Source organism: Acomys minous (assembly GCF_964271855.1).
Source record: "Acomys minous genome assembly, chromosome: 13".
Classification (NCBI taxonomy): Eukaryota; Metazoa; Chordata; class Mammalia; order Rodentia; family Muridae; genus Acomys; species Acomys minous.
In genome coordinates this window covers 102,599,032-102,725,311 of record NC_140495.1, presented here as the reverse complement: position 1 = coordinate 102,725,311, position 126,280 = coordinate 102,599,032, and the positions used below count along the sequence as shown (strand labels likewise).

General features: G+C 44.0%; 2 protein-coding genes across 2 annotated transcripts; one reads left to right on the top strand and one right to left on the bottom strand.

The window, feature by feature from the left end:
* Nucleotides 1–11,610: 11,610 nt before the first annotated feature.
* LOC311581112 (solute carrier family 5 member 4) lies at nt 11,611–48,713 on the bottom strand (the record flags this gene model as incomplete). Its single annotated transcript, XM_084753135.1, has 15 exons — nt 11,611–11,897; nt 14,192–14,294; nt 18,016–18,231; nt 19,015–19,183; nt 22,646–22,796; nt 23,931–24,038; nt 28,151–28,286; nt 29,767–29,987; nt 33,164–33,244; nt 34,543–34,648; nt 41,425–41,529; nt 44,284–44,343; nt 46,169–46,273; nt 47,838–47,909; nt 48,579–48,713. The coding sequence occupies 15 exons, from the start codon at nt 48,711–48,713 to the stop codon at nt 11,683–11,685; spliced, it is 1,983 nt and encodes a 660-aa protein (XP_084609261.1). The 3' UTR covers nt 11,611–11,682.
* Nucleotides 48,714–92,185: 43,472 nt separating this feature from the next.
* LOC311581113 (solute carrier family 5 member 4-like) lies at nt 92,186–124,177 on the top strand (the record flags this gene model as incomplete). The annotated part of the gene is made up of 15 exons (XM_084753136.1): nt 92,186–92,320; nt 92,982–93,053; nt 94,609–94,713; nt 96,543–96,602; nt 99,667–99,771; nt 101,682–101,787; nt 104,259–104,339; nt 106,243–106,463; nt 107,944–108,079; nt 111,984–112,091; nt 113,227–113,377; nt 116,638–116,806; nt 117,600–117,815; nt 121,322–121,424; nt 123,715–124,177. 15 exons carry the CDS (start codon nt 92,186–92,188, stop codon nt 123,927–123,929), a joined length of 1,983 nt encoding a protein of 660 aa, XP_084609262.1. The 3' UTR covers nt 123,930–124,177.
* Between the last annotated feature and the right edge of the window lie 2,103 nt (nt 124,178–126,280).

The window sequence follows — 126,280 nt, the reverse complement described above, 5'->3', positions numbered from 1 at the left end:
CTGTGTGTGGCTCTGTGGGTGTGCTCATGTGTACTCATGTGTGTGGCTCTGTGTGTGTGCTCATGTGTATCCCTGTGTGTGGCTCTGTGTGTGTGCTCATGTGTACTCATGTGTGTGGCTCTGTGGGTGTGCTCATGTGTATTCATGTGTGTGGCTCTGTGGGTGTGCTCACGTGTATCCATGTGTGTGGCTCTGTGGGTGTGCTCATGTGTATCCCTGTGTGTGGCTCTGTGTGTGTGCTCATGTGTGTCCCTGTGTGTGGCTCTGTGGGTGTGCTCATGTGTACTCATGTGTGTGGCTCTGTGGGTGTGCTCATGTGTATTCATGTGTGTGGCTCTGTGGGTGTGCTCATGTGTATCCCTGTGTGTGGCTCTGTGGGTGTGCTCATGTGTATTCATGTGTGTGGCTCTGTGGGTGTGCTCATGTGTATCCCTGTGTGTGGCTCTGTGTGTGTGCTCATGTGTACTCATGTGTGTGGCTCTGTGGGTGGGCTCATGTGTATTCATGTGTGTGGCTCTGTGTGTGTGCTCATGTGTATCCCTGTGTGTGGCTCTGTGGGTGTGCTCATGTGTGTCCCTGTGTGTGGCTCTGTGGGTGTGCTCATGTGTATTCATGTGTGTGGCTCTGTGGGTGTGCTCATGTGTACTCATGTGTGTGGCTCTGTGGGTGTGCTCATGTGTATCCCTGTGTGTGGCTCTGTGTGTGTGCTCATGTGTATCCCTGTGTGTGGCTCTGTGTGTGTGCTCATGTGTATCCCTGTGTGTGGCTCTGTGGGTGTGCTCATGTGTATCCCTGTGTGTGGCTCTGTGTGTGTGCTCATGTGTGTCCCTGTGTGTGGCTCTGTGTGTGTGCTCATGTGTACCCCGTGTGTGTGGCTCTGTGTGTGTGCTCATGTGTATCCCTGTGTGTGGCTCTGTGTGTTTGCTCATGTGTGTCCCTGTGTGTGGCTCTGTGGGTGTGCTCATGTGTACTCATGTGTGTGGCTCTGTGTGTGTGCTCATGTGTATCCCTGTGTGTGGCTCTGTGTGTGTGCTCATGTGTACTCATGTGTGTGGCTCTGTGGGTGTGCTCATGTGTATTCATGTGTGTGGCTCTGTGGGTGTGCTCACGTGTATCCATGTATGTGGCTCTGTGGGTGTGCTCATGTGTATCCCTGTGTGTGGCTCTGTGTGTGTGCTCATGTGTGTCCCTGTGTGTGGCTCTGTGGGTGTGCTCATGTGTACTCATGTGTGTGGCTCTGTGGGTGTGCTCATGTGTACTCATGTGTGTGGCTCTGTGGGTGTGCTCATGTGTATCCCTGTGTGTGGCTCTGTGTGTGTGCTCATGTGTACCCCGTGTGTGTGGCTCTGTGTGTGTGCTCATGTGTGTCCCTGTGTGTGGCTCTGTGGGTGTGCTCATGTGTACTCATGTGTGTGGCTCTGTGTGTGTGCTCATGTGTATCCCTGTGTGTGGCTCTGTGTGTGTGCTCATGTGTACTCATGTGTGTGGCTCTGTGGGTGTGCTCATGTGTATTCATGTGTGTGGCTCTGTGGGTGTGCTCACGTGTATCCATGTGTGTGGCTCTGTGGGTGTGCTCATGTGTATCCCTGTGTGTGGCTCTGTGTGTGTGCTCATGTGTGTCCCTGTGTGTGGCTCTGTGGGTGTGCTCATGTGTACTCATGTGTGTGGCTCTGTGGGTGGGCTCATGTGTATTCATGTGTGTGGCTCTGTGGGTGTGCTCATGTGTATCCCTGTGTGTGGCTCTGTGTGTGTGCTCATGTGTACTCATGTGTGTGGCTCTGTGGGTGTGCTCATGTGTATTCATGTGTGTGGCTCTGTGTGTGTGCTCATGTGTATCCCTGTGTGTGGCTCTGTGGGTGTGCTCATGTGTGTCCCTGTGTGTGGCTCTGTGGGTGTGCTCATGTGTATTCATGTGTGTGGCTCTGTGGGTGTGCTCATGTGTATCCCTGTGTGTGGCTCTGTGTGTGTGCTCATGTGTGTCCCTGTGTGTGGCTCTGTGGGTGTGCTCATGTGTATTCATGTGTGTGGCTCTGTGGGTGTGCTCATGTGTACTCATGTGTGTGGCTCTGTGGGTGTGCTCATGTGTATCCCTGTGTGTGGCTCTGTGCATGTGCTCATGTGTATCCCTGTGTGTGGCTCTGTGGGTGTGCTCACGTGTATCCATGTGGGTGGCTCTGTGGGTGTGCTCATGTGTGTCCCTGTGTGTGGCTCTGTGGGTGTGCTCATGTGTATCCCGGTGGGTGGCTCTGTGGGTGTGCTCATGTGTACTCATGTGTGTGGCTCTGTGTGTGTGCTCATGTGTATCCCTGTGTGTGGCTCTGTGGGTGTGCTCATGTGTACTCATGTGTGTGGCTCTGTGGGTGTGCTCATGTGTATTCATGTGTGTGGCTCTGTGTGTGTGCTCATGTATATCCCTGTGTGTGGCTCTGTGGGTGTGCTCATGTGTGTCCCTGTGTGTGGCTCTGTGGGTGTGCTCATGTGTGTCCCTGTGTGTGGCTCTGTGTGTGTGCTCATGTGTGTCCCTGTGTGTGGCTCTGTGGGTGTGCTCATGTGTATTCATGTGTGTGGCTCTGTGGGTGTGCTCATGTGTACTCATGTGTGTGGCTCTGTGGGTGTGCTCATGTGTATCCCTGTGTGTGGCTCTGTGCATGTGCTCATGTGTATCCCTGTGTGTGGCTCTGTGGGTGTGCTCACGTGTATCCATGTGGGTGGCTCTGTGGGTGTGCTCATGTGTGTCCCTGTGTGTGGCTCTGTGGGTGTGCTCATGTGTATCCCGGTGTGTGGCTCTGTGGGTGTGCTCATGTGTACTCATGTGTGTGGCTCTGTGTGTGTGCTCATGTGTATCCCTGTTTGTGGCTCTGTGGGTGTGCTCATGTGTACTCATGTGTGTGGCTCTGTGGGTGTGCTCATGTGTATTCATGTGTGTGGCTCTGTGTGTGTGCTCATGTATATCCCTGTGTGTGGCTCTGTGGGTGTGCTCATGTGTGTCCCTGTGTGTGGCTCTGTGGGTGTGCTCATGTGTGTCCCTGTGTGTGGCTCTGTGTGTGTGCTCATGTGTGTCCCTGTGTGTGGCTCTGTGGGTGTGCTCATGTGTGTCCCTGTGTGTATCCCTGTGTGTGGCTCTGTGTGTGTGCTCATGTGTGTCCCTGTGTGTGGCTCTGTGGGTGTGCTCGTGTGTATCCCTGTGTGTGGCTCTGTGGGTGTGCTCATGTGTATCCCTGTGTGTGGCTCTGTGGGTGTGCTCACGTGTATCCATGTGTGTGGCTCTGTGGGTGTGCTCATGTGTACTCATGTGTGTGGCTCTGTGGGTGTGCTCATGTGTGTCCCTGTGTGTATCCCTGTGTGTGGCTCTGTGTGTGTGCTCATGTGTGTCCCTGTGTGTGGCTCTGTGGGTGTGCTCATGTGTATCCCTGTGTGTGGCTCTGTGTGTGTGCTCATGTGTGTCCCTGTGTGTGGCTCTGTGGGTGTGCTCATGTGTGTCCCTGTGTGTATCCCTGTGTGTGGCTCTGTGTGTGTGCTCATGTGTGTCCCTGTGTGTGGCTCTGTGGGTGTGCTCGTGTGTATCCCTGTGTGTGGCTCTGTGGGTGTGCTCATGTGTGTCCCTGTGTGTGGCTCTGTGGGTGTGCTCATGTGTGTCCCTGTGTGTGGCTCTGTGGGTGTGCTCATGTGTGTCCCTGTGTGTATCCCTGTGTGTGGCTCTGTGGGTGTGCTCATGTGTGTCCCTGTGTGTGGCTCTGTGGGTGTGCTCATGTGTGTCCCTGTGTGTATCCCTGTGTGTGGCTCTGTGTGTGTGCTCATGTGTGTCCCTGTGTGTGGCTCTGTGGGTGTGCTCGTGTGTATCCCTGTGTGTGGCTCTGTGGGTGTGCTCATGTGTATCCCTGTGTGTGGCTCTGTGGGTGTGCTCACGTGTATCCATGTGTGTGGCTCTGTGGGTGTGCTCATGTGTACTCATGTGTGTGGCTCTGTGGGTGTGCTCATGTGTATTCATGTGTGTGGCTCTGTGTGTGTGCTCATGTATATCCCTGTGTGTGGCTCTGTGGGTGTGCTCATGTGTGTCCCTGTGTGTGGCTCTGTGGGTGTGCTCATGTGTGTCCCTGTGTGTATCCCTGTGTGTGGCTCTGTGGGTGTGCTCATGTGTGTCCCTGTGTGTGGCTCTGTGGGTGTGCTCATGTGTGTCCCTGTGTGTATCCCTGTGTGTGGCTCTGTGTGTGTGCTCATGTGTGTCCCTGTGTGTGGCTCTGTGGGTGTGCTCGTGTGTATCCCTGTGTGTGGCTCTGTGGGTGTGCTCATGTGTATCCCTGTGTGTGGCTCTGTGGGTGTGCTCATGTGTATCCCTGTGTGTGGCTCTGTGGGTGTGCTCACGTGTATTCATGTGTGTGGCTCTGTGGGTGTGCTCGTGTGTATCCCTGTGTGTGGCTCTGTGGGTGTGCTCGTGTGTATCCCTGTGTGTGGCTCTGTGGGTGTGCTCCTGTGTATCCCTGTGTGTGGCTCTGTGGGTGTGCTCACGTGTATTCATGTGTGTGGCTCTGTGGGTGTGCTCGTGTGTATCCCTGTGTGTGGCTCTGTGGGTGTGCTCATGTGTGTCCCTGTGTGTATCCCTGTGTGTGGCTCTGTGTGTGTGCTCATGTGTGTCCCTGTGTGTGGCTCTGTGGGTGTGCTCGTGTGTATCCCTGTGTGTGGCTCTGTGTGTGTGCTCATGTGTGTCCCTGTGTGTGGCTCTGTGGGTGTGCTCGTGTGTATCCCTGTGTGTGGCTCTGTGTGTGTGCTCATGTGTGTCCCTGTGTGTGGCTCTGTGGGTGTGCTCATGTGTATCCCTGTGTGTGGCTCTGTGCATGTGCTCATGTGTATCCCTGTGTGTGGCTCTGTGGGTGTGCTCACGTGTATCCATGTGGGTGGCTCTGTGGGTGTGCTCATGTGTGTCCCTGTGTGTGGCTCTGTGGGTGTGCTCATGTGTATCCCGGTGTGTGGCTCTGTGGGTGTGCTCACGTGTATTCATGTGTGTGGCTCTGTGTGTGTGCTCATGTGTATCCATGTGTGTGGCTCTGTGTGTGTGCTCATGTGTATCCCTGTGTGTGGCTCTGTGGGTGTGCTCATGTGTATCCCTGTGTGTGGCTCTGTGCGTGTGCTCATGTGTGTGCCTGTGTGTGGCTCTGTGTGTGTGCTCATGTGTATCCCTGTGTGTGGCTCTGTGTGTGTGCTCATGTGTATCCCTGTGTGTGGCTCTGTGTGTGTGCTCATGTGTATCCCTGTGTGTGGCTCTGTGGGTGTGCTCACGTGTATTCATGTGTGTGGCTCTGTGGGTGTGCTCATGTGTATTCATGTGTGTGGCTCTGTGGGTGTGCTCATGTGTATTCATGTGTGTGGCTCTGTGGGTGTGCTCATGTGTATTCATGTGTGTGGCTCTGTGGGTGTGCTCGTGTGTATCCCTGTGTGTGGCTCTGTGGGTGTGCTCATGTGTATCCCTGTGTGTGTGGCTCTGTGGGTGTGCTCATGTGTATTCGTGTGTGCAGGATTCTCCTGGTGGCTGCTTGTTGCTCAGATCGAGGGTGAGCCACAGTGTGTGGTTTTCACAAGGCGTTCAACCTCTGCAAGCACACTTCCATTTGATCCTGGTGTTAATTTCAAGCTTCAGCTGCACACTGAGTTGATGGTTTTCTTTTTAAACATGAATACTCTGCTCTGTCCTCTTTGTCACTTACAGATCATGTGATGGACAATACATTACTTCAAGAGGCCCCAGCTTCTAGTAGGTAAAGGCATCTCGCCTTGCTTCTTGAGTTTATTGTGTGTGGCTTCCTACACCAAATGCTGTTTTAGTGAACACATTTGTCTAGTGACGTCTTCCCTGACAGAACCCAACTACAGAATGTGACAGAAGCCCGAGGCTTTCTCCATTTCTCTTTAATGGTGCACTTTTATCCAGGAGATCAAAAGAGAAAAAATGCGCTATTTTAAAACATCCTATTTTAGATGGGCGGAGACTGAAATCTGGAACAAAATATATTCTGCTTTTCTCAGTAACTTCTGCAGAATAAATTGCCTCCCTAACTAGCTATCACCACCAGGGGGCACTGTGGTCTGGTGTCCATAGCTTCTGACCAGTGATGCCATTCATCAGTCCTGGCAGCCCCCCAAGCTTATGTTTTACTGAACAAAACAAGGTTTTGACTAAACAGTTGTTTTCTTCTTTTGACTTACTCTCCAAGAGGGGGAGCCACTAACACAAAATGTACCACACAGATGTCTTCCCATTAAATGTGCTAAGTGGCTTGACTGGGAAGCAGCACCCATCCATGGCCTCTGCATCAGCTCCTGCCTCCAGGTTCCTGTGCTGTTTGAGTTCCGGTCCTGACTTCCTCCAGTGAAAAGCAGCCCTGTGGAGTGTAAGAGAAACAAACCGTTGTCTCCTCAACTTGGCTTTTACTCACGGTGTTCTGTTGCAGCGATAGGAACTTTAAGACAAGTTGTTACCAACATGGTGGGGTATTGGTGCTGCGGCAGACCTGACCGGGTTCTGGGGAGGATTGTGGAAGGACTTGGAACTTCAGCTAGGAGAGCTCGGTGGCGTGCTCTGTAGGAGCTTGGAAGATAAGAACGTTGAGAGCAGTGCAGAAAATGCAGCCCTGGCTTCTGAGGTTTTAGAGGGAAAGCTTAAAGACATGACGTCATAGGTTGCTAGGCAGACTGGCAGCAGTGTGCAAACAAGGATTGTTTGCTATTTTGAATTAAGAAGCTTTCATTCAGGTCAGCTGGGGCTGGAGAGCGAGCCTTGATTAACACGAGGCAGCACCAGGGAAGCGACTGGGACAATGGATGCTGATCAGCTGGAGCGAAGAAATCAGCGGTGACTGAGACCAGCATCACTGAGGTGAAACCTCTGGGGCGTGTTTCCTGAGAGCACTGAGAAACTGTGTTCCAGAGGCAGCCACCATTGTACCTTGTGCTGGCAGCCGGGCTTGGTGATATGTAAGGATCACCCAGGTGGGTCTGGTTTTGAAGGCATGGAGGGGTCACGGAGAGCAGCTGAGGCCTGGCAGTGTGAGAGGCCAGGAGAGGCCACCGGTGGAGGTGCAGCCTCTGTGGCAGCCGAAGGCCCAGGACTGAAGGGGCCATGCAGAGAAGCTGAGGCTTGGCACCGTGAAGAGAGCCTATGAGAGGCTGTTGGTGAAAGTACAGCCCAGTTGCAGCAGGAAACCCCAGCGTTTTGGAGGTGCCAGTGCCACGAGAAGACCACCAAGGACAGCAGCAGCAGCTGAGTGGAGCCACCAGCCTAGAAGACAGGCTGTGTGCACTGCAGAGGGTGAAGCCGGAGACGCCACCCAAGCCCCTTGGAGGAGCCCACAAAACCGTGAGTGAATCCCAGATATTGGACTTTGAGTTATTTACACTTTTAGAGTTTGTTTTTGCTTTGCTCAGATTGTGAATGTACCTTGGCTCTTTCCTCTTGAAAGAAGGCATTTAATTGAATTGTGATTTTTTTACAGTAGCTCCCAGTTGAAAGACTGTGAACTTTTTTAAAAGAAAATTTGAGTTTTTAGAGAGATTGGATATTTTAGAGAGAGACTCAAATTTTAATGTGCTTGAATGTGTAAAGACTGTAGGACTTACTGTTACTTATGTTTTTAATGTGAGAACTTGGGGATGAGTAAGAGACAAAGCTTATGGCTTACTAGTGATGTGTTTGTGTGTCGAGTTGACAAAGGGGTCATTCGTGGTGGCTCGTCTTGTGTCAACACAGAGATTAGAGGTATCTGGAAGGGAGGGACCCGAGTTGAGAAACTGCCTTCATGAAATCCAGCTGTTGGGCATTTTCTTAATCAGTTACTGATGGAGGAGGGCCCAGCCCATTGTGGGTGGAGCCATGCTTCGGCTGGTCAAGGTGTTTCAGTGTAGGAATAGAAACTCTAACTAGGACAGCTGTGTTTGGTTGATACCCCTGGGAGGCCTGCTTGTTTCTCAAGAGAAAGGGAGGAGGAATGGATCTGGGAGAGGGAGGAAGAGGTGGGATGGGAGGAGAGAAGGGAGGGGAAAGTCTGCTGGGGATGTGTTGTGTGAGAGAAGAATTGAAAAAGAAGTGTATAGTCAATGATCATAATGGCCTTTATAAAAGACAACACTGGGAAAACTGAAAATATGATATTGATTAAATAAATAAATTATAATGCATATTTTATGTGATAGTTATTGAAATAGTTAAAGATCTTATTAAAGTAGAATGTCCCCAAAATATTACTGTTATAAAACATGAAATATGCTCTCACTCGTATAAAGTCCTGTATGTTTATATAAAAGTTTTCTCTGCGATAAGTGGTAGTAATTGAAAAAGAGTTGAGAAGCAATGATATATCAAAATCAAAGTCCCAATAGAAGGCATAGAAGACAGTCACATCCAGGTGTGTGGTTGGTCTTTCTCTGCTCTAGCTGCTCAAAGGACTCCACTGCCCTCTGCCGGCCTGGCTCCCGGGGGTTTGGAGGCCACCCTCCTGCTCTTCTCTCCAGCTCTGCTCTCCAGCATCCTTTCTGGCTGCTCCTGTGCAGCATCCTTCCTGCCAGGCGTGTGGAATCAGGCCCAGCTCCTCATGGGTCATCTTCTCTGCACATTTTCCTCTGCTCAGGGAACTAGTGAACCCACTCAAAAGGCTTCTGTGCCTTTATCTTCAACTGCAGCTATTTGATCAAAATAATCGGCATCGTCCATACATGTTCACATGTACACACACAAGTATCACCATATGCACATGCACATTATTTAGAGATATGTTTCTATATGTTTGTGACTCTGTGTGTGTGAGCGTATGCACGTGTGTGTCTCATCCGCTGCACTTGGCGTTCCTGGCAGTTGTGAGCAACCTTAGTGGATGCTGGGAACCAAACTCAGATTGTCTGCAAAAGCAGCCAGAGTGTGTAACTGCTCAGCTATCTCCCGCGCTCATAGTGCAATCTTAAACATCAGCAGACAATGTTGTCATCCTTATTTTATTAATTTATATATTTATCTACAGTTTCCTATTTTCTTCACTATGTATTTCTTGCACATAGCTTACTGATGGACAACATTTTTACCTTCTCAAAGAGCAATCTTTATTATTCCTTTTATACCAGGACACTGATAGAAAAAAAATTCTGTTTTTGTTACTGTTGGTGGTTTGGTTGAAGGTATAACATAGATTTTATGTTACTTCTTCTATTTTTATTTTTTGAAACAGTATAAACAGTGGAATTCACAACCTTCACTGAACAGCTCAATGAGTTTTTACACAGACTTGTTCTCCCATGGCCTGCAGCCCAATCAACATGTACAGCACTGCTCGACTCTTTTTACTGCTTTTTATCAATGTCCCCAAGGGCAGGCCTTGTGATAACTGTTGCTCCGGGTTAGTTTTGGCCCATCTATGGCATCATTGAAACAGGTGCATGTTTTTTTCTCTTACATAATGCTCGGTACCAATCCATACTGGCTTGTTTTATTACCCTCTAGGTACATGCCGTACTCTCTGTTCACTCAGCCACGTCCTGTGAACTATTTAGTTCTCTTTTCTTCTTAGGCTACTTAGAGTGTCTCTGCTGTGGTTCACAGTCTCTAAGGGAGATCCCAGTAGTGTGATCCACATTTTGTTTATGCCCAAGTGTAATCCTTTCTCTTAGTGTGGGTTGGACTAAGGGATTTGTTTCCAAAGGGAAGACATCTTAGGACACCACAGACAATGCATCAGTGATCATCTTTCCACATAGATCCCCATGGATGGTTGTATTTCTAGAGGATGCAGACTTAGTTACCTGAGGCCCTGGGGGCCCAGCCTCTACCCCAGTGTGCCTGAGAAGCAGGCCATAAGGGCAAAGGCCATCGCCTCGTGGGCTTAAGACCAACTAGTGACCAGTGACTGCTTTGTATGCCGTGTGTCTGTGCCGTGCTGACTCCACCTCTGAGCTTTGGAAGCAGCGTGTTTGGTTTCCCAGGATGGCAGCAGGGACTTGTTTTAGAATGGGTTATTCCTTGAGTTTCATTCCTATCTGCGTCACATGAATATTTTCTTTACTTCTGAGTTGCTCTGCAAACAAATTAGGGCCTTTGGTGTCACCAGAATGAAACTGGTATAATTTGAATGTGATGGATGGCGTGTAATTCTATATTTGAATAGATCCAATTTAGAGTCAGTGCAAAGAGGAGAAACCTGAATGCAGTGAGCAGCTAATGGGGGTTCTTCCCTCAGGAGTGAATTAGTGTTATTGCAGGATTAGGCTCCTGATTAAAAAAAAAAAAGACAAATTTGGTCCCTTTTCCCCTGTCACAGATGATCTCCACCCATTGTCTGCCATGGAATGATGTAGCAACATCTCCTCTCCAGATTCTGGCTCTTAAATACAGTCTTTTCTCATCTGAAGAGCTATCTATAAAAACCAAATTCTTACTCTGCATAATTCTGAATATTTTGTGTTTGTTGCATAGAGCAGTGCTGCTTTCCAGGAGCTCAGGGATGGGACAGAAAGGAGAGGTGTCTGATAAAGGGTGCAGGTGTTAGCTGTCAGATGAGTGCAGTATGGAGATCCAATAACACATTAGATCTCTGCACCTAGGGATAATAATGATGTACTGTGTATTTCAAATTTGCTGACAGCAGATTAAGTGTTTTCTCCTTGTTTAATACAAAAGAGCAACCATGCTAGGTTATGGATGTACAGGCGTAGTTTTAAATCTATTTTTATTTTGGCTTCTTATATCTCTTTCTCCCTTCTCCACTCCAGTCCTTTCCACCACCCCAACACCAGGCAGGAAGGAAAAAGGTCAGTGAGGAGATGGGGTGTAGTTTTCCTTGGCTGCTTCCTGCTGCTTAGGGTCGTCATCAGCATCCCCAGCCAGCAGATGCAGCAGGAGACCCTCTTCCTCCTCTGACCATCTCCTCCAAGCCTTCTTCTTGCAGCCCCTTTTTCTTCTTTCTTTTTCTCTTTGGGCTCTTGTATTTATACCCTCTCAAAGTCCATATCAGGATGTTTTCCAACTGGCAAAGACCATGCCTTCCCCATGAGGCGGTTTCCTGTTGATAAAGATCATGTGTCCTCTCAGGAGACTGTTATCAGCTGTGGACAAATTGGAGCAGGCCCCATATCCCGCCCCTGGGATTAAAACAAAAACATGTTTATATAATGTAACTGAAAAATTTTTTGAGACAGGGTAGCCTTGTTGTCCTAGGCTTACTTTGTAGACCATGTTGGCTTTGAACTCACAGTGATCCGCCTGCCTCTGCCTCCCCGAGTGCTGGGATTAAAGGCGTGCGCCATCATGCCTGGCCATAACTGAATTTTTAAATAAACCAAAAATTCCACAACATCGATGTGCCAGTTGACTTTTTTGTAGTGACACTTTCACAACATATATATGTGAAACCATCACATTATGTATCTTAAATCTATAAAATTTCAGTTGATACTGGTACTTTATGAAAGTATAAAAAGATACTTAGGTTCTTTGTCTACCTCACTTTCTTATATGAAGTCACTTTCGTGGTTTTATAAATTGTAAACTATTTTGTTTACATGGAGTAACAACAAAAAATCAAGTCTGACGTCACCTTATTAGATAAAATTACCAGCTGCAAATGCCCCTTTGCAAGATAATAAACTGTAAAATGAAAATGCGCACAGTGATCCTTTGCTTAACCAATATTGTTGTGGATGAGATAGAGTTCAGGCAAAATAGCCGTAGAAAAAAACTGCCACAGCCAGGAGGACAATGACATTGGTGTTCACTACTGTCTTCCAGAAGGGATCCTCTGAAGTGTCTTCCAGCTGCTTCTTCAGAGCTTCTTCCTCCTCTTTCGTCAGCTTGGGCTCTGCATTTTGCAAGCCACAGAATAAGCCACAAGTCCTCTTGAGACATCCATGAGGCTTTTCAGTTTGGTCTGGAACAAGAAAGAAAAATAAATTATCACCAAAGAGGCGTAGAATGCCTCGTCAATGCTCTACAGATGTCTTAAACACTGATTGCTTATTTTTATAAAAACCAGAAGAATCCCAAGGAAGTATGTATACATTTGACTATACAGAATCTGAAAACTGGGCTGGAGAAGATGGCTCAGCACTTAAGAGCATTGACTGTTCTTCCAGAGGACCTGGGTTCAATTCCCGGCCCTACATGGTAGCTCACAACTTTCAGCAACTCTAAGATCTGATACCCTCACAAGACATACATGTAGGCAAAACATTCATATACAGACATATATATGTATATATATATATATATATATATATATATATATATATAAAATTCTGAAAAATAGAAGTAAATAAACACAGTGGTAAAATGGGGGTGACATGGGGAGTGCTTTGCATACAATACCACAGAGGCTTTACTAGCCTTCATATACAATAGATTTCTGTAATTATAGAAAAAAAAAGAGCTTAGAGATCCAGATAAATGTACTAAAGAGTTGGTAGATAAGTTAACAGAAGAAAAGATGATCTTAAGCTCATTCAAGTGATGGGATAACAATTGAGTTGTAATCTGAATAAATTAATACAATTTAAAAAAAGTTAAGACTAAGTCAGGAGTGGTGCTGCACGCCTTTAATCCCAGCAACTGGGAGGCAGAGCAGGCGGATCACTGTGAGTTCGAGGCCAGCCTAGTTTACAAAAAGATTCCAGGACAGGCAAGGCTACACAGAGAAAGCCTGTCTCAACTCCCCTGCAAATTGAAACTATATTGTGGTACCAGGTGTCACAACTGGTGACACAATTTCAATATTGTGCTTTGTGAAACTATTCTAGTGAGTCTTTGTGACAATACGCAAGGATCTTGGTGTATGTAGAGAAACTGATGCATCCCTCCTGCTTCTGGTGTATTGGAAAGAACAGTAAGAAATGAGGCTGGGGAGGATTTGGGGCTAGAGACTTAATCACGGGGTACGAAGATGGGGAAGTTAACAGGTAACTGAAAGTCATCTGAGCACCCAGCGTGTAGTAAGGAACATGGATGGACAGGAGATGCTAATGTCGCTGAGTGGACTTCCTATCTATCAAGCTGTCTTCATTATTGGGCTGGCGAGATTTCAATGTTCTAGTTTGTTATAGAAACAAAACTCCTAGAGAACTGGATAACTGCAGGGGTCATCCCTCGTCAAAGAAGCTTATCTCCGCAGTCCATGAAGTCATTACAGGAAACTACAACCTGACATGATGCAGAGATCAAGCCAAGCTCTAACGGCTGCATCTGCATCACGGCTCCTGTGTCTGTGGCTCAGGGAACATCTGGGAAGAGGGGCCACAAACACCATGTGAGCCAGAACACCAGGAAGTCGGCTGTGGGACGTTCTTTCACAGAAGATGCCGTGTCTTCGTTAGGGTTTCTATTGCTGCAATGAAACCCCAGGAACAAGAGTCAAGTTGGGGGCGCTGTGGGAGGATTTATTTGCCTTACACTTGCAGGTAGCTGTCCATCACTGAAGGAAGGCAGGACAGGAACTGAAGCAGTGCAGGAACCCGGAGGCAGGAGCTGATGCAGAGGCCATGGAGGGTGCTGCTTACTGGGCTGCTCCCCATGGCTTGCTCAGCCTGCTTTCTTATAGAACCCAGGACCTCCAGCCCAGGGATGGCCCCACCCACAGTGGGCTGGGCCCTCTTCATCCATCACTAATTAAGAAAATGTGCTCTGGGCTTGCCTACAACCCTATTTAATGGAGGCATTTTCTCAAGCGAGGCTCCCTCCTCCCTGATGATTCTAGCTTGTGTCAAGTTAACATAAAACCAGCCAGCACAGGTTATGTAAACAAGACAAGGACAATGGTAATAGTAATAGATTTGTTAATGTGAAAGGGGCAGTAAAAATCTCACCACGTCCCACTCCTAGACCAAAATCTAAGGCAACTAATGCCAGCCAAGAATGGGAGAAATAACCTCTCCCAGGGATGAGCCCCTAATAGGTTATGTAATACAGAGCTGTCAGCCCTGAAACCAGATACACACAACAGAAACAGACTCAGCAGGCTGTACTGATGTATTTGTGAATACACATACATATATGTAACGATATTAATTAAAGAAAAGAGGCTATAATTCACGGGAGGAATTGGAGGGAGAGGGATTGGGGGCCTCCAGGGAGGAAAGGGAAGGAGGAAGTGATGTAATTACATTTTAATTAAGAGTGTATATAAAAATCCTCACTAAGTCACACTGTGAAAACCAACATGTGAGGCGTTACCTTCTTCGCGCCCATCATCAGCTCCTTTCTCCTCCTTTTCTTCCGCATCTAAATCAATTCTTTCCTCCTTGCTGTTCCGAAGAGTCCAGCACAGGCGATACAGCTGAGCAGAGACCACAGCAAGCATTAGCAAAAGGTACACGTTAGCAAACACCAAAAAATAGTCTCATGTTTGTATAATTAAAACACTGAGCTATACAGAAGAGTATTATAGGTTGTAATGAAAGGTCCTTCTGCCATATCACACTTTCCAAAACACAGGAACCATTTAAAATCATTTCTGTTTTTCATTCCTTAGGCAGCATTTAAAAGCTCAAGATTCCTAAACCTCTTACTTTCAGAAAAGTAGGGGACCAGCCTAGGCTGCCTTACACCGTGGCTTCACTCATTGTCCTACAGCTTAGCAGCGATAGTGACTTTATTGTTATTTCATTGTCCTTACTGTCCAACTGTTAATAGTAAATTCATTGTTATTTTCAGTCTGGCTCGAGACTGCTTTTTGCATCTACCTACCTGTCTGTCTGTCTATCTATCTATGCATGTATGTATGTATGTGTGTATGTATGTATGTATGTATGTATCTATTTATCTATGTGTCTACCTATGTATCTATCTATGTATCTATGTATGTATGTATGTATGTATCTATCTATGTGTCTATGTATGTATGTATGTATGTATCTATTTATCTATCTATCTATCTATCTATCTATTTATCTATCTATCTATCTATCTATCTATCTATCTATCTATCTATCTTATGCAGGGTCTCATGTAACCCAGGTTGACTTTGTCCTTGCTATGTAGCTGAAGATGGCCTTGAACTTCTGATCTTTCTGCCCCCACCTCCCAGGTGCTGGTGCAGCATCATTCCTAGCTTAAAAGTTTAACTCAACACACAATAATTATACATATTTACGTGTCACAGAGCACTAATTTGATACATATATGCAGCATGTAATTACAAAATCAAGGAAATTAGCATTTTCATTTCCTTAAACGTTTACTTTTGTGAGTGAGGAGGAAATGGAGGTTAAAGAACTTTTAACTCCTTTGCTCTGTTTCCTTATAAACACACACCAAATTGTTGTGCGGAATCTCCACTCCACTGCTCTATAGACCGCAAGAAGCTGTTTCTCTGACCCGACCTGTGTGTGTGACCTTCCTCCCTTCTCGTTCCTCTTCCGTGATGACTAGGGCTTTGATTGTCCCTCGACACATCGTAAGTTGTAATTCTGCGTCTACTGGGGTTAGATAGCTATTTGGTTCAATTCTTGAGTTCCAAGTGTAATGACACATCCCAGGCCTATCCCACCTAGGGACTTTGCCCACTGTTGTTATTTTAAAATTTTAAGTTTCATAGAATTTTGACTAGCAATTGTGTGATCAAGATGCTCCTGCTTTGTGTAGTGATTGACACTTGAGAAAACATACGGGATACGTGCTGGCATGTAGTATTTTTACCATTCATGCAGGAAGTGTGATTGCATCTAATGGATGAATAAGACACACCCAAGGCTATTCTGAGGAAAGTGGTCCAAGCGTCCACACAACCATCATATTCTCAAAGTCACGCCTCACCTCAGTGTTTCCAACCCTACTGAAATGTGTTCTTGGTCTATTGCTTTCACATCACGCTGGGATGCCCTGCCAGAGCTCCAGAGGCTTCACCACATTCGTGTGTTAAATCCACTCTTTTCTTTATTCTTTTGTGAGACAGGCTCTCACTATGTACCTCTGGCTTGTCTGGAACTCACTGTATAGACCAGGTGGCCTTGAACTATTAGAGTCCCATCTGCCTCTGCCTCCCGAGGGGTGGGGTTAAGGCAACAGCATGCCCTCTACTTTTTCATTAAAGCTATCTTCTTGAGAGACTTCCTGACTCTTGGCCTAATTTGGGCTCCCACGGACTTGGATCAAAGCTTCTGTCCCAGGATATCTCAGTATTGCTTTCCTAGGTGAGGCCCACAGCACTACACGACCACCTACAACATCTCTGCTGATACTAACATACCTGCTTTCAAAGTTCAACACTTTTGGCATAAGCATAAAACAAAACATGAACTCTAGACAAAAGTTTATAAAGAAAAGTCAATAACAAATTTTGGTTATTTGTATTAGCAGAAAGGAACCTGGTATTATGTGCATTGGTTAAGAAACTATGACGTATTTCCTGGTGCTCATTCAGCCTATATCCAAAACTGAGTGCAAACATTTAGTTATGCATTTTGGTGACATGTCACTGGTAAAGTCATTTCACAACTTTAGGCATTGAGTTTCAAACTTCACACATTATCTACTGGCCCCTCCTTAAAAATGCAAATGTGTATTGCTTCAAGATTGAGCAATGGGTAGAAAATACATGAAAGATATATACTGCATAAATATGTTACTAATAAACAATATTAGTATGTAAATGTGCCATATGTACATATTATATACTATATGTAATAAACAACATTAGTATGTAAATGTGCCATATGTACATATTATATACTATATGTAATAAACATTAGTATGTAAATGTGTTATATGTACATGTTATATACTAAATGTAATAAACAATATTACTATGCAAATACAATATGTAATATATAAAATATAACTATAATAGATATTTACATAGTAATATTGTTTATTACATGTAGTCTGAAAAATGATAAACATTTGCCTGGCTTTCACACTGTCAGCTACTGTGCCAGAGGTTATGGTGCTGAAATTTTCAGTTGTCTATATACATGTTTGTGTTTGTATGTAGACACACACATGAACACACACACATGTACATGCACCTATTTCAATTATATTCCTAAGTGACACTACAAGATCTCATTTTATGTACATTTTTCCACTGAACAGATTTTATGGATGGTCTCTAAGCAAGTAAAAAGCTGCCTTCAACCACCTGTGAAATACTTAGCACACTGTTTTACAGAGTCATTTTCTAGTGATGGCAACTGGGGTTGCACTTCAGTTTTTCCAGTTTTTAAGTCAATGACATTTGCACAGATAATACTGATTCACATATCTTTCCTACTTGTACAATTATCTCTGCATAAGCTCCTGAAACTGTGATTAAGGACTAACAAACTGTGAGAGTTAATGCTTGTTAAGTAGCTCATGAGGACATTCTTACCAAGCATAAATTCCCACATTTATCAGTAATTTTGGATGCTGAAATTTTACTAAATCTCTTCCAACATTTTATATTAGTAATATTAAGCATTTTTTTTGCCATCTTGAAAGACAAAGATGGATCTCATTGTTCTATTTTTCCTTTCTTTGGTCACTGATAGTCTGAATTTTAAAAAGATGTATCTACATGAACTTTTATAATGAATCTGAATTTCAACTCACAACAGATCCGTCCATCTGAGCCTCTCCAGGTGTAAGATTTTTCTCTGTCTGTTGACAAGAGTGACAGTTCCTTCCCAGTGTCTGTGACAAGGGCACAGCTATGCTCTGTATCTGCATCATGAGGCTTGTGAAATAGTTGGTTTTCACTATTTCTGTGCAATGTGTGTTGGTGGGTGCTTTCATAGGCATGCGTGGCAGTTGGAGGATGGTTTTGTGGAGTGGTACCCTCCTAGCATCCTTTATGTAGATCTCAGGGACTTGGCAAGCCCCTTTACCCGTAGGAACATCTCAGTGGCCTTAAAAACATAGGCCTAATTTTTAGCCTCTTGTTAATACACTGTTGCTTCACACACACTCGTTCAAATTGTTTAGCTGAGTAATGGAACAATTGCACTAGCTAGCATTGGCTGAAGCTGTCATCATGCAGCTGTTGAAAGCAAACGACTCCCATCTTGTGCATCACTCACATGTACATCGGGAATGGGGTTTGTTAGGAAAGAAACTCCCAGGATAACCAATGCGGACACAGAGAAGAGGATGATGGCGTAATACAGATAGTGCACTCCACAGATGATCTTGGGACAGCTACTGGCAGCCAGGCAGCTCCCCGTCCCATAGGAAAACTCTGCGATCATGCGGATAAGGCCCATGACGAGTCCAACCATGAGACCCCAGAACGCTCCCTGTTAAAAACAAACCAAGAGCACAGAGTGCTTAGGGAATGTGAGTCGCTCACTCAAGTATGTCATAATTAATCACCACTGTTTTCTTAGGTGCACACCAGCAAACAGGGAGAATTGTGAACACTAGCTGTCAGTGGGATGTCGCCCTCTGTGGTCCTGGAAAACCTTACACTGTTGAGTGTCCAACTCCATTGTCAACACTGAAAACTTTCCTGACTTTTTTCTTATGTGTAGAATAAAAATGTGTGCTTTAATTTGTAGACCAAATAGAATTATGATTCACATTACACAATTTGAAGAGATGAAAAAATCACTAGACACTAAGAACTACTAGCTTGTCACTTGCCTGAAAAATCACATAATATGGTAAACAGCTAGAAACATATAAGGGATTAGATCAGCTATTCATGCCACAATAACAATGACTATATTTAATTTTTTTTTACTAGGGAGTCAGAAAGTATTTTCTATGCTATTTCATTTAATGCACTTGGAAACTCCTATAAAATGGATACTATTACCATCCTCATTGCACAGAGAGCTGATGGGATGCTGGCAGTCCAGCTCCTGTGCCAATGCTCCCCAGCACTGCACCGTGCACATGGCATTTTATGAATGCTGCTAACGGGGACTTAGTAAGTACCAGACACTGTGGTGACCATAGCAGAAACTGAGGCAGGGCTTGGGCGCACACACAGAGTAGCCAGAATGCATCCTGTGCTGCCAATGAGAGGAACAGACTTCTCAGACCAGCAGGGAAAACCCTCCCCGTTCTTCACTTACCTGTTCATTGACCCTTTTACAGAAGATGGCGAGCAGGAAGACAGCTGCAATGGGAGGCCCAAGGTAGCTAGAAATAGACTCTGTGTAGTGGACCAGCTGTCCACCTTGAGATACTTCCACTATTGGGACCCACAAGATGCTGGTGACAATTAGCACAGAGACAAACAACCTATAAAAAAATAATTCAGATAGTAAACCACAGCACCGAGACATATTTGCTGAGTGCTTGAATTTATCTTCCTGCCATTCATTCTATTTCAAAACAAAACTACGTTCCTGATCTGATACGAACCCATCCTATGCTACTTATCTGTAAATTCAATAGCAACAATACTTATCTACACAAGGGATAAAGGCCTCATCTAAGGTTAATGGTTCCCCAGAAAACAGTCAAATGTCAGTGTTGGTTAATAATTATTTAATATACATCTCAGAAATAAATGCTGTATTAGTTTTCTTAGTCAGTAGTTATTTGTATAATAAAGTAGAACCTACTTTTTATCTTTTTTAAAGCTAGAGATAACTAAGTCAGTTTCCATAAGTAAGGATTAAAACATCCTCCCTCTTTGCCATAATGCTAGATGTATTGATAAAAAACAATACATGTATTGACAAATACTAGTTCCTGTGTTTTCTTGACAGAAATGGTTGGTTAAAATGTTGACTAGAAGATCCTAGGATTCATAAAGATGAGCTGTACAGCTTCCTAAACACAGGGTTTGTTTTGTGTATAAATAAATGAGCAAATATGATTAACAAGATTATGCATGAGATTTCATCATCTCCATGTTCATCTGAAATATGGACAAGGTGGTGGAGAACAGAGGAATGCCTCTTTGGGTAGAAGACTGAGACACTAATGTCTACTTACACTCTACAAAATCTCTGCCACCTTGTGACATAGCTTAAATGTGACAATCATGCAGCCCAGAACACAGTAAAGGTTGAATAAATTACACTGTTATTATTGCCATTGCCCCTCTGGAAAGAAAACCAGATGCTTCCCAGCCCACTTTACTGTTTCTGTCACATGCTGACGTGGCCTGGCATGACCTGAAGACCTTGGTCAGCTGAGCCCTTTCTATTTTCTCACTTGCTCCCTGGGCTTTATCCTTTGGTGTTAGCAAAACTGCCACACACATGACTCACAGGGCCTTGGTCTCCCCTTCCCCCACTTCAGGACTTTGCTCAAGTGTCACATCCACAAGAGATTTCCTGACATCTTGCCAGGTCACTGCCATCTTTTCACTCTGACTGACTTTTATCCCTTTTGCCATCCTATTTTCCTTTTACTGAAACTATATTTCTTTCATACAATATAGTCTTATTGTGATCTCACATGCTGTAGCTATGTCTAACTCCCTAATCTACAGAGGCACAGCGTGCTTATATGAAGCAATATTTTTGTAATGTGCCTTTTCCCGTATTTGAATCGTGGGAGATAGATAAACATTTGATAAGAAAGAAGAAGCATATTATCTTTTCAGTGAGATTTGTGTCCAACTATGTATTGAATGGTGGGATCACTGTATCTCAATACCATCCCAGTAGAGCAAACCAAACCAAGCAACCAGCCAAACAGAGAAACAGGAAGCTATGTGTGCCTTTCCATTTTTTCTCCTACATCCCTTATCTGTCAGGATCTGGACCACATTAGGCCCGTCAGGTTTCCATCTCCAAGTGTTTAATGTAGTAAAGGTATTTTAAACCAAGAGAAATGTGCAAATGGGTGGTGAGTTCCTCTTGATAAGAACGTCACAAGAAAGCAGGCAGTGCCCTCCAAGACTGGTCTGGACAAACACTGCTTCTCAGGACTCTGTGAGAGCGCATCTATCCAGTGCCACAGGGAGAAAGCCACAGGGGAGGGCAAATTCCACACAAGGGAGGAGGCGAGGGCTCCGGTTTCTCTTCTGACTAGCTGAGCAGTCCTGGAAGGAACTTGGAGTGGTCCTCCAAGGGAAATGATAACTTGTTTTCATGAATGGAAACATACTCTAACTATATTACTAAAAATTCATAACTATAAAAGGGAAATGATTGATATCATCTTACCACAATACCCACATTTAGAATTAATACCACCAATCTATTTTTTTCCTGTCATAATCAGTTTTTTTCCTTGAGACTCTCATCCACATTTCAATGAAGCATAAGTTTGAAAAGGCCCAGAATGAAAGCTGCTTCATAGTAATGTGATTGACGGCAACAGAAGATCAGGTGTGAGAGTCAAAAACAAAGCAGTATGGCCGTGAACAACACAGCAGATACATGGCGAGACACAGAGATGGTGGAATACCGTACAGCACGGAAGTGAAACAAATTGTACATGAAAACATGGCTGACTGTTACAAAACTAACGTGAGCCAAAGAAGCCATACACTAAGCAATATACGCTGTTATACTGGATTTATGACAATATAAAGTGGGGCAACTTAGCAGCATTCGCAGTTATGGCGTTAACTTTGGAAAGATAGAAACTGATGCAGTTCTGGGTGGTCATCGTTTCCACTATTAGCGTGCGCAGTCACTACACGCATGCGCCTTTTGAGATACATCACTGAACTGCATAGCTAGTTTCCATGTCCTCTGTGTGTATGCCACACTTGACCTCTAACTCGTGTTACAAAATGCTGTGACAATGTTGGGTGTAACTGAAAATAGTGAAGAGGGAAATGGGGTCTGTCTTTCTTCCTGGTGATTTGTTTTTACATCGTTTGTCTTCAGGGTCTCCAGACAGTTTAGGGAGTCTGTGGTTGATGTAACCTTCTAAGCGACTTCTTGACCTAGTCCCTTAGCTGAGTCTAACCCTTTCTTTCTTTCTTTCTTTCTTTCTTTCTTTCTTTCTTTCTTTCTTTCTTTCTTTTAATAATTTATTTAACTTTATGTGCTTTGGTGTTAGGGTGTCAGATCACTGGGAACTGGAGTTACAGTTGTGAGCTGACATGTAGGTATTGGGAATTGAACCTGGGTCCTTTGGAAGAGCAGACAGCACTCTTAACCACTGAGCCAAATTTCCAGTCCCGAGTCTGTCCTTTTCTAATAGCCAATCCTTAATGGATGTGAAGATTACAATCTCATCAGTGGTACAACTTAATTAATCATCCCTTGCCAGTGATATAATTGGAGACATTGAAAGATGAAGCATCAAGGGTAGGTGGTAATTTGTGAAGATGTGATTGGATGGGGCTTGTGGAAGGAAAATTCAAAACAAAAAACCATGTGAACCCCCATGAAACATTTAAAATATGAAAAAACAGCCAGGCCTGGTGGCACATGCCTTTGATCCCAGTACTCATCTCTGTTACACAGGGAAACCCTGTTTCAAAAAACAAAACAAACACACACACAAACAAAAAACAAAAAGGAAAGAAAAGAAAAGACAACCATTACATTTAAATGGCCTCAGGTTTTGGCTATATGAAAGGATGAGTTGAATTGTTCCTAGCGGGTCTGGAGAGATGGCTCAGTCGTTAAATCCCAGGCTCACAACCAAAACTATGAATTGTTCCTAGTGTTCCTCCTCTCCTAAGGTAGACTGATGATTATTTTCACTGAGGTCAAAGATATGCAAACTTTAGTTCTACATCTCCTCTTCTTGAGAGGAGTCTAGGCAGAGCCCAGGTTCCCTCACCGTCCAGCTATCAGGAGCTCTCTCTCTGACGCCTTCTTCCTCATCTTGGTGTAGAGGTCGATGGTGAAGAGGGTGCTGGCACTGTTGAAGATGGAGGTCAGGGAGCTCATGAGAGAGGCCACCATGGCCGACAGCATCAGGCCTCGCAGTCCTGGGGTCAGGAGAGGGTCAAGCTCTGGTTAGACAGGATGCCCTAGTCTATGAGGGCCAGATAAAAATAGGGGATTTCTCCAACACAATGGATTTGTTTGAAATATTGAAAAATTGAGCAGATATCAGTAACACTCATATAACAGAAATGCATGTGGAGCTTCCCACGTAATTCTTGGTGACCTCAAAATGATGTGACGGGGGAATTTAGTCTCAAATATAAACTCAGGTGACATCTTCTGGAACCTAGTTTTAGAATAGAAGACACCGTGTCATGCCATCGTGCCTTGTGATGATCTCTTGACCACATAAAGACTTAGTGGAAACATCTAGTTAGTGTATCTGCCGTCTTTGGAGAGGAAAAACCAGCATTTTGAATCCTTACAGGAACCGATGCTCTAGTTCTCTCTGGCCTGACATCTGCTAGGACAGAGGATGGGGGATGTGGTGTCAGGTCTGCGGGCTATATTCCTGTCATCTTGAGAATGTTCATGTGTGCCAGGATGCAGAAAGGGCCTTGGAAGTGTTGATCAAAGTTGTCCACTGGTCCCAGCTGAGCTCTCTACCTTGACCTGCTTCCGTTCACCACAGTCACTTTCCAGCATCTTAATAAGTTACTTACTTCACATGTGCAACCTATTTCATATGCCAGGAAACTGAAATGTGAATTCTAAATGGTAGTGGGATTTATGTTTGCAGCTTCATCCATGAGTGTTTCTGGGCACCCGAGCTAGAGTCCAGGACATGTGCATTCAATGGTGAGTTGCAAATTGAATAGACTGAAAGCAAATATATGTGTGTCTCTCGCCCACACTTAACCTCTACTCATATGGATATATAGGTTTAACAACTTTTTTATTAGCAAAGAGACACATAAATATTCTTAATTTTCTTCTAAGAGTGTTGAGCCTAAAGGGTCAAGATTCTCCAAACACTAAATACCTCGTCTGTCTCTGGGTTATTTAGGCTCAGCACATGGTTGGCAATGTGCAAAAGGTGCCTGAGATAGGTCTACAAACAGAGCTGAATTAGGGACATAAAGTAATAATTGCCAAGGGTTATATCACAGCTCTTCTATGCTCATCTACAGACCAAGCATCTGAGGCTGTGTGAGCCCAGGCTGGTACTTACTTACCCATGGGCATCAGCTTCAGCACCAGTGTGGGGTAGGCATAGTTGGTGCAGCCGACATCAACACCACACTGCTTTACACACTCAGAAGGCACAACACAGGCCACCATATCTGGGGAGATATTCAGACATGAGTTTAGTGAACGGGACTCCAGCAGGCACAGTTTGCAACCACTGGACAAAGAGGAAAGCTCATGGGTGGGAGGGAAGGCACTTGCTAGAAAATAGAGATACATTTTTGGATTTTATGTCAATGACCCAGCACCTCTTTACCCAGAATAGGGCATTGTCATTGTCTCATTTTTGTAGATCCCGATAGACTGACCTGACAGGCAGGACTGTCCCTAAGATCTGTAGCTGTTTTAGAGCATATGGAAGGAGCTCATCACTCTCCAGTATTCCGTGAGGACCCAGTGCTGGGGAAGCAGCTGAGGATCCTCACTCTCTCTCCTTCCCTCCAAATCCAGTCCCTCCTCTCCCCTCTCCCAGCCCTGTAGTCTCCCACCTGCCACAGTCTCCCCATCCTCTTTGTGCAACCTCTGGTGGATCTCGCAGCCTTCCTCACTACCGCATCCTGTTTTCTCAGCCATGAAACATGGAGGCTAGAAATGTGCCAGCCATGAAGGCTGGTGAGTCAGATGGGCAATCTTCACTCTTCTTCCTCTGCTCCAAATCTACTCCCCACCTCCTCAGTTGGGTAGCCGACCAACTTTCTAAGTTCTCCTCTCCCTGCCTCCTCATTCTCACGGGACTCTACAGAGATCCTGGTGGCGCATTCTGCTTTCCTCCCTCAGCCTGCCCTTCTGGCTCGTTTCCATTCTCAGTCATTTCACAAAACACTGTATACGTAATAAATCAATATATCTTTTACAAAATAGTCAAAACACTAAATGTATAGAATAAACCCAGACTTAAAAGTTCCCAGGGAAAAAGACCAAACAACATATAAAGGCAGACCTATTAGACTAACCCCTGACTTTTCAGCTGAGACTCTAAAAGCCAAAATGGCCTGGACTAATCTTCTACAAACTATCTCTTTTTAAAAAAAAAAGTTTGTTTATTTGATGTATATGATGCTCCATCTGCATGTACACCTACATGCCAGAAGAGGGCAGCATATTTCATTATAGATGGATGTGAGCCACCATGTTGTTGCTGGGAATTGAACCTCTGAAAAGCAGCCAGTGCTCTTAACCTCTGAGTCATCTCTTCCCTCTACAAACTCTTATAGACCACAGATGCCAGTCCAATCTGCTACGCTCAGTAAAACTTTCACTCACAATAGATGGAGAAAGAAAGACATTTCACAATAAGGCCAAATTTAAATAGTATCTTCCTACAACTCAAGCCCGACATAAGGTACCAGAGAAAACTTCAGCCTGAAGAGGTTAATCACACACAAGGAATAAACATTATCAGACCAGCAAATCAGAAGAGGGGAGACACAGCCAGCACAGCAAAGTAACAGAGCAGCAGGCACTGCTCACTGACAACTCTCACCCCCAGTGCTCACGCTCCCCAGTGTGAGGACACCGATGAACAGAATGGATTCCAGAACAGCATCCATTCTTCAGCGGCATCCAAGAAATACACCATAACATCAAGGATGGACACAACCCTGGGGTAAAACGATGGAAGAAGATATTCCAAGCCAGTGGACCTAAGAAGCTGGCAGGTATAGCTGTTTTAACATCTGACAAAATAGATGTCAAAGCGAAACTAATCAGAAGCGAGGTGGAAGGAGACTACATACCAAAGAAAAACTCTGAGAGGACAGTGCAATTCTTGCCACGTATGCATGGAACACAAGGGCACTCAAGTTCACAAAAGAAAGACTTCGGCAGCTTAAGTCACATACTGACCGTCATGAAGTGATAATGAGTGACTTCAGTGCCCCACTCCCACCAACAGACAGGTCATCAAGACAAAAAGCTAAATAGAGAAATGCCAGAGCTAACTGATGTCATAAACCATGTAGATATAACAGATATTTACAGTACATTTTACCAAACACAATAGAATACTCCTTTTTCTCAGGAGCTCATGGAACTTTCTGCAAAATTGACCACATATTCAGACATGAAGCAAGTCTCAACAGATACAAGAGAACTGAAATAACACGCTGCATCCTACCTGAGTGCCACAGATGAGACCTGGGTACCAATAACAACAGGAACAACAGAAAGCTTGCAAACTCATGGATACTGAACAACTGAATTCAAACCTTTTTAGAACTGAATAAATTGAAAATACAGTGACACTTATGGAATGTAGTGAAGGGGATTCTAGGAAGCAAGTTCACAGCATCAAATGTCTACATTAAAAATTTAGAGAGACCACATACTAGTAACTAAACAACACACTGAAAAACTCTAGAACACCAAAAAGGAGATAGGGAGAATCAGGGATGAGATCAATAAATTAGAAACAAAAACTACAAAGAATCAGTGAGATGGTTCTTTGAGAAAGTCAGTAAGATTGACAACCCCTTAGCCAAATTAAGTAAAAGGCAGAGAGAAGATGCAAATTAACAAATTCAGAGATGAAAAGGTGGATGTAACAAACACCGAGGAACTCCAGAGAATTATAAGAACATACTTAACAAACCTGTATTTCACCAAATGGGAAAATAGAAATGAGTAATTCTTTTCAATATATGGTGACTACCAAAGTTAATCAAGACCAGATAAGCAATTTAAATAACATATATCTCCTAGTGCAATAGAAGGAATAATTAAGTTTGTCAAATTAAAAAAAGGTCTAGAGCCAGATAGTTTTAGCACAGAATTCTACCAGAGCTTCAAAGAAGAACTAACACAGATACTTCTCAAACTATTCCACACAATAGAAACAGAAGGACCATTTCCCAATTCTTTTTATGAGGCCATAGTTACCATGATACCCAGTCCACATAAAGACCCAACAAAGAAAGGTGATTACAGACCTGTTTCTCCTATGAACGCACATGCAAACATTCTCAATAAGATATTTGTAAACCAAATACAGGAAGACACAAAAGTGTCATCCACCATAATAAGGCAGACTTCATGCCTGAGTCATAGGTATATATGGTTCAACACACATAAATGAAAAATTAAACCACCATTGAAATATTCTGAAAGATGGAACCACATGATCATCTCATAGATGCAGAAAAGGCTTTTAACAAAACCCAATAGACTTTCACAATAAAAACCCCTAAAGAGGTTAGGCATACAAATGGCACACCTCAACATAATAAAGGCAATTTACAGCAAGCCCATAGCCTCCATCAACTTAAATGAGAGAAACTCAAAGCATTTCCACTAAAACCAGGAACAAGACAAGGTTGGGCACTCTCTCCACACCTAGTCAATATCATGGCTTTAGTTTTAGATGAAGAAATAAGGCAAACTAAGGGGTTGTAAATCAGAAGGGGAGAGGTTAAAGCATCTTTACTTGCAGATGGTGTGAGAGTGTAGACATGAACAACCCTAAAAATTCCACCAGGAACCTCACATACCAGCTAGACACTTTCAGCAAAGTAGCTGGATACAAAGTTAACTCACTAAAGTCAGTAGCCTTCCTACATACAAGTCACAAATGGACGGAGAAGAAACCAAGGAAACAAAACCTTCTACAATAGACTCAAAATATATAAACTATCTTGGGGTAACGCTAACAAAGTGAGTGAAAGACTTGCATGATAAAAACTTCAAGATGCTGAAGAAGGAAACTGAAGAAGCTATCGGGATACAGAAAGATCTCCCATGTTCATGGGTGAGTAGGATTAACGTGGTAAAACCAGCCATCCTGCCAAGAGCAACCTACAGGTTCAGTGCAATCCCCACCAAAATACCAACACAGATTTTCAATGATCTTGAAAGGATAGTTTTTATCTTACAGGTCCTTTGGCTGTATAGTATGGTGTGTGTGTGTGTGTGTGTGTGTTGGAGTAACGGCTCAGCAGTCCAGAAAGAGCACTTCCATTCTTGCCGAGGGCTTGGGTTTGGTTCCCAGCATCCACATGGCAGCTCACAACCATTCATAACCCAAGTTCCAGAGGACCTAATGCCGTTCTTCTGACCTCCGTGAGCACCAACCAGGCATGCATGTGACACACAGACATACATGTAGCCAAAGCACCCTTACACAGAAAATAAATCTTTTTTAAAAAATAAGATTTTAAAACACCCTCATAAGTATTCAAGCCTAAAATGGAGATGAGGTGCGTCCGTGGCTTGCCTGTGTACAGGATGCGGCTGATCATCCCTGGCATCACCATGAAGAACAAGGGCAGCAGCTTCAGGTACCCACACGCTATGCAGGCGGCCTTCACGTGGGACATGTTCTTGCCACACAGGCAGCGCTGCACGATGACCTGCCGGAAGAACACAGTATAGTCGTGAGACAACACGAAAATCACGTCCATGCCGCCTTCCAGCTTGTCGCCTAGGATCAGGCAGGTCCCACCCCACTCCTGATTCCGTCCTTGGTGACCGTCTCATGATCTTGACGTCTCCACTGCAGCTGAGCTGCGCTTTCACCAGTATCATGGTCTGGCCCCTCTTGGGGATTCTGACTTTGTCCCATCATAGCAAGCCTCTGCTTCTTCCATGGCCCTGCTGTCACCAAGGCTGCACTTTTACCAATAGCGTCTCCTAGACTCTCACACAGCCAAGCCTCAGAGGCTCCCCATGACACCTTTATGCCTTCAGAACCGGAACTACCTGGAGAACCATTACACATTGCTCAGTTTGGCTGCTAGTGCTCGCCACAGCCTGCATTGCCTCTGGACCACTGCTTCTGTGTTGACCCTAAGAAAAGACTTCCCGCAAGATTTCACCTCATTGATGCTGGTTGCTTCTTAGTCACAGGTGATTTCTCAGCCCCAGCCAACCAGCATCTACTTCCTAATGGAGCAAAAGTTTCATTTCAATGGTTTCTAAATTCAAAACATCTAACGGCTCTGATGGGGTCTTTGAAGGACGCTCAAACTTCCCTCTGAAGCTTCCTAGGGCGGGCCTCCACCGTCTGCCCCTCTCTCCACGGTCCTATCTTCTAATCTCCTCAGAGTTTGTGCTTATGGACCATTCTGTCTGTGCAAGAATCTCACTGAGCTCTGAGCACTCAGTGTGTTTTCCAGTGTAGCATTCAAATATTACCACCCTCCTCCCCAAAACGCATGGCCAGGTCTGTCATGGCAACACCCCGTGACCCGGACTTCCATCTTAGTTAGTGTTTCTATTGCTGTGATAAAACACCATGACCGAAAGTAACTGGGGGAGAAAGGGCTAGTTTTATCTTACAGCTTATACGTCCATCACTGAAAAAGCCAGGGCAGGAACTCAGGGCAGGACCATGGCAGCAGGAGCGTAAGCAGAGGCCATGGAGGAATTCTGCTTCCTGCTCTGCTCAGCCTGCTTTCTTTCTAAACTGGGCTGAGCAAAGGGTGGAACCCGAACCTGTTTATTTTTCGTGCAATCTGAGGTCACGTCTGTGCTTATGGTTCACAGACCATTCTTTCTGTGCAAGAGTGGTGGTGAACAGCAAACACTTGGTGGGAGGAGCCTGCTGTGATTTCCTTCTGAGGAACATGATACAGGGCAGGGTGTGGCACCAGGCAGCTGTTCTTCATAAGTCTTGTAAAAATGGTTGAATTTGAAAATGATATTTGTGTGTAGAAAATAGAATTTAGTGCTTTTTTTTTGTGAGATGAAAAGAGGAACATAAAGTCTCTTTTTCTCTCCCTCTCCATCATCCTCTCCCCTTCTCTCTTGCACACAAGCACACACACATGAATGTGCATGCACGCACGCACGCACGCACACACACACACACACACACACTTACTCTCTTACCTGGTCTGTGCACCAGTACCACATAGCTGTAATAATCATCCCAAACGCAGTCCCTGGCCACGGGATGTCTCCGGTGACAGCATCTCGGAAGATGTGGAAGGAGTCCGGCTGAGGCGTGTAGCACTTGGGGCTGATGGTCAGGTTGTCCCCCTCCACCACAGATGGGATGGCGTTCATGTACTTCTCTGTGAAGCTCTCATAGCCTCCAACTTCAATAAATGCTGCAAAAGCATCACAGAAGTAAAACGTCTCCTGCACATCGCAGACAGCAGCTGTTTATGATTACCCGCTGAAGTGGGGTCCCCTCAAACCTTCAGGGGCATTCCCTCCTGATCCATGGCTTTCTCCACTGGTAACAGGTCAAATATCACAAAGCTCACAACACAATTATTGTACTTTTTGCTTATGATTTCTTCACTATGTTTGTTTATTATCTAACATCATGGTATAATTAAAAATATTAAGCAACAGGCTGTCATTGGTGTCTCACAGCCATGCAAAGCAGAAACAAGCCTGATGGTTAAGTTTTCAGAGCAATCGCAGTGGAATTAGGCACCAGGAATCTCACCTCCTCTGAGAGGAACAGAAAGCAATGGCTCTCCTTATGCACATCAGGTTTTGTTTATATGACATAGTTATTATATAACTATGATATCTATTTAATTGTGATTATTATATTTGTATATATACATATATATGCAGAATGGGAAGAGAAAAAGGGGCTTAGAGGCAGCGAGTTAGTTGAGGAGGAATGGCGAGAGAGACATCGCGGGTCTGCAGTGGCTAGTCAGGAGTCAACAGCAGTTGACATGAGAAAGATGAGCCTGTCCATCAGGGCTACTGAGCTCAGATGATGCAAACATTTCTCAGCCTAGTGAGGCCTGGAGAAACTATTCTGACATCATATCACTAAGTTCAAAACACAAAGACCAAGGAACGAGAAGAGGGCAGACATTTTGGATAACTGCGCATAATGTACACAGAGAACTGTTTCTGACACTTGTCTCCCATACAGCACTGTGCGGTGGAAAACCTTTGCTGTGCATGATGGGATTGTTTGAACTCCTGTTGTCCACAATGGGGAGGGACTAGTATTCTGTGAGCCATCTGACGTACAGCTGGGTAAAGGAACTGGATTTCATTTCATAGCCGTATGGCTAATGTATCCAGACTGTCAAGGTCGCCATATCGGTGTGGACTTGCTGTTTTCTCAGGTTTTGCTTCATATACTTCTAGCTCCGTGTGTGGATACCTGCACGCTCAGGGTTGTTTTCGTGTGGCTTATTGCACAGAACCTGGTGACTTCAGACCAGGGAGAGACATTTGTTCTCACCTTGTCCTCTTCTGCAACGTTCATGAATTATCTAGGCAAAGTATCATTTTAAAATAATCTGTGCAAGAAGGGTTCTTAAACCAACTAAGAACGTAGTAGGTCCTTTACTTAGCTCGCCAACAAAGAATGGAACAGAACCTCAGAAAAGCTCTTGGCAGCTAAAACAGGGCAGGGTAGGACTTTAAAGTCAAAAGGCAACAATAACACCGCACTGGTGCATGCTGAGTCTTTTTGTTTTTGTGTTTGTTTGTTTGTTTGTTTTTACAATGTACCTTTCCATGGCAGGGAAAGGAAAGACCCCCTTTAATCTGTAAAACATCACACAAGATCCTTTTTCAGGGAGAAGCCATTAGTCTAATCAACATTTCTCTTCCAGCAGGAAAGAAGGAATGCGTGCCCCCTTGAAGCCAGGAGATAGCACTGATTTACAAGGCCTATGAGGCTCCAGTGGGGAGGAGGTGGAGTCAGGGTAACCTGACCTTGGCTAAGCCACCTCAGTGTAGACGAAAATTAAGACCTGCACATTGATGGTTCATTACTGCTGCCTGCCAACAAGATAGGAGAATGAGCTGGTGATAGATACAGTGAGAATCAGAAAGAAATAGCCAAGCCATGTTTGTGCATTCTAACAATATACTGAATAAAGTGGGTTTTCTCTTAGAGTGTACATCCCAGTGCAGCCCCGCTCCTGCCAATCCTCCAAGTCCCCTCCCCCCACCTCCCCTCCCCTCCAGCTCCACTGCTCCCTCTGTTCCCTTTAGGAAAGAGCAGACCTCCCAGGGTTATCAACTGAACACAGTGTAAACAAGATGCAATAAGACTTAGGTACAAACTCTCATATCCACTCAGGAGGAGGAAAAGGCTCCCAAGAGCAAGCAAAAGAGTCAGAGACACTCCCTTTTAATAGACTGTTATATAAAATAAATACCACTAGTTGATAGTTACCTGAAAAATTTTTAATGTTTAATTCTCTAGTTAGTGAAAGTTCCAGATAAATCAAATTATTTTTTTTAGTAATTTTTTAAAAATTTGAAATAAGGCAGGAGTGGTGGCCCATGCCTTTAATCCCAGCACTCGGGAGGCAGAGGCAGGCAGATTGCTGTGAGTTTGAGGCCAGCCTGGTCTACAAAGTGAGTCTAGGACAGCCAAGGCTACACAGAGAAACCCTGTCTCAAAAGACAAAACAACAAAAAACATTTTTTTAAACATCATTTTCCCTCTTCTCTTTTTTCCCTCTATAATCCTTGCCCTGTACCCCTCACTGCTCTCTCTCTCTCACGTGCATAGCTTTTAGGTCATAAAGTAGCCCCAAAATGGCAGTACTGACCATGTCCTAAATGAGGGCCTGGGCCCAACCCAGTCTGGTTCTTACTAGAAGAATGTGAGGATTCGTACCAAATAAACAGAAGCAGCATTCCCCAGAAAACCTTATTCTTCAGGGTTCTGTTTGTCAGGAAAGCCACTTCTTCCCTGTGGTGCTGCTAACAGTCCACAGATGGGGGTACAGTGCATATGGTTCCCTATCAACCAGAACAGCCTGCAGCAGCTCAAGGACCCCATCCTGCTGAGGGCCAAATACAACGCACTTGCTTTCCTGCTGAATTGCTGCTCTCAGTTCCTGTGTGATGGCCTGGCAGCCTGCTCTCCACTAAACTGCTTTTCTACTCACAGAGTGGTCTAGTTCAGGGTTTTTCTGCACTCAGCTACAATGGCCTCTTTAATAGTTGTTACCCTATTGATAGAAGTACAACAGAAATCAATGGTTTTTATGCTTTCAATCTGATATGTCAATAGTCCTCTCTAGTTACCAACCAAGGGCTTTCATCCATTGTGAGCACAAAGGAAGAATTGTCCCAAGCAATGTGTTTAAAGGAAATAAAACTCTTTCTTAGTTCCTCTTTTTTATGTAATAAAGCAAGAAAGAAGCTAGGCGAATATTTCTGTGATAGGAATGACATAAGTGACAGGCAGACGTGGCCCAGGGGACTTTGAAGGAAGCACTGATGAGCAGACAGACAGACAGACACAAGAGTCCAGGCATCTGTGCACAGGGTCCTGGCTTACCAAATACCATGAGAATGAAAGATCCAACAATCATGATGACGGCCTGGAGGGTGTCTGTGTAAATCACGGATGCCAAGCCCCCTGTGGAGGAACGAAGAGGAGTCAGTGTTTCATTCCCATGCACTTACGCATTTGCCCTCATAGCTGGCTTTTCCTCTATCCCAAATGCATAAAGAAGCTTTTTTTTAAAGCATAGGGAGGAATGGCCAAGCTCCTGGCTGCCAGGAGTGAGCCTGTTATCCCAGCTACCTGGGAGGTTGTGGTAAAAGTATTGCAAGGCTTAGGCCATCTTTTCTTTTTTTTTTATTCAGATTTATTTATTTTTTTTGTATATGAGTGCTCTATGTGCATGTGCACCTGCATGCCAGAAGAAGGCATCAGATCACATTTTAGATGGTTGTGAGCCATCATGTGGTTGCTGGGAATTGAACTCAGGACCTCTGGCTGCACTTCCAGAGGTCCTAAGTTCAATTCCCTCAAGGTCATCTTAATCCCAGAATCAGTTCAAGGGCAGACAGAGTAACTTAGATTTTGTAACCAAAAACAAAGCAAGAGAATCAAAAAATCTCCTGGCTAAGTCACAAGCTTGACGTTCAGTTTTGTTTTGTTTTGTTTGAGATAGGGTCTTACTCTTTAGCCAAGGCCAGCCTGGAGTCTCTGTGTTGGCCTTGCCTGTCTTGAGCTCCTGGCAATCATTCTGCCTCAGCTTCCGTTTTCTGGGAGTACAAGTGTGAGCCACCATAGCTGCCTAAATAACTGTTTCTACACCGCCATCTTTTCTATTCTTCTGTCTGTCTTTAGTTCTGCTGTTTCTCTTGCTTTGTTCTTTTTTATTCTGTTTTCTCTTCCCTTTCCCTCCCCGTTCCTCCCCTCTCTCTCCTCCTGTCTCTTCGTCTTCCCTTTCCTTCTCCTCCTACCCTTTGTCTCTTTATATCCAGGGCTTTGCTCTGTAGCCCAGGTTAGCCTTGAACTCTCAGTCCTCCTGTCTCAGCTGCCTTAGCTCTGGCATTAGAGGACATGACACCGCATATGGCCTTATGTTGTTTCTGTCTAATTCGAAGTGTCTCTTACAGGGTAGTTTGCCTCTTAGGCTTATTTATAAATGATAAGTGGGAGAAAGGGCAAAAGTTTACTATCACCAAAGTTTTCCTTAATAATCCCCCAACTTCCCCCATTGAGCAGTTCCCCGTGCAAAGCCATCTGGCAAAACCGTTTTCGCTCTAGTGTGGGAACATGTCGCCGTTTCCTCCACTGACCGTCTCGTTTGGTGGCTACGCTTTCTGCAGTACGGCACAGGCACGGACACATGTGCACACACGTGTGTGGGATCAGCAGAGGGTGGCACAGCTCAGTGAAGGGCGAGGACACAGCGGACTCACCAGTGATTGTGAAAACAGCTGTGATAGCCAGAAGGATGAAGATGGCCAGGTAAAGGTCCAGCCCGAAGGCCAGCTTGATGAATATGGCGCCAGAGAAGATGTTCGCCTGGAAAGGGGACAGAGAGGGTGAGGAGGGGCATGCACCTCAGGCCTCTGGGTTCTTTCCCCACTCTCTTCCCGGTGATCTCCTATTTGTTGAAGTAAACAACAAAAAAGCATCTAATGATGTTTATTATTAAAACCTGTAGTTATCATGGCTGTTCTCATTACCCTGCTATCAGGGAGGCAGGGCTACACAAGACTTGGGGTACATGAGTGTCGGGGAGCAACACAGTTAACAATCAAATATAAAGCATGAGACCATGCTGTCACACCTATTCATCCCTAAAGACACTAGCATAAACATTCCCACAGGAAGATGTTCACACAGCAGTTTCACTTTAGTGCTTAGTTCGTTGCTCCGTTGAGGCACTTGTTAAGTAAGGTCCATAGCCTAAGAATTTTCTGTACCATGAGGTTTAAGGATGCTCATTAGTTGCCCATGGGAATGTCTGGGTATCTTAGCACAAAATATATTCTTTTTATAAGTGTGTGTAGTGTATATGAGTGATGTGTGTGTGTGTGTGTGTGCCAGTGTACACACCTACATGTGTGTAGAGGGCAGAGAAGGAGATCAGATATTCTGCTCTATCATTTTCCATCTACTCATTGAGACAGGGTTTTTCAGAGAACCACAGTAGACGGGTGATGCAGCAGCTCACTGATCCTCCTGTTTTCCTCTGCCTTGTCCCCCAGCTCTGAAGTCATAGGTGCTCACCGTGTCTGGACCATGTCTGGATTGTTCCTTGTGTGCTAGGTATTGAGACTCATGTCCTCATGCTGACACAGGAAGCCTTGGTACCCATAGGGCCATTGTCCCAGCTCTCAACATATATTCTTACCATAGAATTCTTTTTGTGGGGATGCGGGGTTGGGGGGATCTCACTATGTAACCCTGGCTTGTCTCCAACTCAGAGATCCACTTGCCTCTACCTCCCAAGGGATGGGATTAAGGGTATATACCACCATGCCCAGGCTTCGAATTAGTATTAGTATTCTTGTTTACCAAAGAAAACTTTTACACACACACACACACACACACACACACACACACACACACACACACACCACCCTTATAATTTTATATGGGATTAGTCAATTTCAAGGAATAAATGAGCTAATATTTTTATTCTTAATTCTAGAAATCCTTTAGCTGTCATAGAGTCAAATGCATGTTTAAATCTTTGAAGAATGTGCCAAACGTCACAAAAACAGTGAGGCGTAGGGGATGGGGTTGACATCACATGGGCAGCAAGTGGTAATGTTGGGGCTCATTGGTTCCTATGTCCAAAGGTCACACTGTTAGGCACTTTGTTGTACAGCTATCATGGGATTCTAATTAGTGATATAAATCTGGAATAACTGGAAATATAGGGAAATCCTCTGGGGAAGACGATGGGGTTAGCATTATAGTTTGTGAATCTCTAGGAATCTTTACACTGAACAGCAAATAAATACCAAAGTACAGTGTCAGGGTATGTCCATGGGGTCAGTAACAGAAGATGGGGGGTGGGGAACCAACCCCAGCTACAAGATCTGAGTGGCATGAAGATTAGAGAGGAAGCAAGGAGAAACAAAACTTCCCCGAGGGCCCTGGAATTATGCAGCATCAGAGCCCAGCAGCACTCACTTACAAAGATTCTGGCCAGTCTTAGGTTTACAGCTGAGACTGGTGGAGGATTTGATCTAATGACTGCTGGGTGAAAGTAAACATTTCTGGGTTTCTCTTCCTGTCTTCCCCTTGGATAGTGTCTCTCCATCTTGCCCAGGCTAGCCTTTAACTCCTGGACAAATATCATCCTGTCTCCTCGGCCTCCCAAGTGGAAGCTGGAAACACGGGTGTGCCCAGTCACTGGGCATCTTTACAATTACAGTTGTGTATGTGTGTGTGTGTGTGTGTCCATGCACATGTGGGTGATGATTGTGAGAGTTGATTCTCTCCTTCCATCATGTGGGTCTCAGGATTCAAACTCTGCCTGTCAGTCCTGGCAAACAAGCACCTCTGCTCCCTGAGCCTCAGCCCCGCCCCTCGTCCCTGAGCCTCAGCCCCGCCCCTCGTCCCTGAGCCTCAGCCCCGCCCCTCGTCCCTGAGCCTCAGCCCCGCCCCTCGCGGTGGGTTCTGAAAGGAGATGACTAGAAGCCAAATGACTTCTCAGACCTTACTGACAAAATTGTCTTTCAGAAAAGGGCCCCATGCAGAAGAGAAACCTCTAGAAGTAAACCCCCCACATTTAGTAAAATGAAGGGTAACCCACTAAATTAAGCTTCTGAGATTTAAATATATGTGTGTATAAAACTAAAATTAAAATTGTTGTTTTGAGGCAGGATTTCTCTGTGTAGCCTTGGCTGTCCTAGACTTGCTTTATAGACTAGGCTGGCCTCGAACTCACAGAGATCCTCCTGCCTCTGCCTCTCTTACTGCTGGGATTCCAGGTGGGTGAAAATGGATGGAACTGGAAACAATCATTGTGAGTGAGGTAACCCAGACCCAGAAAGACATGTATGGTATATACTAACATATGCGCAGATACTAGCCCAATAATACAGGATAACCACACTACAATACACAGACTTAAAAAAAAATTAAATAACAAGAAGGACCCTAGGGAGGATGCTTATTTCTCATTCAGAAGGACAAACAGAATAGACTCCGGAAGCAGTTGAAGAAAAGTAACAGGAAGGGAACCTACCATAGAGGTCCTCTGAAAGACTCCACTCAGCAGGGGATCCAAGCAAATGCTGGGGAAAGTTATCTTTCAGCAATTACAGATCTAGGCTAATACCCAAAATATTCAAAGAACTCAAAACTCTCGACATCGAGGAAACAAGTAACTTAATTAAATATAAGGTACATATATAAACAGCGAGCTATGAAAAGATGAAACAAATGGCTGAGAAACACTGAAAAGAAGGCTCAACAGCCTTAGTCATTGGGGAACTGCACATTAAAACTACTTTGAGATTTTATCTAAGTCCAGTCAGAACGGCCAAGATCAATAGAACAAATGACAGCTCATTTATTGCCCGTGGGACTGTAAATGTGTCCTGCCACTATGGCAGTCAGTGTGGTGGCTCTTCAGGAAGCTGGGAGTAGACATACTTTAAAGCCTAGCTGTACCACTTTTAGGCAAAGGACTCTGCATCCTACCGCAGAGACACTTGCTCAGCCATGTTTGTGGCTGCACAAACTGGATGACCATCAACAGATGGAATGTGCTACATTCACAAAATGGAATATATTCCTCAGCCATTAAAAAAAAATGAAAGCAGGGACTTGCAGATAATGGATGGTGCTACGAGAAAAAAAAATTCCTTCTGAATGAGGTAACCCAGACCCCAAAATAGAAAAATGGTGTGTATTCACTCCTCTGTGGATGACAGCTGTTAAGTCTTCAATCAGCAGGCCACAATCTGTATAACCACAGAGGTTAGGTACAGAGTAAGGGACTAGGAAGGAAGTGAATATCCCTAGGGAGGGGAAATAGAACAGATTTCGATGGATGATTAGGGGAGACTGGAGTGGGAGGATCAGATTGGGAAGGGGTGGAGAGATGGGACTAAGGGAGGGAAAGTGGGGAAAGAGAAATGAAATTAAGAGCTGCTTGAGAGGTCATGTGGAAATCTACAACAGAAACTTCTTAAAATAAATACATGTATGAAAGACATCTAAACTAGACTCCCAAATAAAAAAAAGACAAAGCCCCGATTAAACATCTCTTTCTATTAAATGAAATCTCTAGTTCTAGGAACAGGTTACAGCTAATTGAGTTGCTAGGCAAATGGGCCACATGGAAACCCCTAAACAACTATTGCCAAAAGTACTGCTTGTTCTCCACAAACTGATGGTAAGGCCTTATTGCTGAAGACAGCATCTGTACAACCCACTGAACACAGAGACGCTGATCTGCTGCCTACCTAGAGCCTTCACCCCCACTGTAGCCACCCAGCTACAAACCCTGTGACCTGCTTTGCAAGATACGCTGGTGTAGTAGTGTCACCAAAGTTGTGTGGGTAACCAACCACTATCAGGTTGGGATTAAAGGCCCCTCCATGAGATGGAATCCATAACTGACATTACTTGAGTGGCCAAGAATCTGAGATATTCAGGTCCTAGGGGAAACCAAATACTAATATTCTCCTAAAGGAACGTACCAATAAAATGACTCCCAACAACATTCTGCTACACTGATAAGTCAGTGTCTCACTCAGCCATCATCGGAGAATCGACCCACAACTGGACAATGTTCAGAGAAGATGAGACCTTGGAACACTCCATCCTAAATGGGATGTCTCCATCAAATCCCTCCCTCCAGGCCTCAGGGAATTCTGAAGAGGAGGAAGAGGGGGAGGAAAGATTGTAAGAGCCAGACAGAGCGAAGGATCCGAAAGAAACAAAGCCGTCTAGACACAACAGGATCGACACACATATGACCTGCACAAGTGTTGGCCAGATAGAGTCCCAGCACTGACGGGGGAAGTAGACAAGCTAACCCAATGACCTACTTCCAACCGATAAGCACTCACCAAGGAAAAATTAGTTTTCACCGATGGAGTCCCACTGACTATACAAATCCATACTTCAGGGCAAACCCCATGGCCAGCAGTAGATGGCCAAAAGAATATTACTAAAGGAAATATAAACTTAACGGAATTTTAGGAGTTTTTTGTTTGTTTTGTTTTGTCTCACAATGCTTCATCTGAGCATTATTTATTTATTATTTTAACATTATAGATCTTTTCCTTATATATTATGGTTCCTGATTTTGTTTTTATAGGTTTTCTGTGTGTGCAAATGTGTGTGCCTCCATGTTTCTTGTGTATTTTCTTTGGCTCTTTTTTCTGTTTGTTTTGTCTTAATATGATTTGTTTTTATTTGATTTCTTCTTCCCCTTTTATTCTTATTACTTTGAAAGACTGTTTTATTCTAATGAGAGAGAAATAAAGGTTGTAGATTTGGGGGACTGGGAAAGTAGAAACATCTAGGAGGCACTGGGGGAGGGGAAACCAAAATAAAAATATATTGTGTGAAAAAATTTATTTTCAATAAAATAATAAATTTGTGGATGGGAAGTTACAAATGTAGTAATAAAAAGTCTCAAGAAAATAGAAAAACAAAGAAAAAGAAACATTCCTAATAAAGAGGAATTTTAATGACAGGGTTTTCTTTTGCTAAAAGGGACCATTTTAATATCTCAATAAAGCAGCAGCTTGTAGATATGTTGATTTCCCAGCTTTGTGGTTTTACAGAAGAACAGTAGCATTTCTAGGGAGCTTAAATTGAATTCCTTGGGAATTCCTGGACTCTGTGCCCAATAATATGCCTCCATCACATGTTATTGGGGTTTGAGAACCTGGGGTCCATCTTTTCTCAATCCTGGCAGGCGAGATTCTGAAAACTCTTCCATCTTAAGTTCTTCCCCCCCCCCCCCAAGGAGGAACAGTTTATTTTGACTCATGGTTTCAGAGGACACAGTCTATAAATATAAAGGCTGAGGAGAGAGTGGTGGGGGTGTGGGGACAGAGATAGTTCATATGCCCTGACTAGACCACAGCACAGATGTATGGTCCTCAAAGGCTCACTCCATCTTAAGTTCTTATAATGATTTGTTTAATAAGTAGCCAGGATAGAATTGGCTACCAGGGCACATGTGTATATAAACAAACATGTCTCAGGGAACCCTCGTTAGCATCAGTCCAGACATGACCTTGTAGGCATAAGAGGACATCTGCTGCATGATCAGCTGATCACAGACACACATGGAAACCCCTGTGCACGAATTCCTTGTACCCCACCCAGCTGACCTGCACCCCACTTCTCATTTACCACCCAGAACCCCGGCTCCAAAGGCCAGCTTCCTCGAGGGAGCCTCTAACTGCCGCCCCTCTGTTGTGGCACACACTCACGATCTTTGGAACCATAAAGCTGTAGATGTCAGAGAGGACCTGGGAGATTAGTAAGTCCCGCCCACTCAGAGAACATGCGAACACAGTGTCTCTGGCACCAAGAAAGTTACTGTGCAGTGGACAAGGCAGACGCACAAGGCCCCTTCAGGCTCTTCTGCTTCTACTAACGGTCCAGCCTCAGGGACTGCTTAAAGGAAAGGCCATTTGCAACCCCCGCTGGCAGGTACTGACACCTTCCCTGGCTGTGCTTATGTCTTCAAAAGTAGCCATGCATTAATGTAGGCGCTCTTGTCTCTTGGAGTGCGGTGGCTTCTGTTCGTGTTGATCTCAGCTCAGTAAAGGGTGAAAGTGTACGCAGGGCTGAGGGAAGCCTGCAGCATCTAGGCCAGCTGCTGGTTTACACGTGATAGTGACAGCCTAACGGGGAAAGCAACTGTTCTCTCCTCGCACTGACACCTGTGCCCGGGCTGTGACCCCCAGGTGTTTTATTGGACATTGATACGTAAGGATAAACAAGGCATTCTTTCTTTCTGCACGTGCTGCCCAAAGTTCAAATCCTGACAGCTGTCATCAGAGATGATTTCAAGGGAACAATCACCTTAGCTCCTCATTCATGATACGGTTTTGCAAGGGCAGCCTTTGATAAGGCAAACTCACGTGGGTTTAATGATACAAAGCACATCCCTTCTGGATCAAGTGTTTGACAACTAAACTGTAACGAAAGATGCAAGATCTGGTTCCCAGAGAACATAAGAAAGGGACTGTGCAGCGGGCAAGGCAGAAGCGATCAGCAGTCGATGCACACCAGTCTCTGATTCTAGCAGCTGGCCCCAACAAGCCAGCTGTGGACTCTCCAAAGCCAGGAGGCGGGGAACTCACCGAGATCGACAGCGCCACACAGATGAAGAGGGAGAGGACGGAGAGATAGATCTGGAGTCTCTTCCCACCAAACCGCTTCCTGAGATACTCTGGCATGGTCGTCACCTGCAGAGAGAGACAGCGACAGGGATTCACCTCTGAGCCTAGTGCATTGAGATGATGTGACATTTGTAGTTGTGCACCGTGTGCAACATCAGGAGGGTACAGAGGCAGGAAAGACACAGTTCTTTGGCAGAGTGACGGTTCTGGGGATGAACTCAGGCACTGGAGGCAGAATGACAGTCTCTTCCAGGCTCTGCTGTTTACCACTTATGTGACTGTTAGCAAATGACAGTCTCTGAATTTCCCTTTCCCTTTTCCTAAAGTAGAAGGGTAGCACAAAAGTACAGATAAACACCTGCCGCATCACTCAGCGGGTGACACGCAACAAGAATTTTTTACTAGTAATACTGCAGTACTGCAAAATATTTGGCTGCCATCTGAGATCCCTGAAGAGATGGCAGGCTACAGCACAATCCACACACGTGTTCTGGGGCAGGAGCTCTGGAACCAAGGACGCCTTCTTTCACCAGGGATATCAGGGACAGACGAAGTTGCCACCACCTGCGGCTGTGCACAGGAGGGGCTCCTCATCCAGTGTAAGCTTTCAGACAACCATGCTGAAGAAAGTTCACCTGGCCACTTGGTTTCTCACTGGTTTGTTCACTGCTCATCCTCAGAGTCATATAAAGCCCCTAAGCCATGTTTCCAGAGAGCAGGGTGGCTATATTGGTTCTCACAGAGTTCTCCATCCTGACCAACCTGCTCATCTCTGCATGTACATAGTCCAGGCACCAACACACACACACACACACACACACACACACACACAATACAAATATACATACATATCTATGCATGCACATAGAAAAATAATTAAATACATTGGAAATGGGAGGTGCAGGGCTTTCAAGGATTCAAGGGTCATGATCAGATATTCCTATTTTATGAAGTTTCACTTGGGCATCTGGTTGGACAATGGACTTGATCAAAAGTCCACACAATCTGGGGCTGGGATGATAGTGAAGTGCTTGCCATGCAAACAGGAGAATGTGAGTTTGATCCACGGCACCTGTGCTAAATGCTGGGCATGGTCGTGCGAGCTTGTAATCTAGTACTGAGGAAGCAGACATGGCAGATGCCTCGGACTTCCTATATGGATGGTCTAGCCTAATCACCAAGCTCCAGGCTGGTAAGATGCCCTTCCTCAAAAAGACAAGATGGATGGTTCCTTAGGCATGACACCCATGGCTGTCCTCTGGCTTACACACACACACACACACACACACACACACACACACACACACACACACACACACACTCAAATGCTCATGAAGCCTTGGCTAGGAATGGTAGCATATGCCTGTAATTGCAGAACTTAGGAGGCATGGGCAGAAAGACCAGGAGTTCAACATCCTCCTTGACTACACATCAAATTTGAGGCTAGCCTGGGCTACATGAGACCATATCTCAAAAATAATGATGAAAAGTTCATACAATCCCTTGTGAGGCTTAAGGAAGGAAAGAGAGGAAGGGAAGCCACGTCTTGGTTACTTGTACATGGCAGTTAGCAGATTAGAAGTAAAGGCAGCGTGAACAATTTCGGGCTTAAAATTGGGGTCAGAATGTATGGTTCCGCCAATTAACGGAGCTAGAATGACAGAGGGGAGATGAATCAACAGTGTGTGTGTGTGTGTGTGTGTGTGTGTGTGTGTGTGTAAGTCATAATCAACTGCAGGGGTTGCTTCTCTCCCCCCACACGGGTCCTTGGGACTGAACTCAGGTGGTCAGGCTTGGAGCAAGTGCCTTTACCTACTGAGACATCTCTCTTACCCTAGAACACCTTTTTAAAACAGAACATCATTTAAACAATTTTAGCCATTACACTAAGTATATGTTAGCTTCATTTCATTGTATTTTTTACTTTATGTGTATGAGTCTCTGCCTACATTCATGTCTGTGTATTCTATGCCTCAGTGCCTGAGGAGGGCAGAAAAGAGCATTGTAGTTACTGGGACTGGAGTTACAGATAGTGGTAGCCACCTTGTGGGTGTGGAGAATCAAATCTGGGCTCTCTGCAAGAGCAGCCAGTGCTCTTAACAATTGAGCCCTCTCTCTCCAGTCTCTCCATCACTGCGTTCTTATCAGCACATTTTCCTTATATAAAGTGGTGCATTCATTGTGACAGTTTGCCCATGTGCATAGCATCCTCTGACCGTCTCCCTCTCCTGCTTTCTCTGTCCCATCCCCTCTTCCATCACTGTGACAGTTTGCCCATGTGCATAGCATCCTCTGACCGTCTCCCTCTCCTGCTTTCTCTGTCCCATCCCCTCTTCCATCACCCTCATTCCTCTTCCCAGGTAAGGATGCACATGAGACCTTCATAACTGAACCCCACTGTGCCTAAGGACACACCCACTTCTCACCACTCTTCTCCCACAGAACTCGCCATTTTAGCTTTAATTTTAACTGACCTCCAAATACTCCAACAAGGAAGATTTTCAGCTTCCATATATGGAGTCTTTCTACCTGAAAAAGTCAGCTATATCCCCCAAGACTTAAGCCAGTCATCACTTCCCTTAAAACACACCAGTGACTCCAGCTTTGCTCCCTGCTCAGGCTTACACTTATCATGGTGATCGTTAGGCAGGGCCACTACTGACTTTACCTAGTGACAAACACATTCTATATTGGGAGACCCTGTGGGCAAGCAGTTTGATGTTTTTCCTTCTGTATGTTATTAGCATTAGGACCAACCGGGTTTGAATATTTAACATGAAGGCCAAGTATAACTGTGTGACAGCTATATCACATACTCACCCCTGCCTTGATGTAGATGGGGACAAAAAACCACCCCAGAATCAGCAGCAAGAGAAACGACTGTAACAAACCAAGAGCAACATTAAGTTAAAGAGAGTTTGGCCTGTGACCTTCTGTTATGACCTCTGACCTCTGAATCTCAAGACAAACAAACAATAAACAAAAATACCCAACCACTCCTCTTAGCTGCTGTCTAACAGTATTTACATAATATAATATCTGATATTTGGCATGCAGGAGATAAGGAGTTTTGAGTTTAGCTGGACTAAAATAAAAAGATGCTAGAACCTCTGTCAAAAGCAATGAACTTAAATTGGAGAATTAGAGACATGTGTCAAAGCATTGAGAAAAAAAACCTTTGGAAAGGGAAGAGCACCCCCAGTCCTCTTTAAGACTTGCCAAATATAGTAGAGCTATCGATATAGCACCGAATTAAAGTGCAGATTTGATGGCATCTGCACATGGCACTGACACTCTCCCACAACTAGTGAGGCAGGTATAACCAGGAGAGTGATCATTGTCATGTCAAATGCAGGAAGGATCTGAGGTTCATCCAGAACAAGAAATTCAAAGTCAAAAGCTAAAATAAATAAACAAATAAAAATTGTAGATGTCTGCAACCTAACAGTGTATTCATTGGGTTATAGTTCATTTTCTTGATGCCTATGGAGGAGACAATCTTCATTGTACGGTTTGTGGCACTATCAAAAAAAAAAAAATCCCACTCCACAAGGCTTATTTGGCCAGAGTCTGGGTATGTTCTGATATATGTGAGGTAAAAATAGAAAAAACAAAACAAAACAACATTTAGTCTTGAAAAGGCAGAGGCACTTGTAAGTGGCCCAAGGTCACTTCCTGAGTCCACCTGACAGAATCCTGAAAAGAGTGCTCTGACCTCCACATGAACTTGTGGTATGGCTCAGACCTAACACACACCTTCAATCCAAGAGATTTCTGTACATAGGATTAAATAAAATTAGCCCCAGGTCAAGAGTCAGATGGAGGGACCAGTTAACCAGTTGTAAACATAAAGGAGGGACATTGAGTTGAAGGGTTTTCAAGACTATGTGGAGAAATTTTTTTCCTTCTGGGACGTGGGCTGAGTCCCAGAACTGGGTCAACCGGGTGCTTTCTCTGCCTCTGAGCTAGCAGTCTTTCACCCCAGCAGCTGACTCTTGAGTCCCTATTGGTAAAATTGAACCTTTGGGATTTTCCTTCTTTCAAATAACACTCATGAGCTGTATATGACACCCTCACCGCATGCCCAGCTGTGTGCTACAGTGGTGTGCATGGAGAGAAGACATGTTCTCCATTCTTAAGAATCCGGGTCTGGTTAAGGGATACAGCTTTCTGTTAAATGGCAACGGAACAGTTAGGAGGTCGGTCATGAAGTCCCATAGGCTTGATGCGCCATCTTTGAAAACAGTCATTCCTTACCGCACCAACATTGCCTCGTCAGAGCTCACTGGAGTTCCTACTCATCCTGGTCCAAGCATCCCTAAAACCTCACGGTACATGCCAACAACCCCTACTACTTTCTGTGATGGGTGTGCCTCCTGTGTGATCTCTCTTTCAAAAGTGGTTCCTGAGAATTGCCTATGTGCATGCTGTAGTCCAGCCAATTCCAATGCTCTCTTCCCCCTCCAACTTGTCCTGCGCCACCCACTCCTCTTTGTGTGTGAACTGCACAAAAGTGACATTGTGGGAGGAAGAACTGCCTAGGGAAAGAACAAGGCTACAAAGAGTGGACTCCTTGAGGGGAAAATAAAGACCAGAACAAAAGGAGCACATTGGACACAAACCCAGGGAACCCCGAGATAAGTTTTGTTGAAAATACAGAGACATGGATTTGACTTAAAATGAAAAAGAAATTGCTGCCACTTACGTGCGATTCAAATGCTGTAACGGCGATTCCTGAGGCTGCACCTGTGCCAGCCAGGCCCACAAAGTGGCCACTGCCAATGTTGCTGGCAAACAGAGAGGCGCCCATCTGCAAGGCAAGGGATCAGACTAGAGCTCGGTTCAGAAGCCTGAAACAAGAGCGCTGGGAAACAGGGAGGTGTCGAGGTGTTTCAGTCACTGCTTCTGGGAGCAAAAGCAGCAAGCAACCGTGCATGGACAAACGCTAGTGGTTACCAGCTATTCTGTGGTCTGTGAGCCAAGAACACTTCCTATACTGTGAATAGTTTAAAAAAAAGTTTTTTTTTTTAATCTGAAGAGTGAGATGCATAACTTTGGGACTACGTGGAATTTAAAATTCAGCGTCCCATGCTCTTGTCCAGGAACCACAGCCATCAGTTTCATATGCCACAGCATGCCGACTACAGGTGCATGTGTTGCAGGGGCATTGTGTGTGTGCATAATAGACTCCAACCTCTAAAGCGCCAGATACTTAACAATTAGACCTTTAACAGAAAGACCTGCTGAGCCCATCTTAGGAGAACATGGCTGTGTCCCCCTATGTGTTGTGAGTGGACCCCAAACTTGCAGATCTCCTGCCAGCACTTGACTCTTGAGTTGGTGACAGACTCCAAAGTTTCCTCAGAGGGGATTTCTCTCCTCACAGGAATAGCCCCGCTCTCATTAGCTCTCCTTTCCACACACTTCTCTGTGTCTTTAAAGTTTGGAGACTTTAAAGAGAGCGCCCCCTAATGGCTAGAGACCAGCACTGTCCTGAGAACCAAACTGGACCATGGGATCCTGTGGCGCCATCTTTGCCTCTGTTCTACATCCCTCTTTACAATCACTCTTTGCATGAAGTGTTTGGGGTCAGGAAGGGGTGGAGCTGGTTCACGACTAGGATTAGTTGAGAATCACATATTTTACAAAAGAGTAGCAGAAAGGCAGCGCCTAGTTCATTGTGTAACCCAAGGAAATCTGTTCCTTCTTTCCATCTTCACCCGATAGTTTTATGGTATCTAGATAAGGCAGAGTATCTGTTGAAAGGAGCGTATTCTAAGCACTCACTCTATACCGAGCCTAACCCTGACATGGTCTAGGAACATGCAGCCTCTACTGCAATAAAAAAAACTGGCTGAGGAAGCCGTATACCAAAACTCAGAAAGAAAATACTGGTGGGCAACGGTCCAAGAGAATCACTGTAAACATCATCACCGTGACCACAGCTTCAATCAGTAAGCGTGCAGAACAGAAGAACAGGATGCTCAAGGCAGGACTGAGGTGGTCAGGGAGGGAGATGATGCTGATGTGGGTGGTCCCCGAAGGTCATCTCCCAGAGAGGAGCAGGATTCGCTCAGGGTTGGGAGTGAAGAGAAACTCAGGGAGCTAATAAATGCTAAGGAGGCTTTTCATGAGAACTAGTGTAATAGAACTGAAGCAGTATGTGTCCCGGGCTAGACTAAAGCTTTCTCCATAGATGATATGGTAGAGTCTTTCTGGAAGCCCAGGTCCCACTCTTATGAGAGAGAGAGAGAGAGAGAGAGAGAGAGAGAGAGAGAGAGAGAGAGAGAGAGAGAGAGAGAGAGAGAGAAGCAAGTGCCGCCACCATGACTTGTCAGTCACCGCACATCTCCAGAAACCTTGAACCCACTTACTGGCCACCAAGTCATAGCTCGACCCGCTAGGAAGAAGCCTCCAACAGTGCTCCGGTTCGTCTTCACCATTGCCTGAGCAGAAAGGAAACCATTGGAAGGTTAGAAACCACAGGTGCACCCAAGAGCAAGGAGACCCCCCACCCCCACACACCCCAGCTGTTCCACTCAGCATGCTGACACTGATATTTCCACATCCCCCACAGAGACATGCCTTTCTAGATAGAATGACACAGCGTCAGGTTTTGAGGAACATACAAATCATAGTTTTATAATGGTTCAGCTGAGGAGTTCAAGAAATTATGCTTGAAAACCTGGTATTTATTTTAGCTCATGAAATCATAGTATGTGTCTTGAAAGCTGTCTTTGGAAGAAAAATTTTTAGCCTCAAACTTGATCCTGAAAAGAAAGAATGAACAGAATACAAATAGTCTAAATTTCTCACTCAGGGAGAAAGTGAATAAACAGCAAACGGAAGTAATTAAAACGAGATAACAGAAGCGGCAATTCCTTTTCTGATGCCAGGTTGTGGGCATGCCAGGCCGAGCAAGCACCCAGCCCTAGCTGTGCTCAAACGATGGTCTTGCAAGGACTATTCCTCCACACACAAGCAGGTGATGCAGGCAGAATGGCAATGATACTTGGAAAAACATTGTCCCCACTCATCAATCACACATCTACCTTGACATGTTCTCCCCTGCACGCTTAGTGTCCACCCAGAAATCCCACTGAGCGCCCACATACCCATACTCCGACAGCCATCACCACCACAAAATAGATGACAATGACAGAGATGTCAGCAGCATTATTGATGTTCTCTGACAGCGAAGAGAGCCCTGAACTTTCAGTGCTGGGAATGGCACTTGCTGTGGTGGCCATGGCTGTAAGGCAGCGCTGTCCCCATTGCCAGCACTGACAGGTCTTTATATATAAGTAATAAGTTAATGATCAGCCCCAGGTAGGTGGGAAACAAGGCCAGAGGCCGTATCTGTCCATAGGAGACCTTTAAACCTCTCCTGCACACTCAGGTGTTCACCTTATAGTGACGAGTGCCAGCCTCAGTGGAAATGGAAAACCAAGGAGAGAAAGCCAGAGCTGAGCATGAGCACTGCAGATGGAGTGATGTGCCGAGTGCAAGGGACAAGGTATTTAAGACATTTGGCCAGCACGAGGCCACACAAAGGGAAGTAAGGCAACGGGGAAGTGAGGAGGGCAGGACAAAGTCAGGTGGGATGGATGGTAGAGGCTCCTCATCAGACAGATGGAACTCCTGGCTAACTCCTGCCCCTTGAAACTGAGCTCACCCAGAACAGGTGGACTAAGGCATTGGCCACATCAAGACCCCCGCAGCCTGTGCAGAGAGGGCAAGCCACTCCACCTGACCCATGTGCAGAAGTGTGTGGGCGGGGCTGTGTAGGGAGAGAGTCAGGGATTTTGTTTTTTTTTTTAAATTAATTTATTCATATTACATCTTGATTGTTAGCCCTTCCCCTGTTTCCTCCCATTCCTCCCTCCCTCCCACTTCCCCCCTTCTCCCCTCCCCTATGTCTGTGATTGAGGGAGACTTCTTCCCCCTATGTATGCTCTAAGATTATTGAGTCTCTTCTTGGTAACTTGCTATCCTTCTTCTGAGTGCCACCAGGCCTCCCCATCCAGGGGACATGGTCAGAAAAGGGGCACCAGAGTTCACGTGAGAATCAGATCTCACTCTCCACTCAACAGTGGAGAATATCGTGTTCGTCGGCTAGGTCTTGGTAGGGGTTCGAAGTTTACTGCCTATTTCTCCTTGGCTGGTGCCTTAGTTTGAGGAGGACCCCAGGACCCAGATCTGCCTGTCATAAAGTTCTTCTTGTAGGTTTCCAGGACCCTGTGGGTCCTGTTATTTCCCCATTCTTCCATGCTACTCTCGCCTAAAGTCTCAATAGGATGTCCTCTCCTCTGACCCACTTTCTTGGTAAGTAAGGTTTTTCATGGGACGTATCCCTTGGACTAGTGTTTTGATATAAGTGAGTATATACCGTTTGTCTCTTTTTGCTTCTGGGTGAACTCACTCATTATGATAATTTCTAGGTCAATCCATTTGTCCACAAATTTCGGGAATTCCTCGTTTTTAATAGCTGAGTAATACTCCATAGTGTAAATGTACCATAGTTTCTTAGTCCATTCTTCTACTGAGGGACACTTAGGCTGTTTCCATGTTCTGGCTATTGTGTATAAAGCAGCTATGAACATGGTTGAGCATATGTCCCTGTTGTGTGTTCGAGCATTTTCTGGGTATATTCCAAGGAGTGGGATAGCTGGGTCTTGAGGAAGCCCTATTCCCATTTTTCTGAGAAAACGCCAGATAGCTTTCCAAAGTGGTTGTACTAGTTTGCATTCCCACCAGCAGTGAAGGAGTGTTCCTCTCTCTCCACATCCTCGCCAACATGTGGTGTCATTTGAGTTTTTGATCTTAGCCATTCTGATGGGTGTAAGATGGAATCTCAGTGTCGTTTTGATTTGCATTTCTCTGATGCCTAACGAGGATGAGCATTTCTTTAAGTGTTTCTCAGCCATTTGATATTCCTCTGTTGAGAATTCTCTGTTTAGTTCTAAGCCCCATTTTGCAATTGGGTTGTTTGGTTTTGTGGTGTTTAATTTCTTGAGTTCTTTATATATTTTGGATATTAAACCTTTGTCAGATGAAGGGTTGGTGAAGATCTTTTCCCAGTCAGTAGGCTGTCGCTTTGTTCTCTTGACAGTGTCTGCTGCCTTACAGAAGCTTCTCAGCCTCATAAGGTCCCATTTATTAATTGTTGACATTAAGGCCTGGGCTGTGGGTGTACTGTTCAGGAAGTTGTTTCCTGCGCCTATGTGTCCCAGGCTCTTCCCCACTTTTTCCTCTAACTGAGTTAATGTCTCTGGTTTTAAGTTGAGGTCTTTAATCCACTTGGACTTGAGTTTTGTGCATGGTGACAAATAAGGGTCTAATTGCATTTTTCTACATGTAGACATCCAGTTAGACCAGCACCATTTGTTGAAGATGCTATCATTTTTCCATTGAATAGATTTGGCTTCTTTGTCAAAAATCAAGTGAGCAAATGTGTGTGGGTTCATCTCCGGGTCTTCAATTCGATTCCATTGATCCACCAGCCTATTACTTTGCCAGTACCATGCTGTTTTAATTACTGTTGCTCTGTAGTAAAGCTTGAGATCAGGTATGGAGATTCCTCCGGAGGATCTTTTATTGTATAGGATTGTTTTTGCTATTCTGGGTTTTTTATTTCTCCATATGAATTTGAGAATTAATCTTTCAATATCTTCAAAATATTTTGTAGGTATTTTGATAGGGATTGCATTGAATTTGTAAATTGCTTTTGGTAAGATGGCCATTTTTACTATGTTAATTCTCCCGATCCATGAACAAGGTAAATCCCTCCATCTTCTGATGTCATTTTCAATCTCTTTCTTCAAAGGTTTGAAGTTTTTTTCAAATAAGTCCTTCACTTGCTTGGTTAAAGTTATTCCTAGATATTTTATATTGTTTGTGGCTATCGTGAAGGGAGTAGTTTTCCTAATTTCTTCCTCTGCCTGTTTGTCATTTGTATACAGAAAGGCTACTGACTTTTTCGAGTTTATTTTGTATCCTGCCAATTTGCTGAAGGTGTTTATCAGCTGCAGGAGTTCTCTGGTAGAATTTTGGGGATCGCTTATGTACACTATCATATCATCTGCAAATAGGGATAATTTGACTTCTTCCTTTCCCATTTGGATCCCCATGATCTCCTTTTGATGTCTTATTGCTCTGGCTAGAACTTCAAGAACTATATTGAAGAGATATGGGGACAGAGGGCAGCCTTGTCTGGTTCCCGATTTTAGAGGGATTTCCTTGAGTATCTCTCCATTTAATTTAATGTTGGCTGTTGGTTTGCTGTAAATAGCCTTTATTATGTTTAGATAAGTGCCTTGTATTCGAGAGTCAGGGATTTTGAAGAGTGAATGAACCTACAGCCATGTGCTGCTGGTCCTCATGGTCCAGGATCCAGGCTACACTGTAGGCACCTGTCTGGCATTAGGAGTATGACGTCAGAGCATCCTCCTCCAGAGTTCGTTGCAGAAAGTCAGAACTGGTCAAAATGCATAGATCAACTGACAGTGGAGTGTCTTCGCCCAATTATTAACTAGTGTATTTACATCACAACCCCTGCACTTAAGGCTCATAAAACATTCTGGAATGGGGAAATGGTAGAAAGATTGTAAAAACCAGAAGACCAAGACACGTACCGGAAGAGAGTCTCTTCTTTAAAAAACATGGGCATGAAAATGTGGAAAAAATGGTTTGGGTAACCAAGAACCAGGAATATAGATGTAGGTTACCCCAAATTCCATTTTCCAATGTGGAGGTAGTTTCACTATATATATATATATATATATATATATATATATATATATATATATATATATATATATGTTTCTCACAACATACATATATACACACATGTATATCTATATATACATGTGTGTATATATGTGTAGTTTTACAGAAGAAAATCAGAAATTAAGGCAATTTAATCATTGGTGGGTACTATATAAGCTGAGGACATGACTGTCCAGGTGTGGTTGAGGAGAAGGTTTTTATTGTAGATATGAGGGAGGGGATAGTCAGAAGCATCTGGAAGAGTCCAGAGCAGAGAAAGAAAGTAGTCATTGATCATGGCCAGCAGAATGGACGTGGCCATGAGAAGAAAGGCGCCGGGGAGCAGGAGAAGAGGAGGAGATGACTGCGAGAGGGCAAGAGAGAGGCATCCAAGACAGGAAGGCAAAAGAGTGCTGGCTGCTCGTGGTTAGTAAACTGAGAAATCTGTATCTGGCCATCAACACCCACAGAGACCTGACAAAGATAAGTTTAAGCAGGAAATACAATCCAAATGGCCCCTGTATCAGTTAAAACAACGGAGACATCCCTTCTACCTGGGTGGCCACCCTAGGCTCCTTGATGGTTTTGTTGAGGCAGAGGTCTTCGGTCCTCAGCTGTCACACAGGACAGCACTGGATCTTCAGCTGCCACACAAAACAGCACCAGCATTCACCTGCCAGACCCAGAAGGTCTCAGAGATTTTCCTGTGTAGCAGGTGTCAGTCCAAAAGAAATGCAGGACAAATGGCTACCTCTGGTGCCTGTTAGCGTAGCAAAGTGCATGCCAGCCTCCAGGTAGCTCAGTACCTGCAGCTCTTCTCAGTTCTTTCTCCCTGGCCCTGCTGTAATCTTCCCATGGGCTTCCCTCCCCTCAGCTCCCCATCCCCATATAACCCTGCCCTTTTGGCCAGGCCCTGTCTTTGCTCTCTTGGCGCTCTCCTCTTTGCCTTCTCTCTTCCCGTCCTCTCTCCCCCATTCCCCCTTTTTCTCTCATGGCCTGGTTCAGTGTCCTGACCATGCTTAGTCTACTGCATGCTCTCTCTGCTTTGGATGCGTCCAGATGCCTCTAGCTGTGCTCTTTCTGTATGTTTGTTTTGTTTTTGTTTTTCGAGCCAGGGTTTCTCTAGTAGCCCTGACTATCCAGGACTTGCTCACAGAGATCTGCTTGCCTCTGCCTCTCAAGTGCTACGGTTAAAGGCACGGGCCACCACCTCTGTACTCATATGTACAATAAAATACCTTCCCTTCAACCACACCTTTGAACAGCTGTTATACCGAGATCACTCAGTGTAATGCTGAGATCACCCAGATTGCCAGACCCCCCCCCCCAGAAAAGACCATCAGGACTCGATACTGATGCAACCAACACAGGGTCCTGTATTACGGGGTCAGAGCTTCAGATCACAATCCTTCCTGATGCAGCAGGTTAGGAGAGTGACCCTGAGCTTCAAGGGCAAAATGGGCTTCTCAAGGGAAGCAGGGGCTGTGGGTACCAGGAATGTTGATCAGTAGGCAGGTTGGGTGGAGGCTGAGTCTGGGTTTTTATTGTAGATGAGAGGGAGAGGGAGAGGGAGAGGGAGAGGGGGAGTGAGGGAGACAGAGACACAGAGAGAGAGAGACAGAGACACACACAGAGAGAGACAGAGACACACAGAGAGAGAGACAGAGACACAGAGAGAGAGAGAGACAGAGACACAGAGAGAGAGAGACAGAGACACAGAGAGAGAGAGAGAGACAGAGAGACAGAGAGGGAGAGACAGAGAGGGAGGGAGGGAGAGAGAGAGAGAGAGAGAGAGAGAGAGAGAGAGAGAGAGAGAGAGAGAGAGAGAGAGAGAGAGAGAGAGAGAGAACACAGCTAGAGGCATCTGGAAGCCTCCAGAGTAGAGAGAGCATGCAGTAGCCTAAACTTGGTTAGGATGCTGACTCTGGCCATGAAAGAAAAGTGGGTTGGGGTATCTTCTCCTAAACAATTAAGCTTAATTTTAAAACTAACTGTCTGGTCTTCAACCCTATCAGAGACTTGAGAAGGAATAAATTTAATTACCTGAGTAAACAGGAAGTGCAGGTTAGCAGCTTCCAAAATGAAAAACTGACAAGAGACAGTTTACTGCTTGACAGGTCATCCAAAACTCTGTATAATGTTGCATCGTCTTCAGCCTTCTGGCCCAATATATCTGACAGACATATTTGTGAAGCAGGAACTATTGAGGATTTGCTTACCCTGTCTTGGCAGAATCTGGCTGTAAACTCTGTTTGTATTGAAGCTTGCCCATTTTAGGCAGAATTTTGTATGTGGCAGAAACATTTTCATCCAGTGGCTGTTTTGCCACACTTGAAGCCATCTCCACAAGGAAGTTCTTAGATGCTCATCATCATCTTTGTGGTAGACTAGGTACTGCCAGGAGTTAAACTGTCTTATTGTCAAAGAATCCTTAAAACAATAAAAACATTTTTAAATGCCATATTCTGTAGGACTCTGAGGTTTTTGAAGACTATATCTATTTTGCCTTCTCTATCTGTAGAATCATATCTATCTGTTAAACCTAGGATCTATATTTCTATACTTGATATGACCATGAATTGACCAACAATTGACTTGCATTGCCTAATTATCCTAAACAGCCTACAATAGCACTATCAGAGTATTGGAAGTAAATCATGCATTAATTGAGTTGTATGTGTACAATACCTCATATTAGGGTAGAAATATAATGTGAGAAGAATAGTATTAAATTTGAATTCTATTTCAATGTATCAAAATTAAACATATTTTGTATTAATATACAAAATTCTGTATCCATGAATGAAAATCAGCCTTATTTGTGAGTAACAGTTACGGCCATAAGTTGAAGAGTAGATTCAATAATCTACTTTTTGTTTTATCATCCCTATATATTTCTTTATTCCCCTTTCTTTTTTTTAACCCTATCTCTACACCCAAGAAAGAAAGAAAAAGAAAAAGAGAGAAGTCCCTGAGTCTAACCTTGTTTTCTCTCTGAATAAGACCAATAATAACCTTTAACCAACTCTCAATGACAATATACATGTATAGCCCAAGAAGCAACCAAAAACCTACCCAAAAGGCCACCTTTCTCTTAAAGTTTCTTCAGGCTGATTTGGGGCAAATGATACCTATGTAGCGGCCCAAATAAAATTGGAAAAAATATAGTTACATAAGCTAGGAATAGTATTTGTGGTCCAGTCTCTAAATGTTGAGAAATTCCAGGCTTGGTATAAGTCCTATGTGGGATAGTCTGAAATGCTGGACCACTTTGGATCAGGAGCTGTCTTTGAAGCTGTCTTTTTCTGATGAAGAGCAGCAACCAAAGCACTTGGGACTGGAACATGAAGGCTGCAGGATGCCAGCATCTCAGCATGCTGGAGGAATGAATCCTGTCAGGTCTGATCCAGCATCAGTGTCCAGTTCTATTCATCTGAAAACATATAATTTCTCACAAGCATCATACAGTCCTAAAACTATGAATATATTAGGTGTGCAGGATGCACAGAACAATTAAGGCTAGTTTTCTGCTCTTTGTATGAGCAAAAGAAAGACATCTGTAAATCTTCATTTATGCCATATGAAGAATGGCATCCCATAATATATCATGGGTTTTCTGTAACCAACAGGAAGCTTTGGCTATGCATAGACATTCATGCCTCAGCCAGCCTCAGAGCTATTCCCATGGAGTGGGATTATCAATATAAGTTAACTATCTGTTTTGCAGTTTGTATTTATGTAAACATAGACAGACTTAAGTTAGCGGTCTCTCTTTTATCCAGGCTTGCTTCACTTTGACCTCTTTCAAAGACAAAATATAACATCACCATTAACAATGAACATACAATTATCATCATATTGAAATCAAAACAAGTGTGTATAGTTGTAAATGTCCTTCTCTAGGCTCTATGGCACCGGATGTATAGGTCAGGCCGCTACCTGTTTCCCCCGAGAGAATGCTTCCCGTTTTAGAAACAAGCCAGTTGCCCTGAGCAAAGGAAAAGGCATTAAGTTTTAAATAAACATGAAATAAACTACCATTTCGTTTTAGGGTTTATGTGTATTGTAGGTATCTTGTACCTGACTTTTCACATTTGTTGTGGGTGTTTTTTTCTGTCTCACCCCTTCTCAACCTGGGAGGCATTCATCTTGCATGTGTGTCTCCTCGCCCAACCTTGGTCCCTACTTTGACCAACAAAATATATTTCTTAGGCCAATTTACCCTTTAGCACCATATTGCTCGTGGACGTCCCACTTTTAAGGAGATTGGCTGGCCTTTTTTAGAGCAGTTACATCACTTTTCTTTACACAAACCTAAGACTGATGTGCGTCCATCTTTAGTTCAGTAAGAACATATAATACATTATTAAGCAAAAGGAACTTATACAGTAAATTTAAGGAACATTTTTGTCAGGCTGTCTCTGCAAGTAACTCAGCTTATCAGCGGGGGTCACTCCCTGTGGAGACCAGGTTGGAACTCAAGAGTTCAGCTGGTGCTACCACTACCCCGTTCAACTATTTCATCTCAGTTCAATCAAAATCTCTGGAAATCTCAAGCAGAAATCAAGCAGGGAAACAAGAAAATTCTAAGTCTTGGGTCAGTTGTGCCAATTTAGACTTCCATTAATGAATCCCTACCCACCATTCTTTGGAATTTAATTATTGCTATCTCTTTCTTGTGGACCTTTTCCAGAAAGCCCTGATAAACACCTTGCAGCTAAGGAGCTTTGAATTCCAGCTGCTATTGCTATCAACTTTATGGAGGAGAATTTGGTTCCTTCTTTCCTTTTTGTGGCTAGTAACTTAGTCTCACACCTCTCAGCTCTCTGCCTTTCTCCCTGAACGTTTTAAGAGAGAGAGTATGGAGAAGTGTACCTAAGACTAACCCCATTGCAAACAATTTCAAAAACACAAAAACAAAGCCCAAAAAGATCCAGGAGCCTTTTGCCATGGCTCCTTGGAGAGGGACCATAGCAGTTTTTATTTTATTATTTTTATTTTTAAGAAGGTAACTCCATTCCCTAAGCCAGTTTAGAAGACTGCCAGCCTCCCAGTTCCGCCTCTCCAACTGGCCATGTGTCTGTAGCTGTTAGACTCAGATGGTCAGAGTCTATTCCTGGAAGCCCAATTGAGAGTCAGAGTCCAGAGTCAATGCAAAGGCAAAGGAATTTTATTGAGCCGACGTGCTGGGGTCCACCAAGCTCTGAGATGGAAGACCTTGACCTGCAAAAGCTGAGAGCTTAAATACCTTTTATAGAAGCAGAACTCAGCACACAGTGGTTAGTTAACAAGTGATAGGCTAACAATAGGTGACCTTTTAGGTGAATGAGGGTCTGAGGTAGTAAATTACAAGTAGGGTGAGGTGGGGGGCAGTAAATTCCGAGGGCAGGGTTGAGATGGAGGCTAGTGGAGAATTCTCAATTTACTGTTGCTTTGTTTGCCCTTGTTATCGGCCTGCAATTCTTAACTTGCTTTGCTCAGCTAACAACGCTATTGTTATGATGGCTAAGCCCAGGCCACCTGGACTCTTACATTGCTTAGCTAACAATGTTACTGTTATGATGGCTGAGATCAGGCCATCTTACATAGCCATCTTTGCTCTGTGAGACTTGAGCCCACAGGCAGCCAGGTACAGTGTCTGTGAAATGCTCTGGCCGATGGACTCTCTCTGGGAGCTATTCCCCCCTGTCAAACTATGACAAAATATGATTTTTAAAGGTTATGGATACCCGAACTTATTCAGGCACCAATTGGTTGTAGTTAAATTACCATGATTATTAGGCCCTTCACATGCTCCAGCAGTTTATAGATGCGGTAGATGTTGGGGTGGGACAACTCAGAGCTCTGGATCTGGCCATGGCTGGAAGCTGAGTTGGCCAGCCCACCAGCTTTCCCACACCCACATCACTAGGGCCAGCTCTACTGTGCTGCCCAGGATAGGTACCAGGCCTACTCTTCAGATGCTGCAACCAGCAAGGGGTAGGGTCCAGCACTGCTGCTCTCTGGACCAGCTCACCACCCTGCCACAAATGGTGAGGGAGCGGCAAGGGAAGCATTCTTTCACACACATGCTAGATTGTAGGCAGGGATAGCTCTCTTGTGTTCTTGACCTCAGGACTGGCTCACCCCTCCAACACACACACCAGAGTCAGCTCTACCGTGCTGTCCCAGAAAGGGGCAGGGCCACTCTTCAAGTGCTGTAGTCAGTGAATGGTGGTGCAAGTTCTCCCAGCCTCATGCCCTCAGGGCCAGACCACCTGCCTGTCACAGAGGACAGAGGCCAAGGGACATCTCTCCAATGCCACACCACTGAATGTCAGACAAGAAGCAGGGCCAACTCTCCAGAGTGCTGCAACCAATGAGGAGTGTGGTAGCCAGTGAGGGGCAGGGACAGCTCTCCTGTCCCAGGTGAGTGGCAGGGCCAGCTCAGCATATTGCCTGATGGTTAGTAAGCACACCCACCATGTCTAGAGGGATGCGTGACCCTAGGGATACACTGGGGCAAAATCTCTGTGAGCCTTTCTGTTAAGTCAGCCCTTTCATCAGGCATCTCTTGAGACTCAGTCGCGGTCTACGTGTCACACACTGGCTGGATCTGGAGACTTTCAGAGAGGAGCTAATTTCTGTTAGAAGAACGCGGCCTGGGGTGAAGGCTGTCTTCCAGCTCTGTTAACATGAACACGACTTGACAGCCAAGGGGGAAATGTTGTGATGCTACCAGTGAGTGAGGTCAGAAGACTAGAAGTTAACTTTAACTCTGACTTCTCTGTACTGATAGGTACAAAGCATGCGCGCTGAAAGCTAAGTGTGTATGCCATTTTCAGGCATGGCTTTGGATCATATAATTGCTCAGTAAAGTAAGCACGAGTGCCAAACACTTTGGAACATGTTGTTTTGCAATTAGATAATAAGCTACATCTATGAGGTTCAGAGTTTTAGAATTTCGGGGAGTGATCATGGCTCAGGAGACCATAAAAAGAGCAAGATACCGAGTGCAGAAGTGACCCAGTGGCCCGGGATGTTGACTAACAGTTTTGTATCGATCTCCTCCCTGATAAACGCCAACATATTCAGGATAGAAGAAATATCATCCACAAACTCAAGGTAGCATACATGTCATCCTACCCTGGACTGGGAGGCTGGAGCCATTACTAATAGAGGGGAGGAGCTAAGGTGTGAAGGCTCCCACAATGACTCAAAGCCATCACCTCTGCCCATAAAGGGTTTTCAGCAATATCACCTGCCAGGACTCTACCTCTGCAATACTCAAGGTCTTCCGGAAGAGCTTTCCTCCAAAGAAAGATGGCACCGGGCTATTTTCTCTCTTCCATCGCATGACCTATAAGTAAATATTTAGCACCAAACTTATATACTGGATCACTCTCAGAAAAATGTAATGATGATCTTGTGACCTGACTAAGGAGAACATGCCCAGAGCCCGGCTTCCTGTGTCCCCTTTGTCATGCTCCTGTCAGGTATGGAGCATTCCACTACCAGCTTCACCCACTCCACAAAATCCTACTGTCCACACTTGAGCCCTTCTCTCAATAGATCCAAGAATCAGGCAGCCAACCCTATCCATCCCCATGTCCCTCGGGCTGCACCTCCCCAGGTAGAAGCACTAGGCCTAGACCAGAAACTCAGCCCTCTGCAATGACCCGCCTGAGGAACATTTGCCTCACATATGCATTCCATGCCCATGGTCCCTCCTCTTGGATTTGGACCAATGTTTTATGTACTATGAAAGACCACAGATGCCAGTCCAAACTACTATATGAATTTGAATTTATAAAATGTAATTTAAAGTGTACACTTCTTTTTAAGGAACCAATTCAGTATTGAAAGACACACTAAGGTGAACCTGAGCAATGAACCTTAGAAAATGCTTGCAATATAAATCTAGATATATACATTGTAAGCTAATTTCATACCATAGAATCTAATTATCCACATGTTATATTTGTATTTAAAAAGTTAAACTCTCATATCAAAAGCCAAGAATTTCACTGCCACATTTTTTACACTCAAATATGGCTAATTTAATTAAAAGTTGTCATAACTCTTCTGTAATGAAGTATTTGCCAGATAGAATATGTAATATTTTCCCTTTGGGGTCTGCCTTAGGATAGAAAAATGTTTTCAAGATTCCCCCCTATTTTGGCATGTGTCAGGACTACATTTGTTTTCAAAGCTGAATAATATCCCATGCACATGTCATATTTTGTTAATCAACTTATCTACTGATGGGTATTTGTGTTGTATATTTGTCAGCTTTTTTGTTAGCGTAGTGAAATACCTAATAAGCCAACTGTGTAAGGCTGAGGTTTCTGCCACAGAGATGCTTGTGTGGCTGTGCTTGTCGCACTCTACTCACAAAAGCTAGGGAGTGGAAGCAGCCTACGTGTACAACGACAGACTGTGAGTGCACAGCGGAAACACCCTGCACAGGCACAATGGGATTCTATTCATTCTGTAAAGAAAACTGACATCATGACGTTTGTGGGTAAATTGATGGAAATGGAATATACACTGAGGAAAGTAACTCAGACCTCGAAAGACAAATGCTGCACATGCTGTATTATTTGTAAATCTTAGATCTGAGTCTTACATAAAAAGATTGTGTGTGTGTGTGTGTGTGTGTGTGTGTGTGTGTGTGCATGCACACCAGTGCACCTCACCACGCAGGGGCCTATGGAGTTTAGCAGGGACATCAGAACCCTTAGACCTGGAGTTACAGGCATTTGTGCACCACCATGTAGATGCTGGAAACAAACCCAGGCCGTCTGCAAGAGTAGCAGGCATTCGTGTCTGCCTGGCCATCTCTCCAAGCCTGGGATCCAAAGCTCCAGCGTTGATTCTGTAGCTTGAAGTAACCTGAAGAAGCCAGGAAAGAAGAAAGGGAGCACTGGGCAAGGGGTGGGTGGGAAAGCGCTCTAGAGAAGGGGACAGTGGGACACAGGTACAATGAAAGGACAAAGAGGGAAAAGGAGCAAGGGACCTCAGCGGGGAGGCAAATGTGGGGGAGAGGGAGAGGACTGAGGGGGTAAACAACGCTAAGGATGTTTGGAGAAGCCGTAAGGATACTACTACTTTATAAGCTTATTTATAGTGTGTGTGTACGCACATATTATATGTGTATAGATAAGTGTGTGTGGGCATATATGTGTGTGTGTGCGATGTATGCATATATATGTATATGTATAGACAAGTGTGTATATATGTATTTGCATATATATGTGATATATGCATATATATGTGCGTATAGACAAGTGTGTATATGTATGTGCATATATATGTGTGTGTATGTGTGCTGAGTCCACAGGGATAGCTCCAAACCTGGGATCAAATCAGACATCCCAGATGAAACCCAGCACATCACAAAACGAAACAAACAGGCATGAAGAGAGCAATCAATTGTGGCAAAAGTACCTTATCTCTCCCCCTGGGTTTTCTTTTTTTTTTCCTCCCACAGAGCTTTTCTTGCTCATGTAGCAGCGCCCTCTGCTGGAGACTCCTGGCATTGCACCCGTGGGAATGCACTTTCTTCCATCACTCAAGAGATTCTGCAGTTTGTATACCACGGGGTGACTTATGTCCAAGGCAAGGGTTTGTGCTCTGAGGAAAACAGAGTGCCGCGATCTTCGATGAATACTCAGCTTGGCTGCTTTCAGACTCCACCTAGCAGAAACCCCGTGCATGGGCGGAGCCCAGGGAGATGATGAGGACTGTTCTCCTGAGCGTCTGAGGTCTCAGATGTACCTGTGGCCGACCATGGGTCCTAGAAGCCGCACAGCCCAAGGAGTCAGATCACTGTAGACCAGAGGCTGCCCATCTCTGTGTGATTAGGAAGTATTGCTCATCTCGGATGGCAGGAAAAGCAGCAACCATGCTCTCATAACCTGAGCCTCCTGCCACCCGAGCTTCTAAGTCTCTTCTTGTCTCCATCGCCGCAGTTAGGCTGTGTGTGGTCCTCTCCAGCGCAGAGACTGTGCCCCTAGGCTGCCTGAACCCGTGACGGTCCCAGAGTAGCTATCGCATAGCTCTCTCAAACTAACCCTTGGCATATGGAGAGTTAAAAAAAAAAAAGTTCATTTAATGGTCAGTGTTGATGTGTCACGCAGGGGAAACGACTGTCATACCAAATGCCCCAACTCTCTGGAAGACGTGTGGGGCATCTGAGCTTTCACAGAAGCAAGGGCTGTCACTCTTTCTTCACCAGGTTAACCATGGTGCCTTTCTCTGAGGATTAAACATTGGCAACAACCGGAGCCACGGGTGACGGCTGAGGATGTTGTGGCGGTGGCGGCGGCGGCAGCCGCTCCTCCTCCTCGTTCTATTTCCTCCTCGTAGTCCTTTTCTTCTTCTTCCTCCTGCTCCTCGTCTTTTTCATCTTCTTTCCTCCCTCCCCCTCCTCTTCCTCCTTTCTCTTTTTCTTCCTCGTTTCTTCTGCTCACTCTTTCCCTTTCCTGTTTTCATGTTTGTTCACCTCTTTCTTGATTGCTGAGGCTCCCCTCTCTGTTTGGAAATAGAGTTTATCGTTCAGTAACTGGTGAGTTCTCACTCATGATATCACACGAGACAGCTTCTCATTCACCAGCTGGATCTAGAAATCTCTCTCGATTACTATTGATAAGCATCAGCATATTCCTGTTATACTGTCCTTTTTTTTTCCTGCCTGTTTTCTGTACTGTTTCATCCCCTTTTCCTCTGTTGTTCATCTCCATGGTTTGGTGGCTTTGTGTGTTGGTTAAGTTTTGTTTCCCCTTCTCCCTCTGCTTGGCGAATCTACTCTACTATTGGGTCTTTAAATTTTTATTTGATTTAAATTTTAATTTATTTTATTGAAATATTTATTATTATGTCTGCAGTGTTCTGACTGCATGTACACCTGTAGGCCAGAAGAGGGCATCAGATCACATTACAGATGGTTGTGAGCCACCATGTGGTTTTGGGAATTGAACTCAGGACCTTAGGAAGAGCAGGTGGTGCTCTTAACCACTGAGACATCTCTCCAGTCCTTATTTAATTTTTAAAAATACAATATATTTTCATCATCTCCCCCATTTCCTTGTACTTTCCCCATCTTCTTGTACTTAGCAGCTCTCCTTCCTCCTGTAGCTGCGCCCTCTGCTGGCTACTCCTGGAACTGCAGCCAGTGAGAACTGGGAGGCTCTTCCATCTCTCAAGAGATTCTGCAGTTAGTGTACTGCGGGCTGACTTATGTCCAAGGCACAGGGTTTGTGCTCTGAGGAAAACAGAGTACGGAGATCTTCAATGAAGAACTGGAGGTGGGAAGGATCCCACCTCTCTAGCTACCACATTTATGCTCTCTTGTGGCTCTCCCTCGTTCCTGAGGTCACTGGCCATCAGTCCTCAGGAACAAGGGAACAGAGGCAAGAAACAGGGCATTTGCATGGCCTGCAAGTTCCATGGATTGACCTCGGGGAACCACATCTTTAAGATAGCTCAACTTTATTCTGGATGAACAAAGGTTGAGGAGGCAGTGGGGGTTCCCAGGATAGGTGCACATAATTGGTTTAGGCTAGGGATTCTGGGGAAGCTTTAATTTGCATTTGGCAGCACAGTATGGAGCACAGTACTTAATTATCCTATAAATGCAGGAAGGGGAGAGCTAGCAGGGAACTGCGCCAAAGGCCACATCCCAGATACGGTTAGGGCATCTGTGCCTAAAGACACTCTGCAGATGAGGTCAGGCAGGGAGTAGGAGGCCCTGTTGGGGAGAGGGAGGTCAGAAAGGCTAGCTGGACTGGGAGGACTGCAACCTCATACAGCAGGGTCCTCCAACACTCTTTCACTCCCACTCTCCCTCTCTCTCTCTCTCTCTCTCTCTCTCTCTCTCTCTCTCTCAGAATAAAATAAACCAAAATAATCCTCCAAGCAGAAAATGAAAATCAAAGTAAAGAGACATGTTTTCAACACGTTGTGTTTTTATAATGGTATTTACTATCTTTTCAATTCTAAATGTAACCTTTCTTTCTTTCTTTCTTTCTTTCTTTCTTTCTTTCTTTCTTTCTTTCTTTCTTTCTTTCCTTCTTTCTTTCCTCTGCTGTGATTAAAGGGCATGCGACACCAGGCATGTCCAACGCAACATTTCTTTAAGCATTTATATTAAATCTAGACAGTAGGTGATGAAGTTCTTCGGTTTTTGTTATTCTGGAAAGTCTTTATTTCTCACTCACTTGTGAAGAATACCTTTACTGTACAGGCTTATCCTTTTTTATTCCTTTTGTGACTTAAAATGATCTTCACGTGATATTATGGTCTGTACGGTTTCTGCTGAGGGATCCACTGAGGGGCAAAAGAGAATTCCCGTAGAGTGATTTGACCTCATAGCAGTGTTATCATATTCCGAAATTATAATCAGCTGATGGGTCTGCATCTGGTAACCAGGGATGTGGCGCTCTTGGTTCAGATCATTGCCTGAGCTGAGTCTCTTGCTGCTTCCGGCTCGGGGCGTGTCGGAGGCAGGCCTGCTTGCTCTTCACAGCTGTATCCCATGGTCACTTCTTATTTGGGACTGAGGCAGGTTGAATCGATGCTCTCTGATCGATTGCTCTTCCCTGTTCTCAGGCCTTGAGGGTTGCTCAATATTCACCAATAGGCTCCCTCTGCAGGTAGCACATGGCCACACTCCTTTTAGTCAAGAGAAGTGACAGAATTCCGCTCTGCATTGACACACCCTATGACAGGAGTCACCAAGAGAGCTGGGGCTTGCCCTGACGGCACTAGTGCCATCTTCCCCCCACCCCCCTCCCCCACTTCCTCCCACTCCCCCGTCCTCCCACCAGGCCTGCTGCTTCCCTTCCCTTTTGGATTTGGCTTTTGCTCCTCTTTCCCCTCCTGGGGAGAAGTAAACTCTGTATGGCTTGATGCTCTGTTTTCCACTATCCTACCACTCTCTCTCTGGGTTTTTTTTTTTTTTTCTTTTTCTTTTTTCTTTTTCCTTTCCTGTCCTGTTTTGGAAGAGTCTGTTTCTGTTTTGTGTGTGTTGCTGTTGTTGTTGTTGTTTTGTCTTAGGTGTATTTATTTATTATATATACAGTGTTTTGCCTGTACATCAGAAGAGGGCACCAGATCTCATTAGAGATAATTGTGAGCCACCATGTGGTTGCTGGGAATTGAACTCAGGACCTTTGGAAGAACAATCAGTGCTCTTAATCACTGAGCCATTTCTCCAGCCCTGAGTCTGTTCTTTTTTATCCTGACTCTTCTTTTTTTTTTTTTTTTTTTTAATCATATAGAGGAAGCATGTCACCGGCATTCTAACCCAGGAGTCACACTAATACTCTTAATGACAGTAAATTTCTGAAGAGTGTTTTGCTTTCACCAGCTTCGTATGTGTGTGTATATTTCTTCTGTTCATAATTGAGAAGCCTGGCAATCTAAGCCATCATTTGCCCATTTTTATAATACATCAAAATGTTTTTATAATTACCTCAACAACATCATTAAAAGAAACCCCAATTCAAGATTTCTTGCAAGTTTCTCTTCTATATACAAGACTGCTGTGCATGGTTAAATGCAGTGTTGATTATTTTATTTACAATTTATCCCTTTTCCTCACCGAGAGCCCTATTGTCAAAGTGAGTTTGGTGATTTGATTTGAGAATTTATTTAGGCTATTCTGACTTTGTTCAGAACTGAAGATGGTGCACCCTCAGTCACAAGTTAGAGGGAATTTTCACTAGCCTTATCTATACCTTCAAATTTGGTTCATTGCTTCCCAGCTAATATATGTTGGCAAGGTGGGACTGTCTAAATCCCAGATCCTACATAAAGGTCACCATCTCTCTCTCCTTTCCAGATCTTTCTATCATTATTAGTACTGAAGTCAATTTGTTCCCATGTCTTGCATTTTTCTCTCCTATGATTATTATCTTTTTCTTGTTGGTTTGATATAAAATTACTCTATTTAATGTAGTAATTCCTAAAGGTTCAAAACAGCACTGTCTTAAATATCACATCAGCAGTATAGCAAAGTGTCTAATAGTTTGGGGTTTGAAGGAACATCACACGGGTTCAAATCCACAGCTGGCGACTGTCTGTCTGGATGACATATGCGAAATATTGTGAGCCTCAGTTTCCTTGGCTTCAAAATGATCATAAGAGCAACACCTGCATCGTGGGCAGTTGAGGAACAGTACAGAAGTGTAGCTGTGAATTCTTTCAAGGAGTCTAGGATCAAACACATCCTTGACGTTAAAATATTTCCATAGCAGAGAAACAAATTCTCCCTCGTGATTGTTCTGAAGGAGACCCCCAACATCTTACAGTCCTAAAGTTTTCACTGATAGCATGCCAGTGTTAGGAACATCTTCTTTGAAGACCTCTGCTCAAGAGACTTTCTATAAGCAACTACTGAGCCCCTCAAAGCCTCAAAATACAGAAAGGCTTATTGACATCTGTGTCTTAATTGAGTATGTCCATGTCTTGTCTGAGCACCTACTCAGTGTACAGAGGAGAGAGGGACAGTGGGTTGATGGTTTGCCTGGATATTGTTGTAGGACATCTGAGTGGCATCTCAAAGGAATAACACAGGGCTATCAGGAAAGGACATGTAGTTGTTGGAGCACAAAAAAGCAGATGTCTGAGATAACGTCTCTTTCTTATCCCGACTGTTGCTTTTTTTAGTCCAGCATATTTTCTGGAGCCATATTCATCCAATTGGCCTTAGGATTAGACATCAACCTGGCGGTCTTCATCCTCTTGGCTACCACTGCTCTTTACACGGTTGCTGGTGAGTCTGCAGCTTGGTTTATTCATCCGTAAGGTGTCCTGTTTATCCTCCTCCCAATCTGTGATTAGTGACCTCAGTGTTAGCCTTGTGGTTGCTAAACTAAAGGTACCATTCTGTTGCCACCATAGGAGTAAAGCACAGGGAGCGAGAACAGCAACCTGAACACCCACAACAGAATGCTCATAACTAGACTCAAGGGGATTGACCAAGAAAAGATGGATCGGGGTGGCTATGGGTTTACTCAGCTGTGTGTTTGGTACCTAAATCACCACTTAAAATTATGCTGATGGAATACAGAGAAGACTTGGACAAAGGGGTGGGTCCAAAAAATACTGGAAAATACAATGTGGAAGTTTGCAGGTGACTTAAGAAAGGTGCAAATCAAGCAGAACTACTGTGTAACCATGATGGATCCAGAAGCAGACTGAGATAAAATATTTGCTTTTGTCTCTCTCTCTATGTATAGCCCTGGGTGTCCTGAAATTCACTACATAGACCATGCAATGTCTTCAAACTCACAGAAACCCATCTGCCTCTGCCTTCCAATCGCTGGGATTAAGGACGTGAACCTCTATGCCCAACTAATAAACTATTTTAAAGAATAAAAGTAACTATAGGACCAAATGGAAGTAATCAGGACGCAGCACTAGCAAGTGCTTGATAGGAGAGTGTGTGCAGCCGAGGGCCGGTGTAGGATGGCTGCATGGCCGCCTTTCCTGTGGTCACAAACCCAGACTCCTACTTCGAGTTGGGAATGAATACTTGAGGAGTAACAAGATGGCTGCTGTGTTCTGGTGAATAAGTTTGTAGGAGACCTTTCCTTTTAGCCTAAATTGACCTGGAAGAGTGGTTTTTAAAACCATACATTAAACAAGGCATCATGGGATCATACTAAACGTCTCCCCATCACTAATGAATGCGTGTGTTGTCTCTGGTTAGCTATACCGCCTGTGCTGGAGTCTCTGGAACAACACAGAAGAACGGATTGACCTAGATGCAGAGGAGGAAACTCAAGAAGAAGCTAATAATGCGCCTAAAGAAGGTATAGAATGTGCCTTTTACGAGTTATTTTTGAGGGGCCTGAGAGATGGCTCAGTGGTTATGAGCACTGGCTGCTCTTCCAGAACACCCAGGTTCAATTCCCAGTCCGGACATGGTGGCTCACAATCACTCATAACACCAGGGGATTTGTTGCCATCTTCTGGCCATTGCAGGCAGCAGATTTATAAGCCATACATTCAGATAAGTCACCTATGCACACAAAATAACACTGAATAAAAGAAAGGAAGGAAGAGTGCTAGGCATGGTGGCGCACGCCTTTAATCCCAGCACTCAGGAAGAAGGGGCAGGCAGATCACTGTGAGTTCGAGGCCAGCCTGGTCTACAAAGCGAGTCCAGGACCAACCAAGGCTACACAGAGAGAGAGAGAGAGAGAAAAGACTTATGTTTGTTCTTCAAACCCCCAAAATCCGCTTCTGGGATTTAAATGTATCTATCTGTCTGTCTACCTACCTACCTACCTACCTATCTATCTATCTCTATAAAGTTAAAATTTTTGGATGGTTTATTTATTTTTTGAGACAGGGTGTCTCTGTTTAGCCATGACTGCCTTGGATGCACTTTGTAGACCAGTCTGGACTTGAACTCACAGAGATCCGCCTGCCTCTTTCTCCCTGAGTGCTGGCATCACAGGCATGTGCCACTGTGCCCAGCTAAAACTAAAAATTTCAAATACACATTCTCTATATCCAGGGCTAGGGATCATTGAATATGAGATTCAGTTACTCATCTCCAGTCTGTCTGTCCATCCATCCATCATCTGCTCATGAAACTGAGTGCCAGCTGCCAAAATAGCAATTAATTACAGACGGCCCCATCTCTAATTACATATTGTGCTCAACAAATCAGTCGCGATTGATCATGCCTGGGTGTTGGACACAATCTGCTGTCCACTCTTATTCCTCACTGTTCTCCCTACTTAGTCTTCTACTCCAGGCAGGCAGATTGCTGCTAAGTCCTGGGAAAGACCAAGCTACTCTGTCTTAGCAGTGAGCTCACGTTCAGGCTTGGCTCTCCTCATTGATATCCCTCGTCTTTCACGACCTTCCCTCCTCTGCTCATGCTTCCACTTGTCGTGTTTAGATTTCTTTTATTTGACATAGTTTCTAACGTAGTTTAGGTGTTGGGTAGGAAATTTAATTTTAGCTCCTAATTTCAGCCTTTTTCAAAAACCAAAGCTCATGTGCTTTACACCACTGTTTTTAATACTTTTCTTGCATTTCACAGATTTGCTTTGTATTCACTTCATGACCATTTATTTCTGTTTTGCGTTACTTTTATTATAATACTTCATAGGCATGTGTTTAGAAGTATGTTTCAATTTTTCCAATCCTCCATTTAAGAATGTTGCCCTAAACATTTTGTATGTGACCTATTATACCACTTGAAGAAGACTCACTTTCAGGGTGAAAGGCGAGTGCCTATATAATTTTGCTGTATTCTCCAAATCCCCATAACTGGGAGTTAAGTTTCTTTGCAACAAAGTATAATAGCTCCTGCTTCCACACAAAATTTCCAACACAAGTCTTATAAAGCCATACACATTTATCAATGATAGATGAGGGCTGGCATTTTGAAACACTTTAAATATTTCCTTGCTGAGTGAGTTTTCTGAGCCATCTGTCTTTCTTCTCATGGTTTCTTCGTCTCACTAGCATGTTTACATGAGGCTGTTGATGTCTCTTCATCTGTTATTAAAAATCCCTGTGCTTATTATTGTTACATGTATACATGTCTATGCATGTGCACACACGCATGTGCGCACAGGCACACACAAAGCTTCCCGAATCTGTTTTTGTTATTTGTGTGTATGGCTTCAGGGATGACCAGTGAGTAGGTCATCCCTGGGCGGAGCTAATCCTCCTTCTCCCACATCAGGAGCTGCCAATATTTCTTTATCTAGTGGGCAGGAGCCCTCAAAAATCTCCTCCTCCCATGCTCACATGTCCACTAATACTGCCATTTTCCAGTCTTGTTTATGAAGCCATTTCTAGGAAAGAGTGTTTCACAGAAGCCTCCTCTGGCTCCCATAACCCCTTCCCCTCTCTCCCATGATGCTCCCTGAGCCACAGATGCAGGGGCTGCGATGTAGACGGATCCACTGGGGTTGAGCCTGTGATGTGTCTGGTTGTGGCTTTTCTGTGATGGTCTCCATTTGCTATAAAGAGAAGCCTCTCTGATGAGGGGTGGTGGCCATGGTTATCTGTGATCGTAAAGATAAAGCTTAGGACACAGTATGGCATGGCCTTGGTCTAGTGAAGTGGTGATGGTAAGTTCCTCTCTGAGGTCTGATGACGTTGCCATCACCAGGAGCCTAGCCAGGTTTACAGTGCTGAGCACGACTGCGTCCTGTTGGTGGCCGTAAGTCCATCTGCTATCAGCTTGAGAATTGGGGAGGGGGTAGGAGGGGATGGAGGGAGGTCAGCTGGGGCTGGAGGGAGGAAGAGGAGGAAGGAGAGTGATGTAGTTCTGTTTCCATGAAAATGTTTCTAAAAGATAAAGAATTCAAAGCATAATTATTGCCAGGTGTGCAAAAATGCTTGTAATTTTATCTTAAATAAACATGTCATATTATTGAAATATCAAAAAACAAAACCAAAAACCACCTTATTATGACATGTTAATGCCACTATTCTAATGTTTGCTATTAAAAAAAAAACTTTGCTTAATGGAAACGTACCATGCACGGTTTTTCTACATCAAATAATCAATTTAACCGTATTGTCCCTCTACATTCCCATCGTACTTGTAAGTGGTTGTGACATTGCTCACAGCATTTGCACAGCACCAACAGTGATTTCTATTTCCTGTCTGAGGTGATGGGTTTATTGATGCTTTTTCCTGTTCCAGATGCTGCTGAGCAATCCCACGGATGTCTCAAGAGGGTGTGCAGCTTATTCTGTGGTTTGCAGGATACAGGGCCCAAGCTGAGCAAAGAAGAGAAGGAAGCCCTGAGGGAAAAGTTCTCAGACACATCTGAGAAGCCCCTGTGGAGAAACGTGGTGAACGTCAGTGCCGTCCTCCTGCTGGCTGTGGCTGTCTTTGCCCATGCCTATCTTGCCTGAGCCCTGAATGAAGCACAGAATTGTACTGAGTTTCCTTTTATAAAAGTTTGCTCTGTGACAAAGGTAGATAAGCAATTAGAAATGTTACACGATTAGATCACTATACAAAATTCTTGATTTCAGCATGCGTTTGTGTCAATTAGGTAAAAATTCCTTTCCCCCTGTTTAGCTATAACTTGAAATAGAAATTGTATATATTTAAGGTATACAACATGATAATTTGAAATGATTCCCATGATGAGTCTGATTAATACATCCATCATTCCATGGGGTCATTGTATGTTTGTGGTAAAAACACTCACCATCTTCTCATCTAGTAAATTTCAGATACACTGGACTCGTTTTATGTACAATCTCTCTAATTTATTCACAACCCCAGGAATTCTCTTTGCATCTGAAAGTTGATGGCTTTGATCTCATCTCCCTACTCCAGAAGTTTACAACTTATAAGAACTTGGGCAGCCAATATTTGTGGTGGTTTGAATGAGACGGGCCCCATTGGCTGACACATTTGAGAGCTTATTTACCAGGGAGCGTCTGAAAAGGATTAGAAGGATTACGAGGGGTGGGCATGTTGGAGAAAATGTGTCGCTGGGGTTGGGCTTTGAGGTTTCAGAAGCCCATGCCAGGCCTCATATCTCATTCTTTGCCTGCTGCCTGCTGATCAGGATGTAAAGCTCTCAGCTACTGCTCCAGCACCATGGCTGTCCACATGCCGTAGATCATGCACTAACTCTCTAAAACTGTAAGCAAGCCCCCAGTCAAATGCTTTCTTTCATAAGAGTTGCTTTCGTCCTGGTATTTCTCCACAGCAATAGAATAGTAGCTAAGACAGTATTCATTTTGTAGTACGTAAAATAGCAATGAATTAGTGTTATGTGGCAACATAAACAAACTTGCCTTCTATGCACTTGATTTAATGCAATTTCTCTTCCTCAATTGTTTCTGAGGAGCAGCTTCCTTACACATCACATCCATACTTAAAAATATTTGTAATGCATTTGTATATTTTCCTTGTGTATATACAACCCTAAGGGAAATAATTATGGACATGATAATATTGAACTAAAAATCTTGACTGTGTCTTTAATTGAATCTCTGCTCTCATATATACAACCCCAAACCTGGGAGGTTGTGCGACTCAGTTATATTCACACAATCTGATACTGGGTAATTTTTGTTCACAAATAAACATTTCCAAATTTCCACATATGTGCCTTTGTACAAAATCTCATGGTCATCTTTAATTACACAGGTTTAATAAATAATCCCAACAAAGACAAATAGATTAAATTATTTATATTGTGCTCTGGTAAAGAAAGTCTGTGAGGTTACCATGAAATTGGTGTGTACTAGGCCTTGACATTTCTCTTTGAGAAAGGGAAGGGACAGAGAGAGGAAGAGAGAGAGAGAGAGAGAGAGAGAGAGAGAGAGAGAGAGAGAGAGAGAAGAACAGAGGAATGAGAGAGAGAACATTTTTCATCCTTTCATGCCTATGATTTTTTCCCTGACTGAAATATATTTAGTAATACTATAGCACACTTAATGTCAAATCATTAGGAAAGAAAGAAAGAAAGAAAGAAAATTTGACTATTCATGTTTTTTCTCCCATAAACACATTACAAGGATCCTGACTCAGGGTCACCCAGTTTCTTCCTGGTAGCCCCTTTCTGGCTTTTTTTTTCTATCCCATATTTATTCTTTTGTGACACCATAGAACCTGTCTCTGCCAGGGACCCAGAGCTGACAAACTAACCTGGGACTCAAGTGGGGACTTATATCCTCCCTCATGTCCTCCGCTATGGCCTTTCTAGACTTGCCCTTATTGCTGTTGTGTCCTACCCAGAGGATACCCCCTTCCAGCCAAACTCCATCTTCTTGAGACTCAGTCTTTTGGTACGAACTTAGGGTCTCATGAGCTCTTTCTTGCTACCCCATTTTTCTTTTCTTCTAGCCCAATTCCACTGCTTCGTGACTCTTTACCAACCTGCGGAACAGATAAACCAAGGACCGCAGGACCATCACACTTGGCTTGGACTCAGGCACCACCACAGCAACAACACTGGGCTGGGACGCAGAGTGGGAAATAGTAGCCAAAGAACAAAACACTTATCCAACAAAGAAGACCCATCAGAATAACACGTTATGTTTTAGTGTCAATTCTGAAAACCAGAAGGGTGTAGACAGATCCTCTCCAGGCTTTAAAGGACTAGAGATGCCAGTCCAGGCTGCCATAACCAGAAAAACTATCCAAAAAATGCAGAATAAAAATATAAATTTATTCTAGAAGGGATACATGGTCTCAGGCTATGGTCGCTCAGTACCTTCTGCCAACCCTGACATGACTCAGAGTTCCAAGGACACACATCTCCAGCCTCTGGACACCAGACTCCTTCTGCCTCCCTGAGGAGAGCTCCTGGATACCAGGGTCCCAGCCTCTGGCCAATGATTCTACCCATCACCCTGTGACACCTGCTGGATAATAGAGGCATGCAGGTTCTCTCTCCAAGATCACAGCACCCAGCATGCATGGGGTCTAAGTACCAGGATCTCAGACAGTGAGCAAGCAAGTGGCCATGCTGCTAACTCTGAAAATCCAGCTGTTCCTTCATGTTTCCCTGGAGGGAGGAGGGGAATGTCAGCTGCCAGACATAGGGTACCACCCTCAGACCTCCTGTCCATTCCTGCCATCCTGAGGATGGCTCCAGATTCCAGAGATTTTCAGATCCAACCTATAGTTCATCGCTCTACTAGCCATCTTGAGAAGACCTGCCAGACCACCTGACTTCATGATGTCACAGGTGAGATACCCAGACCCCTATCTCCTGCCTATTGGTCCAACTGGGTTACAACCAGCAAAGAAGAGATAGAGGCTAGTCTTAGAGATCCAGCCCCCAGCCCCATGACCTAGGGCACCGTATCATCCAATGCCTGAGAATCCCAGGGGGCTCCAAGAACAAAAAGCTAATTCCAGGGACAACCAAATGGCCAAAGGCCAGAAGAAGAACACAATCAACAAAAACCAGGGCACTATGGCACCACCAGAACCCAACTGTCCTAATACAGCAAGCCCTGGATATCCTAACACAGCTGAATCACAGGGAAATGACCTCAGATCTATGCTTATGAAGATAATAGAGACCTTTAAAGAGGAAATGAATAAATCACTCAAAGAAATACATGAAAATATAATCAAAGAGGCCTTTAAAAGGGAAATGAATCAATCACTTAAAGAAATACAGACACGTCCAATCAAACAGGTGAAGGAAATGAATAAAATGGTTCAAAATCTAAAAATGGAAATAGAATCAAGGAAACAAACACCAACTGAGGGAATCCTGGAGATGGAAACTTATGGAAAAAACAGAAACTATAGGAGTAAGCATCATCAACAGAATACAAGAAATAGAGGAGAGACTCTCAGGCACAGAAGATACAGTTGAAGAAATCAATATATCTGTCAAAGAAAGTATTAAATAAAAAAATTCCTGACACAAAACATCCAAGAAGGGCTACATAGATGGCTCAGAGATTCAGAGCAGTGGCTGCTCTTCCAAAGGTCCTGAGTTCAATATCCAGCAACCACATGGGAGCTCACAACCATCTATAATGAGATCTGGTTCCCTCTTCTAGATGCAGGTGTACATGCAGGCAGAATACTGTAAACATAATAAATAAATCTTTAAAAACAAACAAACACACAAAAAACATCCAAGACATCAAGGGCATGATGAAAAGACAAAACCTAAGAATAATAGGAATACAAGAAAGAGATGATTCCCTGTAGTGGATGTAAATATGTTTTTGTTTTGATCTCAAGTATGGGATATAAAACAGACTTGTGTGAGGGTGTGTGATGTTTGTCCCCTAGAAGAGAAACTACCTCCTGTGGGGGAAGGGGCATAGTCCTTGCCAAGAGATAAATATCCTGGTATGGACTCTGAGAGGAGATATGTACAAGTCCAAAACCAGAGGCTTGTTATTTTGGTTTTTTCATTACTTCCCATTTTTTGGTTGTTTATTGCTTTGCTTTGAAATGTTCCTAGAAAGAAATGTTCCAGAGAATGCTTTGAGGTTCTGGCTGTTGCAGCTGCAGTCATTTTTGTTGGTTTGCTGTTTAATGGCTGATGGAATCCTGCTGACCTAAGAGTGTCATCAGCCCAAGGAACTGAGTCTATAAAGGTCTTCTTCTCTTGTCCCCCCATTAACCTCTTTTCTCTCCTATTTAGGGTAGGTGGGTTGGAAGGAAAGTAGAGGCATTAAAGAATCCCAAATAAAGTAGGTTTGTAAAAGATCAGGCTTCAATTCCCAGCTCCAAGGGCCAGAAAATATTTTTAACAAAATCATAGAAGAAAATTTCCCCAACCTAAAGAAAGAGATGCCTTTAAACATACAAGAGGCTTACAGAACACCAAACAGATTAGACCAGAAAAAAATTCCTCCTGCCACGTAATAATCAAAACATTAAATGGACAGAACAAAGAAAACTATTAAACACTGCAAGGGAAAAGGGACAAGTAGCATATAAAGGCAGACCTATAAGAATCAAACCTGACTTCTCAACAGAGAATCTAAAAGCCAGAAGCCTGGGCAGATATCTTGCAGACCCCAAGAAACCACAGATGTCAGCCCTGACTACCATACCCAGCAAAACTTTCAATTACTATAGATGGAGAAAACACGATGTTCCACAACAACCCCAAATTTAAACAATATCTGTGCAAACCTAACCTTGCAGAAGATACTTGAAGGAAAACTGCAACAAAAGGAGCTTAACTACCCATAAGAAAACACAGACTATCGAAAACTTCACCACAGCAAATCCAAAAGAAGACCGGCACACAAACACACTGTCACCACCAACATCAAATTAAAAGGAACTAACAATCATATTGGTCTCTAATATCTCTCAACAGCAATGGACTCAACTCTCCAATAAAAAGGCACAGGATAACAGAAGGGATGCATAAACAAGACCCAACATTCTGTTGTATACAAGAAACACATCTATGCAACCAAGATAGACTTTACCTCAGAGTAAAGGCCTAGAAAAAGGTTTTCCAATAAAATAGACCCAAGAAGCAAGCTGGAGTAGACAATCTAATATCTGGAAAAAAATAGGCTTTCAACCAAACTAAAAAGATAGGGAAGAATGCTTCATTCTCATCAAACAAAATATTTCAATTCTGAACATCTATGCCCCAAACACAAGGCCATCTACATTTGTAAAAGAAATATTATTAAAGCTTAAATCACACATTGATCTTCACATGTTAATAGTGGGGGGCTTCAACATCCCATTCACACCAATGGACAGATCATCGGGACAGAAACTAAATAGAGAAATAATGAAATTAACAGATAACATGAATCAAATGGACCTAATAGATATCTACAGAACTTTTCACTCAAAAACAAAAGAATATACCTTCTTCTCAGCACTGCATGCAACCTTCTCTAAAATCAGCCATATACTTAGACACAAAACAAGCCTCAACCAATACAAGAAAATTTAATTAACAGAGTGGATTTTATCAGATCACTATGGATTAAAACTACATCAGAGATAACCAAAAGCCTACACATTCATGGAAACTGAAAACAAGTCCCTACTCAATAACAATTGGGTCAAGGAAGACATAAAAAAATGAAAGACTTCCAAAAATGCAAATAAATAAATAAATAAATAAATAAAGGCACAATATACCCAAACTTATGGGACACAATGAAAGCAGTGCTAAGAGGAAAGTTCATAACACTAAGTGCCTTTATAAGGAAATTGGAGATGAGGGGACCACCCCTAAGGACCCCATGCCCCCCAAATGCCCCAGTTTACTTTACTAGTCCAACTCTATGACAGGCTTCAGACCTTTACTCCACCTAACTACGCCAAGGTCCTAAAAATCCCTGGAAAACCCACAAGTTATGGACAGCTCATGGGCAGCTAATCAGCTTATAGAACAAAATTATTAAATACCATGTTTGTATTACTTCATGGCCTTGGTAAAGAACACAGCTGGCCCCAGCCAATCAAATTAAAGGCCAACCCCTGAGCAAGAGCCAAAACTTCAGTGACTCAAAAGTCCCCAATAACCAAACAAACAGCCAGTCCTGAATCTCTGACTCAATTCTGTTGTCACAGATCCCTCCAGCTGTCTGTAAATTGAGCCTGCATGCTCATTTCAGGGTCACCCTCTAGAGGAGAGGGGCAATCCCAGCATGCTAGAATAAAAACACTCTTAGTTTTTGCATACTGCCTGTTGGGGGGTCTTCTTCAGCAGATCACCCGAACCCTAACATTTGGTGCATTGGCTGGGAATCTCTGAAGACACCCCCTCCCAAGGGCAGTAGAGTGTTTGAGGGGACTCTTTCTTTCCCCCAACCAATCAGTAAGCTTTTGCGTGCACCTTGTGTCTTGCGTCCTGTGTTGTCTTTGTGTCTCTATGTCTGAAAAGCTGCTCAGAGTGCAGGAAAGGGGGCCCAAAGGGACACTGTGGACGTGGGGACAGTCCACTGGCCAGGGAAGACAGAGGACGCTCTCTGAGCTCCTGGGTAGAGTCATTAGACTCTCAGTTCTTGGAGTTGTGCACTCCCGGTAGATTCGTAAGACTCTCGGTTTGGGAGATTTTGCACTCCTGGGGTTTTCGGAGTTTGGGAGTTTTGCTAAGCAGAGTTTGGTTTTTGCTTTCAGTCTCTTTGGAATAGGCTTTCTGTCTGCATGTGTGTGCACGCGTTTTGCTCTCAGTCTTATTGCTTTGGATTTCAGAGTAAAAGTGCTTACTATGGTCCAAACTACATCTACCCCTTTGAGTCTAGTACTAAAACACTACAAGGATTTCTGCCAGATGGCAGAAGATTTGGGCCTAGTTGTACATCCTGGAAAACTAACCACCTTCTGCAGGAACGCATGGCCCGCTCTCAACGTGGGATGGCCAGAGGAAGGAACATTTCATCTTTCCGTTATTTACAGGCTTAAAAGCTCTGATTTATGACAATCCAGGACACTCAGATCAGGTTCTGTACACTACAGCCTGGCAGTATCTAGCAGAGCGCCCTCCATCCTGGCTTAAACCTTTTCTAGCTCCTATCCTCTCACTCCTCCCTGTCAAGGAGGCGGCTCCACGCCCCCCCACACTTGCTTCTACTTTCGGCCCCAGAGAAAGGCGATCTTTAACTCCCACCTTACCTCCCTGTCCAGGAAGCAAATCCAGTCCTTTCAGGGGCCTTTGAGGGAGCTGTGGCACGAGGCAGGCAGGCACCTTCTCCTGACCCCATGGTGAGCCCACCACATACCAGGTCTCACACAGCTCCCCAAAAGGGGTCTGAAGCTGACTAGACTATAGCTTTCCCCCTTGCGAGCTATGCACCCCGCCCCCTCCGATGGGAACAGGAGACAATGCCATACCCACTTGCCTTTTGCTAACAGTGTAATTGGAAGTTACAAAACTTTTGGATCCTGTTGTGGTCACCATCTTCCAACACAGGACGATTACCAGCAATTGTTGCAGGTCCTGTTCACAACCTGAAGAAAGGGAGCGTATTCTGAAGGCAGCTCAGACATTAGTCGCGGGGGCCAACGGAGTACCCACCCAGGTCCAGGCTGAAATTGATGCGGCTTTTCCCTTGAGTCGCCCCGACTGGGACCCTAAGGAAGCAGGAGGTAAGGAGGGGCTCTGGGTCTACCACCAGGTTCTTATGGGGGAGGGGCCTCCGGGGGGCCGCTAGATGGCCCCGACATTTAAACAAAGCTAAACAGCTAGTATAGGGCAAGGATGACAGCCCGGGCACCTTTATAAAACGATATTGGAAGCATATCGCACTTAACACATCTTTTGACCCCCAAGGGCATCAAACTGCTATTATAATGGATTTTGTCAACCAGTCTGCGCCAGACATTCGCAAAAAACAACAACTGGACGGATTACGAGGTAAACAATTAACTGAGTGGCAATAGCGGAAAAGGTTTATAATAATAGAGAAACTCTGGAGGAAAAAACAAAATCAGGGGCTGGCAAAGATCTTGCTCACAGCCCAGGGTGATCAGCCTGACACTGAGAAACAGAAGAATCTGGCATACAGGAGAGGAAAAAGTAGGTGGGCCCGTATCCCCAAGAGAATCCTGGACCCCGGGTTGAGCCTGAGACCCACTCATCCCGTGGGGAAAAAAATCAGTGCCGCTATTGCAAGGAAAAGGGGCATTGGAGAAATGAATTCCCCAAGAGAATTCAGGCCAATAAATCCAAGGTTCTAGAGCTAGGGGACCTTGATGATTGAGGGTGTCTGGGCTCGTGCCCCCTCCACAAGCCCTCGGTAACCCTGAAAGTGTGTGTGTCGGGGAGGAGCCAGTGGCTTTTCTGGTAGACACTGGAGTTCAGCATTCAGTTTTAAAGCCACCGATGGGTCCCATTTTAGACAGAAAGACCTGGGTTGAAGGTACCAAAGGCACTAAAGCATATACGTGGATTTGGGAATGGGATTCATTTATGGTTATACGGGGCTTGTCCCTATCCCCTTTTGGGACGTGACCTTTTGACCAAAATGGGAGCCAGGTCATGAACGGAAGTGGCCCAACCCATGTTTTGACTCCAGCCTAAGAAGATGAATGTAAGTTGTATAGCTCACCGCCTGAAGCCCCTAATCAGGATGCCTTCTTGCAAGAATTAAAATAGACTATTCCGGAAGTGTGGGCTGAGACTAGTTCAGCTGGACTGGCCAAACACCAGCCCTCCGTTATCGTGCATCTAAAGGCAAATGCCCTCCCCATCAGAGTTAAACAATACTCCATGCCTCTGGAAGCCAAGGCAGGCATTACATCCCATATTAACCATCTTTGGGGACAGGGAATCTTGGTTCCATGACAATCACCCCCTGCCGTTAGTGAAAAAAAAAACCCACATTCCAACGATTACCACCAGGTACAGGACTTGAGAGAAATTAATAAACGTGTAGAAGATATTCGCCCAATCCGTACACATGGTTGAGCAGTCTGCCACTTGAACGGACTGTGTACATAGTACGGGACCTTAAAGATGCTTTCTTCAGTTTGCCGCTGGCCCCAGCTAGTCAGCCATTGTTTGCTTTCAAATGACATGACTTGGAGCATGGCTTCAGTGGACAACTGACACGGACCAGACTGCCTCAAGGATTCAGGAAATCGCCCACCATTTTTAGTGAAGCTCTACATGAAGACCTGGGTAATTATAGATGAGCACACACTAATATCAGTCTCTTGCAGTATGTGGATGACGTCTTAGTGGCCGCGTCAGATCCAAATGCCTGCTAACAAGCCACCGCAGACCTGTTACAGGAAATGGCCAGACTGGGTTATTGAGTATCGGCAAAGAAAGCTCAACTCTGCCGTGAAGAGGCAACCTATCTGGGGTACACTCTCAAGGGAGGACAGCCAATGCTGTCTCAAGCTCGGAAGGAGACCATTTTGAACATACCGACCCCCCTCCACGAGAAGACAGGTACACAAGTTCTTGGGGGTCAGCAGGCTTCTGTAGACTTTGGGTGCCAGGATTCACTGAAATTGCCAAACCACTCTACGAGGCCACTAGGGGGCAGGAGAACACCTTAGACTGAACACACGAAATGGATAAAGCCTTTTAGAGACTAAAGCAAGCTTTGCTAGAGGCACCAGCTCTAGCCCTGCTGGACATTTACAAACCCTTCCACCCATACACAGACGAAAATATGTGGCTAGCAAAGGGCGTGTTTTGACTCAGACCTTAGGCCCTTGGAAAAGGCCGGTGGCATACTTGTCTAAATACCTGGACCCCGGGGCAAAGGGATAGCTGCCGTGCCTTCGCGTAGTAGCAGCCACTGCCCTGCTAGTTAAAAATGCGGACGAGATTACTATGGGACAAGAACTGGTCATAACTACCCGCCACGCCATCGAAGGAATCTTAAAGACTGCCCCAGATCAATGTCTTTCAAAGGTCTGGTTAGCTCATTATCAGTCTTTGCTCCTCAACCCGCCCGGCAAACGCTGCGGTCCGTCATCAGCACTTAACCCAGCCACCCTTTCGCCGGATCCAGACATGACTGTCCAACACGACTGCTCCACGGTACTGCAACATGTTCGAAATCTCCGACCAGACCTGACTGACATGCCATTGCCAGACGCAGCTCGAGTTTTCTTCACCGATGGGAGAAGCTTTGTCCGAGATGGTACAAGGTATGTGGGGGCAGCAATTGTAGACTCTAAGGGAAAAATTTGGGCAGAAGCACTGACCCACAGGGACCTCAGCCGAAAAAGCTGAGCTCATTGCTATAACTAAGGCCTTGCAATTGGCTAAAGGGGCCAATGTATACACTGACCGCAGATATGCTTTCGCAGAGGCACATGTGCATGGAGCCATTAATAAAAAAAGAAGCCTTCTCACAGTAGAGGGGAAAACTGTTTAAAAAAAAACACAAAGAAGAAATTTTAGCCCTGTTACAAGCTATATGGCTCCCCACCAAAGTTGCTATTATTCATTGCCCAGGTCATCAAAAGGAAAATTGCACAAAAGCTAAAGAAAACAGTGAGGCTGATCATGCGGCCAGGGAGGCTGCATCAAGCTCCACCCAAGCCTTGGTAGCCATAGTGTCACCTGAACTTTCTGCCTCACCTCAATATGACGAGGAAGACAAAAAAAGACAGCCCAATGTCAAGGAGTTTCTCAAAAGCACAGATGGCTCCACACTGCCGATAACCAAATCATCCTGCCTAAAGACTTTGCCCCAGCAACTTATTCACAAGATTCACCAGAGTACACACTTGGGTCAAAGAAAAATCAAAGAACTATTAAGCGGGGTGGGGGGTGGGGTAAAATATAAGATTTTCCTTGTAAGAAAAATGGTTGATATGTTTATCTCTCATTGTCCAGTGTGCAAGGCTGTTAATGCCGCTGGCCCAAATCAGCAATTGACTGGGACTAGGGTGAGAGGCCAATGCCCAAGAGCCAATTGGGATATAGATTACACTGAAATAAAACCAGGAATGTACGGCTATAAGTATTTGCTAGTCTTTATAGATACCTTCTCAGGGTGGGTAGAAGCCTCCCCACAAAGAAAAGAACTGCCAGTGTAGTCACCAAGATCTTAAGATGCTGGAGGACATGGTACCCAGGTATGGACTACACACTCTTAAAGGGCCAGACAACGGACCGGCCTTCATCTCCCAGATAGCCCAGGGACTTATCAATACATCGGGGATAAATTGGAAACTTCATTGTGCTTATCGTCTCCAAAGCTCAGGCCAGGTAGAAAGGATGAATCGGACCCTAAAAGAGGCGCTAACCTAATTAACCCTTGAAGCTGGCGGTGACTGGGTGGTCCTCCTTCCATCTGCATTGTGTAAGGCTAGAAGCACCTCTTATACCTTAGGCCTCACCCCCTTTGAAGTCCTCTATGGGAGATAGCCTCCCCTTCTTCCCAATCTTCAGTCAGAGATTCTTGCTGAATTTGATAGCCAGAGATTTTTTTAAAAGAGTCTCTTCAAGCACTACAGAGGACTCAAACAAACAAACAAAAAAACAAAACAACAACAACAACAAAAATCTCTGGCCTTTTATGAGAGAGATTTATGAGTCTGCCCCACCTCCTAACCCACATTGCTTTGAACCAGGTGACGAGGTTTGGATTCAGAGGCACAACCATGGGACCTTGGAGCCACGCTGGAAAGGGACTCACACACTGATCCTGACTACCCCCACTGCTGTGAAGATAGACAGAATCTGAACCTGGATACACCATTCATTCCACATCAAGCCGGTGGGGCAAGCAACTTCTCAACAGTGGAGGCACTGTAGAGAACAAATCCCAACAGAAGACCAGCGACACTGGATGGCCACGCCTCACCCCATGGACCCCCTGAAGCTTCGGTTATGTTCATATTTTTGACTTCCTTTGTTCCACTTTCCCTAGCCACCTTAAACCCTCATCAACCACTCAACCTCACCTGGGTAGGGACTCATGTTGAGACTGGAGACATCCTCTTTCAGAGTTCTCAAATTACTCCAAAGGGTACTTGGTTCCTGGACATTGAGTTAAACACAAATGGTATTGTAGCCTGTACAGCATGGGGAGAAAACTGCAGGCTCCTTCTATGTTTGCCCACAGCATAACCTAACTAGGGACGGAAGAAAAAAGTGTGGAGGTCCAGCCGACTATTTTTGTGCCTCTTGGAATGGCATTTCCACAGGCCACATTTCCTAGAAGGCACCTGTCACTACAGACTTGGTCACTATGTCCCAAAATTTTGAACCCTGGAGAGGTACATATGCCAGATATGGCTGTAGGAAGGGTGGACTGATCATTATAATCAAATTTACTAAAGCTGGTAAGAAAGCGAATTGGGACACTTGGAAGACCTGAGGGATAAATGCATACTATGCATGGACAGGGGCCATTGATGGGGGGAAAGGGGGATTTCAAATTAATATCCGATGAATGAGTTGAATGCCAACTCAAAAGCAAACCCTAGGCACTAATAAGGGTTTGTCTAAACCAATCCAAGATCCTTCTACAGACTCTCTCCAAGCAATGCCTGAGCCCACTTTAACACAAAAGTTAACAGCTAAACAATCCAGGACTGTCTCCACCCTTGTCCAGGGCCCAAATCTAGATCCAGGGCCCTAAGGCTTCTAGAGACCACCTACTAAGTTTTAAATACCTTACTGAACTTGCTGGCTATGTCTAGGATGTTAAGTCACCCTATTATGAAGGTGTTGCTGTAACAGGAAATTATTAGAAGGTGTCAAGGGTTTCAGCCTGTAGATGGCAACAATCAGAAAGAGAGAGGTTTACCTTGCAGGAAATTGCTGGAAAGGGTTTCTGCCTAGGAAAATCAGTTCCAGAAAAGATTCTCTCATCTCTGTAATGACACCCAGATACCTAAAAGTACTGGGTATGTTATCCCACCCGAAAATACATGGTGAGCCTATAACTGGGATAACTCCTTGTGTGCACACTCTAATCCTAAATGATACCACTGATTTCTGTGTTCTTGTCTAACTGGTGCCTAAGGTTACCTATCATCCAAGAAATGAGATTTATCCCCACCAGAGAGCAATCACTGCAAGGGTAAAAAGAGAGCCTGTTACAGCCGACCTCTTGTCATCCCTTATAGGGGCTGAGGAGGTAGGAGCATTAGGGACAGGAGCTGTGGCCCTTGTACTGCAAGACAAAAATTATCAATACTTAAGGCCAGCCATAGATGCAGACATAGAACAGCTGGAAAAATCCATGACTCATCTGCAAGAATCACTCTCTTCCTTGGCTGAAGTAGTTCTGCAGAATAGAAGAGGCCCAGACCTCCTGTTCTTACAGCAGGGAGGTTTATGTGTAGCCCTAGGGGAGGAATGCTGTTTCTATGTTGACCACTCTGCCATAGTAAAAGAGTCTATGGCTTTTGTTAGAAAAGAATTACAAGGGGAAAAAAATCTCAAAGCTGGAATGAATCTATGTTTAACCTGTCCCCCTGGCTTACTACATCTGTCCCCACCCTCACTGGATCTATTATCCTATTATCACTTGCTCTCACTTGTAGCCCATGTATTATCAATACTTTAATAAGATTTATCAAAGAACGCATTTCTACGGGACAATTAATGGTCCTAAAACAACAACATCAATCTATAGATGCATCTCAACGAATTGAGATGGGACATGTCTCAAGGGGGAGTGAGGAGACCTCCCCTAAAAACTCCAGGCCCCCCCAAAAGCCCCAGTTTACTTGACTAGTCCAACTCCATGACAGGCTTCAGGTATTTACTCTGCCTAACTAGGCCAAGGTCTTAACAATTCCAGGAAAACCATAAGTTATGGACAGCTCATGAACAGCTCATGGGCAGCTAATCAGCTTATAGAACAAAATTATTAAATGCCATGTTTTTATTACTTCATGGCCTTGGTAAAGTACACAGCTGGCCCCAGCCAATCAAATTAAAGGCAAACTCCTGAGTAAGAACCTAAACTTCAGTGACTCAAAAGTCCCCAATAACCAACCAAACAGCCAGTCCTGAATCTCCTCGTACACTCTGAAACAATTCTGTCCTCACAGATCCCTCCAACTGTCTGTAAATTGAGCCTGCATGCTCATTTCGAGGTCACCCTTTAGAGGAGAGGGGGTGATCCCAGAATGCTAGAATAAAAACATTTTTTGTTTTTTGCATACTGCCTCTTGGGGGTCTTTCTTCAGCAGATCACCCGAACCCTAACAGAGAGAGCTCATACTAGCAACTTAACAGCTCACCGTAAAGCTCTAGAAAAAAAAGAAGTAAATATACCCAAAAGTAGACCGCAGGAAATAACCAAACTCAGGGCTAAAATCAATAAGTAGAAACAAAGAGAACAACACAAAGAGTCAATGAAACCAAGAGATGGTTCTTTGAGAAAACCACAAGATAAACAAGCCCTTAGCCAAACTAACTAAAATGCAGAGAGACAGTGTCTAAATCAACAAAATCAGAAATGAAAAGGGGGACATAACAACAGATACTGAGGAAATCCAAAATATCATTAGATCTTACTTCAAAAGCCTGAACTCCATAACAATGGAAAACCTAAATGAAATGGACAATTTTCTTGATAGGTCCCACTTACCAAAGTTAAATCAAGATCAAGTAAACAAGTTAAATAATCCTATAACCCTAAAGAAATAAAAGCAGTCATTAAAGATCTCCCCAAAACAGCCCAGGGACAGATGCTCCTCTTCTCTCTCCTCTTCTACTTTCCTTTTGTTGGCTTGCAGGGGCCTACTATTACTATTGCTATTGCTATTGCTATTGCTATTACTACTATTATTACTATTACTATTGCTATTACTGTTACTGTTACTATTGCTATTGCTATTACTATTACTATTATTACTATTGCTATTACTATTGCTATTGCTATTGCTATTACTATTATTACTATTGCTATTGCTATTGCTATTACTATTACTATTGCTATTACTATTACTATTATTGCTATTGCTATTGCTATTGCTATTACTATTACTATTATTGCTATTGCTATTGCTATTGCTATTGCTATTACTATTACTATTACTACTACTATTACTACAAAAGCCACACCACTGTGCTAGGACACTCCTCTAGCCCTCCTAAGCCCCACCACATGGAAAGGGATTTCTGTCCTGGGGCATTTCTCTGACAAGTCTCTCAATCTGCTTGGGGACACCCCAGATTGAATTTCTTGTCACCAGAGCACTTCTCCTTGTTCCCTCCACCCACGTCCCTGCTGTCTCTGTGCTCCACCCAGAGCTTATTGGAATCCTCTCTCTGACTGACTTACTCATTTTACAACCATTTTCTTCCTCCTCTAATCTCTTTTCCTCCTTGGACTCAGAGATTTTATTAAAGCCTTATTTTCTTACTGCAAATGGCTTGGCCTTAGTGTAGCTCAATCAGTGGCTAAAAATGACATGTTAGGATTCTAATTCTCACAGACTATAACAGACTCTGCCTCCACACCAGTGAATGATCCCAAAAGTCTCTTATCTCTAAGCTCTTTTCTATTTTCTACGTTTGAAAATGTCTATGTCTATGCTTTATTTGCTCTCTGCTCTCAAAAAAACCAAACTCTTAACACTATTGTATAAATTCTTTATCTCAAGTTTGTAAATTTACTGGGACTGGTTAAAAATCTGCAAAATTCATAGAAAAAAGTTAGCTTAAAACTTGTAACAGAAGATTGATAGTTAAAAAAAGATCTATACATAGGTAATCTTAATTTTCTGCAGTATATTATATATGTGATTTAACTTGTTTAGAAAAATAGATCTGCTACAGAATACTTTGTATATGACTCATGTTCAACTTTTACTTTGGAAAATATATGGTTTTTAAATTTTAATTTTTGTTTGTTTTTCTTTTGTTTTGTTTTCTAAGACAGAGTTTCTCTGTGACACTGAGGCCTGGATGTTCTGGATTCACTTTGTAGACGAGGCTGGCCTTGAACTCTCAGAAATCCACCTGCCTCTGCCTCTGCCTCCCAAGTGCTGAGATTAAAAAAGTGCACCACCATGCCCAGCTGGAAAAATATATGTTTTAAAATAGCAAAAATGTGGGTTGCCTCCATATTGGCTAATGACCTCATCAGGATGATGACCTCATCAGGATAATGACCTCATTGGGATGGAAGCAACCATGTGCCTGGCAGCCATCTTTACTACGGTTAGAAGAGAATACATGTCATGTAACGTCACTTCCACCTTGATTAGGACGACCAAGGGGTGCAAACCAACTGGGGCAGCATTCATAAAACTTCAGAGTCTGTTTATCATTGTGCCTCCTTTTTAGACTAAAGAGGCAGCAATAGGTCTCCAAGATATTTTGCATTAAGATGGATTTTTGTATGATTATTTTTGTTCTGAGAGTAAAAATTTTAGATAAGGAATGACATATGTTTGCTTAATAAGATATGTTTGATAAATAAGGTTGATAAATTCCTAAGGTTATAAAACGCTACCCAGATTAACAAAAGCTGACTTAGAGATGTATGTTGAACCACTGATGTCTTTGCTAACTCTCTTCACTCTCTTCAACACCAGGTTTCTAGGAAATCTTAGATAAGGAACAACGTGTGTTTGATTTATGAGGCACACTTGATAAAGAAGGCCTATAAACACCTAAGGTTATAAAGATCTACTCAGATTACCAAAAGCTGACCTAGTGATATATATCTAACACCAGGCTTCTAGGAAATCTTAGATAAGGAACAACATATGTTTACTTTATGAAGCACACTTGATAAAGACCTATAAACTTCTAAGGTTATAAAGATCTACTCAGATTAGCAAATGCTGACCTAGTGATGGATGTCAATCTAAGTGTGTATGTCTTTGCTGCATTCGACACTAGGCGTCTAGAAAGATCTTAGGTAAGGAACAGCATATGTTTGATTAAGTTTATCAATTCCTAAGGTCCACTCAGGCTAACAATAACTGATTGGGGCTGGAGAGATGGCTCAGTGGTTAAGAGCACTTGGCTGTTCTTCCAGAGGTCCTAAGTCCAATTCTCAGCAACCACATGGTAGCTCACAGCCATCTGTGATCTGATGCTCTCTTCTGGTGTACGTGAAGATAGAGAACTCACAAACTTAAAAGATGTGAACTTAAAAAAAAACAATAACTAACTAGAAGATGTACGTCTAGTCTCTTTGTCTTTGTTAACACTGTTAAGCTTCAGGCACTGGATAAATTGAGTCATACAAGACACCTCAATATCTATAATGGACACAATGAAAGGATCAGGAAAATAAAGTTTTCAGTCTTTCTATGAACTGCATTTATGACTTAAAATTTTAGTTTCATGCTAATGGATCTTCAGTTAAATCTTCAATCTAAACTTTTCAAAGTTCAAACTTAACAGGGATAAAATTGTAAAATCATAAAGCTACTAATGCCTTATAAGGTGCTCAAGATAATTTAGACATGCAAGTTAATGGACAGTTACCTATAAATGATCAAACCCTTTAATGTGCTCAGAGCCGTTTATAGTCATGCTAATTACAGCTACCAGTCATTTTACCAAAAAAAAAAAAAAAAAAAAAAAAGCTTTATTTAGTGGTCTGTATATTTTTCAAGGTTAAGCCTCAAATAATAACTGAAAACAAGTAAACTTTATTTAAAATCAAACATCCTTAATATATGTTGGCCCTCAGATTTCTAAGGGATTTAAAATGTTTAACAAAACAGCTTCTCAGAAATGCCAGATCCTAGATGCGATGCTAATCCTGAGATTTGACAAAGAAAAACCAATTATACCATTTTGAGACAAATTTGGAGCATCTTTATTAAATATTAAATACTGACGAAGAGACAGACTTTGGTCAGGACCACTCCCGGAGATATCCATGCATAGTGGCCCTGAGACCCATGTTGCAAGCAATCTCACTGGGGCCTCCAAATGTTAACTCTGAGAGTCACCAGAGAAAAAGCAATTGCCCCATTTTGAGCCCAATTTGGAGCAAGCTTTCTTAAATGCTAAGTTCTGACCAAGAGGTGGATTTTGGCCAGGACCGTTCCTGTAATTTCCCAGCTGACTGTCCTCAAGTGTTGCAAGTGCTTTTATGGGTAAAATTCATGGGCCACCATATCTTCCCATTAGGTCTTTAAAGAAACTACAACTCCCAGAATTCCAGAAGTTACCTGGTTCATGGTCAGGTGGGGCTTACAGGTATTGTTCTGTATTGGGTATTACGGTGACCTTAAGGTTTCCTCTAAAAAATGTGATGGAGCATGAATGACGCCACCTGGATTGTGCTAATGTTAACCAGTGTGCTAAGCACGGCCCCATGCTTGTCCACTGCTAGGACCCCGCCTGGACACTGCCAGGACAATGTGAACACTGTTGGGTTGACTGTCCTACCGTCAATGCCACTCCACGGTAGGTCAGTGTCTCAGTCAGTGTTCTTTTGCCATGAAGAGACACTGTGACCACAGCAACTCTTATAAAGGAAAATTTTCAATGTGGGCTTGCTTACATTTTAAGAAGTTTAATCCATTGCCGCTGTGGAAGGCAGGATGGCAGCATGCAGGCAGACATGTTGATGGAGATGGAGATGAAAGTTAGACATCCATATGATTGGAAGACTGGGCCTGGCATGGGCTTTTGAAATCTCAAATCTCACTTCCGAGTGACCAAGCACTCAAGTCTATATGTCTGTGGGGACCGCACTTATTCAAACCACTACAGCCAATTTTCCAAATTTCTTCCTGTATGCGGTGAGAACATGGGTGCTCAAAGGTATGGTCAAGGGGAAGGTATTTTATTGCAGATAAGAGTACACAGTGGTGGCGCACGCCTCTAATCCCAGAACTCGGGAGGCAGAGGCAGCCAAATCTCTGTGACTTCGAGGCCAGCCTGGTCTAAGAAGCAAGACCGGGAAAGCTAAGGCTACACAGAGAAACCCTGGCTCAAAAACCAAAACCAAAACAGACAAACAAAAAGAGCACAGCTAGAGGCATCTGGACGCATCCAAAGCAGAGAGAGCATGCAGTAGACTAAGCATGGTCAGGACACTGAACCAGGCCATGAGAGAAAAGAGGGGATGGGGGAAAGAGGACGGGAAGAGAGAAGGCAAAGAGGAGAGCGCCAAGAGAGCAAAGACAGGGCCTGGCCAAAAGGGCAGGGTTATATGGGGATGGGGAGCTGAGGGGAGGGAAGCCCATGGGAAGATTACAGCAGGGCCAGGGAGAAAGAGCCGAGAAGATCTGCAGGTACTGAGTGAGCCTGGAGGCTGGCATGCACTTTGCTAAGCTAACAGGCACCAGAGGTAGCCATTTGTCCTGCATTTCTTTTGGACTGACACCTACTACACAGGAAAATCTCTGAGACCTTCTGGGTCTGGCAGGTGAATGCTGGTGCCGTTTTGTGTGGCAGCTGAAGATCCAGTGCTGTCCTGTGTGACAGCTGAGGACCGAAGACCTCTGTCTCAAAACCATCAAAGAGCCTAGGGTGGCCACCCAGGTGGAAGGGACGTCTCCGTTGTTTTAATTGATACAGGGGCCATTTGGATTGTATTTCCTGCTTAAACGTATCTTTGTCAGGTCTCTATGGGTGTTGATGGCCAGATACAGATTTCTCAGTTTACTAACCACGAGCAGCCAGCACTCTTTTGCCTTCCTGTCTTGGATGCCTCTCTCTTGCCCTCTCGCAGTCATCTCCTCCTCTTCTCCTGCTCCCCGGCCCCTTTCTTCTCATGGCCACATCCATTCTGCTGGCCATGATCAATGACTACTTTCTTTCTCTGCTCTGGACTCTTCGAGATGCTTTTGACCATTGTAGTCTCAATTTTTTTAAACAATTTTACTTTATTATGAACTCACTAACAGAGCACATGTCACTTGCAACCCTACTAACCCAAGCAATAGGAAAAGGAGATTAAAGAACCGAATAATGAAACCTTAAGGATATCAGCTCCGAGGAATGATTCTCCCAGCGTAGTCAGCAGGACCTCAGCAAACCCGCAGTTCAACCAAGGTGGCTTCTGGAACCTGGAACACCAGCTGAGGCCCAGAGCCTCGGTCAGAGCCCAAAACCTTGAAGTCATCCCCTGGAGCAGTTCTCTCTAGGAACATCTCTCGTAGTATTGATGAGCAGCCAGAACAATCCCAAGTCCTCTTCCCCGCCTTCTGGTTTGGGCTCAAATGTATCCTCTCAGAGTCTCTACTAGGATGTTTTCAGCTGGCAACATTCAAGCTCCCCAAGAAAGTGGTTTGACTTCTATGTGGAAAAACATCCTGCTTTCTCACAAGTCTGTTCCCCATCCCACACTTGGGACCAACATAAAAACATGTTTCTCTCTCCTACAGACTGTCCCCTTGCTCGTATCTACAATAGAAACCTTCTCTTCAACCACACCTGGTCAGTCATATCCTCAGTTTATATAGTACCCACCAATGATTAAAATTGCCTTAATTTACGATTTTCTTTGTTCTATAAAACTATATATTTAAAAAGAGCATGTGAAACTACTTCCACGTTGGAACATGGATTTTGGAATAACCTACATCCGCATTCCTGGTTCCTGGTCACTCAAAACATTTTTCATGCTTTTCATGTTTTTCAAAGAAGAGACTGCCTTCCAGTACGTGTCTTGGCCTTCTGGTTTTTACAATCTTTCTACCACCCCCTTTTTCCACTGTTCTGGGTGAGCTCAGTTTCAAGGGGCAGGAGTTAGCCAGGAGTTCCATCTGTCTGATGAGGAGCCTCTACCATCCATCCCACTTGACTTTGTCCCGCCCTCCTCACTTCCCCGTTGCCTTACTTCCCTTTGCGTGGCCTCGTGCTGGCCAAATGTCTTAAATACCTTGTCCCTTGCACTCGGCACATCACTCCATCTGCAGTGCTCATGCTCAGCTCTGGCTTCTCTCCTTGGTTTTCCATTTCCACTGAGGCTGGCACTCATCACTGTAAGATGAGCGCCTGAGTGTGCAGGAGAGGTTTAAAGGTCTTCTGTGGACAGATATGGCCTCTGACCTTGTTTCCCACCTACCTGGGGCTGATCATTAACTTATTACTTATATATAAAGACCTGTCAGTGCTGGCAATGGGGACAGCGCTGCCTTACAGCCATGGCCACCACAGCAAGTGCCATTACCAGCACTGAAAGTTCAGGGCTCTCTTCACTGTCAGAGAACATCAATAATGCTGCTGACATCTCTGTCATTGTCATCTATTTTGTGGTGGTGATGGCTGTCGGAGTGTGGGTATGTGGGCGCTCAGTGGGATTTCTGGGTGGACACTAAGAGTGCAGGGGAGAACATGTCAAGGTAGATGTGTGATTGATGAGTGGGGACAATGTTTTTCCAAGTATCATTGCCATTCTGCCTGCATCACCTGCTTGTGTGTGGAGGAATAGTCCTTGCAAGACCATCGTTTGAGCACAGCTAGGGCTGGGTGCTTGCTCGGCCTGGCATGCCCACAACCTGGCATCAGAAAAGGAATTGCCGCTTCTGTTATCTCGTTTTAATTACTTCCGTTTGCTGTTTATTCACTTTCTCCCTGAGTGAGAAATTTAGACTATTTGTATTCTGTTCATTCTTTCTTTTCAGGATCAAGTATGAGGCTAAAAATTTTTCTTCCAAAGACAGCTTTCAAGACACATACTATGATTTCATGAGCTAAAATAAATACCAAGTTTTCAAACATAATTTCTTGAACTCCTCAGCTGAGCCATTATAAAACCATGATTTGTATGTCCCTCAAAACCCGACGCTGTGTCATTCTATCTAGAAAGGCATGTCTCTGTGGGGGATGCGGAAATATCAGTGTCAGCATGCTGACTGGAACAGCTGGGTGGGTGGGGGTCTCCTTGCTCTTGGGTGCACCTGTGGTTTCTAAGCTTCCAATGGTTTCCTTTCTGCTCAGGCAATGGTGAAGACGAACCGGAGCACTGTTGGAGGCTTCTTCCTAGCGGGTCGAGCTATGACTTGGTGGCCAGTAAGTGGGTTCAAGGTTTCTGGAGATGTGTGGTGACTGACAAGTCATGGTGGTGGCACTTGCTTCTCTCTCTCTCTCTCTCTCTCTCTCTCTCTCTCTCTCTCTCTCTCTCTCTCTCTCTCTCTCATAAGAGTGGGACCTGGGCTTCCAGAAAGACTCTACCATATCATCTATGGAGAAAGCTTTAATCTAGCCCGGGACACCTACTGCTTCAGTTCTATTACACTAGTTCTCATGAAAAGCCTCCTTAGCATTTATTAGCTCCCTGAGTTTCTCTTCACTCCCAACCCTGAGCGAATCCTGCTCCTCTCTGGGAGATGACCTTCGGGGACCACCCACATCAGCATCATCTCCCTCCCTGACCACCCCAGTCCTGCCTTGAGCATCCTGTTCTTCTGTTCTGCACGCTTACCGATTGAAGCTGTGGTCACGGTGATGATGTTTACAGTGATTCTCTTGGACCGTTGCCCACCAGTATTTTCTTTCTGAGTTTTGGTATACGGCTTCCTCAGCCAGTTTTTTTTATTGCAGTAGAGGCTGCATGTTCCTAGACCATGTCAGGGTTAGGCTCGGTATAGAGTGAGTGCTTAGAATACGCTCCTTTCAACAGATACTCTGCCTTATCTAGATACCATAAAACTATCGGGTGAAGATGGAAAGAAGGAACAGATTTCCTTGGGTTACACAAGCAACTAGGCGCTGCCTTTCTGCTACTCTTTTGTAAAATATGTGATTCTCAATTAATGCTAGTCGCGAACCAGCTCCACCCCTTCCTGACCCCAAACACTTCATGCAAAGAGTGATTGTAAAGAGGGATGTAGAACAGAGGCAAAGATGGCGCCACAGGATCCCATGGTCCAGTTTGGTTCTCAGGGCCAGTGCTGGTCTCTGACCGTTGGGGGGCGCTCTCTTTAAAGTCTCCAAACTTTAAAGACACAGAGCAGTGTGTGGAAAGGAGAGCTAATGAGAGCGGGGCTATTCCTGTGAGGAGAGAAATCCCCTCTGAGGAAACTTTGGAGTCTGTCACCAACTCAAGAGTCAAGTGCTGGCAGGAGATCTGCAAGTTTGGGGTCCACTCACAACACATAAGGGGACACAGCCATGTTCCCCTAAGATGGGCTCAGCAGGTCTTTCTGTTAAAGGTCTAATTGTTAAGTATCTAATGCTTTAGAGGTTGGAGTCTGTTATGCACACACACAATGCCCCTGCAACACATGCACCTGTAGTCGGCATGCTGTGGCATATGACACTGATGGCTGTGGTTCCTGGACAAGAGCATGGGACGCTGAATTTTAAATTCCACGTAGTTCCAAATTTATACATCTCACTCTTCAGATTAAAAAAAAAATTTAAATTTAACTATTCACAGTATAGGAAGTGTTCTTGGCTCACAGACCATAGAAGAGCTGGTAACCACTAGCGTTTGTCCATGCACAGTTACTTGCTGCTTTTGCTCCCAGAAGCAGTGACTGAAACATCTCGACACCTCCCTGTTTCCCAGCGCTCTTGTTTCAGGCTTCTGAACCCAGCTTTGGTCTGCTCCCTTGCCTTGCAGATGGGCGCCTCTCTGTTTGCCAGCAACATTGGCAGTGGCCACTTCGTGGGCCTGGCTGGCACAGGTGCAGCCTCAGGAATCGCCGTTACAGCGTTTGAATCGCACGTAAGTGACAGCAAATTCTGCTTCATTTTAAGTCAAATCCATGTCTCTGTATTTTCAACAAAACTTATCTCGGGGTTCCCTGGGTCTGTGTCGAATGTGCTCCTTTTGTTCTGGTCTTTATTTTCCCCTCAAGGAGTCCACTCTTTGTAGCCTTGTTCTTTTCCTAGGCAGTTCTTCCTCCCACAATGTCACTTTTGTGCAGTCCACACACAAAGAGGAGTGGGTAGCACAGGACAAGTTGGAGGGGGAAGAGAGCATTGGAATTGGCTGGACTACAGCATGCACGTAGGCAATTCTCAGGAACCACTTTTGAAAGAGAGATCACACAGGAGGCACACCCATCACAGACAGTAGTAGGGGTTGTTGGCACGTACCGTGAGGTTGTACGGATGCTTGGGCCAAGATGAGTAGGAACTCCAGTGAGCTCTGACGAGGCAATGGTGGTGCGGTAAGGAATGACTGTTTTCAAAGATGGCGCATCAAGCCTGTGGGACTTCATGACCGACCTCCTAACTGTTCCATTGCCATTTTACAGAAAGCTATACCCCTTAACCAGACCCGAATTCTTCAGAATGAGGAACATGTCTTCCCTCCATGCACACCACTGTAGCACACAGCTGGGCGTGTGGTGAGGGTGTCATATGCAGCTCATGAGTGTTGTTTGAAAGAAGGAAAATCCCAAAGGTTCAATTTTACCAATAGGGACTCAAGAGGTAGCTGCCGGGGTGAAAGACTGCTAGCTCAGAGAGGCAGAGAAAGCACCCGGTTGACCTTCCTACTCAGCCCACGTTCCAGAAGGAAAAAAAATTTCTCCACACCGTCTTAAAAACCCTTCAACTCAATGTCCCTCCTTTCTGTTTATGACCTGTCAGCTGGTCCCTCCAACTGCCTCTTCATCTAGGGTTTAATTTTATTTAATCCTGTTTACAAAAAGCCCTTGGATTGAAGGTGTGTGTTAGAGGTGATGCATACCACAAGTTCATGTGGAGATCAGAGCACTCTTTTCAGGAATCTGATAAGCAGATTCAATAAGTGACCTTGGGCCACTTACAAATGCCTCTGCCGTTTCAATGCTAAAGGTTGTTTTGTTTTGTTTTGTTTTGTTTTCCCATTTTTACCTCACAAATATCAGAACATACCCACACTTTGGCCACATATATCTTGTGGCGTGGAATTTTTTAAAATATAATGCCATAAACTGTACAATGACGGTTGTCTCCATAGCCATGAAGAAAATGATCTATAACCCAGTGAATACACTATTAGGTTGCAGACATCTAAGTTTTTTATTTTTTATTTATTTATTTTAGCTTTCGATGTTGAATTTCTTTATCTGGATGAAGCTCAGATCCTTCCTGCATTTGACATGACAATGACAACCCTCCTGGTTATACCTGCCTCACTAGTCGTGGGAGAGTATTAGTGCCATGTGCACATGCCATCAAATCTACACTTTAATTCTGTGCTATATCAACAGCTCTACTATATTTGGCAAGTCTTAAAGAGAACTGGGGGTGTTCTTCCCTTTCCAAGGGTTTTTTTCTCAACGCTTTGACACACGTCTCTAATTCTCCAATTTAAGTTCATTGCTTTTGACAGAGGTTCTAGAATCTTTTTATTTTAGTCCAGCTGAACTCTAAACTCCTTATCTCCTGCTTGCCAAAAATCAGATATTATATTATGTAAATACTGTTAGACAGGAGCTAAGAGGAGTGGTTGGGTATTTGTGTTTATTGTTTGTTTGTCTTGAGATTCAGAGGTCAGAGGTCATAACAGAAGGTCACAGGCCAAACTCTCTTTAACTTAATGTTGCTCTTGGTTTGTTACAGTCGTTTCTCTTGCTGCTGATTCTGGGGTGGTTTTTTGTCCCCATCTACATCAAGGCAGGGGTGAGTATGTGATGCAGCTGTCACACAGTTATCAGCCTACTTGTTCTCCATGTTAAATATTCAAACCTGGTTGGTCCTAATGCTAATAACATACAGAAGGAAAAATATCAAATTGCTTGCCCACAGGGTCTCCCAATATAGAATGTGTTTGTCACTGGGTAAAGTCAGTGGTGGCCCTGCCTAACGATCACCATGATAAGTGTAAGCCTGAGCAGGGAGCAAAGCTGAAGTCACAGACATGTGTCAAGAGAAATGGTGACTGGCGTAAGTCTTAGGAGACATGGTTGACTTCTTCAGGTAGAAAGACTTGCTGATAGAATCTATATATGGAAGCTGAAAATCTTCCTTGTTGAAGTATTTGGAGGTCAGTTAAAATTAAAGCTAAAATGGCGAGTTCTGTGGGAGAAGAGTGGTGAGAAGTGGGTGTGTCCGTAGGCACAGTGGGGTTCAGTTATGAAGGTCTCATGTGCATCCTTACCTGGGAAGAGGAATGAGGGCGATGGAAGAGGGGATGGGACAGAGAAAGCGGGAGAGGGAGACGGTCAGAGGATGCTATGCACATGGGCAAACTGTCACAGTGATGGAAGAGGGGATGGGACAGAGAAAGCAGGAGAGGGAGACGGTCAGAGGATGCTATGCACATGGGCAAAACTGTCACAGTGATGGAAGAGGGGATGGGACAGAGAAAGCAGGAGAGGGAGACGGTCAGAGGATGCTATGCACATGGGCAAAACTGTCACAGTGATGGAAGAGGTGATGGGACAGAGAAAGCGGGAGAGGGAGACGGTCAGAGGATGCTATGCACATGGGCAAAACTGTCACAATGAACGCACCGCTTTATATAAGGAAAATGTGCTGATAAGAATGCAGTGATAGAGAGCCTGGAGAGAGAGGGCTCAATTGTTAAGAGCACTGGCTGCTCTTGCAGAGAGCCCAGATTTGATTCTCCACACCCACAAGGTGGCTTTAACTATCTGTAACTCCAGTCCCAGTGACTACAACACTCTTTTCTGCCCTCCTCAGGCACTGCACACATAGAGTACACAGACATGTAAGTAGGTGAACACTCATACACATAAAGTAAAAAATACAGTGAACTGAAGTTAATATATACTTAGTATAATGGCAAAATTTTTAAAAATGATTTTCTATTTTAAAAAGGTGTTCTAGGGTAAGAGAGACGTCTCAGTAGGTAAAGGCACTTGCTCCAAGCCTGACCTGAGTTCACTCCCAAGGACCCATGTGGCAGGAGAGAAGCAACCCCTGCAAGTTGATTCTGACTTATACTCTCTCTCTCTCTCTCTCTCTCTCTCTCTCTCTCTATATATATATATATATATATATATATATATATATATATATATATGCACATAGAAAAATAATTAAATACATTTAATAAAATTTGAAGTATTCTATATCCTCTTGGAAATGGGAGGTGCAGGGCTTTCAAGGATTCAGTGATCATTATCAATATTCCTATTTTATGAAGTTTTACTTGGGCATCTGGTTGGACAATGGACTTGATCAAAAGTCCACACAATCTGGGGCTGGGAAGATAGTGAAGTGCTTGCCATGCAAACAGGAGAATTTGAGTTTGATCCACAGCACCTGTGCTAAATGCTGGGCATGGTCGTGTGAGCTTGTAATCTAGTACTGAGGAAGCAGACATGGCAGATGCCTCGGACTTCCTATATGGATGGTCTAGCCTAATCACCAAGTTCCAGGCTGGTAAGATGCCCTTTCTCAAAAAGTCAAGGTGGATGGTTCCTTAGGCATGACACCCATGGCTGTCCTCTGGCTTACACACACACACACACACACACACACACACACACACACACACACACACACACACACACACGCTCATGATGCTTTGGCTAGGAATGGTAGCACATGTCTATAATTGCAGAACTTAGGAGGCATGGGCAGAATGACCAGGAGTTCAACATCCTCCTTGGCTACACATCAAATTTGAGGCTAGCCTGGGCTACATGAGACCATGTCTCAAAAATAATGATGAAAAGTTCATACAATCCCTTGTGAGGCTCAAGGAAGGGAACAGGGAGGAAGGGAAGCCATGTCTTGGTTACTTGTGGTGTGGTAGTTAGTAGATTAGAAGTAAAGGCAGCGTGAACAATTTCAGGCTTGAAATTTGGGGGCCAGAATGTATGTTCCCTTCATGAACGGAACAAGAATGACACAGGGGAGCTGAATCAATAGTGTATATGTGCACACATGTGTGTGAGTATGCACACACATGTATGTAAGTGTATATATGCACATGAGTGTGCACACATGTGTGAGTGTGCGCACATGTGTGTGTGTACACGTATGTGTGTTGGTGCCTGTAGTACATACGTGCATAGATGAGCAGGTTGGTCAGGAGGGAGATCTGTGTGAGATCCAACATGGGCACCCTGCTCTCTGGAAACATGGTTTAGGAGCCTTGTGTGGCTCTGAGGATGCACAGTGAAAAACCAAGTGGCCAGGTGAACTTTCTTCAGGATGGTTATCTGAAAGCTTACACTGGATGAGGAGCCCCTCCCGTGCATAGCCACCAGCAGTGGCAATTTTGTCTGTCCCTGATATCCCTGTTGAAAGAAGGCGTCCTTGGTTCCAGAGCTCCTGCCCCAGAACACGTGTGTGGATTGTGCTGTAGCCTGCCATCTCTTCAGGGCTCTCAGATGGCAGCCAAATATTTTTGCTATACTCAAGCATTACTAGTAAAAATAATAAAAATTGCTTATTGCGTGTCATCCGCTGAGTGATGCGGCAGGTTCTTTATCTGTACTTTTGTGCCTCCCTTCGAATTTAGGAAAAGGGAAATTCAGAGACTGTCATTTGCTAACAGTCACATATGTGGTAAACAGCAGAGCCTGGAAGAGACTGTCATTCTGCCTCCAGTGCCTGAGTTCATCCCAGAACCATCACTCTGCCAACGAACTGTGTCTTTCCTGCCTCTGTACCCTCCTGGTGTCGCACATGGTGCGCAACTACAAATGTCAAACATCATCTCAATGCACTAGGCTCGGAGGTGAATCCCCGTCGCTGTCTCTCTCTGCAGGTGACGACCATGCCAGAGTATCTCAGGAAGCGGTTTGGTGGGAAGAGACTCCAGATCTATCTCTCCGTCCTCTCCCTCTTCACCTGTGTGGCGCTGTCAATCTCGGTGAGTTCCCTGTCTCCTGGCTTTGGAGAGTCCACAGCTGGCTTGTTGGGGCCAGCTGCTAGAGTCAGAGACTGGTGTGCATCGACTGCTGATCGCTCTAGCAGGGTCAAAACATCCAGATGCTTTAACCGGCCTGGGTGGGAAAATGCTGGGGCTATCCCGAGCCTATGCCTAGAGCACCGGACACTGCATCATCAGAAGCACAAGAATGTATGTATATCCATCCCTGAGAGCATTCTATGTGGGGAAAAAGCAGGTGTGGCCAAAGAGCAAATGTCAGTCAGGGTAGTAATAATGTCTGTTCCCTACAGGTGCCTCTTGCTTCTGCCTTGCCCACTGCACAGTCACTTTCTTATGTCTCTTTCTCGGAATCAGATCTTGCATCTTTCTTTACACTTTAGTTGTCAAACACTGGATCCAGAAGGGATGTACTTTGTATCATTAACCTCACTTGAGTTTGCCTTATCAAAGGCTGCCCTTGTAAAACTGTATCATAAATGCGGAGCTAAAGTGATAATTTCCTGGAAATCATCTCTGATTTGAACTTTGGGCAGCACATGAAGAAACAAAGAGTGTCTCATTTAAACTTACATATTAGTGCCCAATAAAACACCTGGGCTCACAGCCCGGGCACAGGTGTCAGTGCGAGGACAGAACAGTTGCTTTCCCCGTTAGGCTGTCACTGTCACGTGTAAACCAGCTGCTGGCCTAGATGCTGCAGGCTTCCCTCAGCCCTGCGTACACTTTTACCCTTTACTGAGCTGAGAGCAACATGAACAGAAGCCACCGCACTCCAAGAGACAAGAGCGCCTACATTAATGCATGGCTACTTTTGAAGACATAAGCACAGCCAGGGAAGGTGTCAGTACCTGCCAGGGGGAATTGCAAATGGCCTTTCCTTTAAGCAGTCCCTGAGGCTGGACCGTTAGTAGAAGCAGAAGAGCCTGCAGGGTCCTCGTGCGTCTGCCTTGTCCACTGCACAGTAACTTTCTTGGTGCCAGAGACACTGTGTTCGCATGTTCTCCGAGTGGGCGGGACTTGCTAATCTCCCAGGTCCTCTCTGACATCTATAGCTTTATGGTTCCAAAGATCGTGAGTGTGTGCACAACAGAGGGGCGGCAGTTAGAGGCTCCCTCGAGGAAGCTGGCCTTTGGAGTGCGGGGTTCTGGGTGGTAAATGAGAAGTGGGATGCAGGTCAGCTGGGTGGGGTACAAGGAATTCGTGCACAGGGGTTTCCATGTGTGTCTGTGATTGCCTGATGGTGCAGCAGATGTCCTCTTATGCCTACAAGGTTATGCCTGGACTGATGCTAATGAGGGTTCCCTGAGACATGTTTGTTTATATACACTAATGTCCTGATAGCCAATTCTATCCTGGCTACATATTAAACAATCATTATAAGAACTTAAGATGGAAGAGTTTTCAGAATCTTGCCTGCCAGGATTGATAAAAGATGGACCTCAGGTTCTCAACCACAATAACATCTGATGGAGGCTCATTAGTGGGCAGGGAGTCCTGGAATCCCCAAGGACTTCAGTTCACACTGCCTAAAATGCTGCTGTTCTTCAGTAAAACCACAAAGCTGGGAAATCAACTTATCTACAAGCTGCTATTTTATTGAGATATTCAATGGTTCCTTTTAGCAAAAGAAAATCCCGTGTCATTAAAATTCCTCTTTATTAGAAATGTTTCTTTTTTCTTTGTTTTTCCTTTTTCTTTAAAACTATTAAACTACAATAAAACTATTAAAACTACAGGTTTTAATAATAAACATCCTAAGCTACTTTTTTTTGTTGTTTACTTCAACAAATAGGAGATCATCGGGAAGAGAGTAGGCATGTGAACCTTGGGGAAAGAACCCAGAGGCCTGAGGTGCACGCCCCTCCTCACCCTCTCTGTCCCCTTTCCAGGCGAACATCTTCTCTGGCGCCATATTCATCAAGCTGGCCTTCGGGCTGGACCTTTACCTGGCCATCTTCATCCTTCTGGCTATCACAGCTGTTTTCACAATCACTGGTGAGTCCGCTGTGTCTCGCCATTCACTGAGCTGTGCCACCCTCTGCTGATCCCACACATGTGTGTGCACATGTGTCCGTGCCTGTGCCGTACTGCAGAAAGCGTAGCCACCAAACGAGACGGTCAGTGGAGGAAACGGCGACATGTTCCCACACTAGAACGAAAACGGTTTTGCCAGATGGCTTTGCACGGGGAACTGCTCAATGGGGGAAGTTGAGGGATTATTAAGGAAAACTTTTGTGATAGTAAACTTTTGCCCTTTCTCCTACTTATCATTTATGAATAAGCCTAAGAGGGAAACTACCCTGTAAGAGACACTTTGAATTAGACAGAAACAACATAAGGCCATATGTGGTGTCATGTCCTCTAATGCCAGAGCTAAGGCAGCTGAGACAGGAGGATTGAGAGTTCAAGGCTAACCTGGGCTACAGAGCAAAGCCCTGGATATAAAGAGACAAAGGGTAGGAGGAGAAGGAAAGGGAAGACGAAGAGACAGGAGGAGAGAGAGGGGAGGAACGGGGAGGGAAAGGGAAGAGAAAACAGAATAAAAAAGAACAAAGCAAGAGAAACAGCAGAACTAAAGAAAGACAGAAGAATAGAAAAGATGGCGGTGTGGAGACAGTTATTTAGGCAGCTATGGTGGCTCACACTTGTATTCCCAGAAAACGGAAGCTGAGGCAGAATGATTGCCAGGAGTTCAAGACAGGCAAGGCCAACACAGAGACTCCAGGTTGGCCTTGGCTAAAGAGTAAGACCCTATCTCAAACAAAACAAAACAAAACAAAACAAAACTGAACGTCAAGCTTGTGACTTAGCCAGGAGATTTTTGATTCTCTTGTTTTGTTTTTGGTTACAAAATCTAGTTACTCTATCTGTCCTTGACCTGATTCTGGGATTAAGATGACCTTGAGGGCATTGAACTCAGGACCTCTGGAAGAGCAGAGTTCAAATCCCGGCAACCACATGATAGCTCACAACCATCTAAAATGTGATCTGACGCCCTCTTCTGGCATGCAGGTGCACATGCAGATAGAACATTCATATACATAAAAATAAATTTAAAAAAAAAGGAAAAAAAGATGGCCTTGAGGCTTGCAATCATTTTGCCTCAACCTCCCAGGTAGCTGGGAAAATAGGCTCACTCCTGGCAGTCAGGAGCTTGGCCTTTCCTTCCTGCATTAAAAAAAAATTAAGAAATGGGGCTCAGGATTAAACAGAGAACTCTCAACAGAGGAATATCGAATGGCTGAGAAACACTTAAAGAAATGCTCAATGTCCTTAGTCATCAGAGAAATGAAAATCAAAACAACTCTGAGATTCCATCTTACACCCATCAGAATGGTAAGATCGAAAACTCAAGTGACAGCACATGCTGGAAAGGATGTGAAGAAAGGGGAACACTCCTTCATTGCTGGTGGGAGTGCAAACTTGTACAACCACTTTGGAAATCAATCAGGTGCTTTCCCAGAATACTGAGAATAGAGCTTCCTCAAAACCCAGCTATTCCACTCCTTGGAATATACCCAGAAGATGCTCCACCACACACCAAGGACATATGCTCAACCATGTTCATAGTGGCCTTATTCATAATAGCTAGAACCTGGAAACAATCTAAATGTCCCTCAGTAGAAGAATGGAAAAACGAAACTGTGGTACATTTACACTATAGAATACTACTCAGCTATTAAAAACAAGGAAATCTCTGAAATTTGTGGACAAATGGATTGAACTAGAAATGATCATACTGAGTTAACCCAGAAGCAGAAAGACTCACATAGTGTATACTCACTTATAATTAGACACTAGCCCAAGAGGCATGTCACATGAAAGTCTTCACTTACCAGGAGATTGGGATAGTTGTGAGGACATTCTATTGGGACTCTAGGTGAGAGAAGTATGGGAGAATAGGAAAACAGAAGAATCCAGAGGGTCTTAGAAACCCACAAGAAGAACATCATGATGGGTGGACCTGGGCCCAGGGGTTCTGCTCAAACTACTTCACCAACCAAGGACAATACTTGCAGTAAAGATCGAACCCCTACACAGATCTAGCCAATGGACAGGACATTCTCCACAGTTGAGTGGAGAGCAGGGACATGAATTCTGGTGCCCCATATTTGAACACTTCCCCATGGTAGGGAGGCCTGGTGGCACTTAGAGAAAGAATAAGCAGGCTACCAAGATGAGACTTGATCGCCTATGACCATATAGTGAGGGAGGAGGTCCCCCTTGGTCACAGACATAGGGCAGAGGAGTAGGGTGAAAGTGGGAGGTAGGGAGGAATGGGAAGATACAAGGGATGGGATAACAATTTAGATGCAATCTGAATAAATTAATAAAAAGACAACAATATGGAAAAAACAAAACAAAAATGTTTCTTTATGCATTTGGGCTGGAGGAGAAGCCAGCTATGAGGGCAAATGTGTAAGTGCATGGGAATAAAACACTGGCTCCTCTTCGTTCCTCCACAGGGGGCTTGGCATCCGTGATTTACACAGACACCCTCCAGGCCGTCATCATGATTGTTGGATCTTTCATTCTCATGGTATTTGGTAAGCCAGGACCCTGTGCACAGATGCCTGGACTCTTGTGTCTGTCTGTCTGTCTGCTCATCAGTGCTTCCTTCAAAGTCTCCTGGGTCACGTCTGCCTGTCACTTATGTCATTCCTATCACAGAAATATTCGCCTAGCTTCTTTCTTGCTTTATTACATAAAAAAGAGGAACTATGAGAGAGTTTTATTTCCTTTAAACACATTGCTTGGGACAATTATCTGATTTAACCTGTGTTCCTTTGTGCTCACAATGGATGAAAGCCCTTGGTTGATAACTTCAGAGGACTATTGGCAGATCAGATTGAAAGCATAAAAACCATTGATTTCTGTTGTAGGTCTATCAATAGGGTAACAACTATTAAAGGGGCCATTGTAGCTGAGTGCAGAAAAACCCTGCCGGGAGAGAATGTTGATTAGACTAAAGGCTTCTCCCTAAAAAAGGATCTTGTGTGATGTTTTACAGATTAAAAGGGGTCTTTTCTTTCCCTGCCATGGAAAGGTACATTGTAAAAACAAAAACAAAAACAAAAACAAAAACAAAAAGCCTCAGCATGCACCAGTGCAGTGTGATTGTAACCTTTTGACTTTAAAGTCCTACCCTGCCCTGTTTTAGCTGCCAAGAGCTTTTCTGAGGTTCTATTCTACTCTTTGTCAGTGAGCTAAGTAAAGGACCTACTATGTTTTTAGTTGGTTTAATCAGCATGGTGATTTGTACCCTTCTTGTACAGATTATTTTAAAATGATACTTTGCCTAGATAATCCATGAATGTTGCAGAAGAGGACAAGGTGAGAACAAATGTCTCTCCCTGGTCTGAAGTCACCAGGTTCCGTGCAATAAGCCACACGAAAACAACCCTGAGCGTGCGGGTATCCACACACGGAGCTTGAAGTATATGAAGCAAAAACTGAGAAAACAACAAGTACACGCCAGTATGGCGACCTCGACAGTCTGGATACATTAGCCATACGGCTATGAAATGAAATCCAGTTCCTTTACCCAGCTGTACGTCAGATGGCTCACGGAATACTAGTCCCTCCCCATCGTGGACAACAGGAGTTCAAACAATCCCATCATGCACAGCAAAGGTTTTCCACCGCACAGTGCTGTATGGGAGACAAGTGTTAGAAACAGTTCTCTGTGTACATTATGCGCAGTTATCCAAAATGTCTACCCTCTTCTCGTTCCTTGGTCTTTGTGTTTTGAACTTAGTGATGTGACGTCAGAATAGTTTCTCCAGGCCTCACTAGGCTGAGAAATGTTTGCATCATCTGAGCTCAGTAGCCCTGATGGACAGGCTCATCTTTCTCATGTCAACTGCTGTTGACTCCTGACTAGCCACTGCAGACCCGCGATGTCTCTCTCGCCATTCCTCCTCAACTAACTCGCTGCCTCTAAGCATCTTCTTCTCTTCCCATTCTGCATATATATGTATATATACATATATAATAATCACAATTAAATAGATATCATAGTTATATAATAACTATGTCATATAAACAAAACCTGATGCGCATAAGGAGAGCCATTGCTTTCTGTTCCTCTCAGAGGAGGTGAGATTCCTGGTGCCTAATTCCACTGCGATTGCTCTGCAAACTTAACCATCAGGCTTGTTTCTCCTTTGCGTGGCTGTGAGACACCAATGGCAGCCTGCCGCTTAATATTTTTAATTTTACCATGATGTTAGATAATAAACATTTTGAAAAAGAATATCATAAGAAAAAAGTACAATGATTATTTGTGTTATGAACTTTGTGAAGTTTGACCTGTTACAAGTGGAGAAAGCCATGGATCAGGAGGGAAGGCCCCTGAAGGTTTGAGGGGACCCCACTTCAGTGGATAATCATAAACAGCCGCTGTCTGCGATGTGCAGGAGACGTTTTACTTTTGTGATGCTTTTGCAGCATTTATTGAAGTTGGAGGCTATGAAAATTTCACAGAGAAGTACATGAGCGCCATCCCATCTGTGGTGGAGGGGGACAACCTGACCATCAGCCCCAGGTGCTACACGCCTCAGCCAGACTCCTTCCACATCTTCCGAGATGCTGTCACCGGAGACATCCCGTGGCCAGGGACTGCGTTTGGGATGATTATTACAGCGCTGTATTACTGGTGCACAAACCAGGTAAGTGAGTAAGTGTGTGTGTGTGTGTGTGTGTGTGTGTGTGTGTGTGTGTGTGTGTGTGCATTCAATATGTGTATGCTTGCGTGCAAGAGAGAAGGGGAGAGGGTGACGGAGAGGGAGAGAAAGAGAGAATTTATGTTGCTCTTTTCATCTCACAAAAAAGCACTAAATTCTATTTTCTACACACAAACATCATTTTCAAACCCAACCATTTTCCAAGACTTATGAAGAACCGCTGCCTGGTGCCACACCCTGCCCTGCATCATGTTCCTCAGAAGGAAATCACAGCAGGCTCCTCCCACCAAGTGTTTGCTGCTCACCACCACTCTTGCACAGAAAGAATGGTCTGTGAACCATAAGCGCAGATGTGACCTCAGATCTCACGAGAAATAACCGTTTTGGGTCCCACCCTTTGCTCAGTCCAATTTAGAAAGAAAGCAGGCTGAGCAGAGCAGGAAGCAGAATTCCCCCGTGGCCTCTGCTTAGGCTCCTGCTGCCATGTTCCTGCCCCAATTTCCTGCCCTGGCTTTTTCAGTGATGGACGTATAAGCTATAAGATAAAACCAACCTTTTCTCCCCAAGTTACTTTCCGTCATGGTGTTTTATCACAGCAATAGAAACAATAACTAAGACGGAAATCCGGGTCACGGAGTGTTGCCGTGACAGACCTGGCCACGCTTTTTGGGGAGGAGTGTGGTAATATTTGAACGCTGTGCTAGAAAACACACTGAGGCCTCAGAGCTCAGTGGGCTTCTTGCACAGACAGAATGGTCCATAAGCACAGACTCTGAGGAGATTAGAAGATAGGACCGTGGAGAGAGGGGCAGACGGTGGAGGCCTGCCCTAGGAAGCTTCAGAGGGAAGTTTGAGAGTCCTTCAAGGGCCCCATCAGAGCCGTTAGATGTTTTGAATTCAGAAACCATTGAAATGAAACTTTTGCTCCATTAGGAAGTAGATGCTGGTTGGCTGGGACTGAGAAATCAGCTGTGACTAAGAAGCAACCAGCATCAATGAGGTGAAATCTTGCGGGGAGTCTTTTCTTAAGGTCAACGCAGAAGCTGTGGTCCAGAGGCAATTCAGGCTGTGGCGAGCACTAGCAGCCAAACTGAGCAATGTGTAATGGTTTTCCAGGTAGTTCTGGTTCTGAAGGCACAAAGGCGTCATGGGGAGCCTCTGAGGCTTAGCTGTGTGAGAGTCTAGGAGAAACTATTGGTAAAAGTGCAGCCTTGGTTCCAGCAGGGCCATGGAAGGCGCAGAGGCTTGCTACGATGCGACAAAGTCAGAATCCCCAAGAGGGGTCAGACCATGATACTAGTGAAAGCGCAGCTCAGCTGCAGTGGGGACGCCAAGATCATAAGATGGTCACCAAGGACAGAATCAGGAGTGGGGTGGGACCTGCCTGATCCTAGGCAACAAGCTGGAAGGCAGTGTGGACGTAATTTTCGGGTTGTCTCACGACTATACTGTGTTCTTCCTGCAGGTCATCGTGCAGCGCTGCCTGTGTGGCAAGAACATGTCCCACGTGAAGGCTGCCTGCATAGCGTGTGGGTACCTGAAGCTGCTGCCCTTGTTCTTCATGGTGATGCCAGGGATGATCAGCCGCATCCTGTACACAGGCAAGCCATGGACACACCTCATCTCCATTTTATGCTTGAATTCTTATGAGGGTGTTTTAAAATCTTATTTTTAAAAAAATATTTATTCTCTGAGTAAGGGTGCTTTAACTACATGTATGTCTGTGGATCGCATGCATGCCTGGTGCTCACAGAGGTCAGAAGAACGGCATTAGGTCCTCTGGTGGGGATTGCACTGGACCTGTAGGTTGCTCTTGGCAGGTTGGCCGGTTTTACCATGTTAATCCTCCTCACCCATGAACATGGGAGATCCTTCTGTATCCCGATAGCTTCTTCAGTTTCCTTCTTCAGCATCTTGAAGTTTTTATCATGCAAGTCTTTCACTCACTTTGTTAGCGTTACCCCAAGATAGTTTATATATTTTGAGTCTATTGTAGAAGGTTTTGCTTCCTTGGTTTCTTCTCTGTCCATTTGTGACTTGTATGTAGGAAGGCTACTGACTTTAGTGAGTTAACTTTGTATCCAGCTACTTTGCTGAAAGTGTCTAGCTGGTATGTGAGGTTCCTGGTGGAATTTTTAGGGTTGGTTCATGTCTACACTCTCACACCATCTGCAAGTAAAGATGCTTTGACCTCTCCCTTTCTGGTTTACAACCCCTTAATTTGCCTTATCTCTTCATCTAAAACTAAAGCCATGATATTGACTTGTGTGGAGAGAGTGCCCAACCTTGTCTTGTTCCTGGTTTTAGTGGAAATGATTTGAGTTTCTCTCATTTAAGTTGATGGAGGCTATGGGCTTGCTGTAAATTGCCTTTATTATGTTGAGGTGTGTCATTTGTATGCCTAACCTCTTTAGGGGTTTTTATTGTGAAAGTCTATTGGGTTTTGTTAAAAGCCTTTTCTGCATCTAGTGAGATGATCATGTGGTTCCATCTTTCAGAATATTTCAATGGTGGTTTAATTTTTAATTTATGTGTGTTGAACCATATATACCTATGACTCAGGCATGAAGTCTGCCTTATTATGGTGGATGACACTTTTGTGTCTTCCTGTATTTGGTTTACAAATATCTTATTGAGAATGTTTGCATGTACGTTCATAGGAGAAACAGGTCTGTAATCACCTTTCTTTGTTGGGTCTTTATGTGGACTGGGTATCATGGTAACTATGGCCTCATAAAAAGAATTGGGCAATGGTCCTTCTGTTTCTATTGTGTGGAATAGTTTGAGAAGTATCTGTGTTAGTTCTTCTTTGAAGCTCTGGTAGAATTCTGTGCTAAAACTATCTGGCTCTAGACTTTTTTTTAATTTGATAAACTTAATTATTCCTTCAATTGCACTAGGAGATATATGTTATTTAATTTGCTTATCTGCTCTTGATTAACTTTGGTAGTCACCATATATTGAAAACAATTACTCATTTCTATTTTCCAGTTTGGTGGGATACAGGTTTGTTAAGTATGTTCTTATAGTTCTCTGGAGTTCCTCGGTATTTGTTACATCCACCTTTTCATCTCTGAATTTGTTAATTTGCATCTTCTCTCGGCCTTTTACTTAATTTGACTAAGAGGTTGTCAATCTTACTGACTTTCTCAAAGAACCAACTCATTGATTCTTTGTAGTTTTTGTTTCTAATTTACTGATCTCATCTCTGATTCTTCCTATCTCCTTTTTGGTGTTCTAGAGCTTTCCAGTGTGTTGTTTAGTTACTAGTATGCGGTCTCTCTAAATATTTAATGTAGACATTTGATGCTGTGAACTTGCTTCTTGGAATCCCCTTCACTACATTCCATAAGTGTCATTGTATTTTCATTTTATTCAGTTCTAAAAAGGTTTGAATTCAGTTGTTCAGTATCCATGAGTTTGCAAGCTTTCTGTTGTTCCTGTTGTTATTGGTACCCAGCTCTCATCTGTGGCACTCAGGTAGGATGCAGCGAGTTATTTCAGTTCTCTTGTATCTGTTGAGACTTGCTTCATGTCTGAATATGTGGTCAATATTGCAGAAAGTTCCATGAGCTCCTGAGAAAAAGGAGTATTCTGTTGTGTTTGGTAAAACGTTCTGTAAATATCTGTTATGTCCACATGATTTATGACATCAGTTAGCTCTGGCATTTCTCTATTTAGCTTTTTGTCTTGATGACCTGTCTGTTGGTGGGAGTGGGGCACTGAAGTCACTCATTATCACTTCATGACGGTCAGTATGTGACTTAAGCTGCCGAAGTCTTTCTTTTGTGAACTTGAGTGCCCTTCTGTTCCATGCATACTTGGCAAGAATTGCACTGTCCTCTCAGAGTTTTTCTTTGGTATGTAGTCTCCTTCCACCTCTCTTCTGATCAGTTTTGCTTTGACATCTATTTTGTCAGATGTTACAGCAGCTATACCTGCCAGCTTCTTAGGTCCACTGGCTTGGAATATCTTCTTCCATCGTTTTACCCCAGGGTTGTGTCTATCCTTGATGTTATGGTGTATTTCTTGGATGCCGCTGAAGAATAGAGCTGTATTGGAATCCATTCTGTTCATCGGCGTGAGCACTGGGGGTGAGAGTTGTCAGTGAGCAGTGCCTGCTGCTCTGTTACTTTGCTGTGCTGGCTGCGTCTCCCCTCTTCTAATTTGCTGGTCTGATAGTGTTTATTCCTTTTGTGTGCTTAACCTCTTCAGGTAGAAGTTTTCTCTCTGGTACCTTATGTCGGGCTTGAGTTGTAGGAAGATACTATTTAAATTTGGCTTTATTGTGAAATGTCTTTCTTTCTCCTTCTATTGTGAGTGAAAGTTTTACTGAGCGTAGCAGATTGGACTGGCATCTGTGGTCTGTAAGAGTTTGTAGAGGGAAGAGATGACTCAGAGGTTAAGAGCACTGGCTGCTTTTCAGAGGTTCAAGTCCCAGCAACAACATGGTGGGTCACAACCATCTATAATGAAATCTGCTGCCCTCTTCTGGCATGTAGGTGTACATGCAGATGGAGCATCATATACATCAAATAAACAAACTTTTTTTTAAAAAAGAGATAGTTTGTAGAAGATTAGTCCAGGCCATTTTGGCTTTTAGAGTCTCAGCTGAAAAGTCAGGGGTTAGTCTAATAGATCTGCCTTTATATGTTGTTTGGTCTTTTTCCCTGGGAACTTTTAACAGTCTGTGTTTATTCTATACATTTAGTGTTTTGACTATTTTTTAAAAGATATATTGATTTATTACGTATACAGTGTTTTGTGAAATGGCTGAGAATGGAAACGAGGAGCCAGAAGGGCAGGCTAGGAGGTCTACCAGAGGGAGGAAAGCAAAGTGTGACAACAGGATCTCTGTAGAGTCCCCTGAAAATGAGGAGGCGGGGAGAGGAGAACTTAGAAAGTTGGTCTGCTACCCAACTGAGGAGGTGGGGAGTAGATTTGGAGCAGAGGAAGAAGAGTGAAGATTGCCCATCTGACTCACCAGCCTTCGTGGCTGGCACATTTCTAGCCTCCATGTTGCATGGCTGAGAAAACAGGATGCGGTAGTGAGGAAGGCTGCGAGATCCACCAGAGGTTGCACAAAGAGGATGGGGAGACTGGCAGGTGGGAGACTACAGGGCTGGGAGAGGGGAGAGGAGGGACTGGATTTGGAGGGAAGGAGAGAGAGTGAGGATCCTCAGCTGCTTCCCCAGCACTGGGTCCTCATGGAAAGCTGGAGAGTGATGAGTTCCTTCCATATGCTCTAAAACAACAGCTGGGTCAGATCTTAGGGACAGTCCTGCCTGTCAGGTCAGTGTATTGGGATCTACGAAAATGAGACAATGACAATGCCCTATTCTGGGTAAAGAGGTGCTGGGTCATTGACATAAAATCCAAAAATGTATCTCTATTTTCTAGCAAGTGCCTTCCCTCCCACCCATGAGCTTTCCTCTTTGTCCAGTGGTTGCAAACTGTGCCTACTGGAGTCCCGTTCACTAAACTCAAGTCTGAATATCTCCCCAGATATGGTGGCCTGTGTTGTGCCTTCTGAGTGTGTAAAGCAGTGTGGTGTTGATGTCGGCTGCACCAACTATGCCTACCCCACACTGGTGCTGAAGCTGATGCCCATGGGTAAGTAAGTACCAGCCTGGGCTCACACAGCCTCAGATGCTTGGTCTGTAGATGAGCATAGAAGAGCTGTGATATAACCCTTGGCAATTATTACTTTACCGCCACTAATTCAGCTCTGTTTGTAGACATTTCTTGGGCACCTTTCACACATTGCCAACCATGTGCTGAGCCTAGATGACCCAGTGATGGGCCAGGTGTTTAGTGTTAGGCGAATCTTGACCCTTTAGGCTCAACATTCTTAGAAGAAAATTGAGATATTTATGTGTCTCTTTGCTAATTAAAAAAAAAACCAATGTTGTTAAACCTATATATCCAGGTTAACTGTGGGCCAGGGACACACATATATTTGCTTTCAGTCTATTCAATTTGCAATCACCCATTGAATGCACATGTCCTGGACTCTAGCTCGGGTGCCCAGAAACACTCATGGATGAAGTTGCAAACATAAATCCCACTACCATTTAGAATTCACATTTCAGTTTCCTGGCATATGAAATAGGTTGCACATGTGAAGTAAGTAACTTATTAAGATGCTGGAAAGTGACTGTGGTGAACGGAAGCAGGTCAAGGTAGAGAGCTCAGCTGGGACCAGTGGACAACTTTGGTCAACATTTCCAAGGCCCTTTCTCCACCGTGGCACACATGAACATTCTGAGGATGACAGGAATATAGCCCGCAGATCTGACACCACATCCCCCATCCTCTGTCCTAGCAGATGTCGGGCCAGAGGGAACCAGAGCATCCAGTTCCTGTAAGGATTCAAAATGCTGGTTTTCCCTCTCCAAAGACAGCAGATACACTAACTAGAAATTTCCACTAAAGCTTTGTGTGGTCAAGAGATTGTCACAAGGCACGATGGCATGACACGGTGTCTTCTATTCTAAAACTAGGTTCCAGAAGATGTCACCTGAGTTTATATTTGAGACTAAATTCCCCTGTCACATCATTTTGAGATCACCAAGAATTACGTGGGAAGCTCCACACGCATTTCTGTTATATGAGTGTTACTGATATCTGCTCAATTTTTCAATGTTTCAAACAAATCCATTGTGTTGGAGAAATCCCCTGTTTTTATCCGGCACTCATAGACTAGGGCATCCTGTCTAACCAGAGCTTGACCCTCTCCTGACCCCAGGACTGCGAGGCCTGATGCTGTCGGCCATGGTGGCCTCTCTCATGAGCTCCCTGACCTCCATCTTCAACAGCGCCAGCACGCTCTTCACCATCGACCTCTACACCAAGATGAGGAAGAAGGCGTCAGAGAGAGAGCTCCTGATAGCTGGACGGTGAGGGAACCTGGGCTCTGCCTAGACTCCTCTCAAGAAGGGGAGATGTAGAACTAAAGTTTGCATATCTTTGACCTCAGTGAAAACAATCATCAATCTACCTTAGGAGGAGGAACGCTAGGAACAATTCATAGTTTTGGTTGTGACCCTGGGGTTTAATGACTGGGCCATCTCTCCAGACCCACTAGGAACAATTCAACTCATCCTTTCATATAGCCAAAAACGGAGGTCATTTAAATGTAACGGTTGTCTTTTCTTTCCTTTTTTTTTTTTTTTTTTTTTGGTGTGTGTGTGTATGTGTGTGTTTCATTTTGTTTTTTGAGACAGGGTTTCTCTGTGTAACAGAGTTCAGTGCTGGGATTAAAGGCATGTGCCACCAGGCCTGGATGTTTTTCATATTTTAAGTGTTTAATGGGGGTTCATATGGTTTTTGTTGTTGTTGTTGTTTCGAATTTTCCTTCCACAAGCCCCATCCAATCACATCTTCACAAATTGCCACTTACTCTTGGTGCTTCATCTTTCAATGTCTCCAATTATGTCATCTGCAAGGGATGATAAATTAAGTTGTACCACAGATGAGATTGTAAACTTCACATTCGTTAAAGATTGGCTATTAGAAAGGGACAGACTCAGCTAAGGGACTAGGTCAAGAAGTTGCTTAGAGCGTTATGTCAACCACAGACTCCCTAAGCTGTCTGGAGACCCTGAAGACAAACAAAGTAAAAACAAATCACCAGGAAGAAAGACAGACCCCATTTCCCTCTTCACTATTTTCAGTTACACCCAACATTGTCACAGTATTTTGTAACATGAGTTAGAGGTCAAGTGTGGCATACACACAGAGGACATGGAAACTAGCTATGCAGTTCAGTGATGTATCTCAAAAGGCGCATGCGTGTAGTGACTGCGCACGCTAATAGTGGAAACGATGACCACCCAGAACTGCATCAGTTTCTATCTTTCCAAAGTTAACACCATAACTGCAAATGCTGCTAAGTTGCCCCACTTTATATTGTCATAAATACAGTATAACAGCATATATTGCTTAATGTATGGCTTCTTTGGCTCACGTTAGTTTTGTAACAGTCAGCCATGTTTTCATGTACAATTTGTTTCACTTCCGTGCTGTACGGTGTTTCACCATCTTTGTGTCTCGCCATGTATCTGCTGTGTTGTTCATGGCCATACTGCTTTGTTTTTGACTCTCACACCTGATCTTCTGTTGCCTTCAATCACATTACTATGAAGCAGCTTTCGTTCTGGGCCTTTTCAAACTTATGGTTCTATGTAATGTGGATGAGAGTCTCAAGGAAAATAACTGATTATGACAGGAAAAAAATAGATTGGTGGTATTAATTCTAAATATGGGTATTGTGGTAAGATAATCCCAATCATTTCCCTTTTATAGTTAGGAATTTTAGTAATATAGTTAGAATATGTTTCCATTAATGAAAATAAGTTATCATTTCCCTTGGAGGACCACTGCCATTTCCTTCCAGGACTTCTCAGCTAGTCAGAAGAGAAACTGGAGCCCTCGCCTCTTCCCTTGTGTGGAATTTGCCCTCCCCGTGGCTTTCTCCCTGTGGCACTGGATAGATGCGCTCTCACAGAGTCCTGAGAAGCAGTGTTTGTCCAGACCAGTCTTGGAGGACACTGCCTGCTTTCTTGTGACGTTCTTATCAAGAGGAACTCACCACCCATTTGCACATTTCTCTTGGTTTAAAATACCTTTACTACATTAAACACTTGGAGATGGAAACCTGACGGGCCTAATGTGGTCCAGATCCTGACTAGATAAGGGATGTAGGAAAAAAAATGGAAAGGCACACATAGCTTCCTGTTTCTCTGTTTGGCTGGTTGGTTGGTTTGGTTTGCTCTTCTGGGATGGTATTGAGATACAGTGATCCCACCATTCAATACATAGTTGGACACAAAACTCACTGAAAATGTAATATGCTCCTTTTTTCTTATCAAATGTTTATCTCCCAAGATACAAATATGGAAAATGCACACTACAAAAATACTTGCTGCATATAAGCAAGCTGTGCCTCTGTAGATTAGGGAGTTAGACACAGCTACAGCATGTGAGATTGTAATCAGACTATATTGTATGAAAGAAATCTAGTTTCAGTAAAAGAGGCATAGGATGGCAAAAGGGATAAAAGCCAGTCAGAATGAAAAGATTGCAGTGACCTGGCAAGATGTCAGGAAATCTCTTGTGGAGGTGGCACTTGAGCGAAGTCCTGAAGTGGTGGAAGGGGAGACCAAGGCCCTGTGAGTCATGTGTGTGGCAGTTTTGCTAACACCAAGGGATAAAGCCCAGGGAGCAAATGAGAAAATAGAAAGGGCTCAGCTGAACAAGGTCTTCAGGTCATGCCAGGCCACGTAAGCGTGTGACAGAAACAGTAAAGTGGGCTGGGAGGCATCTGGTTTTCTTTCCAGAGGGACAACAGCAATAATAACAGTGTAATTTATTCAACCTTTACTGTGTTCTGGACTGCAAGATTGTCACATTTAAGCTGTGTCACAAGGTGGCAGAGATTTTGTAGAGTGTAAGTGGACATTAGTGTCTCCGTCTTCCAATCAAAGACACATTCCTTTGTTCTCCACTACCTTGTCCATATTTCAGATGAATATGGAGACAATGAAATCTCATACATAATCTTGTTAATCATATCTGTTCATTTATTTATATACACAAAGCAAACCCTGTGTTTAGGAAACTATACAGCTCATCTTTATGAATCCTAGGATCTTCTAGTCAACATTTTAACCCACCCTTTTGGTCAAGAAAACACAGGAACTAGTATTTGTCAATACACGTATTTTTTTTAAATCAATTCATCTAGCATTATGAGAAAGAGAGAAGATGTTTTAATCCTTACTTGTGGAAACTCATTATCTCTAGCTAAGAAAAAAGTAAAAATTGGATTCTGCTTTATTATACAAATAACTACTGATTATGAAAACCAATACAGTATTTATTTCTGAGAAGTATATTATATTAAAGAATTATTAACCAACACTGACATTTGACTGTTTTATGAGGAACTATTAACCTTAGATGAGGCCTTTATCCCTTGTGTAGATAAGTATTGTTGCTATTGAATTAACAGATAAGTAGCACAGGATGGGTTCATATCAAGTCAGGGAACGTAGTTTTGTTTTAAAATAGAATGAATGGCAGGAAGATAAATTCAAGCACTCAGCAAATGTGCCTGTGGTGCTGTGGTTTACTATCTGAATTATTTTTTTTACAGGTTGTTTGTCTCTGTGCTAATTGTCACCAGCATCTTGTGGGTCCCGATAGTGGAAGTATCTCAAGGTGGACAGCTGGTCCACTACACAGAGTCTATTTCTAGCTACCTTGGGCCTCCCATTGCAGCTGTCTTCCTGCTCGCCATCTTCTGTAAAAGGGTCAATGAACAGGTAAGTGAAGAACGGGGAGGGTTTTCCCTGCTGGTCTGAGAAGTCTGTTCCTCTCACTGGCAGCACAGGATGCATTCTGGCTACTCTATGTGTGCACCCAAGGCCTGCCTCAGTTTCTGCTGTGGTCACCACAGTGTCTGGTACTTACTAAGTCCCCGTTAGCAGCATTCATAAAATGCCATGTGCACAGTGCAGTGCTGGGGAGCACTGACACAGGAGCTGGACTGCCAGCATTCCATCAGGGCTCCACTCTGTGCAATGTGGATGGTAATAGTGTCATTTTATAGGAGTTTCCAAGTGCATTAAATGAAATAGCATAGAAAATAGTTTCTGACTCGCTAATAAAAATTTTAAAGATAGTCATTGTTATTGCGTCATGAATAGCTGATCTAATCCCTTATATGTTTCTAGCTGTTTACCGTATTATGTGATTTTTCAGGCAAGTGACAGGCTAGTAGTTCTTAGTGTCTAGTGATTTCTTAGATCTTCACATTGTGTAACATGAATCATAATTCTATTTGGTCTACAAATTAAAGCACATGTTTTTATTCTACACATAAGAAAACAGTCAGGAAAGTTTTCAGTGTTGACAGTAGAGTCCTGCAGTTAGACACTCAACAGTGTAAGGTTTTCCAGGACCACAGAGGGCGACATCCCACTGACAGCTAGTGTTCACAATTTTCCCTGTTTGCTGGTGTGCACCTAAGAAAACAGTGGTGATTAATTATGACATACTTGAGTGAGCGACTCACATTCCCTCAAGCACTCTGTGCTCTTGGTTTGTTTTTAACAGGGAGCGTTCTGGGGTCTCATGGTTGGACTCGTCATGGGCCTTATCCGCATGATTGCAGAGCTTTCCTATGGGACGGGGAGCTGCCTGGCTGCCAGTAGCTGTCCCAAGATCATCTGTGGAGTGCACTATCTGTATTACGCCATCATCCTCTTCTCTGTGTCCGCATTGGTTATCCTGGGAGTTTCTTTCCTAACAAACCCCATTCCCGATGTACATGTGAGTGATGCACAAGATGGGAGTCGTTTGCTTTCAACAGCTGCATGATGACAGCTTCAGCCAATGCTAGCTAGTGCAATTGTTCCATTACTCAGCTAAACAATTTGAAGGAGTGTGTGTGAAGCAACAGTGTATTAACAAGAGGCTAAAAATTGGGCCTGCATTTTTAAGGCCACTGAGATGTTCCTACGGGTAAAGGGGCTTGCCAAGTCCCTGAGATCTACATAAAGGATGCTAGGAGGGTACCACTCCACAAAACCATCCAACTGCCACGCATGCCTATGAAAGCACCCACCAACACACATTGCACAGAAATAGTGAAAACCAACGAGCATACTATTTCACAAGCTTCATGATGCAGGTGCAGAGCATAGCTGTGCCCTTGTCACAGACACTGGGAAGGAATTGTCACTCTTGTCAACAGATGGAGAGAGATCTTACAACAGATCCATCCATCTGAGCCTCTCCGGGCGTGAGTTGAAATTCAGATTCATTATAAAAGTTCATGTAGATATGTCTTTTTAAAAATCAGACTATCAGTGACCAAAGAAAGGAAAATAAGAACAGTGAGATCCACCTTTGTCTTTCAAGATGGCAAAAAAATGCTTAATATTACTAATATAAAATGTTGGAAGAGATTTAGTAAAATTTCAGCATCCAAAATTACTGATAAGTGTGGGAATTTATGCTTGGTAAGAATGTCCTCATGAGCTACTTAACAAGCATTAACTCTCACAGTTTGTTAGTCCTTAATCACAGTTTCAGGAGCTTATGCAGAGATACTTGTACAAGTAGGAATAATATGTGAGTCAGCATTGTCTGTGCAAATGTCATTGACTTGAAAACTGGAAAAACTGGAGTACAACCCCAACTTCCATCACTAGAAGATGACTCTGTAAAACAGTGTGCTAAGTATTTCACAGGTGGTTGAAGGCAGCTTTTTACTTGCTTTGAGACCATCCATAAATCTGTTCAGTGGAAAAAAAATGCACATAGGATAATATGAGATCTTGTAATATCACTTAGGAATATAATTGAAATAGGTGCATGCACATGTATGTGTGTTTATGTGTGTGTCTACATACAAACACAAACATATATATAGACAACTGAAAATGTCAGCACCATAACCTCTGGCACAGTAGCTGACAGTGTGAAAGCCATACAAATGTTTGTCATTTTTCAGCCAACATGTAATAAACAATATTACTATGTAAATATCTATTATAGTTATATTTTATATATTACATATTATATTTGCATAGTAATATTGTTTATTACATTTAGTATATAATATGTACATATAACACATTTACATACTTATATTGTTTATTACATTTAGTATATAATATGCACATATGACACATTTACATACTAATATTGTCTATTAGTAACATATTTATGCAGTATATATCTTTCGTGTATTTTCTACCCATTGCTCAATCTTGAAGCAATACACATTTGCATTTTTAAGGATGGATCAGTAGATAATGTGTGCAGTTGCAACCCAATGCCTAAAGTTGTGAAATGACTTTACCAGTGACATGTTACCAGAATTCATAACTAAATGTTTGCGCTGAGTCTTGGATATAGGCTGAATGAGCACCAGGAAATACGTCATAGTTTCTTAACCAATGCACGTAATACCAGGTTCCTTTCTGCTAATACAAATAACCGTAATTTATTATTGTACTTTTCTTTATAAAACTTTTGTCTAGAGTTCATGTTTTGTTTTATGCTTATGCCAAAAGTGTTGATCTTTGAAAGCAAGTATGTTAGTATCAGCAGAGATGTCGTAGGTGGATGTTTAGTGCTGTGAGCCTCACCTAGGAGAGCAATACTGAGATATCCTGGGACAGAAGCTTTGAGCCAAGTCCGTGGGAGCCCAAACTAGGGCAGGAGTCAAGAAGTCTCTCAAGAAGATAGCTTTAATGAAAAAGTAGAGGGCATGCTGTTGCCTTAACCCCACCCCTCGGGAGGCAGAGGCAGAGGCAGATGGGACTTTGAGAGTTCAAGGCCAACCTGGTCTACACAGTGAGTTCCAGACAAGCCAGAGGTACATAGTGAGAGCCTGTCTCACAAAAGAGTAAAGAAAAGAGTGGATTTAACACACGAATGTGGCTGAAGCCTCTGGAGCTCTGGCAGGGCATCCCAGCGTGATGTGAAAGCAATAGACCAAGAACACATTTCAGTAGGGTTGGAAACACTGAAGTGAGGTGTGACTTTGAGAATATGATGGTTGTAAACCTGTGGACGCTTGGACCACTTTCCTCAGAATAGCTTTGGGTGTGTCTTATTCATCCATTAGATGCAATCACACTTCCTGCACGAATGGTAAAAATATTACCTGCCAGCACACATCCTGTATGTTTTCAGAAATGTCAATCACAACATAAAGCAGGAGCATCTTGATCACACAAATGCTAGTCAAAATTCTATGAAACTTAAAATTTTAAAATAACGACAGTGGGCAAAGTCCCTAGGCAGGATAGGCCTGGGATGTGTCATTATACTTGGAACTCAAGAATTGAACAAAATAGCTGTCTAACCCCAGTAGACGCAGAATTACAACTTACGATGTGTCGAGGGACAATCAAAGCCCTAGTCATCACGGAAGAGGAAGAGGAACGAGAAGGGAGGAAGGTCACACACACAGGTCGTGTCAGAGAAACAGCTTCTTGCGGTCTATAGAGCAGTGGAGTGCAGATTCCGCACAACAATTTGGTGTGTGTTTATAAGGAAACAGAGCAAAGGAGTTAAAAGCTCTTTAACTTCCATTTCCTCCTCACTCACAAAAGTAAATGTTTAAGGAAATGAAAATGCTAATTTCCTTGATTTTGTAATTACATGTTGCATATATGTATCAAATTAGTGCTCTGTGACACGTAAATATGTATAATTATTGTGTGTTGAGTTAAACTTTTAAGCTAGGAATGATGCTGCACCAGCACCTGGGAGGTGGGGGCAGAAAGATCAGAAGTTCAAGGCCATCTTCAGCTACATAGCAAGGACAAAGTCAACCTGGGTTACATGAGACCCTGCATAAGATAGATAGATAGATAGATAGATAGATAGATAGATAGATAGATAGATGGATGGATAGATGCAAAAAGCAGTCTCTAGCCAGACTGAAAATAACAATGAGTTTACTATTAACAGTTGGACAGTAAGGACAATGAAATAACAATAAAGTCACTATCGCTGCTAAGCTGTAGGACAATGAGTGAAGCCACGGTGTAAGGCACCCTAAAGGCTGGTCCCCTACTTTTCTGAAAGTAAGAGGTTTAGGAATCTTGAGCTTTTAAATGCTGCCTAAGGAATGAAAAACAGAAATGATTTTAAATGGTTCCTGTGTTTTGGAAAGTGTGATATGGCAGAAGGACCTTTCATTACAACCTATAATATTCTTCTTGCAGCCCAGTTTTTTAATTATACAAACATGAGACTATTTTTTGGTGTTTGCTAACGTGTACCTTTTGCTAATGCTTGCTGTGGTCTCTGCTCAGCTGTATCGCCTGTGCTGGACTCTTCGGAACAGCAAGGAGGAAAGAATTGATTTAGATGCGGAAGAAAAGGAGGAGAAAGGAGCTGATGACGAGCATGAAGCAGGTAACGCCTCACTTACATGTTGGTTTTCACAGTGTGACTTAGTGAGGACTTTTATGTCCATTCTTAATTAAAATATAATTACATCACTTCCTCCTTCCCTTTCCTCCCTGGAGCCACCCAATCCCTCTCCCTCCAATTCCTCCCGTGAATTATAGCCTCTTCTCTTTAATTAATATCGTTACATATATGTATGTGTATTCACAAATACATCAGTACAGCCTGCTGAGCCTGTTTCTGTTGTGTGTATCTGGTTTCAGGGCTGACAGCTCTGTATTACATAACCAATTAGGGGCTCATCCCTGGGAGAGGTTATTTCTCCCATTCTTGGCCGGCATTAGTTGCCTTAGATTTTGGTCTAGGAGTGGGACGTGGTGAGATTTTTACTGCCCCTTTCACATTAACAAATCTATTACTATTACCATTGTCCTTGTCTCGTTTACATAACCTGTGCTGGCTGGTTTTATGTTAACTTGACACAAACTAGAATCATCAGGGAGGAGGGAGCCTCGCTTGAGAAAATGCCTCCATAAAATAGGGTTGTAGGCAAGCCCAGAGCACATTTTCTTAATTAGTGATGGATGAGGAGGGCCCAGCCCACTGTGGGTGGGGCCATCCCTGGGCTGGAGGTCCTGGGTTCTATAAGAAAGCAGGCTGAGCAAGCCATGGGGAGCAGCCCAGTAAGCAGCACCCTCCATGGCCTCTGCATCAGCTCCTGCCTCCGGGTTCCTGCACTGCTTCAGTTCCTGTCCTGCCTTCCTTCAGTGATGGACAGCTACCTGCAAGTGTAAGGCAAATAAATCCTCCCACAGCGCCCCCAACTTGACTCTTGTTCCTGGGGTTTCATTGCAGCAATAGAAACCCTAACGAAGACACGGCATCTTCTGTGAAAGAACGTCCCACAGCCGACTTCCTGGTGTTCTGGCTCACATGGTGTTTGTGGCCCCTCTTCCCAGATGTTCCCTGAGCCACAGACACAGGAGCTGTGATGCAGATGCAGCCGTTAGAGCTTGGCTTGATCTCTGCATCATGTCAGGTTGTAGTTTCCTGTAATGACTTCATGGACTGCGGAGATAAGCTTCTTTGACGAGGGATGACCCCTGCAGTTATCCAGTTCTCTAGGAGTTTTGTTTCTATAACAAACTAGAACATTGAAATCTCGCCAGCCCAATAATGAAGACAGCTTGATAGATAGGAAGTCCACTCAGCGACATTAGCATCCCCTGTCCTTCCATGTTCCTTACTACACGCTGGGTGCTCAGATGACTTTCAGTTACCTGTTAACTTCCCCATCTTTGTACCCCGTGATTAAGTCTCTAGCCCCAAATCCTCCCCAGCCTCATTTCTTACTGTTCTTTCCAATACACCAGAAGCAGGAGGGATGCATCAGTTTCTCTACATACACCAAGATCCTTGCACATTGTCACAAAGACTCACTAGAATAGTTTCACAAAGCACAATATTGAAATTGTGTCACCAGTTGTGACACCTGGTACCACAATATAGTTTCAATTTGCAGGGGAGTTGAGACAGGCTTTCTCTGTGTAGCCTTGCCTGTCCTGGAATCTTTTTGTAAACTAGGCTGGCCTCGAACTCACAGTGATCCGCCTGCTCTGCCTCCCAGTTGCTGGGATTAAAGGCGTGCAGCACCACTCCTGACTTAGTCTTAACTTTTTTTAAATTTTATTAATTTATTCAGATTACAACTCAATTGTTATCCCATCACTTGAACGAGCTTAAGATCATCTTTTCTTCTGTTAACTTATCTACCAACTCTTTAGTACATTTATCTGGATCTCTAAGCTCTTTTTTTTTCTATAATTACAGAAATCTATTGTATATGAAGGCTAGTAAAGCCTCTGTGGTATTGTATGCAAAGCACTCCCCATGTCACCCCCATTTTACCACTGTGTTTATTTACTTCTATTTTTCAGAATTTTATATATATATATATATATATACATATATATGTATGTATGTCTGTATATGAATGTTTTGCCTACATGTATGTCTTGTGAGGGTATCAGATCTTAGAGTTGCTGAAAGTTGTGAGCTACCATGTAGGGCCGGGAATTGAACCCAGGTCCTCTGGAAGAACAGTCAATGCTCTTAAGTGCTGAGCCATCTTCTCCAGCCCAGTTTTCAGATTCTGTATAGTCAAATGTATACATACTTCCTTGGGATTCTTCTGGTTTTTATAAAAATAAGCAATCAGTGTTTAAGACATCTGTAGAGCATTGACGAGGCATTCTACGCCTCTTTGGTGATAATTTATTTTTCTTTCTTGTTCCAGACCAAACTGAAAAGCCTCATGGATGTCTCAAGAGGACTTGTGACTTATTCTGTGGCTTGCAAAATGCAGAGCCCAAGCTGACGAAAGAGGAGGAAGAAGCTCTGAAGAAGCAGCTGGAAGACACTTCAGAGGATCCCTTCTGGAGGACAGTAGTGAACACCAATGTCATTGTCCTCCTGGCTGTGGCAGTTTTTTTCTACGGCTATTTTGCCTGAACTCTATCTCATCCACAACAATATTGGTTAAGCAAAGGATCACTGTGCGCATTTTCATTTTACAGTTTATTATCTTGCAAAGGGACATTTGCAGCTGGTAATTTTATCTAATAAGGTGACGTCAGACTTGCTTTTTTGTTGTCACTCCATGTAAACAAAATAGTTTACAATTTATAAAACCACGAAAGTGACTTCATATAAGAAAGTGAGGTAGACAAAGAACCTAAGTATCTTTTTATACTTTCATAAAGTACCATTATCGACTGCAATTTTATAGATTTAAGAAGCATAATGTGATGGTTTCATATATACGTTGTGAAAGTGTCACCACAAAAAAGTCAACTGGCACATCCATATTGTGAAAATTTTGGTTTATTTAAAAATTCAGTTATGGTCAGGTATGGTGGCGCACGCCTTTAATTCCAGCACTTGGGAGCCAGAGGCAGATGGATCTCTGTGAGTTCGAAGCCAACATGGTCTATAAAGCAAGCCTAGGACAACCAAGGCTACCCTGTCTCAAAATTTTTTTCAGTTACATTATATAAACATGTTTTTGTTTTAATCCCAGGGGTGGGATATGGGGCCTGCTCCAATTTGTCCACAGCTGATAACAGTCTCCTGAGAGGACACATGATCTTTATCAACAGGAAACCACCTCATGGGGAAGGCATGGTCTTTGCCAGTTGGAAAACATCCTGATATGGACTTTGAGAGGGTATAAATACAAGAGCCCAAAGAGAAAAAGAAAGAAGAAAAAGGGGCTGCAAGAAGAAGGCTTGGAGGAGATGGTCAGAGGAGGAAGAGGGTCTCCTGCTGCATCTGCTGGCTGGGGATGCTGATGACGACCCTAAGCAGCAGGAAGCAGCCAAGGAAAACTACACCCCATCTCCTCACTGACCTTTTTTCCTTCCTGCCTGGTGTTGGGGTGGTGGAAAGGACTGGAGTGGAGAAGGGAGAAAGAGATATAAGAAGCCAAAATAAAAATAGATTTAAAAACTACGCCTGTACATCCATAACCTAGCATGGTTGCTCTTTTGTATTAAACAAGGAGAAAACACTTAATCTGCTGTCAGCAAATTTGAAATACACAGCACATCATTATTATCCCTAGGTGCAGAGATCTAATGTGTTATTGGATCTCCATACTGCACTCATCTTACAGCTAACACCTGCACCCTTTATCGGACACCTCTCCTTTCTGTCCCATCCCTGAGCTCCTGGAAAGCAGCACTGCTCTATGCACTTTGTGCTGCTGCAACAAACACAAAATATTCAGAATTATGAAGAGTAAGAATTTGGTTTTTATAGATAGCTCTTCAGATGAGAAAAGACTGTATTTAAGAGCCAGGATCTGGAGAGGAGATGTTGCTACATCATTCCATGGCAGACAATGGGTGGAGATCATCTGTGACGGGGGAAAAGGGACCAAATTTGTCTTTTTTTTTTTTAATCAGGAGCCTAATCCTGCAATAACACTAATTCGTTCCTGAGGGAAGAACCCCCATTAGCTGCTCACTGCATTGAGGTTTCTCCTCTTTGCACTGACACTGAATTGGATCTGTTCAAATACAGAATTACACGCCATCCATCACATTCAAATTATACCAGTTTCATTCTGGTGACACCAAAGGCCCTAATTTGTTTGCAGAGCAACTCAGAAGTGAAGAAAATATTCATGTGACACAGATAGGAATGAGACTCAAGGAATAACCCATTCTAAAACAAGTCCCTGCTGCCATCCTGGGAAACCAAACACGCTGCTTCCAAAGCTCAGAGGTGGAGTCCGCACGGCACAGACACACGGCATAGAGAGCAGTCACCGGTCGCTAGTTGGTCTTAAGCCCACGAGGTGATGGCCTTTGCCCTTATGCCCTGCTTCTCAGGCACACTGGGGTAGAGGCTGGGCCCCCAGGGCCTCAGGCAACTAAGTCTGCATCCTCTAGAAATACAACCATCCATGGGGATCTATGTGGAGAGATGATCACTGCTGCATTGTCTGTGGTGTCCTAAGATGCTTGACATTGTCTTCCCTTTGGAAACAAATCCCTTAGTCCAACCCACACTACTGGGATCTTTCTTATCACACTATTGGGATCTCTCTTAGAGACTGTGAACCACAGCAGAGATACTCTAAATAGCCTAAGAAGAAAAGAGAACTAAATAGTGCATAGGACGTGGCCTAGTGAGCAGAGAGCATGGCATGTACCTAGAGGGTGATAAAACAAGCCAGTATGGATTGGTCCCGAGCATTATGTAAGAGAAAAAACATGCACCTGTTTTAATGATGCCATAGATGGGCCAAACTAACCTGGAGCAACAGTTATCACAAGGCCTGCCCTTGGGGACATTGA